General features: G+C 35.9%; 5 protein-coding genes across 5 annotated transcripts; 1 reads left to right on the forward strand and 4 right to left on the reverse strand.

The window, feature by feature from the left end:
• Positions 1 to 7,921: 7,921 nt before the first annotated feature.
• Positions 7,922 to 13,368, reverse strand: LOC121383600. The gene is made up of 3 exons (XM_041513689.1): positions 13,308 to 13,368; positions 11,696 to 12,232; positions 7,922 to 11,218 (listed from the first exon to the last, which is right to left on the reverse strand). Exons 1-3 carry the CDS (start codon positions 13,366 to 13,368, stop codon positions 8,544 to 8,546), a joined length of 3,273 nt encoding a protein of 1,090 aa, XP_041369623.1. The 3' UTR covers positions 7,922 to 8,543.
• Positions 13,369 to 16,026: 2,658 nt separating this feature from the next.
• LOC121384113 (helicase SKI2W-like) lies at positions 16,027 to 60,027 on the reverse strand. Its single transcript, XM_041514348.1, is given in 26 exon segments — positions 16,027 to 17,233; positions 19,083 to 19,223; positions 19,803 to 20,021; positions 21,526 to 21,636; positions 21,901 to 22,111; positions 22,607 to 23,013; positions 32,679 to 32,954; positions 33,980 to 34,210; positions 35,465 to 35,575; positions 36,034 to 36,246; positions 37,621 to 37,714; positions 39,160 to 39,306; positions 42,169 to 42,275; positions 45,199 to 45,283; positions 47,275 to 47,421; positions 48,113 to 48,258; positions 49,492 to 49,620; positions 50,359 to 50,418; positions 51,116 to 51,309; positions 51,560 to 51,631; positions 52,329 to 52,389; positions 52,391 to 52,444; positions 52,764 to 52,881; positions 53,321 to 53,427; positions 56,488 to 56,683; positions 59,990 to 60,027. Coding segments are annotated over 25 exon segments (3,762 nt in total). The 5' UTR covers positions 56,608 to 56,683; positions 59,990 to 60,027; the 3' UTR covers positions 16,027 to 17,032.
• Positions 60,028 to 68,401: 8,374 nt separating this feature from the next.
• LOC121383348 lies at positions 68,402 to 79,624 on the reverse strand. The gene is made up of 6 exons (XM_041513326.1): positions 79,188 to 79,624; positions 77,862 to 77,977; positions 77,110 to 77,223; positions 74,657 to 74,753; positions 74,029 to 74,096; positions 68,402 to 72,956 (listed from the first exon to the last, which is right to left on the reverse strand). Exons 1-6 carry the CDS (start codon positions 79,341 to 79,343, stop codon positions 72,875 to 72,877), a joined length of 633 nt encoding a protein of 210 aa, XP_041369260.1. The 5' UTR covers positions 79,344 to 79,624; the 3' UTR covers positions 68,402 to 72,874.
• Positions 79,625 to 81,797: 2,173 nt separating this feature from the next.
• LOC121383601 (transcriptional protein SWT1-like) lies at positions 81,798 to 106,817 on the reverse strand. Its single transcript, XM_041513691.1, has 17 exons — positions 106,755 to 106,817; positions 103,765 to 103,960; positions 100,487 to 102,299; positions 99,291 to 99,355; positions 98,614 to 98,658; positions 97,527 to 97,610; positions 95,563 to 95,644; positions 95,028 to 95,110; positions 92,866 to 92,964; positions 91,532 to 91,613; positions 90,788 to 90,876; positions 90,030 to 90,108; positions 86,784 to 86,893; positions 84,209 to 84,303; positions 82,986 to 83,048; positions 82,439 to 82,527; positions 81,798 to 81,900 (listed from the first exon to the last, which is right to left on the reverse strand). Exons 2-17 carry the CDS (start codon positions 103,945 to 103,947, stop codon positions 81,821 to 81,823), a joined length of 3,141 nt encoding a protein of 1,046 aa, XP_041369625.1. The 5' UTR covers positions 103,948 to 103,960; positions 106,755 to 106,817; the 3' UTR covers positions 81,798 to 81,820.
• A 3,927-nt stretch (positions 106,818 to 110,744) lies between these two features.
• Positions 110,745 to 113,353, forward strand: LOC121383602. Its single transcript, XM_041513692.1, has 2 exons — positions 110,745 to 112,127; positions 112,159 to 113,353. Exons 1-2 carry the CDS (start codon positions 110,772 to 110,774, stop codon positions 113,221 to 113,223), a joined length of 2,421 nt encoding a protein of 806 aa, XP_041369626.1. The 5' UTR covers positions 110,745 to 110,771; the 3' UTR covers positions 113,224 to 113,353.
• The last annotated feature ends 8,525 nt before the right edge of the window (positions 113,354 to 121,878 follow it).

Here is a 121,878-nt window from a genome sequence, read left to right on the forward strand (position 1 = left end):
GTAATATGTCTAGATATTAAAAAAACTCTTGAAAACTGCAAGAAATATTCACAATAATATCTGGAAAGATATGTTAAAAATAAGTTTTATGATGAAGAGTTCATATTGTGAATAATGATATAAAAATAAATGGAAAATAAGTATTCTATAGATTGACCTGAAGCAGGTATGAAATTTATTAATGACTTAACTTTAATACGTATACCATTTCATACTGAAATATAGCAGTAACAGTAATACTAATTGTTTAATGTATCAAGGTGCATGCATTATTAATGCAGTAATTTGGTATTTTGACAGATGTAATATTTAGTGAATAAATAATAAGTGACATTCTTCCATTTTACTATATAATTTTATAAGTCTTAAAGACTACTTTTAAGAACTTTTATAGTATTCTACTAAATTCTTCTTTTATAAAATTAAAATATACTTTAAATGCAAATAATTATTAAATTGTAAATATTTGGATATTTACTTTTTTATAATACCAAAAGCACTGAACTAAGGTCGTGGTTTCAATATAAAAACCTAAATAATATTCCTTGTATCTACCTACATAAACTTGGATATATTGATTCTCTTTTTGTTGTTTTAGCAACTTAGAATTATGATCAATTACTCATTTAATTTGGGAATATACTTTAGGCAAAACTGGATTCATATAAATATAGGTATAATTATCAATTTTAATAAAGAAAATATAATTCTTGGATTGAAAATCAGAAACAATTATTCTTACTTACCTACTTTACTTTACTAGAGTGCCTATATCCAAAAAGAGGTTCAGACACGTCCATCACACACACACAGTCTCTGGCAAGGCCAGTGGCTTGGCGTCAGACAGAAATTTAGATGGACAATTTTGACATTAGAGGCATATTGTCACATACCACTGACCTATTTAATGGTCTAACAAAGTATTACCTGAACAAAAATAATTTGATTTGTCCCTAAATTTACTTTATTCAACCATCTTCATAACCACCATACTCCATTTATTAATGACATTTCGTAAAAATAATTGAATTATGGCAATGGTCCATAATTCAAAAACTAAAATGGCCGAGAGGGATGACATGGAGTTCACTCCAACATGGTCCAGTTAAGGTGATGCGATAGTTAGATTTTGTTTCCAACAATTAATGTAATTTTTATTTATTATTAATTTTTTGAGAAATAAGGTCCTTAAATCCGTAACAATATGCCTTTAAACTAAAATGGTATGGATTTAATTTAGATGGCGTATCCTAAAAAGTGAAATAAATATAAAACCATTCTTAGTATTACAAATTTTATATAACACCTAGCTGTCCTACGGCCGAAACCGCCTACATCTAACGACCCTTAATGTCAGCCTTCACCATACACTCCACCCAACTACACACCCCACCTCTCAATATTTATTTAATTAATTTTAATAAATATTTATATAACTAAGTCACCGTTAAATTTAATGGGAAACCAAATAAAATTAAAACATATATATATATATAAATATATAATAAACACGGCCCGTGCTCCCTTAGCCAGCCAAGTAAGCGCCTTCGTGTCTGGTAAGCGCTTAACTGCAGGACCGTGTCGGCTTAATTAACATGTATACAAAACAATGGAGCTGTGATCCGTAACGTCATTCACCACACATTATTTGGTATCTCTGCAACTTTAGATGTTCACTTTGAGGTCCATTGATCGCACCGTTTTAATTGTCGGCGGGCTTGTGTTGGTCACGTGGTACAGGTGATCGGGTATAAAATATAATAAAATCTTTTGAAGGTGAAATTCTTGAGTAAAAACATGTCACCATTATAACATATATTAACACGAGCACGCTGTAACCTTTATTATGTTGCAGGGGTCCCATTGATAAAATGCAATATTTATTGATGTTAAACAATAAACTAATGATCCTATTAATGTTGTTGAATTAGATTTGAATTAACGAGAAATCTAGAGAGGGTAAATGTTATTAATTTTAACGGCATGCAACATACTATTCAATTATTTTATTTTGTAAAGTCTTTGAACCAAAGTAATAAAAACAAACCGACAATGCATCAATTTGAATACACATGCCAGTTCAGGGTGTTACGTTTGCTATAATATTGTTACTAATATAACTGAGGGTTTTCCAACTTGCAATTATGACTTGTTTGATCAATTGTGTTCCAATTACACTGGAAGTTTAAGATGAAGTCATGAATATGTACATACATATACCTATTTGGTTAGAACATATACATGATATACTTGATAGATGTATGTATGTATAAATGTATGTAAAATGGATGTTAAAGTCTTTGCTTTTGTCTTTATCCAAACTAAGGATGTCCGGCATGAAAAATTAATAAATAAAACATTTAAAAGAAAATACTTTCTCATAGCTGAAACATCCTGTATGAAAAATGATCAAATAAAACATTTAAAAGAAAATACTTTTTCGGAGCTCTAAAACCAGAAGATCCTATTGTTAAATGTTGGTTGTTTCCTGATATTCCAAATAGCTAACATGTATTTTGAAAACCATACAAAGTAATAAAATATATAAATACCTGAACTGCCAAAGATGAGGACTCCCAATAGGGTTACGGTGAGTGCCGATCTGAAACACATGGTCGACACTAGTTCTGATCATCTACCTCGGAGATGTGCTTTATATTATAACTTTCGTTATTGATTCACACCCATTTAATAATGATGACACGTTTGGTTTACAGCTATTTAAACAATATTGTATTACTTAATAAAGTAATACAAACAGAATGTAATGGACATGGACATTAATGTGCCATTAAGTATATTGACAGTAATTTACATCAAATTACCAACCACAAAGGCTAGTATGTCGCTAGTGCATTGGGATGTTTGTGTGATACTCATTCAGTACATCAATGTTCCTGGCTTAAGCCATTAACTGATTAAACTACAACCGACCAAACCATTAAGAACACATTAGTGTGTCATTCAATGACACAATACCATTTCTAACTTGGTTGCTGGTCTGAATTATTATCTTATCTAAAATACATGAAAAGAAAATTAATTAGAAAAGTCAAGGGTCGAAACTTTCTGGACCAAACTTGATTGACTCTAAGTAATGAGTAAATATTAAGGTAAACTAATTGTAAAATATTTGCCGGTACAGTGTGACGACATGTTAAAACAAATCTCCCAGCCCGTGGTGATGATGACTGGCAAAATACCGGTGAGAAAGGCAGTATTTTGATATGAAAGTAAACTAAACCCTCTAAGCGAAAGAAGTGTATGGTAATACAAATAATGTACTTCAGCAACCCATTATTATTTGTACACTATAGATTATAACAAACACTATATATATATATATATATATATATATATATATATATATATATATATATATATATATATATATTGCACTTTTGTCCTACGCTATTACTCCGAGTTTCACGCCCTTCGACGATCTTCAGATGGCTGAAACTGGTGAAAAGATTGCAGGGTTTTTATTTTTGTGTAGTGCGGTTGCGTGGTTTGGGCTTACTGGTGTGACGGCATTTTGAGATGAGCTCAGTCCCTGCAATCTTTTCACCAGTGTCAGCTATCTGAAGATCGTCGAAGGGCGTGAAACTCGGAGTAATAGCGTAGGACAAAAGTGCAATATATATATTTATTGCATGCTCTACTCTCTCTTAAAGCATTGAGCACCTTTCAAGCCTTTAATGATAACCACCAGTATATATATATATATATATATATATATATATATATATATATATATATATATTAAAAGATAGCACTTTTTTATTTTTATAATCCATAAAACGGTTTTGCCATCCAATAGCTGTTGTTTAATTAATCAATGTGCCCAGTGGTGTCGTTAAACAAAAAAAAACCCAAAACATAAAAAGGTACACACAAGAAATATATCCATCATAAAGCAATGATAAAGTAATTGAAAGTTAACAGTTACACAGCAATTACATTAATATAAAAATACACGTATATTGATAGCGAAGAGATAACATGTGTACTGTCAAAGATAGCACTAAGCATATACATATATGTTCTAGTTTGTTGAATAATTAAATGACTAATTCTGGTTTATGTACAGATGCAGATCGTGCGTGTCTGCATGTGTGTAATTACAAAAGCACACTTGTTCCATCAACTTTACGATTACAGTATAGGTATTACATTTTCTAGTTTGTTATAATTTATTCTCGTAACATTTTGATGAAAAAGCCATAGTCTAATTAGTATACTGTATATTCAAAACAGACATGAATAAAACAACATTAAAATACTGATGATACACAAACACATACACACAAACATACAGATGTACACGTACACACCATTAATCTATTTAACAAATAATTGTAAAAAATCATGAATACTCTACACCAGTGTCGTTTTATATGTTTAGAACTACTACGCTGAACCTATTTCTGATAATTATAATACTATTAGAGTTTTTCCCTCTAAATGGCTGCAATGTGTCCACGGAACAAAGGCACCAGCTCCCAGCATTATAATATCAATTGGAGAGCAAAAACAAGTGCACCTTGTTCTGTAACGAAATCACTCTACTTTATCGCAGACATTAACCGATCCCATGTCTTATCAATATCCTGTTTAATTAGCTTGTTAATTAGCTAATTACATTATTAATATATCTTTTAAATGTAGTATTCGTATTTAGTTGTTTCTTAACGAATATATGCCTATATACCTATATTTTAATCATTTCTAATACGAATATCTTACTCTGTAGTATATATTTTTTGTTCACCTCAAAATAAAGAAAATATAATGATGAAGGCTATAGACATTATTCACTTATCGCCATCATCACTGCCATCACGGGAATATTTTTTTTCAAAGATACCCTCCTCAGAGTCGTTGTTACTAACCCAGAGGCCAGATATAGGTATACCCGGCCCGTCGTGCTATTATTTGGCCATGTAAGTACTTTCGATTGGACCCTACTGATAATATAGCTTTGTATAACCATGGCATTTTTTTTTTTTTTTTTTTATCATGGCTCGGAATGTGAATCCACTAATGAATATGACTGCCAATTCATTTATCAGAAGCAAAGCGGATTTGTGGTTGAAACATTTGTGAGCCTTCACAAAAAAAACACCCCTAAATATATCTACCTTTTCTGTGCAATCTGTGAAAAAGAAAAAAAAATGCCGAATGGAAAAAAGCCGAATCACCGCATCATTTCTGGAACTTCGGTCTGACAAAAGACCGACTTTTTGTTTTTTGCCTAATAACACAAAACGACAGGATCCTTTCGGATCTAACTTGACCGAGTTGGCCGATATATTCTCAGCATTGAATGGCTGGCGATAAACTTGATTCAAGTGCTAAACGTGTAATTTATGATTTTCGATTTAATATTCGACAATCTTCGTTGTATTCCGTATGAATACATACAATAAAGTAGAAGCCTACTAATTATCAAAATTATGCCTTACCATATTTCTGCTTATTGCACACAATTCATTGACGTTACAAAACTGTATTAGCATTATGATGACGTGTTTCTGTTACGTATACAAATAACAGGGTAATAAACATCAAACTTTGCCTTTTATAGATGAACAATTACAAATTGCGTCACAGCACTTGTAAGTCTGAAAGGGAGCAACTCAACTCGCCCCAAAACCAACTCGCACCCTACCAACTCGCCCCAGTGGTGGATCAACTCGCCCCATACTTTTTAGTCAACTCATATCATTACCGTTTTATTAATTAAATATAACAATAGTTTAGCAATTATGTGCATTAAATATTGTTGAATATGCACAGCAGCCGGAGACCAAAAGCTTTGCCTGATCATTCCTTTAAAGCTCACAAACGTCTTAAAATATAAAATCCGATATTACGATCTTCCCAATATAAAACCTTTTAATAAGTGATCGTTATAGCGGAGTTTCACGTTAATATTAATAAATAAAATGACACTAAAGTTGTAGACGTCCATTTTTAATTTCGTCACAATTATTTAAAAACAGTAAAGTTTGGGGCGAGTTGTCCAAGCACTGGGGCGAATTATCAAAACACTGTGGCGAGTTGTCCAAACACCGAGAGGCGAGTTGGTAGAGCGCAAGTTGGTTTCGGGGGGGGGGGGGGGGGGGAGTTGATCAGCATTTTTTTAAAACAGACTATATGTGTAGTATATAATAATCGGTTTCAAATGGTTTGTGTGTGTTTACATTGTCATTATCATACTTTTTCACCTCTAAAAGACAATTTTGAGGTTTATTATGCCTGCTGTTTTCATCATAAAGCTAATACAGATTTCAATGGGGTTTTTTCACTGATTTTCGTAAATCGTTCGATGAAGCAGATGTGTGGTTTCATGGCTAAGTGTTGTGGTTTTCTCACTGATTTTCGTAAATCGTTCGATGATGCAGACGTGTGGTTTCATGGCTAAAGTGTTGTGTTTGTTTTCAATGTTCAGTCAGTCGTAGGTTCGAATCCCTGACCTGAACGCACACAAGGTTCAAACTGCATTGTTTTTACCTGTAGATTCATGAAAAATAGTATACACTTACAGGAATGTGACGTCACAGGTATGGATTAAGAAATTGTAGTCGTCACGGTATTCATTTAAACTGGGATATTACATAATCATTTAAATCGAAAATGGCAATGAAAATAGATAATCAAGAATAATTGTTCTGGAAGCAAGTTGCTCTGTTTGACGTTATGAGGAGTTGGGGTATGTTGTTGTTTGTTTATCAACACAAAGACCAAATAGAAAGTGTGAAATGGACAGAAATTATTTCTGTATCTTTACGTTAACCAAATACTGTTGTTTTTTGTGTTTTTCTATATTCAGACAAACAAGTTAGTAATTTAGAAAATGTGCTTAAATAAAATGAAACTCGTGACTTACAAAATAAAACCAGACACTGGATTTAATTGAGGAATCATTTATTAGTATAAGTAACAGATTTTCAATGAAATGCTGACTGTCACGTCGTTAACTGGTGCATGGGGGGGGTCCATACACGAAACTGAAATCGTCGGTAACATGTCTGAGCACAATGGGCATTGACAGTGGTACAACGTCGCATTATGCACTGAACGTGACCGATATGGTGGTGGTAGCGTCATGGTGTGGGCAGGAACTCATGACATCAGAGAAAACAACTTCGTGTTCATCATTCGTGAGAATCTGAATGCTTAGCATAACAGTCATGAATTCTTCACACCAGTTGTCATTCCGTTCATGCAGCAGCATCCAGGCGTTTTGTTTCAACATGACAATGCACACCAGCATTCAGCCAGATTAAAGGCTGGACTGGTTAAGAGGAACAACATTGAGGAACTAAACTGACTTGCAAGATCGTCTGACTTCTTCCCTATTGTGCAGGTATGGTATTTGTTGGGTTGTTGCGTGCGCGAGAATCACACGCATATTCACAACGTCCACAAGCGTACACATGCTTTAACTTGTGAAACATGCAATGCACAAGGTGCTCGGACATGTTAATGACAATTTTCAGTTTTTTGTGTATGGACCCCACCACCATTTAACGATGTGACGGTCACACATTTTTGTATTGAAAATCTGTTACTTGTAATGATACCTCCGATTTTATTTTGTAAGTCACGAGTTTTCTTTTATTTATGAATATTTACCAACTTACAAAACCTTTTCGGCTAAAGTATATTTGTTTGTTTGTTTTTGTTTCGTGTTGTTTTGTTGATTTTGTTTTCTTTTTGGTTTCCTCGTTATTTTAAGAAACTTAAAACAAATACTGTCATTTGTCATAAACTAATCATTTATCAAGTTAATAGATAATCACGAAGAGCATTTTGCCATTCGTGTCACTTTGTGAAATTCGAGAATCCTTTGTACATCCACTAGAACACTTTCAGGGAAAACAAAATGAGGAAAAACACAAACAATCGACGAACATCAATTTTATTCTATTTCGGACACATATGGAACTTTTGTTTTTCCAGCAATTAAAATATATATATTGCTGTCACAATCACAGTCGGAAACTGAATGTACAAACATTTACAAGACACAAAATACAGTCAGGATTTACAATAAAACAAATTTCAACGATCAATTGTTTGGAGAATGTTGTTCCCAATTACACCAATGACGCTATTAACAAAACCACTAAAACAACAATTATGTTTCTTTGATATAAAATATTTGATCACAGTAGTTCTAGTTACTGGCAACATGTGCAAGAAATAAAAGTTGGTGAGACATTCTTCTGATATCAGTCAATTGCCTATCAGAAAGATAACACAATGCTTTAGCAGGGTTAACAATGTTTCTGGAGAACAAATACTACTGATATGCACACGAACTGGTATATCATTTTGTCTACAGGCGCATTCATTACTAGTGTAACTGCGTGTGTCTGCTCTAAAACTAATAAAATTCAACTCGTTGAAGACAAAATTACCATTTATACAAGCATTCCACAAACAACCCTTGTGGATCTCTTGTCTCCTATATATAAATGTATAACTGTATTACTTTTATAAGTACATGTATATGTTTAGAAGGATTAACTGTCTTAATGTACAGTTGCTTGGGAATCAAATGGTACAGGTGTAGTGTGTGTCACATTGTGAAATTCTGGTTCAGGTGAACAGTATTTCTTCTTCAACAGAGCAAGCACACGGGAAGTACAAGCAAACCCCAGAAACACGAACAGCCCTTGCAGGTTGTTGGATACAATAAAAACATACCAGATAGCCTCAATGTTAGCAAAAGCAGCCACAAAACAAAAACACCAAGAAAGCCCTGTTATCATGAACAGCTTACTGTATATCCAAAAGGTTTGTCGGTCTTTTCTTGTACAAGAAATATTCTTAGATATCTTTGTGGCCTTCTGAATCCCATAAATGGTGACAAGAAAACATGCAATGTTTAAGACGAGTAAGACTGCTAATGGAACCCCAAAGACTATCAAGCTAGCAGTATTGTTCGAAATCCAACAGACGTTGCCGTTACCGTAGCCAATAGATAGACCGGAAACGTTAGCAAAGTCGACTGCGGCGGATGTTAAGACAATACAGAGTGGAATTCCCCATGCAAACAAAGCATACTTCATGTAGAGTTTTCCACCAGTAGGTAAAGACGACCCAGAAGAATTTACCCTGAATGTGATGGCCAAATTGGCACCAATGGCAGTCATCCATGCAAACGTGGAGAGCCAAGAAGCATGGGTAATTACAGCAAAAACAGTGCACAGTCTTCCTGCTGGTAGCTTGATCAGAAGCAGCAAGCACTGGGAAATTAACAGCATCATGGACAGGGACATTATCAGTTTGCCGGGTACGTTTCTCAACTCAGTGAGCAGCGAATATACGGCCAGGGTAAGCACTAAACAAACTATTGAAATTATTGCTGTTGCCATCGTTACAATTCCCTGAGTTGGGTTGAAATTAAAGAACTTAACGTTTTCAAAATAGGTATAGTCTCTGGAGAAATTTGAACAAACTAGTGCTGTATCACCCAGTAGAATGAAGTGATCACTATCCAAGATAAGTCCGCTGTCCAATATATACAGAGTGTTGTTGAGAATTTCAAATTCCGATTTATTGTAAGACACTGCACTGCAGTCAAGGGAAAGTTCACAAGTTAGAATTGAAAACACTTTCAATTCTGAATTACTAATATTAAATGCCATTTCAAATGGGACGTTATTTAGTGGGAAATATCTGTTAGATATATTGCCGTAATGTGTCCCATCCACAACAGAAAATGTAGGGTTCAGCCACTTCTTCAGAAAACCTTTTGCACATGTCAAATTCCCTTCCCCTTTATAATTTGTCATTGTAAGATAATTTAAAAACATCATATTGTATTCGTCTCTTATAAAACTAGATGAAATACTGGAGAGAAATTGTTCAATATTGGTAGACAATCTAATGGACAAAAAATCATTTTGTAATGCATTTGAAATAGTTCCAGTAACCGACGTTGATAAGCGATCAGATTTGCTATTGATACTGGCAACATTTAACTCGAAAATTCTCTTCAGAAATGTTTCGTCATCTATTACGAGATCTCTATGTTTATCAATATTTTTAATAAATAAAGCAAAATCTGACAAATAGTATCTCTCAATTATGTGTCCATACTTGAAAAATGTCCACTTTAGTAAACTATCTTTGTTACCCCAGCCGTCTGCATTCATCTCACTATAGACGAACTGCGATCCATTTGGTAGTAACTGGGTGTCCTTGTTGATAATGTGCATTCCCTGGATCAAACACGATCCATTTATGGGAATTTTGCCAATGGGACAAACGAGTCTGGTACAACTCTCCGAAAATACGTTGTATACTTCATCTACTTCACAGAGCATGGCTCGAGACTTCACCACTATTTTTCGTCCGTCTTTCGTAACGTTTAATGTAAGATCACTACTTTCAGAATCAAAGCTGAACAAAATACTCAGGCTGCCGATACCTGGTATCAAGGATTCGCCTTTTTTGCTTGTTTCGAAACATTGAACATTTTCTACCTTAGTACTACCAGAACAATGTGGGTTTTTTGATATCCGATTATACTGATTAGTAACTGGAAACTGGTAGAACAAACAAAGTGTCCTCAGTTCCCCTTCTGACTCTAAGATGGAGGTGTTTGGCAGACATGGTCGCACCATCTCAGGTTTGGAGTAAGGAGATACAGTGAGTACGCAGTTCTTCAGTAGAAATTCAACAATCTCGGAGTATGATAATTGGGGATCAGGAGTAAACTCTTCACATCTCACAGACGAAGACCATGGTTCAAGGTTGTCAGCAGACATATTGTGACACAGCGCACAATATTTATTTCTAAATGTAATATATTGAATACGCTTGTGTGAAACGGGATTGTTTTCAAGTACAGCATCCATGCATTTCCCTGTGATTGTATGGTTTTCATAACTTGGAGGACACTGTGCAATCATCCAGACACTAGTTGAGTCGCTGTAGTGTATGCAATCCTGGTACTTTCTGTATTTGAGTAAATATTGTATTGCGGTGTGATGGAGCTCATTGGGTGGCACACTGTTTAAAGCCGTGATATTGTCTAGTGCCCCGTCTTTAACGGTTTCAGTAATGGTTGAATTGAGACACTCGGAATAGTAATCAAAGCAGCAGTCACCAAATATCATACACAACAGGTCACATTGGCACTTTGTGTGTTGTGGGTCCAGATCGTTACGGCTCTTGCATTTGTCTTTGCACGAGAAATCTGTACCACACAGAGGAAGGTTTTTGTCAAAATATGTAAAATAGTTCTTCTCACATTGCATCGCACTAGTACTCTCATATGAAATATTTCCTAACAAACATTGCATGCAGTGGGGATTGCGAAACACATCAAAATTAATGAAAATTCTATAATGGTAGGCTTCACACAAATAACAAACATTTGAAACAGACGAATTAATTTCGTTGTAAAGTAAACCTAATGACGGACTTTTTGTATATTCTTCGGAACATGTCCTTGGTGCAGTAAATGGTGGCATACTTGTCATTTTACAGGTTTCATTTCTAAAAAGTTTGCTCAATTCGTTTAAATTGTTTAGAACCTCTTCATTAATAGTTGTTGGACATTTGGCTGATGATGTCCAAATGACCACATCATTGGTTTTAAGTCCATGACATTTAGCACAGTATATATTGCGAAATGTAATTGCACCAAAGTATTTATGAGAAACAGGGATACCTCCAACCATTCTGAGATTTGCATCTTTACACAAAGTGGCCAGAGATTTGAGTGAACCTTGCGGACAGCTAGATATCATCCAAAAATAGGTTGAATTGCCGTTTGATATGCATTGTTTATACTCATATAGCCGCTCTGTCAGTGCCTTCTCTTTCAGGTCACTGACGGTCTGCAGCTGTTGATGAATAAGATCGAATGTTTTCTTTTTACTAGTAATATCCGCCATGTTCCAGGAGAGACAAACAAAGTAGTAGTCATGGCAACAGTCTCCAAACACAGTGCAGTCCACGTCACAGTTACAGTCAAGCTTAAACGATCTGGTGATGGTGTGGCTCTGTCCACAATATCCGTAACAGGATCTTGTGCAACATGCTGGTGTATTGGTGGGAATGAGTCCAGTCCTGTTCAGAACACATCTAGTTTCATTTTCTCCACGGTTTTCTCTGCCGACAAGAGGGTTTTCTCCAAGATTTCCTGAGTTTTCTCCTTGATTTACGGTGCTAAAAAGAGGATTTTCACCGTTTTCTTCAGAAAAGCCTGGTAAAATAAAATGCGAACAGATGTTATACAATATAAAGAATGAGAGAGAGAGAGAGAGAGAGAGAGAGAGAGAGAGAGAGAGAGAGAGAGAGAGAGAGAGAGAGAGAGAGAGAGAGAGAGAGTGAGTTCACAGACTATTATTTTACTATTATTACTAATACAACTGGGTTTTTTTTTATCAACTTGTAATTATGACTTGTTCGACAAATTTGGGTCCATTTTTCATTGTCCATTTACATTGGAAGTTTAAGATGAATTCATAAATATGTTTATACATACTTACATATATACACCTATTTGATGAACACATATAATAATATCATTGACAGATATATAGAGGTTATTACCAGAATGTGTTTCAGTATCGTCAATATCATATATTGGGAATAAAAATTGTATTATGCAAGCATAATACAATCTTTTTATCCTAATATATGATATTGACGATACTGAAACACATTAGGGTAATAATTCTTTATCTTTATCGTATAATCTCAAACTTAATACAACGTATTTTTGTAGACTGCATATGCAACTATAATTCCAGTCAGCCATCAATCGATATTCAAAAACGCATGAATATGTGATGCGGTGTCGTTTTGAATGGGAACCACATAAAAATAAAAATAAACTAGTGCATGACGTTTCTGTTTTCAAAACGCTGGACAACTTTCAGTGTAAAGTTATTGACGTTTTTGTTTGACGACTGTTGATGCAAATATGATAAATGTATGTATCAATTTATGTAAAATGGATGTTAAAATATTTGCTTTTGTCTTTATCCAAAGTACGGATGTCCTGTATGAAAAATGATCAAATAAAACATTTAAAAGAAAATATTTTCTGAGAGTTGTTTATAGTAAAAAAACAAAAAAAACAAACAAACAAACAAATATTGTTAAATGTTGGTTATTTAGTACGTTTCCTGAAAAGAAAATAGAATTTTAAATATGAACATTTAGTTGTCTTGATACTTTTGGATAAACCTTCTTTAATTTTCAAAGAAAAATATTATTCCAAATAGCTGATATGTATTTTCAAACCTATACAAAGTAATAAAATATATAAATACCTGAACTGCCAAAGACGAGGACTCCCAATAGGGTTACGGTGAGTGCCGATCTGAAACACATGGTCGACACTAGTTCTGATCGTCAACCTCGGAGATGTGGCTTATATTGTAACTTTCGTTATTGATTCACACCCATTTAATAATGATGACACGGTTGGTTTACAGCTATTTAAACAATAGTGTATTACTAAATCAAGTAATGCAAACAGAATGTAGTGGACAAGGACATTAATGTAATGTCCCTGGCTTAAGCCATTAACGCTGATTAAATACAACCGACCAAACCATTAAGAACACATTCGTGTGCCATTCAAAGACACAATACCATTTCTAACTTAGTTGCTGGTCAGAATTATTATATTATCTAAAATACATGAAAAGAAAAGTAATTTGAAACGTCAAGGGTCGAAACTTTCCGGACCAAACTAAGTAATTGGTTTACAGCTATTTAAACAATATTGTATTACTTAATAAAGTAATACAAAGAGAATTTAATGGACACGGACATTAATGTACAGTTAAGTATATTGACAGTAATCTACATCAAATTACCAACCACAGAGACTAATATATCGCTAGTACATTGGGATGTAAGTTTGTATGATACTCATTCAGCAGCATCAGTATTTCTGGCTTAATCCATTAACACTGAGTAAACACATTAGTGTCCCATTCAATGATACAATTAATACAACTTTTAAAACTTGGTTGCTGGTCTCAATTATTATCGTATCTAAAACACATGACCGGCCTCGGTGGCGTCGTGGTTAGGCCATCGGTCTACAGGCTGGTAGGTACTGGGTTCGGATCCCAGTCGAGGCATGGGATTTTTAATCCAGATACCGACTCCAAACCCCCGAGTGAGTGCTCCGTAAGGCTCAATGGGTAGGTGTAAACCACTTGCACCGACCAGTGATCCATAACTGGTTCAACAAAGGCCATGGTTTGTGCTATCCTGCCTGTGGGAAGTGCAAATAAAAGATCCCTTGCTGCTAATCAGAAAGAGTAGCCCATGTACTGGCTAATCAGCGGGTTTCCTCTCAAAATCTGTGTGGTCCTTAACCAATGTCTGATGCCATATAACCGTAAATAAAATGTGTTGAGTGCATTGTTAAATAAAACATTTCTTTCTTTGTAAAAAACATAAAAAGAAAATTAATTTGAAAAGTCAGGAGTTGAAACTGGCAGACATTCCTGCCAGATATTCGGTCCATCAAGCTACAAAGCCCGAAGCACAATTTGACTGACTCAAACTATTGAGTTAATATAAATGTGAAATAATCGCTGGGGCAACGGGACGATAGGTTAAAAACTCTCCTAGCCTGTTGTGATGTTGACTGGCAAAAAACAGTTAGAAAGGCAGTATTTTGATATGTAAGTAAACTAAACCCTCTAAGCGAAAGAAGCGCATGGCAATACAGATAATGTACTTCAGCAACCCACTATTATTTGTACACTATAGATTATAACAAACACTAAATATAAATATATATGTGCAAAAAATAGCACTAGTTTATTTTATAATCCACCAAAAATGTAGACACAACAAATATATCCATCATAAAATAATGATAAATTAATTCAAAGTTAACAGTTACACAAAAATTACACTAATATACAAACACATGTATATCAGTAGGAAATAGATAACATTTGTACTGTCAAAGCATACAATATGTTCTAGTTTGTTGAATAATTAAATTACTAATTCTGGTTTATGTACAGATGCAGATCGTGCGTGCCTGCATGTGTGTAATTACAAAAGCACACTTGTTCCATCAACTTTACGATTTCAGGATAGGTATTACATTTTCTAGTTTGTTATAATTTATTCTCGTAACATTTTGATGAAAAATACAGTCTAATATACTAGTATTTTACTATACTGAACATGTATATCGAAAATTGACATGAATAAAACATTAAAATACTGATACATATACCCATATACACACAAACATATACCGGTGCACGTACACACAATTAATTTATTTTACCAAGTAACTGTAAAAATTCATGAATGCTATGTATATATCTAACCAAAAATCAACTAAATATTCTGTCAGGTAAACTGTTCACTGATATATATATATCTGAATTTTATTACACAAATAATTGATTTTATCCTTTCATAAAATACAACATGCCCAGTTTACAAACATAACCCACAACAACAAAAAAAAAACAATATACACAACATGGCCAAACTAAATGGTTCATATTGTATGATAAATAACACATAAAAATAAATGGACAAAAATTTAATGTGTCACATGAATATTTTATCAGATTTTACAGAATTTAATATAATTTAAAATTACAGTTCAATACACTTGTAACTGCAGTGTGTTTAACTGTTAGCACCAGTGATGCATCGGCTATGGCACCAGGCTTGAACCTGTTAGGTACTGGATATTTGAAACAAAATGGAGGGATTCAATTAAAGGGACATTCCCGAGTTTTCTGCATTGTAAGATGTTTCTGACTAATAAAATATTTCTACGATTAAAGTTAAATATTAAATATATTTTCTTCTTTAGAATATCAGTGTCTGTATATTCAATGTGTTTCTGGTCGATTTAATATTTGTAAGACGCCCAAACTGGATTTTGTCTTCAAATAATTTCGCACTTAAGAAAAAATCCTTTTTATGAAATAAAATGAAATTTAACCTAGTACAAATATTAGAACTATCAGAAACACGTTTGATATACAGCCACTAATAATTTATGCAGAAAAGTATATTTGATATGTAATTACAGTCGTCAAAAAGTCTCTGTTAGTCGATAACATCTTAAAAACTGCAGCAAACTCGGGAATGTCCCTTTAAATGTTAAAAGTTACAAGCTTTCCTCAGCATACTATAACATCATTTATATTTAATGCAAAATACATAGAAAAACATCTACAGTTTTAATAAATGTGTGTTATCACTATCAACAGTTATCATCAACATACAACTCTGTTGCCAGGTTTGTAATTACTGTTTATTACACCACGGTGGAAGAGATACCCATGTGATATTTATCCTCTCTTCACATTGTGGAATATGTCTTTTGAAAGGTCATGACCTCTGATCAGGTGATCGACTGTCACACAGTACAACTCCGCATAGATCTTCATGCAAAATGTGTGCCCATCGTTCTTTCGATTCATATTTTTATATCGAAAAAATACTTGCTGTCAATTTTTATAATTAATATTAGCAGCATAATTTAACAAAATATATATTTTTATAATTCTGTTTAGCCTTGAATATATTTATAATAGTGTTTGTGCAAACGTCATTGATAGATGTGTGGCATAGGAATGCAAAGTTTCATTGATAAATAGCTAAATGAAAGTGACCACAATATGATATCATTTTCCCCCTGGTCTTCAATCTGTGCATTTTCATGTCTTGTTTAGTCATTATATGCTATTTTTTGTTCATTGATGTATGGTGAAATAAATAAAATACTATACTCGTTCCCGAGTGAGACCATTTATATTACAACTCGTGTGTTTTTAATCAAACATCACTGGCTCTTGTTCATAATGTAGGACTGAAAACACACTCGTAATATAAACGATCTCAGACAAGAACTTGTTTAATATTCACTATGTAAGCTGCTTTCTCTACATTATCATCAGCACCGTACTCCATGTAGTATATTGTACACATATAAAACGAATGCAGTAGCCAGCATTATTTACTAGGACAGAGTCATATCACACTAGCTACTTCACTGGGTGTATAGGCTAGCTGCAAATACAATGTCTCTCTTGATCATGGTGGATGCTTCCTCCATCTTCTGGTACAACACTGGGTCTCCTATGATGCGGGCTGCATTGCGGACATCTCGTAAAGTCTCATTCAGTCGCTGGATGCAGCGCACAATGATTCCCTCCTGCACATCCGTCAAATTGGTGATCTCGGCAAAAGGCTGTAAACACAATCATGTTATTTATTTAATGGTATTATATTCAATAATGCTGACCGAGTACACCGTACTAAATTATTTAACTGTGTGAGTAAAGTAAACCAAACTATAGTCTGTCAAAAAAAATGCAGAGGCAAAAATATTTATGGAATTATCTCTTTAATACGAAGTGGCATAATTTTGTTATTTATGATCATAACACAGTAAAATTTGACATGCATATGTGACAATGTTCTTGCTATGGACTGACGGTAGTGGAGGCGTTTTTGTCACCAAACAGTGTCACATGAGGGTGCTGAAATCAGTACCTTGTGTGGCCACCAGCAGCAGCAATCACTGCACGACATCTCCTTGGCATAGACTGAATGAGTCTCTGAATCCGGGCACGTGGAATGCTAGCCCATTCTTCCTGCAGTGCATGTGACAGTTGCAGAAGCATCTGAGGCTCCGGGTCATGCTGGTGTACACATCTGTCCAGTTCGTCCCATAGATGTTCAATGGGGTTGAGATCTGGCAATCTTGCCATGGCAGCACATTAATGTTCTCATTCTGTAGGAAATCCAGTCACACGTGCCGTATGCGGCCTGGCATTGTCCTGCTGAAAGAGTTCTCTCTGTCCATTCAAAATGTGAAGCATGTGACAGCGAAGAATTTCATCCCGGTAGCGTACAGCTGTCAGGTTGCCTTGTACGAACACAAGTTCACTTCTGCCTGTGTATGAGATGGCTCCCCACATCATGACATTCACTCCACCGAATCTGTCAACTTGAGTGATGCAGTTGTTGGCAAAATGTTCATTGCGGCGTTTGTACACATGTTGTCGTCCATCATGTCTCTGTAAAAGGAAACATGACTCATCACTGAACCATACTCGCCGCAAGTTTCCCAAGTTCCACCCCTGTACATTCGTGCACCAGTGAACACGTAAATGTCGATGTTGACGTCACAGGATGGTGCCAACATACGGTCTCCTAGCCCGTAAACCAGCTTCTCAAAGTCGTTTCCGAATGGTTTGTGGAGACACCCTTCTCAAACCAGGTATGCGTCTAGCAGTGTTCGTTACTGTGGCAGTTCGGTGACGGAAGTGCAGAACCTGGATGTAGCGATCTTGTGCTGCAGTTGTTATGCGAGGTCTTCCACTTCTGGGCCAGTCTTCAGCTGACTGAAATTGCTGGTACATGCAACGTGAAATGGTGCTCTGATGGATGTTCATGTGGCGTGCGACTGCTGGCTGCGATTCACCTAACTGGAGGCGGCCTATTGCAATGTTTCGATTCGGCAGGATTAGTCTTGGCATCTTGCAATTCGTCTACGTCGAAATGGAAATGAGGCATCATTGCAAGCATTGCAGCTTTAAATACCCATCACTACCCCAATCTTTCCACGAGTTTCACGTGCATTCGCCAAAATCTGACCATTTCATGACGATTTCCTGCAATTGTCGCACAACGTGCGTTAAATTTGTTTTAGGATGCATTTGGGCATGCTGTCCCATTCCAGGAACATTAACAAACATGGTCATTCAGCAACAGTGTACAAAAAACAATATTTTGTAAAATCAAACACTTTTCTTCTTTCCCCATCACCTATGAATTTCTTTTTTGACAGAGTATATATTTAATCATATTGTTTAAAGTATATACTTACATAGAGTATTTTGATTCACAATTATTTACATGTAGTTAAGTAGTCAAAAACATTACATTTTAAGACTTCTGAATTAAAAGCAATGTCCTGAAGAATCAAAATTGTGTGTCGTTTTTCAATACATAATTCAGAATGCAATATGAGTAAATGCTTTCAGACAAAATTTGTTATATGGTTGTAATGACAAACAAATGCAGTTACTAACCATTCCTCTAGCCCACTCAAAAACAACTTCCATCAAGTTAAAGTGAAATAAGGCCTTGAAGTCTTCCACAGGCATTGACATCCCACACTCTTTCTGCAGCTTTCCTATCCTTTCAGCCACTTCAAGAATACTTTCTTTCCCCTGTAAATAAATAAATAAGTAAATAAATAAATAATAATGATAAAAAAAAAAATCAAAAAAAAAAATCAATACTACACCGGTATTTTAGCCAAATACTTATATACACAGTATCTTCATTATATATGAATGAATGAATGAATGAATGAATGAATGAATGAACAAACAAACAAAACAAAATTACTGTATTCATGCCAAAAAATTAAACAAAAAATAAATTCATTTAATATTATTTTTACCTTAAAATACATTAATACTGAATGAAACTAATTAAGTAATATATACTTAGAATTCTCTTTTCGCTAGTAAACCAAATCATCCAGAAAAGGTCATAAATGATACACATGTATAAGGTCCTCAATTTAGGCAAACTGTTTTAAAATCCACAATCTCGGTTTTCAATCATGTTTGACAGAGGCTGTACTTCCAGTGCAACAAAAATCACCAACATTTGCTTTGATTGGATCACGTCAATCGTTTACAACAGCTAAAAGGTATTCGTTTCATAAATCACTTATAACCAAAACTCATTCTTACTTGGGTAAGGGAATGCATAAGAAAGTGAAAACTAAAAATAAACACCTTTTCCAAATTATCCGCTAAATTTGGTTCCGAGCAGCGTTTTTGTTCAAACACCATGCATGATAACAAGGCAGCGATATCGGCGGGATGCAGGCCCGTTAGTACATTCTCAAACACAAGTTCAGTGATGATCAACTCATGTGTGCTGATCTCGCACGCTACTCGACCTTTCAATTGAACTGCGTTGTTCTGATCTAGATAATTCAGTTTTTTAAGGACCTGCAATGAAAAACACACATTACGATACCAGTAACGATCCACACACATGGTTATAAAACAGAAAAACGATACCAGTCCGATACCAGTCACGATCCACAGGCACATGGTTATAAAACAGAAAAACACACATTGCGATACCAGTCACGATCCACAGACACATGGTTATAAAACAGAAAAACACACATTGCGATACCAGTCACGATCCACAGACACATGGTTATAAAACAGAAAAACACACATTCCGATACCAGTCACGATCCACAGGCACATGGTTATAAAACAGAAAAACACACATTGCGATACCAGTCACGATCCACAGACACATGGTTATAAAACAGACACATTCCGATACCAGTCACGATTGGTTATAAAACAGAAAAACACACATTGCGATACCAGTCACGATCCACAGACACATGGTTATAAAACAGAAAAACACACATTGCGATACCAGTCACGATCCACAGACACATGGTTATAAAACAGAAAAACACACATTGCGATACCAGTCACGATCCACAGACACATGGTTATAAAACAGAAAAACACATTATGATACCATTATTATCAACTTTGTAACATAGCTATGCGTGTGACGTCACATGCGTGATGTCAACTTTGTGACGTAGCTATGCGTGTGACGTCACATGCGTGATGTCAACTTTGTGACGTAGCTATGCGTGCGACGTCACATGCGTGATGTCAACTTTGTGACGTAGCTATGCGTGCGACGTCACATGCGTGATGTCTAACTTTGTGACGTCACAGCGTGATGTCAATTTTGCGTGCGACGTCACATGTGTGATGTCAACTTTGTAACGTAGCTATACGTGTGATGTGACACATGGTATGTCAACTTTGTAACGTAGCTATACATGTGATGTCACATGCGGTATGTCAACTTTGTAAGGTAGCTATACGTGTGATGTCACATGTGTGATGTCAAAAGTCATAATCTGCTAGTATACATTTATGACTTTGCTTTAATCTGTCATCATAATCAACCAATAGAAACAGTGGTTGCATGATAAAAAACCCAAATCATATGAAGTTATTTAATATTAAACTAATGTAATGCCATGATGTAAATGACAGGTTGAATGCAAGAATGGTGAAAGGCAAACTGAAACCGCACCATCACACATGAACTGATCAAATCAGGGCTCGAACTTCACGATGGCACCGACGGCAATTGCAGTCGTTGAGATATAAACTGCTGTAGGTCGGGAGCATCACCGACGGCACAAAACTGCCGGCGGTAAAGCTCCTCAATGATGGCAAAATGTTTACACCTGGTGTACATTAGCTGCCAGTATATAGCATTAGTACATTTAAAATATGTCAACATTCAGTAAAATAACTTTTCAGTTTTATTTAGTTGCTGCAAAAGTCATTTAAAAAACACTCATTGCCATGGGCAGGCTTTAAATTGCCATTGGTGGGCCATTTCACCCATAGCAATTTTGTTTCTAAATGGCAGTGTTGACACACTGTTGACACAAACCTCAACCCTCTGTTCGTATTCTGGGAGCAGGACGAGGCTCTCATCGGACAGCAGATGTTGGAGATGATGATAATTAGCACGGAGCTGCATGTTTTTACGGATCTCACAAAACTGAAATTTAACACAATCAAAATCAAACCGCAATTTAACACAATCAAACTCAAACTGAAATTTAACACAATCAAAATCAAATTCAAACTGAAATTTAACACAATCAAAATCAAACTGAAAGGTAAGTAATGTGATTATTATTTTGTTCAAAAAGCCCACCAAATAACCCACTATTGACAAACAATATATAAACTTATGTAGAGGTTATATCATAAAATAATATCAAATGTTTTAGTGTACTGACAGTGAAGAATATATAATTACATGATCATCAAAGTTGGGACAGTGGATGCACTGATACTTGGAGAATACTTCCTCCATGAGTTGGAGAGCTCTGAACTGTTCGACAAGACTTATATCACGAACACGCAAATCCTTCACTGGATCAAGACCAGGTAGGCCAGATGGGTTCGCTTCTGTCAATCGCATCAATTCTTGTGTTGCTATGGAAACAGACTGACCAGGAGGGTCATCTCTAGAAGAATGTTAAAAAAATCTCATTAAATGTATTGCCAATTCCAAAATGCAGACTTAAGACAAAATGCATTGTGTTAAATAACGAGAATTTAGAAGATAAACTGTGTGACTTGCAATTGTTGGTTGAAATAGCAATGAAATAAAGAGATAGCCAGAAGGAGGGAACGTCTGGTGGTCTAACATGGTAATTGTGACACTAGAGAGTGAGAGAAGAAACCCACTGAAATAAAGAGATAGCCAGAAGGAGGGAAGGTCTGGTAGTCTAACATGGTAATTGTGACACTAGAGAGTGAGAGAAGAAACCCACTGAAATAAAGAGATAGCCAGAAGGAGGGAACGTCTGGTAGTCTAACATGGTAATTGTGACACCAGAGAGTGAGAGAAGAAACCCACTGCCACGCAGACTCCACTTACTGACTAGCATGGGAAGATGAGAACATTCGACAAACACTGATTACTAGTATATACTACCAACACTATTAACATATCTTACTTAAAACGAGCTTGTTGTCTTTTTTTGATATCATTGACAATCTTCTCTGGTTCCACTTTAATAGTCTTTGTCGTGATGACGCTGATGTCCCTAGGCATCAGGGTCAGTAACATCTGTGTGATGGGACCATCGGGCACAAACAGTTGAGTCGGCAACACTGGCTCAGGTCCTTCTGAATCAACATACTGTTTATTTATCTCCGAATCAACGCACCGTGTTTTCATCTGCACCGAATCGTTCACATTATTTTCACCTACGACCAGCACAATGAACTTCTTCTCCCCACTGGAGCCGGCGCTGGCCTGCAGGACAACCCCAAGGACGCGACGTTGGTGAGAGTCATTGATGATCACGATTCGTCCCGGAGACAGAGCCTTCATGGCAGCAGGGTGAGACAGAACCACAGTCTGAAAATTAACATTGGCTTTCGATTACTATCCAGTTACAGTTCAAGCACTTTCTATCTGGCAACATGGTCAGTGTTTAGTGAGAGACAGATGTCACTGTGGTCTCCTGAATTGTCTGCACTGAGCTATACATTCTGCAGTATGATCTACCAACATTAAATATGAGTGCAGCCTAACCACTACAGCATGAAGGCCAGTGGTGGTATATCATAACATATTATATTGTTATACGAAAGGCAAACCAAATAGTCATTGAGTTCCAGATAACCAGTTACATATTTAACAATAAATAATCAATGATCTCCATTTGAACAAAGCTAAGATTGTGCTGTATTGGCAACAGATAGGTATTTTAACATAAGAATTCTGAGGAATAAAATGTCTTGCCTACTATAAATGTTTTGATGCACTGTGATGAACATCCATAGGTGCAACTATAAACTAAGTTTGACTGGGACTTATAGTTTGTGACAAACTGAACAGTGTTGAATCATTGTGAATGTACCTGTAATGTAACACAACCTAAAGAGTAACAAACATTCTAATTTCTATCTAGTTCTTACAACTACTAAATTGTTGACTTGTTTGATCAATACATAAGCTATATGTTATTACTTATGTTCATGCTTATATGTAAGTGACGTTCAAATATACTGTGCTGGGCACATACACAAGCTATTCCAGGGTGCGCACACTAGCTATTCCAGGATACATACACCAGCTATTCCAGGGTGCATACACCAGCTATTCCAGGGTACACACACCAGCTATTTCAGGGTACAAACACCAGCTATTCCAGGGCACACACACCATCTATCCCAGGGCACACACACCAGCTATTCCAGGGTACATACACCAGCTATTCCAGGGTACACACACCATCTATCCCAGGGCACACACCCCAGCTATTCCAGGGCACATACACCAGCTATTCCAGGGCACACACACCAGCTATTCCAGGGCACACACACCATCTATCCCAGGGCACACACACCAGCTATTCCAGGGTACATACACCAGCTATTCCAGGGCACACACACCATCTATCCCAGGGCACACACCCCAGCTATTCCAGGGCACATACACCAGCTATTCCAGGGTGCACACACCAGCTATTCCAGGCTACATACACCAGCTATTCCAGAGCACACACACCAGCTATTCCAGGGTACACACACCAACTATTTCAGGGTACACACACCAGCTATTCCAGGGTACACACACCAACTATTTCAGGGTACACACACCAACTATTCCAGGGTACACACACTAACTATTCTAGGGTATATACACCAGCTATTGTAGAGTACACACACCAACTATTCCAGTGTACGTACACCAGCTATTCCAGAATACATACACCAGCTATTCCAGGGTACATACACCAGCTATTCCAGGGTACGTACACCAGCTATTCCAGAATACATACACCAGCTATCCCAGCGTATATACACCAGCTATTCCAGTGTACATACACCAGCTATTCCAGCGTACGTACACCAGCTATTCCAGGGTACATACACCAGCTATTCCAGGGTACACACATCAGCTATTCCAGGGTACACACATCAGCTATTCCAGGGTACGTACACCAGCGATTCCAGAGCACACACACCAGCTATTCCAGGGTACACACCAGCTATTCCAAGGTACACACACTAACTATTCCAGGGTATATACACGAGCTATTGTAGAGAACACACACCAGCTATTCCAGCATATGTACACCAGCTATTCCAGAATACATACACCAGCTATTCCAGCGTACATACACCAGCTATTCCAGGGTATGCACACCAGCTATTCCAGAATACATACATCAGCTATTCCAGGCTATATACACCAGCTATTCCAGAATACATACACCAGCTATTCCAGTGTATGTACACCACCTATTCCAGGGTACGTACACCAGCTATTCCAGAATACATACACCAGCTATTCCAGGGTACGTACGCCAGCTATTCCAGCATACATACACCAGCTATTCCAGTGTACGTACACCAGCTATTCCAGAATACATACACCAGCTATTCCAGGGTACATACGCCAGCTATTCCAGCATACATACACCAGCTATTCCAGTGTACGTACACCAGCTATTCCAGAATACATACACCAGCTATTCCAGGGTACGTACGCCAGCTATTCCAGCATACATACACCAGCTATCCCAGGGTACATACACCAGCTATTCCAGAATACATACACCAGCTATTCCAGCGTACATACACCAGCTATTCCAGGCTACATACACCAGCTATTCCAGAATACATACACCAGCTATTCCAGCGTACGTACACCAGCTATTCCAGTGTACGTACACCAGCTATTCCAGAATACATACACCAGCTATTCCAGGGTACGTACACCAGCTATTCCAGCATACATACACCAGCTATTCCAGGGTACGTACACCAGCTATTCCAGAATATATACACCAGCTATTCCAGCATACATACACCAGCTATTCCAGGGTGTGCACACCAGCTATTCCAGAATACATACACCAGCTATTCCAGGGTACATACACCAGCTATTCCAGAATACATACACCAGCTATTCCAGCGTACGTACACCAGCTATTCCAGTGTACGTACACCAGCTATTCCAGGGTACGTACACCAGCTATTCCAGCATACATACACCAGCTATTCCAGGGTACGTACACCAGCTATTCCAGAATATATACACCAGCTATTCCAGCATACATACACCAGCTATTCCAGGGTGTGCACACCAGCTATTCCAGAATACATACACCAGCTATTCCAGGGTACATACACCAGCTATTCCAGAATACATACACCAGCTATTCCAGAATACATACACCAGCTATTCCAGGGTACGTACACCAGCTATTCCAGCATACATACACCAGCTATTCCAGGGTACGCACACCAGCTATTCCAGAATACATACACCAGCTATTCCAGGGTACAAACACCAGCTATTCCAGCATACATACACCAGCTATTCCAGTGTACATACACCAGCTATTCCAGGCTACATACACCAGCTATTCCAGAATACATACACCAGCTATTCCAGCGTACACACACCAGCTATTCCAGGGTACGCACACCAGCTATTCCAGAATACATACACCAGCTATTCCAGGGTACGTACACCAGCTATTCCAGCATATATACACCAGCTATTCCAGTGTACGTACACCAGCTATTCCAGCATACATACACCAGCTATTCCAGGGTACACACACCAACTATTTCAGGGTACACACACCAACTATTCCAGGGTACACACACTAACTATTCCAGGGTATATACACCAGCTATTGTAGAGTACACACACCAGCTATTCCAGGGTACAAACACCAGCTATTCCAGGGCACACACACCATCTATCCCAGGGCACACACACCAGCTATTCCAGGGTACATACACCAGCTATTCCAGGGCACACACCCCAGCTATTCCAGGGCACATACACCAGCTATTCCAGGGTGCACACACCAGCTATTCCAGGCTACATACACCAGCTATTCCAGAGCAGAATCAGCTATTCCAGGGTGCACTCACCAGCTATTCCAGGGTACATACACCAGCTATTCCAGAGCACACACACCAGCTATTCCAGGGTACACACACCAACTATTCCAGGGTACACACACTAACTATTCCAGGGTATATACACCAGCTATTGTAGAGTACACACACCAACTATTCCAGTGTATGTACACCAGCTATTCCAGCGTACATACACCAGCTATTCCAGGGTACATACACCAGCTATTCCAGGGTACGTACACCAGCTATTCCAGAATACATACACCAGCTATTCCAGGGTACACACACCAGCTATTCCAGGGTACATACACCAGCTATTATAGGGTACACATATCAGCTATTCCAGGGTACACACATCAGCTATTCCAGGGTACGTACACCAGCTATTCCAGCATACATACACCAGCTATTCCAGTGTACATACACCAGCTATGCCAGTGTACATACACCAGCTATTCCAGGGTACATACACCAGCTATTCCAGCGTACACACACCAGCTATTCCAGCGTACGCACACCAGCTATTCCAGAATACATACACCAGCTATTCCAGGGTACATACACCAGCTATTCCAGCGTATATACACCAGCTATTCCAGTGTACGTACACCAGCTATTCCAGCATACATACACCAGCTATTCCAGGGTACACACACTAATTTATTCAGGGTACACACACCAACTATTCCAGGGTACACACACTAACTATTCCAGGGTATATACACCAGCTATTGTAGAGTACACACACCAGCTATTCCAGCATATGTACACCAGCTATTCCAGAATACATACACCAGCTATTCCAGCGTACATACACCAGCTATTCCAGGGTATGCACACCAGCTATTCCAGAATACATACATCAGCTATTCCAGGCTATATACACCAGCTATTCCAGAATACATACACCAGCTATTCCAGTGTATGTACACCACCTATTCCAGGGTACGTACACCAGCTATTCCAGAATACATACACCAGCTATTCCAGGGTACGTACGCCAGCTATTCCAGGATACATACACCAGCTATTCCAGGGTACGTACACCAGCTATTCCAGAATACATACACCAGCTATTCCAGGGTACGTACGCCAGCTATTCCAGCATACATACACCAGCTATTCCAGTGTACGTACACCAGCTATTCCAGAATACATACACCATCTATTCCAGGGTACATACGCCAGCTATTCCAGCATACATACACCAGCTATTCCAGTGTACGTACACCAGCTATTCCAGAATACATACACCAGCTATTCCAGGGTACGTACACCAGCTATTCCAGCATACATACACCAGCTATTCCAGGGTACGTACACCAGCTATTCCAGAATATATACACCAGCTATTCCAGCATACATACACCAGCTATTCCAGGGTGTGCACACCAGCTATTCCAGAATACATACACCAGCTATTCCAGGGTACATACACCAGCTATTCCAGAATACATACACCAGCTATTCCAGCGTACATACACCAGCTATTCCAGGCTACATATACCAGCTATTCCAGAATACATACACCAGCTATTCCAGCGTACGTACACCAGCTATTCCAGTGTACGTACACCAGCTATTCCAGGGTACGTACACCAGCTATTCCAGCATACATACACCAGCTATTCCAGGGTACGTACACCAGCTATTCCAGAATACATACACCAGCTATTCCAGCATACATACACCAGCTATTCCAGGGTGTGCACACCAGCTATTCCAGAATACATACACCAGCTATTCCAGGGTACATACACCAGCTATTCCAGAATACATACACCAGCTATTCCAGAATACATACACCAGCTATTCTAGGGTACGTACACCAGCTATTCCAGCATACATACACCAGCTATTCCAGGGTACGCACACCAGCTATTCCAGAATACATACACCAGCTATTCCAGGGTACAAACACCAGCTATTCCAGCATACATACACCAGCTATTCCAGTGTACATACACCAGCTATGCCAGTGTACATACACCATCTATTCCAGAATACAAACACCAGCTATTCCAGCGTACACACACCAGCTATTCCAGGGTACGCACACCAGCTATTCCAGAATACATACACCAGCTATTCCAGGGTACGTACACCAGCTATTCCAGCATATATACACCAGCTATTCCAGTGTACGTACACCAGCTATTCCAGCATACATACACCAGCTATTCCAGGGTACACACACCAACTATTTCAGGGTACACACACCAACTATTCCAGGGTACACACACTAACTATTCCAGGGTATATACACCAGCTATTGTAGAGTACACACACCAGCTATTCCAGGGTACAAACACCAGCTATTCCAGGGCACACACACCATCTATCCCAGGGCACACACACCAGCTATTCCAGGGTACATACACCAGCTATTCCAGGGCACACACCCCAGCTATTCCAGGGCACATACACCAGCTATTCCAGGGTGCACACACCAGCTATTCCAGGCTACATAAACCAGCTATTCCAGAGCAGAATCAGCTATTCCAGGGTGCACTCACCAGCTATTCCAGGGTACATACACCAGCTATTCCAGAGCACACACACCAGCTATTCCAGGGTACACACACCAACTATTTCAGGGTACACACACCAACTATTCCAGGGTACACACACTAACTATTCCAGGGTATATACACCAGCTATTGTAGAGTACACACACCAACTATTCCAGTGTATGTACACCAGCTATTCCAGCGTACATACACCAGCTATTCCAGGGTACATACACCAGCTATTCCAGGGTACGTACACCAGCTATTCCAGAATACATACACCAGCTATTCCAGGGTACACACACCAGCTATTCCAGGGTACATACACCAGCTATTCCAGGGTACACATATCAGCTATTCCAGGGTACACACATCAGCTATTCCAGGGTACGTACACCAGCTATTCCAGCATACATACACCAGCTATTCCAGTGTACATACACCAGCTATGCCAGTGTACATACACCAGCTATTCCAGCATACATACACCAGCTATTCCAGGGTACACACACTAATTTATTCAGGGTACACACACCAACTATTCCAGGGTACACACACTAACTATTCCAGGGTATATACACCAGCTATTCCAGGGTACATACACCAGCTATTCCAGGGTACATACACCAGTTATTCCAGGGTACGTACACCAGCTATTCGAGAATACATACACCAGCTATCCCAGCGTACATACACCAGCTATTCCAGTGTACATACACCAGCTATTCCAGTGTACGTACACCAGCTATTCCAGCGTACATAAACCAGCTATTCCAGGTACATACACCAGCTATTCCAGGGTACATACACCAGCTATTCCAGGGTACACACATCAGCTATTCCAGGGTACGTAAACCAGCTATTCCAGAGCACACACACCAGCTATTCCAGGGTACACACAACTATTCCAAGGTACACACACCAACTATTCCAGGATACACAAACCAGCTATTCCAGGGTACACACACTAACTATTCCAGGGTATATACACCAGCTATTGTAGAGTACACACACCAGCTATTCCAGCATACGTACACCAGCTATTCCAGAATACATACACCAGCTATTCCAGGGTACATACACCAGCTATTCCAGAATACATACACCAGCTATTCCAGCGTACATACACCAGCTATTCCAGGGTGTGCACACCAGCTATTCCAGAATACATACACCAGCTATTCCAGAATACATACACCAGTTATTCCAGGGTACGTACACCAGCTATTCCAGGGTACATACACCAACCATTCCAGAATACATACACCAGCTATTCCATGGTACGTACACCAGCTATTCCAACGTACATACACCAGCTATTCCAGGGTACATACACCAGCTATTCCAGCATACATACGTCAGCTATTCCAGTGTACATACACCAGCTATTCCAGGGTACACACACTAACTATTCCAGGGTATATACACCAGCTATTGTAGAGTACACACAGCAGCTATTCCAGCATATGTACACCAGCTATTCCAGAATACATACACCAGCTATTCCAGGGTACATACACCAGCTATTCCAGAATACATACACCAGCTATTCCAGCGTACATACACCAGCTATTCCAGGGTACGTACACCAGCTATTCCAGAATACATACACCAGCTATTCCAGGGTACGTACACCAGCTATTCCAGTATACATACACCAGCTATTCCAGGGTACGTACACCAACTATTCCAGAATACATACACCAGCTATTCCAGCGTACATACACCAGCTATTCCAGGGTGTGCACACCAGCTATTCCAGAATACATACACCAGCTATTCCAGTGTACATACACCAGCTATGCCAGTGTACAAACACCAGCTATTCCAGCGTACCCACACCAGATATTCCAGGGTACACACCAGCTATTCCAGGGTACGTACACCAGCTATTCCAGTGTATATACACCAGCTATTCCAGTGTGCGTACACCAGCTATTCCAGCATACATACACCAGCTATTCCAGGGTACACACATCAGCAATTCCAGGGTACGTACACCAGCTATTTCAGAGCACACACACCAGCTATTCCAGGGTACACACAACTATTCCGTGGTACACACACCAACTATTCCAGGGTACATACACCAGCTATTCCAGGGTACACACACTAACTATTCCATGGTATATACACCAGCTATTGTAGAGTACACACACCAGCTATTCCAGCATACGTACACCAGCTATTCCTGAATACATACACCAGCTATTCCAGAATACATACACCAGCTATTCCAGAATACATACACCAGCTATTCCAGCGTACATACACCAGCTATTCCAGGGTGTGCACACCAGCTATTCCAGAATACATACACCAGCTATTCCAGGCTACATACACCAGCTATTCCAGAATACATACACCAGCTATTCCAGCGTACGTACACCAGCTATTCCAGGGTACGTACACCAGCTATTCCAGAATACATACACCATCTATTCCAGGGTACACACGCCAGCTATTCCAGCATACATACACCAGCTATTCCAGGGTACGTACACCAGCTGTTCCAGAATACATACACCAGCTATTCCAGCATACATACACCAGCTATTCCAGCGTACACACACCAGCTATTCCAGGGTACGCACACCAGCTATTCCAGAATACATACACCAGCTATTCCAGGGTACGTACACCAGCTATTCCAGCGTATATACACCAGCTATTCCAGTGTACTTACACCAGCTATTCCAGTGTACGTACACCAGCTATTCCAGAATACATACACCAGCTATTCCAGGGTACGTACACCAGCTATTCCAGCGTATATACACCAGCTATTCCAGTGTACTTACACCAGCTATTTCAGTGTACGTACACCAGCTATTCCAGCATACGTACACCAGCTATTCCAGGGTACACACACCAGCTATTCCAGGGTACACACACCAGCTATTCCAGCGTACGTATACCAGCTATTCCAGCATACGTACATGCATTATACATATTAAATAAAGTAGTTCAAACATTCCTGTAAGTGTTAAATGATTTCCACTAATCAAACTTATTTAATTTCATCAGTCTAAGGTCGACGACAGTCACTCTTTGCACCCTTGTTTTGGCTTCATACACAATTAATATAAAATATTTGACTGTAATTTCATTTGAAATCCATATTTCGTAAAAGGTACAACTTTTTAATCACAAGATTTTCTTCAAACAAAAATATTTCAAAAGCAATTTTTCCTTGGCATTTTTCCAGCGTTCTTGAAACGGAAATGCCATGTACCCAGTTTGGTTATTGTGGGGAGACTGACATCATTCCAGTTCAAAATTAGCTATATTATTACAATGCTTCGCCACATTAAAATAAAAACTGGTCTACTAATCTTGCTGTTTACAGGTAGGTATGTCTTTATTTTTCATAAGTCCGGACAAAATATTAAGTTGAAGTTTTAAAAGATGAAAGAAATAAAAAGTACAATGTACCTTTTGTCAAAAATATCATGTAAAAAAATTACCGTTGGATATGTTATATTTATTGTGTAAGAAGCCAAAATAATGATGTGAAAGGTGACTGTCATCGACCGTAGGTGTGCAGGTATGTATTAGTAAGTTAAAGTTGAAAAGAAATTGAACCATCTGTATTAACATGGTGTAAGTGAGTAAAACAACGCACCTGTAGGTGTTGTTTGAGTTCATGGTACTCCTTACACGAGTCGTAGTAGTTGTGCAGGTCGACGGAGCACATGTAGCACTCTATGTCTCGCAGCTCGCTCACCTCCTTGGTGATTTGTGTGAGCGCGTCCCGGTGTTTCTGGACGTCTTTCTGCGTGTGGAACTCGGAGAAACTCCTCTTCATCATGTCCTGCACTCGCAGTTGCTCCACTCGCAGCAGATTGAGGATCATCGTGTACGTCAGTCGGAACTGCGACTCCAGCTTCGTGGGTTTACCCTCAAATTACAAACATTCACCAAGTCAAATACTGCTGGTGCTGTTTTCTACACAACAATATGGCTTTTAGAAATGGCATAACAAGGCTCGACCTTAGTGGCAGTCCGGAGTGTTTTGGCTACCATATTTTAAAAAACAAATTGGGGATGGAGGGGGCAGGGGGCACATACAGTTACTATGTAATTAAGAAGATGTTTAAACACATAAAACAACATGTTTTAATAAAAATAAATGTTTCTGCTTTTTTCTCTCTTTTAACAACAAAAAAATGTATTATTTTAAAATTATGGGAATACCAATTTTTACTGAGAGCTACCAGATTTCATAACCTGGTAGCCCGGCGGGCTACCACTGAAAAATGTTACAGTCAACTCTTTTACTACTAAATTAATTTTCATTCTGACCTTGCGTTAATTTTCGAATGCCTTTTGTTGTAAGTAATGACTTCACTAAATACTGAGGGAAACTGAGAGTTTCCTTTGTTCAGTATTATATAACGTGACCTCTAATCTTATAGGCATCCACCCCATAAAGTACTGTGTTAAACAGAAAAGCTGCCCACAGTGGCTTGTAGCAGTGAGTGTCATCGTCCATCTGGACACTGGAATGGAGGAAGCCTGATGAATTCATCTAGGCTAATCTTCGATTTGTCACATATCAGACAAATTCTCAACCACCGAGTTACCCACCCCATGAAATGCTATCAAGTCATCAATTCAACACTTAACTCTTGTTAGTAAGTCACAAATGATTTAATACAAGTTCTATATATCTAGATGGACAGTATGTGTGATATGATGGTATTTACTAATGATAAATAATATTAAATCTATCTAATCACACAATGGAAAATATCCCTTTTACACTTCTGCAAAGTACTTGCATAAAACAACTTAGCTTGTCATGTTATCTTTTAACCATTTAACAATTAATTTTGATAAAGCCAGTGTGATAACTTTGATTTATCGTCTAACTTACCCCTGATATCCATGTCATAAACCCATGTGATAATTCAGTGTATTTACCAGCATCATTTTGTGCAAGTTTGACATCTCAGGCACGTCCCCCTTACAGAGAATGATGACCGTGCCAGTTGTGTCGAGGCCACGACGCCCCGCCCGCCCGGCCATCTGGATGTACTCGCCCGGCAGGAGGTCCCGGAAGTTGGTGCCATCATGCTTACGGATGGAATCAAACACGACGGTCCTCGCCGGCATGTTCACACCCATTGCAAATGTTTCAGTGGCAAAGAGAACCTGAAATGTTAAGATAGCATTAATGAACTGTATTCTTGAAATCTATTATGTTAAGTTGCATTACTGAACTGTATTCTTGAAATCTGAAATATTAAGATAGCATTACTGGACTGTATTCTTGAAATGTATAATATTAAGATAGCATTACTGAACTGTATTCTTGAAATCTTAAATGTTAAGATAGCATTACTGAACTGTATTCTTGAAATCTGAAATATTAAGATAGTATTACTGAACTGTATTCTTGAAATCTGAAATGTTAAAATAGTATTACTGAACTGTATTAGTGAAATCTGAAATGTTAAGATTACTGAACAGTAGCCTTGAAATCTGAAATGTTAAGATAGTATTACTGAACTGTATTATTGAAATCTGAAATGTAAGATTACTGAACTGTATTCTTGAAATTTGAAAAATGTTAAGATAGTATTAAGTAACTGTATTCTTGAAATCTATAATGTTAAGATAATATTACTGAACTGTATTCTTGAAATCTAAAATGTTAAGATCGTATTACTGAACTGTATTCTTGAAATTTGAAAAATGTTAAGATCGTATTACTGAACTGTATTCTTGAAATCAAGTGAAGCAATGTGCATAACAATTATGATTGCACTGTTCAAAATAGTTTATAACAATGAATTTAATATTGTAATATTTAGATGTCAGGAACTGACATACCATATAAACTTTTCAGTTTAAATGGTACCAATACCCATAATAAAGAACATGTCTATAAACTGAATTTTGATCTCAAACTTGCATAAGATCTTGTGAAATGGATTCAGAATATAACCTACATGTACCTATAAGAATATCGACAAGACACTCATTCACATTAAGACCGAATCATCACAAGGCAAGTGCAGAATAACTGCCAGAAAGACATCCATTAATATCAACTAGATATGAATTAATCTGAGATGTGTGTACGATTACTGACTTTGTAATCAGCATGTTTGTGTGAATCTACCTTGACATGCAGTCAGTTTGGGATCGATCCCCATTGGTGGGCTCTTTGGACTATTTCTTATTCCACCCAGTGCACCATGACTGGTATATCAAAGGCCGTGGTATCTGCTATCCTGTCTGTGGGATGGTGCATATAAAAGATCCCTTGCTACTAATGGAACAAATATAGCGGGTTTCCTCTCTAAGACTATAGGCCAAAATTAACAAATGTTTGACATCCAATAGCCGATGATTAATAAATCAATGTTTTCTAGTGGTGTCATTAAACAAAACAAACTCTACCTTGACAAGTCCTCTCTGAAACATCATCTCGACCACCTCTTTGAGAATGGGCAGGATCCCGCTGTGGTGAACACCCAAACCACGCTTCAAGTGATCTTCCATTTGCACAATCTACAAATAGTCAGTACCAGATACACTAGCAGAAATTAGTTCAAGCACCAGTAACATCCAACAGCAAGCCTATTTCAGATCAGCATATAAATCAGAAACACACAACTATCTTAGTCCACACATCACTCGACATTCTAAAATAATTCACACTGTTATAGACAAGCAAAAATATTTATACAGTTATAACAAATACATAAATGTACTAAAGATCACTAAAATATTCAAGACACTCTTTTTTACTAAATAAAAATTTGAAACTACTTTATTACTGCTGTTTTATAAATGGAACACTCAATTAATTTTAATTTTAATATTAACACTGAATTTTGATGAGTATTTCAAACTCCCCATCTATATCTTTCATCTCGCGATATTCAGAAATAATGTGTTCACCAATTGCAACAAGAGCAATACATTTTAAATTGTGTTCACCAACAAGAGCAATACATTTTAAATACCTGTGGAAGATGCTTGTCATTGCCACGAAGTCTGTGGATGCATTTGTGAAAAAATATATGGACTTCGCTTTTCTCACTGGCTGTTAGGAGATCAACACTAAGTAAATTTGCTGCGTTTTCCTCTATTTTCTTCTTGGAAAACGTGAACGCTACAACTGGAAGCTTATCTTTCTTCTTGAGCATGTCAATCAAGGAAAGCCACACATTTTTATCCTGGTAGAAAAATATACTTTTATGAAGTAAGTTACAATTTACTCATAATGAGAGTAAAAATAATATTTTGAAATGGTAATGTTTTAAAATCAATATCTATTAATGTAGTTAAAAGTTTTTTCAGGCGACAAAATTTTAAAATCTTAGGTTCAGTTATGTACATTACATTTGTGTAACTACGGTAACCCATACTAACACATGAAGTTTTGTACTATCATTCTGTTGGTATTCCAAATTCCGTGAACTTCAAACTTCCCCCTCTACCCTGGACTCGATTCTCAGGTATAACCAGATGTTGGGCCCAGGGTAGACGTACCTGAACCTTCGCTGGATATAGGTACATAAATAAAGAGTTTATACACACATATCATTCTTTACTACAATGATATTCAAGATGTATTTTAAACAAAATGATTTTACCATGAGTTTGTAACTTCTAATTTTTTAATATAATGGTTTACCATGTAACCCATTGGCAGCTCGTTTCAATTTAAAATATTTTTTATATTTTCTCAGGGAGAAATATTATACATTGTACCATATTAATGAACAGTCACTATTACAAACCAATAACCCAATCTGTACTAAATATAATCTCATCAGAAAGACAGAATGATATCACATGGTTTCATTGTAAAATCTGTCATAAACTGTTTGAAAATGATCTGTGGATGTGAATAAAATACAAAATTATAGTGACACTCAAAATAGTACATGCAGTAATTTACATTGTTTCTATATACATGTACATGTATGGATATTGAAAACAAAAGGTTTTAAAAGAAGTAAATAACTGAGATAAGAAATACAATAACAAACTTGGTATCATTAATGAAATAAAAAAAAATTCTCACTCAGAACAAAGATTATATAATTACTCATAACTTGTTTATTATCCAATATCCAGATATTATTCAACACAAAGATTGTGAGCATATAATTATACTCAATATATCATTACAACCATAGGGATTTGATGCTTCACAAACAAATGCATGTTTAAACAGGGACTTTAGTTCACACCAACATTCTCAAGTCATACTGCTGAAGAGCATATCAGGACTTCATATTTTAAGGGCAATACTCTTTCTATTTTGTGCTTATTGATCATCAATCTCCATCAAACAGTGTGTTTGGTACACATTAATTACTACATGATAATGGGTAAAAGAAACCTTTCTGTGAATTATTTTGCCAGTGATAAACAAACCAATCAGTCGTCATTATTAAAGTTAGTTCACGAATAAGAAAACCATATATAAATGAAATCCATTAACCCTTGTTAACACTTTCAACCGAACAACTCAACATAATGGATAGTATTGTGAAATTTTTTTAGAGTTAAGGAGTTAAATCTATCCTTTGATGTTATACCTGAGCTGGGTTCCCTCCCCTGGTTCCTTTTGGGCCATAACTTTGATCCCGTTTGCTAGATCTTTCCTTTTTAGCATCCAAAGCCTTTTTGTACCTGAATGAAAAATAATCCAGTTAGCAAATGTTTGATAATGTTTAGGAAGAGGTATTTTTTAAGAGTTAATATGATATGCACACATTAGGAATGTTAGTGAATTTAAATGTAAAAAACTCAGTACATATCAGATTTTGAAACTCATCAGAACAGTATGGTGCCCAAAAAACTACATATCTGGGACACTAAATTTTTATTTATAAAGGATACTTTAATTATTAACATGTTGTAGATCAAACACTTATGATATGTGATAACCACAGAATGCACATAGGCTAATAAAATTATTTTAACTTAGTCTCATTACCTAAATCAAGTAAGTAAAGTTTTTTTTTTTAACACCACCACTAGAGAACAATGATTTATTAATCATCGGCTATTGGCGTCAAACATTTGGTAATTTTAACATAGTCTTAGAGAGGAAACCCGCTACTCTTTCCCATTAGTAGCAATGGATCTTTTATATGTACCATCCCACAGACAGGATAGCATATACCATGGTCTTTGATATATCCACTGTTGTGCACTGGCTAGAACCAAATGGGGCCCACCAACGGGGATCGATCCCAAACCGACCACACATAAAGTGAGTGATTTACCACTTGGCTATGTCCTTCGCTAATCAAAGTAAAGTTTGTTTTATTTAACGCCGCCGCTAGAGCACATTGATTTTTTTATCTTATCATCGGCTATTGGACGTCAAACATATGGTCATTCTGACACTGTTTTTAGAGGAAACCCGCTGTCGCCACATAGGCTACTCTTTTTACGACAGGCAGCAAGGGATCTTTTATTTGCGCTTCCCACAGGCAGGATAGCACAAACCATGGCCTTTGTTGAACCAGTTATGGATCACTGGTCGGTGCAAGTGGTTTACACCTACCCATTGAGCCTTGCGGAGCACTCACTCAGGGTTTGGAGTCGGTATCTCGATTAAAAATCCCATGCCTCGACTGGGATCCGAACCCAGTACCTACCAGCCTGTAGACCGATGGCCTGCCACGACGCCACCGAGGCCGGTTACCTTCGCTAATCAAGTAAGTTTGTTGGTTCTGTTTCACGTCACCACTAGATCACACTTATTTATTAATTATCGGCTATTGGATGTCCAGCGTTTGGTAATTCTGACATACAGTCTTAGAGAGGAAACCCACTATTATTTCTCCATTAGTAGCAAGGGATCTGTTATGTCTCACAGACAGGATAGCACCTACTACGGCCTTTGATATACCAGTCGTAGTGCACTGGCTAGAACGAGAAATCGCCTAATATGCCCAATGACGGGGATCGATCCTAAACCAAACGTGCATCAAGTGAGTGCTTTATCACAAAGCTACATCCTGCCCAAATCAAGTAAGAGTGAAGAATGAAAAGCTGTGAAAAGTGAACATCTTGAAAAGATAACATTTTAGAAGATGATGATCATCCATCGAGATCTGACTGACCCGTTTGTAATAAAGTTTCCCTTTGAATCGACGATGACGAACATCTCACTGTTGGTCTTCATGCTGTTGCCCGTGTACAAGTGGTGCTCGAGAGGCACGGGGCGCTTCGAAGTGCTCACCACAAAGATCTTCTTCCGCTTCGTGCGTCTGAGAAAACAACACAAAAAACAAAGAAATGTTTTATTTAACGACACACTCAATACATTTTATTTACGGTTATACTGCATCAGACATATGGTTAAGGACCACACAGATACTATGAGAGGAAACCCGCTGTCGCCACTTCATGGACTACTCTTTCCGATTAGTAGCAATGGATATTTAATATGAATCATCCCACAGACAGAGTAGTACATACCATGGCCTTTCATATACCAGTCGTGGTGCACTGGCTGGAATGAGAAATACAACAACACCAATATCTCTACTGTATATGCATACCGAAAAGGATGTTGTTCTTTTCTCTCCAGTAGACCAACTCTGCTATCATATTACACAACAATAACTAAATTGGCATCTGTTATAATTACTGTAACAACACATTAAACACTGTTTACTTACATCACTGAAGAAGCTATAAGCAATAATTACTTGCAAGATTTTTGCATTTAACACTGGGACAATAAGTCATAGTGTGTGTATGAGTGTGTGTGCACACCTGATTACTTATATTTTTCAAATCAACTGATATAATTAAGATATTCATTTAAAAAGAAAAGTGATAATAATATTTTTAAAATGGCCATCAGAAGAAGCTATTATAATTACATATATAGAGGATAATAAATGAGTTACCAGTTATTATTAAACTGATAATAACTGGTACCGAGTTTGTTATTCTATTTATTACCTCAGCTATTTTTTCTCTAAAAACATTTATTTTTGACGCACATGCACGAAGGCCAACCTATATAGAAATGACGTAAACCACTTTACGCACTGTTCTGAGAATTGCTATAGCTTTGTAATTTAATCATGTTCATAGATAATTTTCAAAACCAAAAGTTATTTTTATTCTCCTAAAAATAAATATACTGAATTGTATTAAAATGACATTTTGTTATAAATTTAACACCCAAAACAGACAGCTGTAAACGCAAACACTTCAAACTACATGATGTCATTTTGTGTCTTTGCCAAATCGTGATGACATCATATTTAGTACCGACAAGGTCATTGGTTTGTAAGCGTCAAATCGTCCAATAGTATATTTCTCACTTACAAAATATGGAAAATATTTTCCCTGTTATGAGTGACCAGTGGGGTAATAAAAATACATACTTCATGGGTCCAACTTCTGAACAGCTAATACAAACTATCTACATGTATATGTCACCCCACCCAATCTGCAAACTCCATGGTGATACTGTACTCACCCTACCACCCAACCTGCAAACAGCATAGTGATACTGTACTTACCCCACCTAACCTGCAAACTACATGGTGATACTGTACTTACCCCACCCAACCTGCAAACTCCATGGTGATACTGTACTTACCCCACCCAATCTGATAACTACATGGTGATACTGTACTCACCCCACCCAACCTGCAAACAGCATGGTGATACTGTACTTACCCCACCCAACCTGCAAACTCCATGGTGATACTGTACTCACCCCACCCAATCTGCAAACTCCATGGTGATACTGTACTTACCCCACCCAACCTGCAAACTCCATGGTGATACTGTACTCACCCTACCACCCAACCTGCAAACTCCATGGTGATACTGTACTCACCCCACCCAATCTGCAAACTCCATGGTGATACTGTACTTACCCCACCCAACCTGCAAACTCCATGGTGATACTGTACTCACCCTACCACCCAACCTGCAAACTCCATGGTGATACTGTACTCACCCCACCCAACCTGCAAACTCCATGGTGATACTGTACTTACCCCACCCAATCTGCAAACTCCATGGTGATACTGTACTTACCCCACCCAACCTGCAAACTCCATGGTGATACTGTACTTACCCCACCCAATCTGCAAACAGCATAGTGATACTGTACTTACCCCACCCAACCTGCAAACTCCATGGTGATACTGTACTTACCCCACCCAATCTGCAAACTCCATGGTGATACTGTACTCACCCTACCACCCAACCTGCAAACAGCATAGTGATACTGTACATACCCCACCTAACCTGCAAACTACATGGTGACACTGTACTTACTCCACCCAATCTGCAAACTCCATGGTGATACTGTACTTACCCCACCCAATCTGCAAACTCCATAGTGATACTGTACGCACCCTACCACCCAACCTGCAAACAGCATAGTGATACTGTACTTACCCCACCTAACCTGCAAACTCAATGGTGATACTGTACTTACCCCACCCAATCTGCAAACAGCATAGTGATACTGTACTTACCCCACCTAACCTGCAAACTCCATGGTGATACTGTACTTACCCCACCCAACCTGCAAACTCCATGGTGATACTGTATTCACCCCACCCAACCTGTAAACTCCATGGTGATACTGTATTCACCCCACCACCCAACCTGCAAACTCCATGGTGATACTGTACTCACCCCACCACCCAACCTGCAAACTCCATGGTGATACTGTACTCACCCCACCACCCAACCTGCAAACTCCATGGTGATACTGTACTCACCCCTCCCAACCTGCAAACTCCATGGTGATACTGTATTCACCCCACCCAACCTGCAAACTCCATGGTGATACTGTACTCACCCCACCACCCAACCTGCAAACTCCATGGTGATACTGTACTTACCCCTCCCAACCTGCAAACTCCATGGTGATACTGTACTCACCCCACCCAATCTGCAAACTCCATGGTGATACTGTACTCACCCCACCACCCAACCTGCAAACTCCATGGTGATACTGTACTTACCCCTCCCAACCTGCAAACTCCATGGTGATACTGTACTCACCCCACCACCCAACCTGCAAACTCCATGGTGATACTGTACTTACCCCTCCCAACCTGCAAACTCCATGGTGATACTGTACTTACCCCACCCAACCTGCAAACTCCATGGTGTTAGGTACTGTTGCACTGAGCAATATTATATTCACATGCTGGGGAAGCATTATCAAAACCTCCTCCCACACCACTCCTCTCTGAAACAAAATATCAAAATACAACCATCAAAATACAAATGGGTGAATAATAATTCATCAACTAATTTTGTTTTCGGGATTGAATTTTTTTGGAAGAATATGTCTTACTGTGTAATTGTAAAAGTACAGCAATGGTATATTTCTTTTGATATGGTGAAAGTTTGTACAGAATTCATTTTGATATGATAGTAGTAATTAATTCAAACAAGAAAATAACCTAAACAAAAAGAGCATTTCTTGTTTGTTATGAGGTATAGCCAACCACTGACATAAATAAATGTTGTTTTACATAAAGAAAGATCAGCAGTACAATTAGAGGTATGTTTAAATGTGTAGAGAAAACAAAATCAAGTTTTTAATATTATTTGTTATCTAATTAATACAATTCTAATATTCTAAGCCATTTGTTTAAAGAGACATTCCTGAGTTTGCTGTATTGTAAGATGTTTCCGACTAATAAAATAGTTCTACAATTAAACTTACATATTAAATATATTTTCTTGTTTAGAATATCAGTGTCTGTATATTCAATGTGTTTCTGGTCGTCTTAATATTTATAAGAAGCCCAAACTGGACTTTGTCTTCAAATAATTTTGTACGTATGAAAAAATTATATTTTAGGAAATAAAATGATATTTAACCTAGTACAAATATTAGAACGATCAGAAGCACGTTTAATATACAGCCACTAATATTTTATGCAGAAAAATATAGTTGATATGTAATTACAATCGCTAAAAAGTCTCTGTTAGTCGATAACACCTTAAACATTGCAGCAAACTCAGGAATGTCCCTTTAATACAATCCTAATATTTATCAATTATTGACCGTCATTTCAAGCAATATCATGTTTTATAGACCGAAGAAATTGATGTTGGCCTCGGTCAATATCAATTTTTTCGGTCCATTGGCCTCGGTCAATATCAATTTTTTCGGTCCATAAAACATGATATTGCCCGAAATGTGGTCAATAATTCTTTTATTACATAATGTCATTCATAAGACTCATACATTCCTACTTTGTTTATCAGAATCGAAATACGCAAAAGCTAATCATTTCCCACAATGGTTACAACTGATGGGATTTAGTGACGTCACGTAATCCTATGATGTTGTATGACACGCAGAGGAATGCGGAAATAAAACAGTTGAAACATTACCAAGACAAAAATCAAATTCGAGACATTATAACCAACAAAAGCGTCAAAATCATATTAATAGTAAAATAAAATACAAAATGTGATAAATCTGAACATACATTTATACTGAACAGTTACCGATTACCTGCAAATGCATTTTTCTTATTTGTCAAAAAAAATCCTGAGAGTGCCGATTCCATCTGCATTTGGATATATCTTGTATGTTTCTAAATCTGCAGGATATTCCATACACAATTTGACGATTACTGACCTTGCTTTTTTCGTATTTGCAAAATTAAACTCAGTAAGACTAAAGATGTTAACTTTTTGTTGAAACCGGCCTCGGTGGTGTCGTGGTTAGGCCATTGGTCTACAGGCTGGTAGGTACTGGGTTCAGATCCCAATCGAGGCATGGGATTTTTAATCCAGATACCGACTCCAAACCCTGAGTGAGTGCTCCGCAAGGCTCAATGGGTACGTAGGTGTAAACCACTTGCACCGACCAGTGATCCATAAATGGTTCAACAAAGGCCATGGTTTGTGCTATCCTGCCTGTGGGAAGCGCAAATAAAAGATTCCTTGCTGTTAATCGGAAAGAGTAGCCCATGTAGTGGCAACAGCGGGTTTCCTCTCAAAATCTGTGTGGTCCTTAACCATATGTCTGACACCATATAACCGTAAATAAACTATGTTGAGTGCATCGTTAAATAAAATTTCTTTCTTTTTGTTGAAGGATAGCAAAGTGTTTTGTCACAAGTCTGTGCTTGTTTACATTAGACTTAGCAGTTGACATTGCATTACGTTACCTACTCATTAATATAGAATTTTGTCTCATCTTTATTTTCATTGGTCAGGGCAATATCACTTTTGATGGACCGGTGGGACCGTCTCAGGGCAATATCACTATTTACGGACCATCATGTGACTGGTTTTTGACCAATAAGAATAGATATATTTTCATTATGTAATAATCTCCTCTATCTAATAAATACAATTCTAATATTCTTATCTATCTGATTGTACAATTCTAATATTCTTATCTATCTGATTAATACAACTGCAATATTCTAAGCCATGTGATTAATACAATTCTAATCTAATTGATACAATTCTAATATCCCATCTATCTGATTAATATAATTCTACTATTCCCATCTATCTGATTAATACAATTCTAATATTCCCATCTATCTGATTATACAATTCTAATATTCCCATCTATCTGATTATACAACTCTAATATTCCCATCTATCTGATTATACAATTCTAATGTTCCCATCCATCTGATTATACAATTCTAATATTCCCATCTATCTGATTATACAATTCTAATATTCCCATCTATCTGATTATGTAATTCCAATATTCCCATCTATCTGATTATGTAATTCCAATATTCCCATCTATCTGATTATCCAATTCTAATATTCTCATCTATCTGATTATACAATTCTAATATTCCCATCCATCTGATTATACAATTCTAATATTCCCATCTATCTGATTATACAATTCTAATATTCCCATCTATCTGATTATGTAATTCCAATATTCCCATCTATCTGATTATGTAATTCCAATATTCCCATCTATCTGATTATCCAATTCTAATATTCTCATCTATCTGATTATACAATTCCAATATTCCCATCCATCTGATTATACAATTCCAATATTCCCATCTATCTGATTATACAATTCCAATATTCCCATCTATCTGATTATACAATTCCAATATTCCCATCTATCTGATTATGTAATTCCAATATTCTCAGACATTTACCTCGGAATCGTTTATGTAGTGAACTTCATCAAAAATCACCCATTCCAAATCTCTTATCACGTCTGATCCATTGTACAACATCGACCTGCAACAACACAAGAAATGTCACTTTAAAAATAAAAAGACCCATATAAAGCAGTCAGTATCATGTATCAAGAAAAGACAGAACTATTCTGCACGTCTTATCAGTTAAAAAACCCCACAAATTGTTATTGACATCTGGCACCAACTATAAGTAATTATCGTATCTCTAGAGATGTTATCAACAATTTGGTAATACCAGAGACACACCACCTTCCAGATGACCTCATGTGACATCGCGTCAGCTAGAGAAGAATATATGGTTGATTCACAATGGTCACACACCACATATTTTCCAGCCCACAGTATTCTTAGATTATGATCAGTCAATGACATGACTATCACAAATGGCCGTTGATTCTGTTACCATGTTAACAGGATAATTCATGCCCTCGTGTCACCTGTGTTGCCACCAACATCCAGCTCAACAAAAAACCATCATGTTATCCTGGCAAACTACCTGGCCAACTTAATCTTGATATTGAATAAAGTTCCTATCAAACTTTCTACAAATGTATTAATGAGGTGCCATTGCAAAAACATGTCCAGGTATTTCTCAGTAAATTCAGTAGCTATTTTATATAATTAGACCACATTAAATTAAACAAGAATTCTGCAGAATTAAATGTGTCGCCTACCATAAACATTGTTGGTGCACTGTGATGAACTGTAGTCCATAGATGCAACTACAAACCAAGTTTCACTGACCTAGGACTTGTTGTTTGTGAGAACCTGATCTAAACGTCAAACTTTAATGTTAAACTTTAATGCAAAAGTTGCCGCCACCATCGTTAGAAAAGTAATACCTATATCTCTCGCTTTCTTACTTTGTAAAGACGACCAAAAAATGGCTGTTACAAAGCTGAGTTTTCAACTGACTGGGCCTGGCAAAGTAAAATCAAGATGACTGGTTTATTTGTTTTGTTTAACGACACCACTAGAGCACACCGATTATTAATCATCAGCTATTGGATGTCAAATATTTGATAATTTTGACGTATTGTTTTAAAGAGGAAACACGCTACATTTTTGTATGAGTAGCAAGGGATCTTTTATATGCACCATCCCACAGACAGGATAGCACATACCACAGCCTTTGATAAACCAGTCACGGTGCACTGGATGGAACGAGAAATAGCCCAATGGGCCCATGGACAGGGTTCAATTAAGAATTGACCGCAATTATTTTTTGGTTCATGCAAGTATGAACCGAAAAAACAATGTGCACACTGTATGACTCCGCGTAGGTCATACAAAAGTGTGCACATCGTTTTTTCTGTTCATACTTGCATGCACCAAAATATAATTGCGGTCAAATCTTATAATTAAATTTATATGCATACTTTAACAATACATAATTGAATCTATTTTTTTTTAGCTTTAAATACGCCTGTAGTATTGTTTGTGTAAACTCATTGATACTTATGTTGCAAAAGAATGCAAACATTCATTCACTATTATTTGAATCAGGTGATTTTTTGTAAATGACATAATTTGGTAAATGACGTAATTTTGATAAGCAACGTCATTTCATCTAGCTGCTGTGCATTTTTACGGATCATTTCGTTATATTTTTTTTCTTGTTTAATCAATGCGTATAGATTTACATGTCTACTCTGCTATAGCATTTTCCATCAATTTATCGTATACATTTTTAAACATTATTATTGATTTTGTAGCTTTCATGTGTATTTTCTTCAAAATATCTAAATATTGTTGCCTGAATAATCCAGCTTGTTGCACAAAAGTAGTGCGAGTCAGTGGGGGGTAGTAGGCATGGCTTCAATTTTTTCAGTTCATCGAGATATGAACGAAAAAAAGTAAGCACCTCTGGACCAATCAGATTGCCGTAAAGTAAAGACAGAGAAAATTTAATTATTCCTAGACCAACTGCGCATCAGGTTTGTCTTATAATAGTTTTTCACAATCTTTTGAGATTAACATGGATGATCTTTTAATTAAAGTATGATAAACACTAATTAATAATAGATGTACCTTAAAATCTCTGTGGTCATGATAAGGCAGGCAGCTGTCTGGTTTAACTGAACATCACCAGTAACCAATCCAACATCGCCAAACGTCTGCTTAAAGTCTCGGAATTTCTGATTGGACAATGCCTTGATGGGAGATGTATAAATTGTTCTGCAAAAGCAAATAAATGTGAACTTCAACATTTAATGGATATCACATTTAAATCATTATTATACAAACTCACAAATCCCCTCTTCCACCAGTGGCAGGATGTTGCTCACAGGTAAAGTATTCTCCTCGGGTGTGACGGGTCATAGGATCGATTGCCCTCAAAGGACGTGTCTTGTATTTTCATCCTAACTAGTACTCCATGATTTTTCCATCAAACACAATAGTGTGTACTGACTATGAGACATATAATAGTAGGCCTACATATAAAAGAAAACTTTCTGCAGCAGAAGGTTCTCTCCCAAACAACAATGAACGAATGTTTAAGTATACTCCAGCATGAAAAATATATGTAATTATGAAATAATGAAATATTCACATCACTATGAAAACATAAACGGTGAAACATTATAAAGAGCCATGTACAAGTGTTGGGATAGCCATATGCTAGATACCCATAGCTCTGACTTGAATGTGTTGTGGTGACATTAAACAAATATTCCTCTCTCCTGACACCCACCCAACCTTTCTCAGCCCGAACATATGATCTGATGAAGAACTGCTTAATCAGTACACGCTTCATGCCTACACACTCTCAGTGGAACGTTATTTCATTTTAATAAAATTAATGAAGATGGATACTACTAGTATTACATTACATCTTAACAAATTTAGTTGTGTACAAAGCACTGACCGTGTCATATGCTTTAGAGACAAAGCAATAGCATACTCTGCTACCACTGTTTTACCGGCCGACGTGTGGGCAGACACAAACACACTCTCATGCGATTCCAGATGAAGTATCGCTTGTTTCTGGAAGATATCCAACTCAAACGGCCACTGAAAAACATTAACACCACCAAGATAGCTTTAACAAGCAATAAAACTAATAAATTTATAATTCTAGAAATAAACATTCTACTTTAAAAAAGTTAACTGTATAAATATAAAGTGTCAATGCAAAGGTGAATGCAGTAAAATCTACAAATAAGAATATTAATATCAAACGTCAATCAACAATATTCAAAGGGATTTTGCTCTTACACAATAATGCATTAGGAATACACCACTGATGTCTAATTTTTCAAGAGCTGCTTCTAGACTTAATATCCACCTATATAATTAAACAAACAGTTATTCAATTACTAAAGAATGTGGAGTACTCATCTGAGATGTAGATCATTTTGTTGTGTTAATTTTCTCTTTATTTTATTAATATTAAATTTATATTGAATGACACAATAAAGTTTATAAAATTGGAATAATGTCTAAGGAACATCTTGTGCAGTATCATGTGGAGATTCACAATGTATTTTCCTGTATGTCTCACCTTGTAGGCCATGTGTGGTATTCTCCTGTATGTCTCACCTTGTAGGCCATGTGTGGTATCCTCCTGTATGTCTCACCTTGTAAGCCATGAGTGGTATTCTCCTGTATGTCTCACCTTGTAGGCCATGTGTGGTATTCTCCTGTATGTCTCACCTTGTAGGCCATGTGTGGTATTCTCCTGTATGTCTCACCTTGTAGGCCATGTGTGGTATTCTCCTGTATGTCTCACCTTGTAGGCCATGTGTGGTATTCTCCTGTATGTCTCACCTTGTAGGTCACCTTGTAGGCCATGTGTGTATTCTCCTGTATTCTCCTGTATGTCTCACCTTGTAGGCCATGTTTGGTATTCTCCTGTATGTCTCACCTTGTAGGCCATGTGTGGTATTCTCCTGTATGCCTCACCTTGTAGGCCATGTTTGGTATTTTCCTGTATGCCTCACCTTGTAGGCCATGTGTGGTATTCTCCTGTATGCCTCACCGTGTAGGCCATGTGTGGTATTCTCCTGTATGTCTCACCTTGTAGGCCATGTGTGGTATTCTCCTGTATATCTCACCTTGTAGGCCATGTGTGGTATTCTCCTGTATGTCTCACCATGTAGGCCATGTGTGGTATTCTCCTGTATATCTCACCTTGTAGGCCATGTGTGGTATTCTCTTGTGTGTCTCACCGTGTAGGCCATGTGTGGTATTCTCCTGTATATCTCACCTTGTAGGCCATGTGTGGTAATCTGCTGTATGTCTCACCTTGTAGGCCATGTGTGGTATTCTCTTGTAGAAATCATCAACAGGCTCGTTGACATCAACCTTCACCGCCCACTCCTCCGCTTCACACTTTCCTCGTAACGCAGTCTTCTCAACAGGTTTCTCATTTGTCTACAGAAAACAATTTTATTTTTTCTAATTCAACAAAAAAAAGAAGTTTTCTTACTAATGAAGTCAAAGTATTTATTATACTATTATGTGAAATGACTGGAGAGGTTAGCATTCAATGCACAGGTAAAACAGTTTGAAACCAGGAACTGTGAAGCAAGAAATAAAATTAAGTAATGAAACAAATTCTTAAAAACTGAAACAACCCTTTTACCTACATATGACATAAGAATTATAAAATGTACCTTTCAACCTGCACATGAACTTTTTATCATGTGGCTTTGTGTGACACCAATCTCCATATGGGTGCTGTTTAACATTAGTCCATTCCAAATGAACAGGCCAATGTTAATTTGAAACTTAAAATTAATGGAAATTACCGAAAGAAAAAGGAAAGAGTTTTAATTACATTATAATTATGTTTATATAGTGTCAGACATTGGTTGAGAACCACAGAGATAATTAGAGAGGAAACCTGCTGCCACAACTACATGACTATGCTTTTTCTATTAAGTAACATCTTTTATATGCACCATCTCACAGACAGGATAGTACATACCATAGCCTTAGTTATACCAGTTATGGAGAACTGGCTGGAATGAGAAATAACCCAATGAGTCCATCAATGGGGATCGATCCTAGACTGACCGACTACAAGCAAACTCTCTACCATTGGGCTATCTCCCATCCCATGAAAATGCCTGAGACATGCAGGTGTGACAGCACACGAGGCATACTAACCAGGACAAGATTGTCTAGTCCTTCTAGCTCATTTATTTGGCTTTCTTCAACTCTCTCTTTCTGCAAAGAAAAAAGCAAGCACATTTTAATGAAATAAAAAAAAATTCACACAAGTGAATAAATGATTGTTGTTGTTTGTTTTATTTTTATTTGATCTTACATTCACATAGTTATTAAATACATATGATCTGGTTGTAATTGCAACATATATGTAAAATAAATTATACATACACAAATATCATAGGATACACTTATGCCTGTAATGCCTGACCAATATTTTCCCATCTTTTTCTTATTCTGGAAGTATTTGCTGAAGGGCATAAATATAATGAATACAGTTCTGTGTGTTTATACGACTTAACATGTTTTGTTCTGCTGTATTGTATCAAAGCACTGACATGTTGATTTTAGTGTGGTGTGGTTAGACAACATTCTTGATGTTCAGAACTATGGTCCTGTACCAAAGGTACACAAATATAGAGACTGAAAGATACCATTTATCTTTCGAGTTGTTTCAAAACATATCTAACAAGTTGAAAGATAAATGGTATCTAATGGACACAATACAGTATTTTATTTCTTACTCATCCTCAAAAACCAGATTAAAAACAAATTTGTTGTTTGTGCAACTAAAACTTATTTACAGCATTTGCTGTTAACTTACACCTCACCAAGCAATCAATTTCAGGTTAACTTATTTCACGGAGCATTCAGTGAGATATTTTCCATTTGTGTACTCCAGTGTAATCTTTCTTACATTTTCTGTTACTTCTTCATCTTCAATATCACTGGCAGGAAAGTCAATGTCATCGGTGTCAGCCATTATGTCCTGGAGGTTGATCACTGTGGTGGTTGTCTCGGCAACATAATCTGGTTTATCTACCTCAGACCCAGACATCTTCTTCTTAAATGTCATTCCAGATGCTAACCCAGGAGCAACTGTTTGAAGATCTGAACAGAGAGTATTAATAGAGATCATATGTCTTGGTCCCAATGATTGTTGTTTTTTTTGTATTTTAAAAAACATCACTAATCTAGTAAAAATGACACTTTGTGATGAAAGGATCCATGATGTTGAAAGAACAGCTCTGAAGTATAAAACACATTAATTAATACGTCTTTGTGCAATCTTCATTTGTTGTAGAACATTGATAATAGTAGAATATTCAGAGGTGTGCTAATACAATAAATAGGAACTCACTATTCTCTAGGTCGAATTCGATTAATCCACTGCCATCTTGATCCAACTTCATTTCTGGTTCATCAAGTCCACCTCAAAGAAATTAGTGAACATCAGTGGATTAGTGCAATAAACTAAGCCAATGGAAAAATTATAATCCACTAATTTAAACCATCGGTAGACAAGATGATTTTCTGTTTCAGATTTTTGGCAAATTCTATTCTCCCTTTTGGCAAATTCTGGGTTTTTTTACCATTTTTCTAAAGTTTCCAATTAATGTCAAGCAATAATTTTAGTTCTTGCTACAAATAATGTGAAATTCTCCTATATAAATTAGCAGATGCACACAAAATGTGACAAAAATTAATTATTTTACATTGTTAGATGAATGCTTATCACGATTCAGTTATGTTTAATACAAGGTCCATGATACAATACATCAATTTATGGCAGCTGTAATGTGCTACATCATATACCTAAAACAATATTAAAGTCACTGGCCTTAATAACCAAGGTACGTACATTTTCGTTTTTACATGAAATTAATATTGAGCTACTGCCAACACGAGGATGACCAGAAACCATCGAAACTATTTAGCAATCATCAGATTAGCTCTAACTTGTAACAGAGGCTAGACGTTAGTGATATCAAATTTAGTGGTAAACAGGTGTAATTGCCGAGTCAGGATCAATAAGTATGGGGATATCGCTACCCATGTATTTGTATTGTATCACGACTTACCTGTGTGTCTACACCCCAAGAGTTAATACTGTAGTTCTTGACACTCACCTGGCCAGAATGGGTAACTGCCTGCATTACCCCAAACACTTTGTGAGACTGGCCCAGGACTGACGCTTCAGTGATAGTGAATTTTTCTCTGATTGGCCTTCATCTGTAACATATTCCTGCAACAAGCAACACAACATATCTATACAGTCTGTCGATGAAAAGGGCCGTGTTCATTTATTCATGGGGGTGGTTGTGTGACCAGCAGGCAGCAGACCCAGTAGGTATAGTTTCCAAGTTAACAAACTAAATAAAAAGGTCGACATCATGACTATTGTATTCAGAAGGCAACACTTACATGCTGTCACAGGCAATACAGAGAAAAGCACCTTTAGCATATCAGGTTCCAGATGAATGTATATAATAGATTTGCATGATAGTGGTGATTTGTCAAAAGGTTTAGAACATGCAATACATTTTGAACAAAATACTGAGTACCTCTTTGTACCCTAACAGTTTTCCTGTGGTGGCATTCCTCTCCACTTCTATAGTCGTCTGAACTGGACATGTATCTAAAGACAGTATGCGATCTGGGCACATCTTGCGGGGCCAAAACCTAGTAATAATAAATAATAGTATTTGTTTACATCAACTCACTCAGGTGCCAGGGTTTAAACTGTCACTCATCAAATTACCAAATGCAAATTAGAGTTGAATTTAGCAATTTATTACATGATTAATTTGTAAAAAAAAGCTAATATCACAATAACATGCAGTTTATGGATCTAGCACTGGTTCCACTGGCTCACTACATGTTAAAACACAACTGATATGTGAACATATCTTTAAAATATCAAAACATTAAAAAATATGAAAAGTAATCACAGAGCAAAACATTTTTCACTAAAACTGAAAATTTAAACACACTGTTTCACACTTTATAAAAAAATGTTGACTGAAAAAACACAAAAATCAGTCATGCTGCTTAGTAACAGAGAAAAGCTAATGACAGCCTATGCAAGTCTGCAGACAAGTGATAAGAAAACACAAACTACCTTTGTGCATTTTTAAAGTTATGCACAGGCAACTCTTCAAGGCATGTAAGAAAGGTTTCCAGCTCATCTCCGATACTTGGCAGAACAGGTGGCAAACCACAAGGAAGCTGTAAACAAAATGTAACAAAATGTGGTGACAAGTTTAATAAGTACATACAAAATGACCACCATGTGGTACTGAAAGACTTGATATACATGTAGCTTGTCTAAATGTACTCACAAAACAATATTTGACTTGTTAACCTTTTCTATGTTGAGTACTAACACAGCAACATATTAATTACCATCCTGAGTTGACAACAAATGTCAAATCAATCCAATTAAAACACTGGATGTCCTGATGAAAGAATTCGAGAAGGGTGGAATACATACCTGAACGTAAAGTTAAGAACAGGCAGAATATATAATTAGAAGCATTCTTAAAAGTATTGGGGCTGGACATAGCCTATAGTGGTAAAGTGCTTGCCTGATGCACGGTCGGTCTAGGATTGATTCCCGTCGGTGGGCCCATTGGGCTATTTCTCATCCCAGCCAGTGCACCACAACTGGTATATCAAAGGTCATGGTATGTGCTATCCTGTCTGTGGGATGATGCATATAAAAGATCCCTTGCTACTAATGGAAAAATGTACTGGGTTTCCTCTCTAAGACTATATGTCACTCAAAATTACCAAATGTTGACATCCAGTAGCCGATGATTAATAAATCATGTTTTCTATTGGTGTCATGAAACAAAACAAACATCTTCTTCTTCTACTTAAAATATTGCAGTCTAAACCAAAAGAAGAGCTATAACTGTCAAAAATGGGTAAATTGCCATAGAAGTCAAACATGATCTGTGACATAACGTGATAAAGCTCAATATATTGAGGCATTGCAGAAAACAATATCTGAAAAACAAATTGTTTTTAATCACCTAAATTCAAGGGCCATAACTCTGTCAAAAGTGGGTAAATCACCATGACAATCAAACTAGAAATGCTATACACAATCAGGGGACAATATTTCGAAATCTGAGGTAACCGGAAGTCGGTTCACGTGGTTTTTACCTAGGTAACCAACTGTTCGGTTACGTGAATTATATTTGCGTAACCCGTGGGTTACCCGATTGGTTACCTCAAAATTACGTTGAAATTATATTTAAATACATAGTTTTTAGCTCAAACAAATACGAAAGAAAACATTTTACCAAAACAATATGTCTTTAATGCTTGCTAAAGTTAACAATATTATAAAAGAACTGAATATCAGCCCCAGTATTGAAACAAAATACAGGGGCGTAACCAGACCTTTTTTTTTAGCATTACGCACGCCAAAGGCGTGCCCGAGCCAGGGGATTCGGGAGACCTCCCCCTGTGAAAATTTTGAAACTCAGAACGGCTGTAGATGCATTCTGAGCCTTTTTGGAGGCATTTTTTTTCTATCTTTTTTGAAGGCATTTTTTTTTCTATCTTTTTTCGAGTCAATTTTAAGAGGATATTTTATAGAACAATTACATACAGCCTTGACCTATTCCCGGATTATGTTTTTGCATTACGCACATGCGTACTGTCCGTAATGGGCGCTACATTTTGAAATAGATACATAATCATTTGAAGGGATTCCTTTTTTCGTTTTGCGTTGTTTACGCTACTTTCACTTTATCGATGGTACTTCTATACTACAGTGACATTACAAATGCTTGTTTTTTAAAGCTCATTATGCGACGTTAGTATTTTTCAATTTTTGTGACACTTTTGGATTCCTGTTTTTGTTAAAACTGTTTTCAACATATGCAAAATTATTGCCAATCCAATATTATGTCTACATATATTCCTTTAGCGATAAAATAGCAGCAGATAATTAAGCCGTCCCAAGCAGTCCGGGCACATTTCTTTAAAACTTTTTTAAAAGTTTAGATTGGTCGCAAGTTACAACTGTTGCAATATAATGTTGTTTACTGGTTTGCTGCGCATCAAGTATTTAAAAATCAGTCTAAAACATTTGTCAGAATACTAGGAGTATGTCTGCGTGAATATACTTCCTGTAATCGTGAAGTTTGCAAGTTTTAATTTCTGAACGTTTACATGAATGAATGAATGAATGTTTAACGACACCCCAGCACGAAAAATACATTGGCTATTGGGTGTCAAACTATGGTAATGCAAACAAATAAGGTGATGATCAACATCAATATAAAAATTCAAGATTAAATAAAAAACAGTGTAAAGAACTGTGCAAAAATACAAATATCAGATAGATACTGACCTTTACTCAAAATTTCAATTTGTGCTGTATTGGCCATTCTTAAAGAGAATATTACACCCCTGCACCACGGCGAGGTTACAGCATGCGCAGGGGTGAACGTTTACAGGTCATGACGTAACCAATTTGCGGTTCGCATAAATTTAATTTTACGTAACCGACACCAGAACAGAACGGCGGTTCGCGTGAAATATTGTGCCAAATATCTTGGGGCATTGTGAAAAAAAGTCTGGAAAATTATATGTGGGACAGACGGACAGATAGACCAGACAGAGACGAAACCTATATAATAGTCCCTTCTGCATGGACAGTAGGGGACTAATAACTGTATGAAAATAACAACATAATCACATTTATTATAATACATTCATAAAAGTTCACAAAAAGTAAAATAAACAAGCATTATGAGAGTACTGCTAAAGCAATACATATCCTCTACTGAACTCAAATGTTTTTTGTATCTTCTAAGTTCAAGGGTCATAAATCCATCAAAAATAGGTAAATTTCCATGAAAGTAAAACTTGATCTGTAACAGTAAATTTGTAAACACATAATTTCAGGTCAATATCTCAAGGCCTTCTGAAAACAATTCTGGAAAACAAATTTTCACTTCACCTAACTTCAAGCCATAACTCCATCAAAAATGTGTGAATCGTCATGAAAGTCACACTTGATCTGTAACAGTACATGATAAAGCTATAAACAAAACTGCAGGTCAATATCTCAAGGTTTTAAAAAAAAAAAAAATCCACAAAGCTATATGTGGGACAGACGGACGGACAGACAGACAGACAGACAGACAGAAGGATGGAGATGAAACCTCTAGTCCCCTCCAGTTGGATCAGTAGGGGACTAATTACTGTCCGGTAATAAAACAAATTAGAACAATTATAGATAATGCTAAGTATAGTATAAAATCTCACGGTCTTTAAAGGTAAATGATGTGACTGGATATTCTGAACTGGAACAACTTCCACTCCACCATGGCAGCCAGTTTCTAGCAGGTCAAAATTCAAGTCAAGATGTTCAGAATCCATTTTCATTCAGAAGTAATCATCTCAGGAAAATATTCCAGCATCCAGCATAATATATATAATCGACATCCCAAACTGCGTTCACCTAATGACAAAAACACAAATTTGATATTTACGGAAATACTATTCTACATTTTTTAGCTACAATATGTGAAATACAATAGATTGCAATCAGTTAACGTGAAAAATCAACAATGTGGACGTAAAATAAATCCATTCTAATAAACAAAAGTGAAGCACCCTCCAGTAAACAGGAAAGAGTGCAACGTTTCTAACTTTGTTCAGGTGCATGCGTTTGCAAAAAGTATCGTACTGCGCATATGCGGTTCGTCATTTTCCATTTTTAAGGCCACTACATGAAAAAATATAGATTTCTTAACTATGCACAGTTGACGAACACTTTAAAAAAAAATTTAAAGGAAAAATTCAGTTTGTCAAGCGTTCTTGTCTAGTCTGCGTTTTACCAACATCTATCGATATAACACATGATGTCAACACAGATCTATAGGCATTAGGCTCTACGTTCATACCAGTGAATAGTTTGTAAAATATTTTTTTTTTAATGAATTGATTCTTAATTAACACAATTTATACACACAAAATTATTTACAATTATTATGAATGGATTATGAATATTATTCAATTATCGAAGTGTTCTCTCTGGGTGAAAATTAAAGGAGGGCGGCTGGTCGGCACCACACCCTTCAAAAAACCCACACCAATAAAAGAAAAGGAAAAAAAATAAAAAAGGGAGGGGGGGGGGATGGGGGAAGAGTAGTTTGGTTATCATATTGTTGTGTGTTGGTAGACTTTGAGAAAAGACATACTCCTTACTTTGCCTACAAAAAAGTGCAAAGGGGTTTATAAAAATAACTCGTCTTTTTATTGATCCGAAGATGATATCGGTCTGACATTCACGGGCAGTTCCGGTTTTGCTGGACCGATCAAAGTTTTAATATTATTTTTTTTAATAAAGATTTCAAGATATACAAAAAACAATAAAGATGTTTGTAAAGTGATCTGCTAATGTCAGATACATTTTTGTTATTTCCATCTTCCTCGAATGAATCGATCGCTGTGATAAAATATTATTGCTAGCTGATAAAAAGTAGTTTCGTTTTTGTAAAGGTGGTGTATTATTGTATATATTATTTGGCACTCAAGATAAATGATTTTAATGATAAACACTACCACTTCCGTTGTTTTTATAAGCGTTCATATCCCCTCAAAATTAAAAGTTTACAATATTTTATAAAGAACCGCTGAATAAACTGAATAACAGAAAGTAAAAATCATCAGTTTCAACCAATTATATCTGCAACTGAGGACAAAATATCAAACGATAGTTAGTGGAAACAAAAGACAGAATGACCGTTCTGATCACGTGACAAATTTGGCGCCAAATAAGGTGGGTTTTTTCAATCGGAGATTGCCGAATCAGGTATGGGACAAAATAGAGGCTGTTAAAAATACTGTTAAATTACATTACGGTAACTGTCGTAAATGTTTCGTCAATTGCTTTTTTGTACACAACGCGGCTTGTTTCCTTTGATGTTCAGTGTACAGACTGATCGTTGTTTTTCGTGTGGAAAAAAGTGCATTTGGAAATAGCGGAGATAGGTGCTGGAAAATAAAGAGGGGCGCTCAAAAATAAAGGAGGGCGGGGAACGTGAAAGGAGGGCGGCAAAATGGAATAGCGGGGCGGGGTGCCCCGCTTAAATGGAGCAGAGAGAACACTGACTGTCAATAAATACAGTAGAGGCACAAAAATGTTGCATACCTTTTGCAGATCGAATACAATAATTGAAAACAAATTAAAAACAACAGAAGCTTAAATATTGTAAAAAATTAAATGATTTGGCCTTGTTGATCTGGTACGTGTAATTTCATGTGACACACACCAAATGTTAATTAATCTTCCTCCATTTTAAGTCAATTTGTACAAGTCATGTGGACCCGATATCCATCATATCAACAATTTTAAGGAATAAACAAAAACGACTTCGTAAAATTAATGGTTTTAGGGGTTTGTAAAGTTTTGTATTTAGATACTTACCATCGACGTCCCAAACTGCGTTCACCTTACAACAAAAACACGAATACGATATTTACGGAAATATTAGTCTACATTCTTTAGCAACAATACATGAAACAAAATAGACTGCAATCAATTAACGTAAAAACCAAAAATGTGGATGTAAAACAAATTAATTCTACTAAATAAAAGTGAAACACCCTCCGGTAACCAGGAAAGAGTGCAACGTTTCTAACTGCGTTCAGGAGCATGCGTTTGCCAAACAGTATCGTACCGCGCATATGCGATTCGTCATTTTCCATTTTTAAGGACACTATATGAAAAAATATATATTTCTTAACTATGCACAGTTGACACTTGTTTAATATTTTTTTTAAAGGAAAAATTCTATTTGTCAAGCCTTCTGGTCTGATCCGCGTTTTAGCAACACCAAACGCTAACACTTGATGTCAATAGTGATACCTTCATACCACTGAATAGTTTGTAAAATATACATTTTTAATGAATTGATTCTTAATTAATACAATTTATGCACTCAAAATTATTTACAATTGTTATGAATGGATTATGAATACTATTCACTACAGTAGAGGCACAAAAATGTAGCATACCTTTTGCAGATCGAATATAATAATTGAAAACAAATTCTAACACCAGGGGGCTTAAAAATCATACAAATTAAATGATTTGGCTTTGTTGATCTGGCACATGTGGGTCATGTCACACGCACCGAATGTTAATTTATCTTCCTCCATTTTAAGTCAATTTCTACGATTCATGTGGACCCGATATCGGTAATTTTAAGGAATAAACAAAAACGACTTGGTAAAATTAATGGTTTTGGGGGTTTGTAAAGTTTTGTATTTAGATACTTACTTGTTTGAACTTTATTGCTAATAAAAAGGTTCTAGAACTGTGAAGAAAAACCTCACAAATGAATGACAAGCAGACAACAACAAATCGGATGTTAATTGCGCGAACAGTGCACGAGAAAACAAAGTGAACGGAGTTGGAAGCATAATGCAGTTAGGGACGTTGACGATACTTGTCTGTACTTTACTCTTAATGAAAATGTTCTAGGAAAACTTCACAAATTTACGACAAGCAGACAACAAATCGGATGTTGATTGCCCGAACCGTGCACGAGAAAACAAACTGAACGGAGTTGAAAGCATAACGCAGAACTTTAGGGAAGTTGACGATAGCTACCGGTAATTTTTTTTTTTTTTTTTTAATTCGAGCTATAATGACTCGTATTGATCTAGTGTCAGGAAAGTGACATATAAACGTAGATCATGTGTTGAGGATCATTGGGGAATAAGGAAGACATGTCATTACTATTTTTGTTTTTACAACCTGCAACAGTCATGATACGTGGGCGCATCCATTCTTCTTATTCTGTTTCGTACTCTTGCCTTTACAACGGCGCATCCTCCTTGGTGAATACATTTCGTGAATAAAATTTTAATACGATGACGAATCGGAAAATAAAGCAGTCTAGTCCAGTATTGACAAGTTATTAAAACATGTCAACTTGGGAGGAAGAGTAAATATATATCGATAAATGCGGTGTGTGCTCGTGTATCCATGTATCGGGAGGGGTGCTACCACACTTTGTATTGGTATACTGCTTGGGTGGGTGAACTCGTATGGAAAACTTACTCGTATAGGGGAAAATGCAGTGAAGTCGTATGGAAATCCACAAGTGAACTCGTATGGAAGACAAACTCGTATGTGGGAAAATGCAGTGAACAAACTGATATATCCATAACTGTATAGCAACTTGTTTGTAGTTTTTATGCAGAGTTCGACAAATCCGCTAGCCCAACGTCCATGGCATTGGTTAATGGTTTTTAAGTTCGGGCTGGTGAGAAATGCAAAACATGCATGCATTGTTTACGGTTTCTGTTGCAGGAAATAAGTCTAATGACATGCGTGTTTTAATTATAGGTGACTGCCTTTGACGCACAAACTGCGGTTGACACGCCAATAGTTGACTGATGGGGACATAAATAAGAAACATGTATACAAAACAAGTGTCAAAATACACATTTAAGAGAAATATCAAAGTTAGTATATCTGCATATCCATACATCCCCATACGAGTTCACCGTTATTTTTTCCATACGAGTTCGTTTTCCATACGAGTTTTCCGTTCATACGAGTTAGTTTCCATATGAGTTCACCGCATCCCCGTATACATTGCTTATGTACAAACAGCATCTCACAGCTAGTGGTTATGATTTTCTCACAGATAATGTAACAAACACCATCTGACAGTGGTTACCAGTTTCTCACAGATAATGTAACAAACACCATCTGACAGTGGGTACAAGTTTCTCACAGATAATGTTACAAACACCATCTGACAATTAGTGGTTACGAGTTTCTCACAGATAATGTAACAATGTCAAAATTTCCTTCTTCCTGCCTGGTCAGTCCCTATTCTTGTTAGAGATGTGATTAAGCCAGTAACATCATCACGGCTCATGGGAAGGGGGGGGGGGGGGGGTAATTATAGAGATGCAGAGATGACTTTTCATAACCAAATTACTACATGTTCCTAGGATTTGATTATTCAGGATTCCGAGACAAATATCTCATCACTAATGAACAACATAACTTTAACACTGATCACTGACTACACGCAATAGCAAATATATAAATGAAAATGAATAAACAACCACAATACTTTTGTAAAACAAAACTTTATTTATAAAAAAAATATAACAATACAGTTCTAGTATCAAAGATGATTAGAAAAAGAAACAAAAATCCACTTAACCTGTGAATGTCTATTGATGTTCAGTTAATAATTCATACCGCCACATACACAATTAAAAAACCTCAATTTCACATGTCAGACTGACATCTAGCACTGAAATGAGTGTGTGTGTTCGTTCGTGTTTGTGAGTGCGCGCAAGTGCGTACATTTATGTGGTGCATGTATGTCCAATGGTAACAGGCAGAGAGGGTAAGGATAATTAATATACTGTGTCTGTAATTCTGTTATGTCATGCAAGCATATGAACATGAGAATGTGTAATACGAAATATATAGTTGTTAAAAAAATACCCAGTGTAATAGAAAATGTAACAATTTACAATAATTTTCTTTTTACAAAATAATTTCGTTTTTTACTCTTAATATCACATTTTCACTCATAACACTTTTTTATGAGTAGCTTGTCAAACTGCATATATCAATAGTAATATCAACCCAACAGTTGTGAAGCATCAAAGGTAAAGAAAAATCACATGTACTTCAGCAGGGTGACTGAGGGGGCAGGTTACCTACCACACTCTCCATCTCTGGCTAGTGTGAATAACTGAAGAATATCAAAGGAAAAGAAAAAAGATATATATATATATATATATAACCTGTATTAATAGTGGCAATACATCTTAATTAATGTCTTAATGTATCATCTCTATGTTACCTCATAGAAAAACCTTGTGAATAATAAGTCAGTATTATTAAAGTCAGTATTACTTTAAAAAACATGAAATAGAAATGAAACCTTTAACAACACAACTGTTTAAGCCCATTGCGTGATAAGACAAGTATATGAACTATATATTACAGTTGTAACCCAAAATATATTTATTATATTTATATAGGTACCAGCTTTATGGAACAGTTTTACTAATTAATGATATCATTTCACCTTTAAAAAAAAACAGCACAGCAAATAAAAAGAAAATAGAATCCTCTTTGTATTTTGCCACTGGCCTCGATGGTGTCATAGTTAAGCCATCAGACATAAAACTAGTAGGTACAGGGTTTGCAGCCCGGTACCGGCTCCCACCCAGAGCGAGTTTTAACAACTCAGTGGGTAGGTGTAAGGCCACTACACCCTCTTCTCTTTCACTAAACACTAACAACTAACCCACTGTCCTGGACATACAGCCCAGACAGCCGAGGTGTGTGCCCAGAACAGCGTGTTTGAGTCTTAATTGGATATAAGCATAGAAATAAGTTAAAATGAAATGTATTTTGCCACATTTTCAATAAGCAACATTACTGCATGTTTTATATCAAATTACTACCAACTTCTCTGATGTAACTAGCAAAGGCATTTCATGTCATAAAAATGATGGCAATGAAAGATACTTTTAACCAAAAAAAGTGTTTCCTAGGCTACTACTCTAAAAATAGAGTTCATCACAATAAACAAATTCTTCACCTCATTGTTTCATCTTATTTTCAGTGTTTTAGCATTATATTTGTTGTATATTTATCAAGTTGAAAGTACTTCCATGCAGGGGTGGGCGTCTAAACTGATGAGAAAAGTTAGAAAAACTAAAATTTTCTTTATATGTTAAGACACTGTTCATGACAACCAGGAAGGAGTGTGGGACGTAAAACACACAATCCATATTTACCATCATTCTGAATATTGGTAATTCTGTATTAGGACCACCCCACTATTAGAACCAATTTTAAGGATGGTTGCAACAGCTTAGTTTCACTGTAGTTGAAAAAAGAGGCTAGATGTGCTATTACAATTAATTTAAAATCCTATATAAATCAGAAATGACCAAAACACATTTTTTCACAATTAATCAGCTACTGGAAGCAAATGGCTACACATTCATTGAGAGCTGTTTTCAAAGCAAATACAAAGTGTGGGTAATTACTACACATGAAATGGAAACCAGTTTGAATACTGCCAGTACCAGTTTGTAGCCAATACTCCAGCATTCTCTTTCTCTGCAGTTTCCTCAGATTGTAAGATGTCCCATCTGACTGGCCAAAATCATTACTCACCAATAGTAAACATGGTTATAAAAGCAACATTTGTCACCATGTTAAGTGAGTAAACCAACACAATACAATGTGAGGAAAATGTACCAACTCAATGGTTATCATGTTCATAACACAAACTCCTTCTGATATAATATCATAAACATTTTCATTTAACATTAACAAAATCACAGACCATTAAACAAAAGCATGAACTAAAAGATCTGTAGTATGTTTCAGATACACTGAAAACACAGAGTTAAACAATAACATTATTAGTAGTATAAACGGTCAATGGTAGTTAAAACTTAAAAGATCAACTTGAAGAAAACTTTAATCAGTTTCTCTTTTCATGAATACATTGATTATAGTTGTCTTCATTTACCTTAAGTGCAGAATTCCAAAACATAGCATCATCACCAAGTGTGACACCATAAAAGCTGTGGATGTGTTAGCAAGTGTGTAAACAGGTCTGTTTTCAACCCCGGTTCAGCCATCAGTTCCCAATCTGAGCATTTCACATTTGTAATCCATAACTTCTCAACCTAAAGTTCGAATCACATTAACAACTACGATAAATTGTTCTCCTACCTTTAAATGAAGTTTAATTACCTTTAAATTCCCCCTACATTTTGTCCAGACAGAAAGCATGTAAAAACCACTGCAGTGACACAGATGTCACATACTAGATTGTAACCATGTCACCTATATTGACTTCGCTGAAATCTCCTAGGACAAAAAGCATATACCATTTTGCTTTTTTTATGGAATACTTTCCAAGAGGGGTGGAAGGATGATGTAATCTTACAATGTATTGACATATGTTATGATAAAGGCAATCATCATGACGTTATATTAATTATGTCACATACTTCAGAGGCTTCCACTCCTCTTGAAGAGTATTCCATAAAAAATCAAATTGGCAGATGGCAAAAATTACATGCTTTTTGTCCTAGAAGATTTCTGTGAAGTCGATATAGGTGACATGGTTACATTTTAGTGCGTGAAATCTATGACTATGTAATGGGGTTTTTCACGATTTCTGTCTGTTCAAAATGTGGGAGAAATCTAAAGGCAATTAAAGGTAGGAGAGTAATTTATCATAGTTGTTAACAATGTAATTTGGATTTTAAGTAAACTGACCATCTGTTGGGAAGTTTCAATGGAAATGCCTTCTCTCCTTTGATTAAAAATTTGAGGGTCCTTCAATAGAAATGATAATATTGCCGACTGCTGCTGAAAGCTGCAAAATGCCAAACCATGGTTTCTGGATCGCAAGGTCTTCTAAACCTAGAACAAGTAGCTATATGCTGTTGTAGCTTCATGCAAGGTCGTTATTTCCATGACATTCCTTAGAAACTACTATCATGGCATTCATGCATGTCCATCAGCCAAAGATGGCTAGATAAGGAACCTCATACACATGGTGGTACGACCATGATCCTCCAAACTAAACTGAAAAAGACCTGACCACAGAAGTAGTTTTTTGGTGCAATCCTTCATCACTAAAGTAGACCCCAATGAAATGACCACTACCATAACAAGGGTCAAATTTTGATTTTGATTTTTTTTTTTGGGGGGGGGGGGGGGGGGGGGGGGAGAGAGGACACAGCAAGTGTTGCCTTCAGTTTAATAACAAAAATTAGGGCACCAACACAAGTTGGAGGGGCACCAAAGCAATTTTTTCCTTCAAAAGATGGGCACGAAGGCATCTTACTTTATATAATGTTTTTTTTAGACAAAAATTATTTTACTCTAATGCCTTGATGTAATTTGTTGGATTCGGATGTCTTTAATCATGTTTCCAGTGGTCACACTGGACATAATTTTGTTTTAGATAACTTTCAGATTTGTATAATATACACCTGCGCAAAAGTTAAGCACCACCCACATCAATAGTAAATAAAAATATACTGACATGACCAGGCTGCCATATGCCTTTTGTTTATGCTAACCGGTTGTATTACAAGTGTGAAAAGCACGTGCATACCAGCATACATGTCAGGTGAAATCCGTGCCATGCACAAACAGACGCAGGGAGTGACATGCTACGGAAATGCAGTTTGAGGCTTATACCATAACATAACAATTTAGGCGATTTGAACGGTTCTCTTTGTTTGTAAACACTATGGCAAGACGAAGGTTGGCTGCTGCCACAAAATGGCAGATTAATTATTGGTATGCATAACACGGGTATGTCATGCAGAGAGACTGGCAGACAAATGAACATTAACCACAATTGTCATCAGTCGTTTGATTAAAAAATACACTCAAACTCATGATGTTAAAGATACGGCAAGATCTGGACGACCGAGGAAGACTGATGCACATGAAGACCGAGTCGTAGTACGACTTGCAAGATGATCCCCATTGACCAACAGCAGAGTGCTACGAAGTCAATGGAGAACACAACAGAGTGTCCACGTCCACTGTGAGGAGGAGGTTGAATGCTGCTGGGTTGAGAGCTCGGAGACCAGTCAGACATCCTCTACTCACTCTGAGGTGGTACGCCGCAAGAGCCCACTGGAATCTAAGGACCTGGAGAAGAGTACATTGGTCAGATGAAAGTCGGTTCCTGCTCCACACAACGGACGGTCGAACTCGAGTATGGGGATCCAGAGGCACGGCCTACAACCAGCGGAACATTCTGGAAGAGGTTCCCTTTGGTGGAGGTTCAGTTATGGTCTGGGGGTGCATCTCCTTTGACTGTAAATTGGATATGGTGACTGTAGCCGGAACACTCAATGGGCAGATATACCAGGATACCATCTTGGACAGAGTTGTCGTTCCTCATTTTGACAACCATGCACTTGCAAGCCGCCCTGTCTTTATGGATGACAATGCCCGACCTCATCGTTCCAGAGCAGTACTCGACTATCTGCAGCGGAATGCAATTGAAACTCTACCGTGGCCTGCAAGGAGCCCTGACCTGAACCCGATAGAGCACATATGGGATGTTTTGGGGCACATGCTGAGACAAAGGGATCCTCCTTTGCAGAATTTAATGGAACTGACTCGGGCATTTCACGAGGAATGGCAGAGAATACTGCTTTTGAGGATTCGTCGATTCGTGTCCAGCATGAGAAGGCGTGTCCAGTCCGTCATCCAGGCACAGGGTGGATATACCCGATACTAACCAGTGACAGACTGAAAACCGTGTTGAGATGTTGGTTGACATTTACAGATGACTTTTGTGACCATCAGGTCATTTGTATCAGCTGTGGATCAATAGTTTTAAGCTGTATGGCAAATGCTCATTTTCATGTTACTTGTTCTAGGGTTAATACAATTATTACGTATCTCCATGGCATAATCATTAGTGTTGCTTTTTTTCCAATATTATTTATTGCAAAAAAGATATTCATTTTTAAAATGTTAAATAGTATTGGTATTTTCGTAATACGAGATGGCGTGAACATGTCTGTGAAAAAATTGGGTGGTGCTTAACTTTTGCACAGGTGTATATTTGTTTGAAAATTACTGAAAAGCAGCCAATCACTTTTTAGTAGTTTGATACTAAATGTTGTCATTTTGTATAAAATTTATCAACTGGCTAAAATGGCCAGGGTGATCCCCAGTAATAATAATTTTACTATGCCCAAGATAAATACTAGATGATGGCAAACCACTGTATTTTGTTTTGCCATTGATAACATTCGATTTTTGAGGCACACTGCCAAGAAAGAAGGTCAACCACAGCGTTTGCCTTCATTGTCATGGTATAATTTGAACACTGCCATCAGAAGAGTTGCAGACATTTATTGAAACTTAAATGCAGAAGCCAAACATTCCACACACCTAGAGTTGATGGTGCACTGGTCGACACAAGCAGCGTCGCGAGGGATCTAGCTTTGGGGACATAAAATGACATCACACTTCAGCAGGATACATACATTTTTCAAATAGTAACATGGAAAACACTTTTTAATTCTGCATACGGGAACAAATGATGTGAAGGCAATCCATGGCTTCCCAACAAAACATTAACAACTGGGCATCATGTTTGTATTTAAAAAATATATAATGGAGGCCCCAACATAATCTGACTAGATGTATAACTTCATAAAACACTTGAAAATAATAGCATAAATAAATTTAAAAAGGCAAGTGAAACCAAGGAAAGGATACACAAAATTCACTAAGGAATAGAGCCCATTCATGAACTTAGGAATGAGGTCTTTAAAAAAACCAAAAAAAACAGGAGCAAACTAAATTGTTAAGAAAAAAACCCAGAATGCAGTGGTCAGATGACCGGAAACCTGTACCCTTGTCATAAGGCAAAAAAAAGTTCGCCTCTGGTCCAACCAAAGTTCCAGAATTGATGCAGTGATTTCAGCTTTTTGTTTCTAAAATTGTTTTAGTTTTTTTAAAGGATGGATTGCATAGAAAAGGTAGGTATATTTGATACCAAAATAAGGGGCATATTTACACTGAAATCAGAATGCACGTCCTAGTTCATACGTGATGGCATTTTGGCTCTAAATGTGGTTTTACATCACAAACCTGGAAAAAATCGACGTCATACCCAGGGAAATTAAAAAAAAGAAGAAAAAAGTTGACATGTGAGGGTCAAAATCGACAATGACCAGAGACCAGAAATTTATTTTGTTTGGCCTAATGGAAGATGATTGCCATTTTAGTGACTGGGAGGAAATACACTCAGGTGGGGTCATGTTAATGTATGATTAACTCAAATAATTTCTCATTTTGTTATACATTTAAAAAAAAAAAAGAGAGAAAAATCAAAGACCAATATGCATTTCAAAAATAGTATAACAAAATGTCACCATATAGGAATGCATAGAAACATAAAGCAATAACCACAATATTTAACAAACAAATAATTCTGGGCCCCGTTTTACAAAGCGAGCTTAGGGCTAAGACGGCCTTAAATGCATAGCTACCGTATGCATGTAAGATGATCTTAGTGCAAAGATAGCTTCGTAAAACAGGCCCTGGTATTTTATAAAATAATGTACACTATCTTCATTACAAAACATAATATTGAATAGCAAAACTATCTTGGATACAAAACATTTTACTAATGTATTACAAATACTGGAACATTATTCCAGTAGAAAGTATGTCACAACTGTCAATGGTTTGGCACTATTTGATGAACAAACATTTATTCATGATTCCCCCTCCTTCCAATCCCACAACAGACATAATTCTACAGGGTCTAGTGTCGGTCTCCAATCTCACAACAGACATAATTCTACAGGTCTAGTGTCGGTCTCCAATCTCACAACAGACATAATTCTACAGGTCTAGTGTCGGTCTCCAATCTCACAACAGACACGATTCTACAGGTCTAGTGTCGGTCTCCAATCTCACAACAGACACGATTCTACAGGTCTAGTGTCGGTCTCCAATCTCACAACAGACACGATTCTACAGGTCTAGTGTCGGTCTCCAATCTCACAACAGACACGATTCTACAGGTCTAGTGTCGGTCTCCAATCTCACAACAGACACGATTCTACAGGTCTAGTGTCGGTCTCCAATCCCACAACAGACACGATTCTACAGGTCTAGTGTCGGTCTCCAATCTCACAACAGACACAATTCTACAGGTCTAGTGTCGGTCTCCAATCTCACAACAGACATAATTCTACAGGTCTAGTGTCGGTCTCCAATCTCACAACAGACACGATTCTACAGGTCTAGTGTCGGTCTCCAATCTCACAACAGACACGATTCTACAGGTCTAGTGTCGGTCTCCAGTCTCACAACAGACACGATTCTACAGGTCTAGTGTCGGTCTCCAGTCTCACAACAGACACGATTCTACAGGTCTAGTGTCGGTCTCCAGTCTCACAACAGACACGATTCTACAGGTCTAGTGTCGGTCTCCAATCTCACAACAGACACGATTCTACAGGTCTAGTGTCGGTCTCCAATCTCACAACAGACACGATTCTACAGGTCTAGTGTCGGTCTCCAATCTCACAACAGACACGATTCTACAGGTCTAGTGTCGGTCTCCAATCTCACAACAGACACGATTCTACAGGTCTAGTGTCGGTCTCCAATCTCACAACAGACACGATTCTACAGGTCTAGTGTCGGTCTCCAATCCCACAACAGACACAATTCTACAGGTCTAGTGTCGGTCTCCAATCCCACAACAGACACAATTCTACAGGTCTAGTGTCGGTCTCCAATCCCACAACAGACACGATTCTACAGGTCTAGTGTCGGTCTCCAATCCCACAACAGACACGATTCTACAGGTCTAGTGTCGGTCTCCAATCTCACAACAGACACGATTCTACAGGTCTAGTGTCGGTCTCCAATCTCACAACAGACATAATTCTACAGGTCTAGTGTCGGTCTCCAATCTCACAACAGACATAATTCTACAGATCTAGTGTCGGTCTCCAATCTCACAACAGACATGATTCTACAGGTCTAGTGTCGGTCTCCAATCTCACAACAGACATGATTCTACAGGTCTAGTGTCGGTCTCCAATCTCACAACAGACATAATTCTACAGGTCTAGTGTCGGTCTCCAATCCCACAACAGACATAATTCTACAGGTCTAGTGTCGGTCTCCAATCTCACAACAGACACAATTCTACAGGTCTAGTGTCGGTCTCCAATCTCACAACAGACACAATTCTACAGGTCTAGTGTCGGTCTCCAATCTCACAACAGACATGATTCTACAGGTCTAGTGTCTAATCTGCTATTATTTCAAGCACAAAGGCAAGTAGATAATAATGTATAGAAAATATTGACAAATTCTGTCACTGATGATACAATGTATGTCTACTAAAACAACCATCATCTGTTATTTGTATTTAATATATATGAGTACCAGTAATAAAAATATTATATTACACTAGAATTTAACTGGACTTTTTGACAATATGGCAAATTCTGTACTGGACACGAAGGCCATAGCCTCTCATTTAGAAAGTAATTTCACCACAATGTAAACTTGTACTAACATTTTACAATTCAATATTGTAAACAAACATAATATATATGTACATGTACATATACATATACACACACAGTGAAACCCCACCTAACAACCACCCCAGTATTAAGACCTCATTTTTAAAGACCGGAATATTTCCATATCATTTTATAGGTAAAACTACCCCGGTATTAAGACCACCCCGCTGTTGATGATTACGACCAATAAAGTCAGTCCCAATGGTCGTTTCGTCAAAGCGACCATATTATTATGATAGCAAAATTTCTGCATTTTTAGTTTACACAAGTGTTAAAAAGTCACGCATCTAATGATTTCTTTGTTTTTGCTGATTGTTAACAAATGACACTGACAGGTAGTACAGTCAAAGAGTAATCATTTTAGTTTAATCTGTTGATTGTAAAAAGGATACCCCTACTTTTAGTTTCCGGAAAACATTATCACCTAGTTAATATTAATGAGCGATGTAATGCGCTGATTGGTTGTTTTCATACTACAGACAGTCAAGTGACCAACAAGCCTGCACACATTCGGATTACAGTAATATGCTAATTAATACATTTATAAAGAAACACACTGACTAAACAAATTATGTAACTTATTAAGCAGAGCATCACTGCAATTGCTTTTAATGCCCAGCCCAGAAAGTTGATTACTCTGAAATTGTGTCGACAAATGTGTATTGTCATTTAGTTGAATATACACATTCAGTCATCCTAACGAGACAGGGCGAATCAAATTTTTAATTGGAATATCACTCCATCAAGGTGACCGACTAACCCAATAGGTAACAAAACAAGTGTTATTTAGAGAGGCGACATTGACAAAGTGAGTTTGTGTATTTTGAGCGAGTTGTGTCAAAGTGCTGAAAACAAAACATGAATATTGTAGTCATACTATCACTATTTCGATATATTTTTATACGCAACATTGCTATTAGAAATGTCAAATTGACACATTTTCACATAATTCGACTAATATTCAGTATTTATAAATTCATATTGACATTAGTTCTTAATTCTATTTTAGTGCTCACTGTAAATAAATTATATTTGCAATCTATTTCTTATGTTATAATTGTATATAATTTGGAATCCAACTTAAAAAGATAGTAACCCACTAATAAGACCACCCCGCTAATAAGACCATATTTATTAAGTCCCATGGGTGGTCTTAATAGCGGGGTTTCACTGTATATACATTTTTTGTTCTTCAAATAAAGCAACAAAATTACAAAACCAACAGTACATTAACAACTTAGACGAGTCCCTTTTGTGTTATATGTCAAGGCACTGAGGTTTATTTAGTTGATTGAATGAACTGTAATGTAGTAACAACATATTTTACACAAAATGTAGTGTTCTGATAACAATATAAAGTCTTAATATGTATTTCAAGCAAGCTAAAAAGTTAATATCACCCGTTTTATTGAAAGGAAGGAATGCTGAACACAACTTCAGCACATTGTTTAATTAGCAACCATTAGGTATCAAAAATATGCCACAGTGGTTGACCATGCAAGGGATAATTACATTCTCAAACAACACAGCAAGTACCAGTCTTTGTAAACAAAAATTGTCAAGCACCAGACCAAGAGCAACAAATTATCACTAAGTAGGTGTCTAACATCCGGTTCATAAACTGATCTCAATCTTACATCAGCTTCATATACTGATCTCAATCTGTCACATGCTTCATAAAATCTGATCACAATCTGATGTCAATTTAGTATCCGATTCACACAATCTGATATCTGCTTCAGACAATATGATGTCAATCTGTTATCTGTTTCACATAATCTGATGTCAATCTGGTATCAGCTTCTCACAATCTGATGTCAATCTGGTATCAGCTTCTCACAATCTGATGTCAATCTGGTATCAGCTTCTCACAATCTGGTATCTGCTTCACATAATCTGATATCAATCTGGTATCTGCATCACACAATTTGATGTCAATCTGGTATCAGCTTCTCACAATCTGATGTCAATCTGGTATCTGCTTCACATAATCTGATATCAATCTGGTATCTGCATCACACAATTTGATGTCAATCTGGTATCAGCTTCTCACAATCTGATGTCAATCTGGTATCTGCTTCACATAATCTGATATCAATCTGGTATCTGCATCACACAATTTGATGTCAATCTGGTATCAGCTTCTCACAATCTGATGTCAATCTGCTATCTGCTTCAGACAATCTAATGTCAATCTGGTATCAGCTTCACACAATTTGATGTCAATCTGGCATCTGTTTCACACAATCTGATGCCAATCTGGTATCTGCTTCACACAATCTGATGTCAATCTGGTATCAGCTTCACACAATCTGACGTCAATCTGGTATCAGCTTCACACAATCTGATGTCAATCTGGTATCTGCTTCACACAATCTGATGTCAATCTGGTATCAGCTTCACACAATCTGATGTCAATCTGGTATCTGCTTCACACAATCTGATGTCAATCTGGTATCTGCTTCACACAATCTGATGTTAATCTGGCATGTTTCACACATTGATCTCTGCTTGTTACACCCTAAACTCAGTCTGGCATCCGCTTCACACACTCATAGAGAGCCTGGATCATTACGTCAAGTTGGCTAAGTCCTGCCTGTAGCGTAGGTCTGAAATTAAAACAATTACATCACAATAATATCAGTTCAAAACACCCACAGCAAGACAAAAAAACACCAAGCCACCTAGACTTTCATTGAGTTATAAATATTAGCAATTTATGTAAGTAAAGAAAACCAGTTATCAGCATAACAAAATATTTATTTAGAACCCAACCTGGATCTGATCTGTGTTTAAAACAGAAACTAGTAATTAGTATTATTATGTTTTAAGAAAATATATGGCAACAGCTCCTCCAAGTAATTTCAAACATGGAGTCTCATACCATGTTCACACTAGCTTTTTTAGCCCGGACTAATTTGGTTCAGACAGGCAACAGGCTAAATTTGGCCAAATAGTGATGGTGCATTCACACAAATTTTTGCCATAGACTCTAGAGTATTAAAATGCATGCCAAACATATGCTAGCAAACAAAATGTGTGACCGCTAGAAGCCACTGATGACCTATAAACTAGGTTATGGTGAATATCGATACAATGAAACAACCTGTGTAGTGTATGGAAGCAGGGCCTTCTTATAGGTATTTGAGGCCCCCCCAGGCAAAGCCTTAATTTTGATTTTTCAAAAATTGAATTTCAGGGGGGCCTAAAATCATGGGGCAACTGCCCAATGAGCCCATGCGATAAAACGACACTGCATGGAAGGATGCTTCGATTTGAAATGTAAAGAATTTTTATCAAATTTATGCTCCTTTGGTGGTTGAATTATCATCTGCGTGAAACTCATAGGAGTACAAGTTCTTCTGACCAGTTGACTTTCAAAAAAACATATGACCGGGCGTAGAACTGAGAAGTGTTCACACTGTAACATTTTTCCCAAGCCTGGATTGATGTTTTGGGTCACACCTGACTGGCCTGGGCTAAACTGGCCCGTGCCAAATTAAACCAGAAAAATTGTCAATGTGAACACTTGATCCAAGCCAAATTTGGCGACGGCTAAAAATGCTTGTGCTTTGTTCTCTTTCTCTGGAACTGGATGAAAATAACATGGGGTTTAGTAGGTAAATTTATATTAACATCACTCAGTTTTGAACAAATTAAAAATTATTTAGTATATACTACCTCTTATCCAGTGTTCCAAAAAACACCAACAGATCATCTGTCATGACAGCAGTGCTATGCGTAGAATCCTGAAATAGCACACAAAACACATTAATTCTTTAACTACATACACACAAGTAATGACAGTACAGTATTTGTGATCAAGATATTTTATTTACATTTGAACAGTTGTATCTTGTTAAATGTTTTGAATGGAAAAATAATTTGCGAGTCATTTTAAACCTAAACCTAAACCTAATTGTTTCTGTTTTAACATGCAGTATCAAACCTTTTTTCTTTCTTTTTTAATAATTTAACTTATTCATTTAGCTGTCTAAGCAAAGTGAGTTCATTGAACATTTGGGGGTGTTGACCAATACAGACTAGTCGATATGTGATTATAAATAAAAATTTAGCCAACGTAACATGTTATGTGATGAGATGGATAAAAGCAAAAAAAAGTTATTCGATTGGCTCTCATTTCACATAAGCCAAGAGAATTTTAAATTGTCCTGCTTGGAAAGCTGCAAGGCTACAGTGAATCAAAAACATGAATCCTAGTTTTAAATAATATATATTTGCACTAAAAGTACTTGTTTAATAATTGCTACACTAAGCAGATGAGTATAACTGTACAATAGAGACAAACCATGTTGAGAGTGGTGAAGAACAGTCTGAGATGATTGCACAAGTCATCAAACTCAGCTCTTCTGTTGCGGATGTCAAGAGGTGGAAATGAAAGACACCTAATGGAACAAAATATGAATATTGTCTATGATCTGCTAACAAATGATACTTATCAAACAGTTGTGTGATAAATATTATCAGTATGCTATATGAAATAATGAACACTGCAGTGTGATTAAAGGTGATCATTGCACCATTAACAAGCATTCTGATACTACATGTGTATTACAAGACTAGTGCAATACGTATCTCCTACTGAACCCAACAAATTCTCATGGGGATGTAATGTATGAATATAACATTTTTGTAGAGGGTAATAGTGTAATATTTACTATAACTGTCAAAAAGACTCAAACCCCACAAAAGTCACACCACATGATAAAGGCATATTAAAAAGGTCTGGAAAACCATGGATGATTGTAATATGTCCTAAGTTCAATGGCCATAACTGTTAAAATGTCAGCTCTGTTTCTTAACCTTCCAGATACTGCACCCGACGTCACGCAAGTCAACATACTGTACACTGTATACACATGTATATTATATAGTGCATTCCCCAATTCATATTCCACACCATTTTAAAAATGGCACTCACCAGAAATAATAATAGAACAAGAAATAGATTAATTGAGAGTATGGCAGGTTTAATTTTTGTTTTTTAATTGAAAATACATGGGGATTTTGATTTCGGCAAGTATTTTCGCTTGACAACAATGATTGTGACAGTTAATTTGAAAATGAATATGATCCTGCTACCAACAACAAAATTCACGAAACATTGGGAAATGAATAGTAGTTTGTTTCCCCCAAAAAATGTAGTCAGGAAAACATAGTGATTGGGAACAATGTCCATAAATACGAGACAGCTAATCACAATTGCACATAAGAAAGTGTGACTTTATCAATTTTCGAATATTTTAAAAACAAATTAACTGATCTAAAATATCATAAAAATTAGAACCCCCCCCCCCCCCCCCCCCCATGAAAATAGTACTTACATTACTGTAAGTTTAAACACTTAACCCTGTATATAACAGCCTTCCTGGCAGGACATTTCTGTACATAATAATATACTAATTAACGTCTGATACAATTGTGTTGCAAGGACCACAACACAAGATATGGAAACACTAAGTACCAACCCACATGAATTTCAATAAGACTTAATTTCTTTTAGTGATCGATAATAGCAATATATATATATATATATATATATATATATGCATGCACATTTGATTTGAATCATATGTGTACTTTACACATTGGAACCCTAATGAGCTCAGTTTTAACCTTTTGACCACTGGATTCGTTTGTGACAAAAATTGTCAAAGGGTACAAGTTCATGACGTTTACTCTGGTATTTTTACTTAAACAAATTAAATGAATACATTTCTTGGGGTTTTTGATAATATTTCCATTTTAGAGCAGGTATTATTGTTTAAAATTAAGCAAAAAATCAATAAAGTCCCACTTAATTATGTGCATTTGTGTCCAGATGTCAACGGTTTATGGCCATTATTCCCAATCACTGTTTTGCTGACTATAATTGTTTTGGGAACAAACTCATATTCATAAGTTTGCCAGGCACGGAGGAAGAAGACATTGGGGTGGCGTGGGGACTGACCGAGATGGGAGATCAAAATTTTTGAAAACTAGATGTCATGAAATGCGATTTCCTGCATTCTATAAGTAAAGTTCATCTCTGCCTTAAGATTTAACAGCAATAATATTTTTGATTGCAGATTCTTTTTTCATACCCCAATGAACATAAAAGAACAGACAATCCTTATAATTAAAACATACTTACAAATTTGAAACATATTTACAAATAATAACATTAAAAGTTCATATTTGATTTTGATTTTTGGTACTTATACAATAACACTCAATAAGACAAAGTACTGTGATGTCATCAGATATGTCATTCCTTTACAACATTATTTTTACATTCATCGAGAAATGAACAAACTCGCATTGCTACGGCTGGACCAGTGGAATGATGTTAAATTGTAATGAATGTAACAAACATTTAATGATATCCCAATACTTCATGGCATCTGATTTGGGTAAATATATTAAATTATTAATTAATTTTAGCTGTTACAATCAGCTATCAATTCCTTAATTTGACATGTGAAAATACTGACAGACAACCACATTTCCAACTCAAAATTCCCAGATATTCTTTAAAGAAAAACAGAAGTCTCTATCAAGGTTATTTGTGGTAGTTCTATTATTATTTCAGACTAGTGTTATGTGAAAAACAGCAGGAAATCTAAATGAGTGAATACACTGTGTCAACTTGTTTGACATCAGGCAATATGTCGCCTCAAGCCTGCAGTATCATCAGGTCAAAATGAAAAGTGTATGTATCTCAGTATAGCTGAACACACTACAAACGATAAGGCAACTCACAGGTGGTACTTGTGGCGTAGGTCTGTCACTAATGGTACTAGTTTCTCCAGGACCATTTCTGAGTTCCTCGTAATCTCAGAGGTAGGCTCCTTGATGGCACTTTGTATTGCAGTACTATAATGAACACAACAGATACATACAGTCAACAAGAGTAAAGACAATACACTAAAATTAAAATGATAATTTAAAATATCAAATATTGTGTTCTTGTCTCATCCGATTAGTCATACATGTCAGTTAGTTTTAAAGTTGATATTAATGTTTGTTACTAATCAAATCTCGATATAAAACAAGCATGTTATAATGATTTACTTTTTGTATAATTATATAGCACTATATTTTTCTACAGTAAAGGTTAACTTTGTAACAAGAATTCAGGCATATATGCAGGCAGTTATGCAAGGGGGTGTCTAGACTGCTACGCAAAGTTTCTACAGTGGAGGTCAGGACATGCTCCCCTGGAAAATATATTTTTAAAAAAGAAAATTTGCTTTGAGAAAGGTTGGTTGTTAACTTGTGACCCACAACCCCCACCCCTCACCACCATCAAACATGTACCTGGAATTCAATGGAATCATGTGACTCTCCTATCATAAACTAATTAGATGACCGTTGCATCCATAGGTGCTCATCACAACATGTTTAAAATATATATATATATTTCGAAAACTTTAAATTAAAATAACTAAAGATTTTTTAGTTAATACATTTCAATTATTTTTAACAACTACTACTAAAAATTGAATACACACCACCAATGGTCTATTGTTTCCCATACGGTCTGGAATATATTCTGAACATTAATCAAAGCCTCTGCTATCGAGTCGTGACACTTCTTTGGTGGCTCAGGCACTTGCTGACTGGAAAACTGCACAAGACAAAACACTCTTAATAAAACCATCAACCACATTCAACTCTACATACAGTTTGGCATTAGTGTGGTTTGTTACTACTGAAAGGGGCTGTACTAACTTGACATTACAATGGTCAAAATTATTCATTAAGGTGGGCAGGAGCACTCACCTGAGGATCGAACCACTTCAATAGACCCATTCTTTGATTGACTTTTATCCTGTTCCAACAACTTTCCCATGACTAGCATTATCAAAGGTATGTGCTGTCCTGTCTTTTGAAAAGTACATATAAAAGATCCCTTGCTGCTTATGGAAAAATGTAGTGGGTTACAATATGTCAGAATTATCAAATATTTGACATCCAATCGCCAATGATTAATAAACCAATGAGCTCTAGTGGCGTTGTATAAATGTTTGTTTTGAAGTGGTCAAAATAAATTGCTTGTAAACAAAATGATTTTACTTCTTAGCAATGCTCTTTTTATAAATTGATAAATCTTTAGAGGATGACTGATAAGTTAAGCTTTTGATGTCAGTCATCATGTACATATTTTCCATCCACAGGACAAAGAAATGGTTGCCAGTTATGACATGTACATTTTTCTGTTTCCTTCATTGTATATTCAGAATTCTTATGCAAACCACTGCTTATGTGACAGAACATAACAATTTCAATGTTTTCATAATAATTATGCAAAGATGAATAGATAAATATTTAGTCATTTATTATAAATAAATGTAAAAATAGTGAAATATGATACATACAACTAAAATATTGACCCTTTAACCAATTAATTGTTGAAAATGCTAAAACCTGTTTTTCAAACACTTCTCAAAGATCTCCTGTTTTGTTTTTAATAATCTGATTCTAAAATTAGACAATTCTATAAGAAATAAATATTCTCTACACACATACCAGTAAAACCTTTAACAAACAAAATATCCCTGATGGACTAGTTACACACTTTTAAACATTATCAACATTTTATTTCTGAGATAAACAACAGGGGCCCTATTTTCGAAGCCATCTTAGCGCTACGAAATCGTAAAACCGTCGTAGGTTGTGATGTCACTACAGCGCACGCCATAGTGACGTCATAGCTTATGATGATTTCACGATTTCGTAGGCTAAGATAGCTTCGAAAATATGGGCCCTGGAATGTAACTGAACTGAGCTAAGTTCGAGAGTGATATCTGAAATACATGTGCGAGTTAAGACAGTACCTTTGGCGGTGTTGACACTGTCGGCAGGACAACCTGCTGTTTCTTTGGCACTGGGCGGGGATTCAGCTGAATGGCTGGAACTCTTCCGGTATTCTCACCATCTTTCACCATGACCTGCGTCTTAGCTACACATGTTTTGGGAATGACAGCCCTCATTGGTGTATGAGGTATATAAGTGTTTTCACCAATAGGTTTCCTTGTAGCAAAATCTTTTACACCCAGCTTCTTCAGATTGCATTTTGGCTAATTCAGCAACAGTGTTACATTGCTCCCTATTTTTGTTATCACAATAAGAAATTGGCACTATTTCATTTGCTTGTTCCAATGTTTTATGGGCAACCCGAACACTGTCAGTATTATGTAATTGAGACATATTCTGTATTCCATGACATCGGCATATTAACCTCTCAATCTGTTCTATTGAACGTGGAACAATACCGTTATATCTGAAAGAGGAAAATACTAGAAATAATCCATGATGTACAAATGATATATTCACATCACTTTTATTATAAACTTATGAAAATACTGAATCAATAAATACATTCCTAATTCATAAATGTTAATTTGGATGTTTTATACTAGACAAACTACAAACACATAGTTATTCCCACAGAGAATGCCCTTTTTCATATTATGGAATTTACTACATACTATTTATTTCTGATTTCTAAATTACCCACAAAATTTGTATTGTTTTGTTATTTCCAAAACACTTTGACTTTTCATCTTACATACATCAAACCAAACTGAAATTATTAACAAATAGGGTTTTTTGTAGAAGCAACCTAACTATCTATAGATAGTAGCCATATGAATCAATCTCTAGAAAGTTTTGTTTAACAACACCATCAGAGCAAATTGATTAATTAATAATTGGCTATTGGATGTCAAATATTTGGTAATTGTGACTCATAGTCATCAAAGAAAAAATGCTACATTTTTCCATTGGTAGCAAGGGATAATTTATTTGCACTTTTGCACAGACAGAAAAGTGCATACCAAAGTCTTTGACCAGTTGTGGTGCACTGGTTGGAACGAAAAAAACCCCAATCAGTTGAATGGATCTACCGAGGTGGTTCGATTCTAAAATGCAAGAACTTCAGGCTAGCACTCAACCGAAAGAATCATAAATAAAAACAAGGAATCGGAAACACTGCCAAGCCCCTAAAAATATGTGAATTTCATGAAAATCAGATAAGAAATGCAGTCAGTAAAGCAGTGATGTATTTCTATCTTTAGTAAATGATCTTGTTCTTTGACAAAGAGAGGCATGATATCATGATCTTTTTCCTTTATATGAAGTTTCATGAAAATCAGATTTAAAAAAAATGAAGTACTTACAGGGATGTGAGAGGGGCTGGAACAAAAAAGCTTACTGTGGCCAGGGTCCAAGGGCTGCTCAAGGGCCCCTGAAGAAAAATTGTTTGCAACCCCTAGAACTGCCAAAAATTGCATTCAATGCTAACAAATCTAAACTGGTTATAACTTATAATATCAGGCACACATCAAAAACTTGAAACCGTGAAAACATGCAAATGAACCTTGTGTGCTTAACAGTACTAAACATCATGTTCTGGGTGGGTTTTTTAGACGAAATGGAAAAGCACATTTATGCGTGTCTGCGTAGCTCTCACATCTCTGTACTTAAGAGTGGTGATGCTGCGAATCACCTACATATGTATGTACTTTTGTTTTTCTAGACAAGTCACTACATCTCCTCAACAATTCGTCGTGACGGGATAATAAACGTGACATGAAACTGCACCTTTTATTTTACAAAATAAAATATTTTCCATCTCAGTTTACCAACATGGCCAACATTTTTGGTGTTCTCGGTGTTATTAAAAGGAGTTTGGAATATATTGGAATATATGTCACAAAACAGAAAAATGATAGCTTGATTGCAAATTATTTCAGCCGTGAAACTGTACATATTAAGATGCAAAACAGTTTAAAATTGTCTGTTTTAAGATAAATGCACGGTAGTGTATCAATCAAAGAGAATTATAATTATTTAGTGGCCGAGTTTGTTCTTCCATCAGGGCTTCTAGAATATGATAGCCCGATGCCCGTGGCGAGTGTTTTTCATGGTGAGGTTAGTAAACCGTTTATTCCATCATGCCCAACAGCAAGTATTTTTTTTAAAATATATGTGTTTACCTTTTAAAAAATCGGAGAGCACTTGGCATTTGACAGTATAAAATAATGTCTTTATTAGGAAACAAGTTTTTTTTAAGTTAGAATAGTTATTGGTATTTGCAATTGTAAATAAAACATATTACAAACAATGTTATTATTAATAGTGCTTTGGACATATTTAGTGTGTGTGTTTGTTTTATTCACTTTCTAGTGTTTTTGGTACAAATGTATGGTATATACAGAAGGAGGGCTAGTAGAATTTCTAACCACGGCAAGTGGATTTTGGAAAACCCTAATCTCATGGCTAGTAAGATTTAAAAACCATTCTAGAAGCCCTGTCCATTCCACTACTAAAACCAAATAACCACAAGTAAAATAACATACAGAACCATCTTTTAAAACCAGTTTCAGAGTTTATCACACCATTATAGCAAAATACGAAAATTGTCACAAATATCACGTATATTTGAAATCTTTAAAGACAAAACAATTTACTCTGATTTCTTTTTAAATTCACTGAGGAGGACCAGGGCTTCTCGCAGCAATTCACTAAGGCCTTCCATTTGCAAACCTGAAATGCAATAAAAGTATTCAGCATGAACAGTTCCTCTTGTTACTCAGTAACATGACCACAACAAACCAACAATTCAAATTATTACTTCTATATAAATATTTGTCTAACTCCATAAATACTAAACAGCCAACAGAACAGTAACATATTGGTTGAAAATAATCACAGGACAACTCGGAAGAACAGATGTAACAATGAGAAAGGCTAGGGGTGAAATGGTTAACAATGGCATAACTACTTTTATTAGACAGATGTTACATATCATAAAAGTACAGCTGTATGATTAAACTACACTACAGCGATATATAGAGATTTATTTTTCATTGGCAAAGAAACTTATGATTATTTTGCTTGATTACCAGATAGAGCACAAATTAAAGCAGAATGAACCAAAGGCAGATTGACCCTTTATTTATTTACTGATTGTGTTATTACAAATTGTGTTGTTACAGATCGAAGATGCTGGAACATTTCTGTTTGTTTACTTGAAAACTCATCTTTTAATGTATTTCAATCATAAACCACGTCATTATTATACCTTCTGTAGGAGAGAGCTTGGTCACCATTTCAGCTACAGAATTCAACAATCTTCTGTTGAACACTAAACCAAAAACTGCTATCCAATGCCTGTTAAAAACAATTAGTGTTATATATTTAAGTACATGTTGTAACTTTATAATTTCTTTACCTAAAATGTTCTACTTAGCTTGGTTTATAATATTTAACTTTAGCCATTATCAGTGTCCATTCATGTGTTCCTATATAACCAGACTGGTCCAAGCTATGTAACTCAGCTTAAACTTCAATGAGGATATAGGAAAGCATACTTGTCATCAAATATTAACTACATACAATATAAATGCTTTTAACATATCCATTTACTTACTAGGCAGTGAGATAGTGATACATTTCAGTATTTATAATAAAACCATCAGGTTAAATTTTTTTATCTTCTAACTGTATCATATTTTAATATTGGTTGCTGCGTAACAAAGGTCTAGTAATGAAAGGACATAACGAGATAACCAACAGAGTATTTTAGTCGTTCCATATAGGATACTGGAAAACTGCAGACATGAACTTACTTCTGAAAGCACATCATCACATCATAGGCAGACCATGGTGGTTTCTTATACACAATCTGAAGCCTAAATCAGAACGATAACAACATGAATAATGTGCAATATATGAATCATAATACAGCTAAACCACAGGATACTATTTTGAATTATTGTCATCTTTCAATCACTCAAATAGTACAAAATACAATCCAATGACCATGGCATCCACCAGTAACTTCAGCACTAGTAGAGTAGACAAAAAAAGAAGTTTGCTTTGTTTAACGACACCACTAGAGCACATTGATTAATTAATCATCGGCTATTGGATGTCAAACATTTGATAATTCCAACACAGTCATCAGAGGAAACCCGTTACATTTTTCCATTAGCAGCAAGGGATTTTAATATGCACTTTCTCACAGACAAAAACACATATCACAGCCTTTGACCAGTTGTGATGCACTGGTTGGAATGAGAAAAAACACAATCTGTTGTAGAGGAGAAAAATGTTTTATTTAACGACGCACTCAACACATTTTATTTACGGTTATATGGCATCAGACATATGGTTAAGGACCACACAAATATTGAGAGAAAACCCACTGTTGTCACTGCATGGGCTACTCTTTTCGATTAGCAGCAAGGGATCTTTTATATGCACCATACCACAGACAGGGTAGTACATACAACAGCCTTTGATATACCAGTTGTGGTGCACTGGCTGGAACGAGAAATAGCCCAATGGGCTCACCAACGGGGATCGATCCCACACCGACCGCGCATCGAGCGGGCGCTGTACCACTGGGCTACGTCCCTGTTGTAGAGGCGACAATGCCTTACTTTTAATTACCACATTTGTAAGGTGAAATTTCTAACTTACAGAAAACATCCAGATTTTCCGAGATATAGAAAAAGGCATTTTGATCTTAAGACCAGATATAATTCAGAAACCTTTAAAATTTATTTTAGTCTAACACACTGCTTTGCAATGTAAATTACATGTAAATTAAATATGTTAAATGTAGTTCTTCATCTATGATTTATTAACAGGCTAAATGTTCACATTTTGTTGCTCATTTTAATGTTTTTCACAGTCACTCAGTTCAGGCAGTTTTATACAACTAACATTCTCAGGTGCATTTTGGTACATTTTAAATCAGCTTTTAAGGGGATGGGGGCATGGCTTCACCATTTCTCTTCCCCTCACCACTAGAGGCCAGAATTACAAGGTATCAATAAACACAAACCACATGTTTCCAAACGCCTCCTCCATCTCAGTCTGGAGCACAGTGCCAAATCCATCTCTGATGACAACCTTGGCTGAACACAAGACGTCATCTACCTGTTGAGAAATGCAGCAGATTACTTATTGGTGGTGGTGTCATAACATTCACTCATTTCTTCATTCATTATAACATGACTAGACTAGACTAGATTACCTGTAGTGAGTACAGGTGATATGTCACAATACATTGGTGGCACTAAAGTCTGCACACCTAAGCATCTGTGTTATATTTCAAAGACAAAATGTATATTTTAAAATATTTGTTTTACCACAATACAATGGAACAATAAACGTGCTACTACTGAAAGTAAAAATTAAATTATTTTTTTACAAACTCAAGTAATGAGTGATTTTTATTGGCTCCCCCTTATATTTAATGGCCTGCATTACAAACTGTAAGTCTAGGTAGCAACCATTAAAACAACCACTTCTGTTGCTACTGTTCACAGAAACAACAAACAGGTAATGGATCAGACTTTTCTTAAGTTCTAGACAATGAACATTTTCTATTATAGTTTGTTTCAGGTTAATTTTGATTGTGCAAATAACAAATATAAATGGTGTTCCATGCTCCTTAGTTTGGATAACATAAAATGACAATATAAAAAAGCCAATGCCAACATTTATTATCATTAATCAACAAAAGTTGTCTGTTATTAACTGTATAGATGAGCACAAATAATATTTTCAGTAACCATATAGCTGGGATGGGAATTGGTGAACTGTAAAAAAGAGGAAATCTAGAGGGGTCCTGGAACTTCTTGAAATCCTAGGTTAAAATCTGTGCCATCTGACACACTTTGGAGGAAAGGACGATTAAAATGCGAGGAAATGCAATGTTTCATGAGAGGAAAGAAAGAAAGAAATGTTTTATTTAATGACACACTCAACACATTTTATTTACAGTTATATGACGTCAAACATGAGAGAGGAAATCAGCTGTCGCCATCCCACAGACAGGGTAGTACATACCACGGCCTTTGATATACCAGTCGTGGTGACTGGCTAGAACGAGAAATAGCCCAATGGGCCTACCGATGGGGATCGATCCCATACCGACCGCACAGCGAGTGAGTGCTGTACCACTGGGCTACGTCCCGCCCCTTCATGAGAGTAAAACAGCTGATCTAAGGAGAATTCCCACCCCTGATATAGGAGAATGATAATTATGAAATAGACTATAGTTGAAAATAGGCCATACAGTCAGCTTTATATTTTGGGCAGCCATATTAGTTGTGTTGTCACTCGGAGGGAAATTTAAAGTATGCTTGGATGTTTATGTTAACAGATAAAATAAAACAGTTATTTCGTTTACGGATTCATAAATTACAATAAGGTATGTATGGCAACTTTTATGTAAACTTGTGTAGTTGAAATACAAAATAAACAGGCATCGAAATAAGCATTGTGTCTGGTAACCCATTTACAGGTTACCACAAAAAATAGCCTGGTAACCTATAGGTTACCACAACTATATGATAGTTAGAATTGAATTCCTGTTAACATGGACTGATATTGTATCGATGCTCGTGAACATCGGTACGAAAAATGAAATCCGGAAGTAAATACATCTAGTGGACGCTGCTGAAATGCAGAATGACTATAATTGCTTGCAATTGCACAAGTGCGCATGAACATCGATGCAATTCCTTTCCAGAAAAAATGAAATGTGGAAGTCCGGAATGCATTGCCTGGTTTACGTTCGGAATCGAAACTACCATTACGTTGAAACTTTTTGTCAAGAACAAAACACCATTCTCGACATTTCTTTCATGTGGTAACCTCCCGGTAACCTGAACAACCGTTCTCGACTTATTTCGATGCCTGGATAAATATGTTGACAGGTGATAAAAAAAAGGGTGCTTTTTGTGCATTGATTCAGTTTTATTCATTTCAATTGTTATGTATCAGTTTTATACATATATTCACAATCAAGATGTGCTGTTTTGACAATTGTTTAATTAATTAAATTAATGTTATTTGTTTGTTTGTTTACAAACATAACACCAACATTTGTTTCAAGATGTAATGTAACATAATTAAAATGTGCAGACTTGTATGCTGTGACATGTGACATGGGTGTATTATTTAAATTAATTTCAGTTCTTGTGAACCACATACAAATGAAAAGACCAATCACAATTGTATTATTTTCAGTTACAATCTGCTAATCATTAATAAAAATCTCATCTTCATTTACTACCCAAACATTTACACTGAGAAGCATTTTAAAGGAGATATATATTCATGGGAGATCACAGAGAAGGAACTGGAGTTCACGTTAAGTTTGCAAATGTATTACCAACTTTGCTTAAATACGACCCTCAAACAGGAATCAATGTTTTAAACTTTTTGTGCAGCCCATTTTGTTCAGATTATGTTACACAAACACACACACACACACACACAGAGACAGACACACGTACACACACACAGACACACACACCTTGTCTGCTTTTATCCCCCATATTTTAATAAGACTTTTTACATTAATAACTGAAACAAATTCCATTTGTAAAAATAACTATAAGTCTTACAATTTCCATCTGTGAGTGAGCAGATGGGACAGCTGAAGGTGACGAGATGTTTTGTGAGATGGGAGAGAGGTCATCATCACATATTCTACTTGGTGATGCTGCAAAACATCCTGCAAGGCAAAACAGAAACAAACTATTACCGTATTTGACTAAAAATAAGCCCACGCCTGTGAATAAGCCCACTCCCATTTCTGGAAATCTAAAGAATTAGGCCCATATCCTTGAATAAGCCCATACCCAAATATGTAGTATGTTTGCTATCAAGATTCACTGAAAGTTCAAAAGATTGTTGGGTGGCAAACTGCTCCCAAAATAACAAGTATATAAATGATTCAAAACAATGTTGTAGTTTGTGTTGTTTTTATTTTTATAGCTTAATAAATACAATTATATTACCAATAAAGTGTATAATTTTAGTACCCATTGTACCCCCACCCAACTCTGCCACAAACACACCACAATAAACAATTTCACTGTCGGCTACTGTACTTTGATCAACAAAGCGACCATTTCCTAAAACCTAAAGCATGGTCTGTTTCACTTGTGTCATACATGCTGTCTTTGATAAAAGCCCACCTTCCTGGCCTACAGTAAAAATAGCTACAACAAAAGCCTTTCTGATTGGTTGATTCATAGTACTACTTGTGACATCTCATAAACTGACTGCTGTGAGGTGTTGGAAAGGGTGTAAACACTGCTATTGATTGACAGCCAACTCTTGTAACGTCTCATAAACTGACTGTTGTGAGGTGTTGGAGAGGGCATGGACACTGCTATTGATTGACAGCCAACTCTTGTAACGTCTCATAAACTGACTGTTGTCAGGTGTTGGAGAGGGCATGGACACTGCTACTGATTGACAGCCAACTCTTGTGAAGTCTCATAAACTGACTGTTGTCAGGTGTTGAAGAGGGCATGAATACTGCTAATGATTGATAGCCAACTTTTGATTAGTTGAATGGTGTGTTAAGCATATTAATTAATTGACTTGTGTTGTTTATGTTGTTAATTCTCAACTGAGACACACTGACTTATTAATGAACAAAATAAAATAAATAAAGAGTTTAACACAAGTGATGCAGCCACATCTGTGCTTTTATATATCATTAGGTTTATTTAGTACTAATCACACATCAAACGAAATGAGAGAAAATATTTCTCATCAAACAAAGGGAATAGAAAAGGTGAGTAATATTGATAACCAAACCCGCTTGGGGTAATTACTCAGAAATACTATATAGTGGGTCTTAAAAATTACAGTTTCTATTTTTATCAATATACACTGAACATGCCTTTCGTATTCAAACGGTATACTGTTAAAGATAAGTTAGGTGTTGCTGGATGTTGAAAGAGAATATGGCATTTTAAGAAAACAGGTTCGACTGTGGGACAAAGATTACGAGAAATTGCTGATGTTTTCGAAAGGCAAAGATACCGAAACGAAAAAATATTGGTAGTGGAGTGGAAGCAAAGAGCACAGAAATGGACCAAGCTGTCTTCGAATGGTTCAAGGATGAGCGGGCAGAAGGTAGATGCATGTCCAACTACTTTAGGCCTGAGAAGTTGCCATTCAGCTTAGAGTAAAAAAAAATTCCAGGCATAAAACAGGTGGCTACGTAGGTGGAAGCAGAGATATTCTGTGGGAATCAGACAGGGGACAAAAAACGCACAGAAAATCCTGAGTGATAATAAGGAGAATATTTCAGATTTTCATTCAGCAATACACGCTTTAAGACAGAAATGGGACTACACAAATTACAACATGGCAAATATGGACCAAACAATGGTTAGATTTGACACTCACAAATGAGATGAAAGGAGCAAAGACTACAAATCTGTCACACTGAAAAGGTATACAGTAGTTTTGACGGCAAGTGCTAACAGAAAGCTTTGATCATCTTCAAAGAGAAAAATTGTGTTATCGGCCCACAAGTGCTACCCATGTTGAAAGTGCCAGACAATGTACTGATTACTGTTACAGAGAATGGCTGGATGACAACAGTGAAAGTACACCATTTCATCCGACATGTCTGGGGACCAAACAACAACGACACTTGACGCGTGCCAGTCATCAGCAGATCGTTTTGACGAGTATGAGACCGACATAGTTACAGTTCAGGAAGTATGCATTTTTTTTTTTTCATTTGCTATTCATACAAATTAAAATGAAACAAAAATTATTTTGTTTCATTATTTTAAAATTTTATTTATAGTATTAATTTATATATTCTGTTTTTAATTTAGTGGGAAACTGGCCGATGTTTGTTGCAGGTTTTTTATTTATTCTTGGCTGTTTTTATCTAGTCATCTATTATTTAGTATATTATGGAATTTAATCCAATTAACCAGTAATTATTATTATTATTTTTTTTTTTCAGTGATGGGGATGGTCAGTCTCATTATGTTGATGATGCATTAATTGCGTGACACAGTAAACAGATGGTTTACAGTATTCAATATTTATTTTTCAGGCTGCACGGGACTTGTCCAGCCAATGGATACTTACGTGAACAAGGTGTTTAAAGAGAGAATAAAACAACAATGGTGCAAGTGGTTCAAGTCAGCAAAGTGGAACTGCAGAGGAAAGTATGTGCAACCGACAAGACAGAACATTAGAGTCTCGGTAAGTGTCGCATGGGAAGCTGTTGAGGAGGGAACCATACGGAGGGCTTTTAAGTCCTGTGGGATTTCGCTACCACTGGATGGAAGCAGAAACTATCTGCCAAGTTCTCGCTTGGTCGACGATGTTGGACTGGAAATCGAGGCAATGCCACCACATGAAGAGATCGAATCTGGAGTTCATTTCGACAATGAGGATGACGATACTGAGGACATCGAGTTTGTTGGGTGGAACCAGGATGAACTTGACATGTGATTATGTACTTTCACTTTGTGTACTGTATTTTGTGCTGGATTATGTGAGTGTTCATACAACGTTTTAAAATAAATTAAAAAACAATATTCTTTGGATGTTGAAATGAAATTTATTTCCGCTTTTGTTTTCTTTATTGATAATTTTTAGGTTCTTTTACTCATCAGTGAACTTTGGAATTTTTAAAAACAAAACTGGCCCCATGTCTGGAAAAAAGCCCATCCCCAACAAAGCTACAAATGAGTTGTCTTGGCCCCCTGGGCTTATTCCTGGTCAAATACAGTAATCACATTCTAATATGAAGTATATACTAACTTAAAGAAATCGTTCATAGTTATTTAAATCCACTGGTTGAAACACACTGAAAATGTTACCTGGACTTTTAACAGCCAATGATGTAAGTCCACTTTTGTGACAGTTGTTCAGAAGATTTGATAGGCCTTTCAACAGAGTCTAAAAAGAAACATATTTATAACAAATGTAATCAAGTTTTAAAAATCCAAAACACTGAATTAATATATTTATATATATATCTCAGTTATATTTTCTATTGGTACTTTATGTTAAAGTACTTTACTAATTATTTTAGTTTTGAAATTATCTACAAGTAAGGAATTGTTTTCATATACTGTGGATATGTTAAACTGCCATTGAAAAAAAAGCCCACGTTCATTTTGCAATAATGTTCAATATGATACCACGCATTTTTAAGCACATTGATTAATTAATTAATGTAAGCTGTCTAGGATGTTGGTAATGACTGGGATATTTTGACACTGATTTGGGTATATATAATATTGCTTCAGTACTGCACAGTAATACCTGATGATGGTAATTATTCATGTTTTCTTGGTACAATACAATTTTGTCAGATTTACTGCTTTTAATGGTTTAGAAAAACAATAATGATTTTTAATTAGGCGTCTTTACCTTTCAAGAATGGGCAAGATACAAAAAATACTAAATTAATACTTAATGCTTCCACTGAAAACAAAAGCTAATAACATGTCATTTCCTGGTGCTAATTATTAACATATATTAGAGAAAAACACTCAATAAGTAAATGAGAATTACGACTCCAGAAGACAAACTTTACATGTTTGGCAAATATGAATATGGCAACGACAAATACCTCTCTTCCAAAGACGTCAATGCCATTCACAATAGCCTTATTGCACAGGTTTTTATCTCCAGACAGCAGTACCACACATGAATGAGGATCTAAAATTGACAAAATATTTCACCATTAGCAGGAATCAGTGGGTTATTTGCTTCATCGACTTGCAGTGGTTTTTATAAGACAAAATCATACTATACCATGGAATGTTACTAAGACACTTTCAACTGGTAATGTATACTTGCTATCCTCTATTTAATAAACTAAATGTACAACATAATTATCAAAAGCAATAAAATAAAATAAAAATTTAAAAATTACTGCACTGTTTACTTCATACAGCTAGTTTGACCAAATTAAGATATTTATCCTGACTTACTGTGGCAAAAAGAGAAGATAATTTAATGATACGAATCTGCTGATAAACATTTAATTTCCAAACTTTTTCAAAACTTTCTGATGTGTTGAGTACCATATTTACCAATATCGTTAAATAATGTTCAAAAATGCAAGTAAAACTGAAAGCCACACAACCAAAGTTATTTATTGCTAGAATTTATGGGAGAATGGAACTCTTTATTATTATTAAATACAAACAATAATTATCTGTAATTAAGTCTGTGTCTTAGTTTTAACCGCGACTTATTTAAAGGTGCGGTTTATGTACGGATGTAATTGAGAACTTTGCCTAAAAACAAGTGGTGTGGTTTATACACCAGGGCGCGTAATAGGCCGGAAAATACAGTATTAATAACTCACTGTCCTTCATGCACTGATGAACTGCTTGCAGAACACGGTCATCATTACATTCAATCCGTAAACTCTCAAGAGTTTCACTTGCCTGAAATAGTAATAAACTATACTTTCAAAACCCAAATTTTACTCCTTGTTCATTACATATCATGTACAGAAATGTTACTCTCATTTAATTTCTTTAATATCTCTATAGCCAAGCAAAATTAACATTAATTTTGCACTTCAAGCTACTGAATCAAATCTTTAATCTAAATGTTTCATTAACTGTATATAATTACCAACTTTCCACTGTAATACGGTTTACTCCATTCTGACTGGATGACATCACAGAAAAACTTAAATGTTATCCTCCGATGAACCTCAGAAAATGACATCTTTACGTCAAATGGGATGTTATTATGTAAACAGGTCATGGAAAGGACGCTAGAAACTGATTTATTATGTGGGTTTTTTATCTAAATATGGTGTGTTGCTTGTAATTATATAAAAATGGCTTGACATTATTGCAAATTTATTGATGTGTATAAAATCACCTAGAGAAGCAAAACGATTTTATACTAAAAATCTCAGAAAATGACGTCATTACGTCAAATGGGATGTCATTACCATAAAACAGGTCCTGGAAAGAATGGTAGAAACATGTGTATTTGTAAGTAAATAAATTGTGTTGTTTGTAATTATAAGAATTGTTTATCATTTTGTTGTGAATTTATTGATGTTTAACAGTCACAAATTTTGTATAAAAATGAAACACTATGCTACACCATTCTATATAATTTGTGGCAGTTTTCATTGATAACTTCACAAAACATTACAAATAACTGTCATATAACATATTTTACTCATCTAAGATACCTCTCGTCACAGTCCTATTTTTCCATACATTCTGCGTTTTACTGACTGATACCATTTCATGAAGACAAATAGTTTTAAAATATGAGATATCGTGTTGTCTTATTCTCATATATAATAAAATCAGGAATACTTTAATCAAAACAGTAGTGGAAGAGCTTTTAATTTAACAAGATGCCATAGTTTCACAATTCAACTACAACTGGACAGTTGAGAAAAAACCTTTCCAATTTGCTTAAAATTACAATCTAGCACACTTGTTAATTAATTTCCAAAAAGCAGGGTTAACGCAAACTTTTTGGTCAGAATTACCTCAATATCTAATAAAACAAATTGTAAGTTTGGATAAACTACTTTGTTGAAAGACAACCTGTAGATTACGTATCAAATGTAAATAAAACAATTTACAGTACTTTACAGTCAGACTTTATGCTCCACATGAAAGCCAGTAATATAAATGGTTTCATCCTAGGTAACTGTATTACCTTTTTTGAGCTTTGTCCCTGAACTCGAGGATGTCTGGACTGGAAACAAGCAAACAAATAGGACACTGCCAATTGAGCCTTCCGCTGTCCACGCAGAGACTGCAAGAAGGAATGTATGCTTAATGATGCCTAAACATATCCTTTTCCACATCTTAAACAACAAACACCCACAGATAAATTCACTTTAGAATTTAATAAAACCTCACTACCATTCCTGGAAGTACATCACGGTTATATCTGCCAATTTCATCTTTGAGACAGACCTGTACTGTAAAGAAACAACTTCTCACAGATATTTACCTCCAGCCAGTTGCCACTCCAAACATATATTTCATGCAATACCATACAGTGAAGCTCTTCATGTCGCCGGTAAAATTGTAAAACCAGCAATAACGTCCACAAATGGAGAAAATCCCCTAATTACGTAGAGAAAATTCTGTGGTTGAGACAGAGACTCTGTTTTCACTAAAAACATTCTAAATTACAAACAAGTTAATACATGGCTATTTCAACATTTGAATTAGATTTAGCGAAGAAACCTGCTACTACCACAAAGGCTACTCCTACCAAACAGATATATGTATGTTTCCACAGACATAACATATAGCCTTGACCTTTGTCAGATGAGGGGATGTTTGGATGTTTAGCATATCTTAAGCTGAAACATGTATGACCATTTGGTGTCCAACATGGGTATTTTGACATCTGGTCCAGGGAGAAAAACAGGAATTCCACTTCTGCCAAATAAGCTACTTCTACTGATCAAGCAGCAAGGGATATATGCATTTCCCCAGAGAGGACAGTACATACCATGGCCTTTGATGTACCAGTCATGGAGCACTGGTTGATGGGAAAAATAAAACAGTTGAGTATACTGTCACGTAGCTAAATCCATTCTACACTGAAACTGGTTGGGATGGGTATAGAGGTCTCTATAGGTTCACACAGTGGGAATGATCCCACTGCACATCAGCTGAGTACACTGTCACTTAGCTAAATCCATTCCTGTGAGAAACTAGAAATACATACAGAAATTTAAAGATTAGTGCAAAAACAGTTACTGTACTTAGTCTAATGTATTGCAAACTGATTAGTTATTTAGTTAACCCAATTTTTAATGTTTCATTTTGTGTGAATAATATATTACCGTATATCGCTGTGTATTAGCCGACTCCATGCATTAGCCGACCCCCTAGTTTCACCCTCCAAATCGGCTTTAAAATTATAGACCTTGTATATAAGCCGACCCCCCTATATAAAACTAACCAAGTCAGATGTCTGTGTGGTCTACAAAATGACAAAGTACATCTGCTTTCAAACGTCATTTGTCACAGCAAACTTATCCGGAAGCAGTAGCCGATTTCTGTTTATAGAAACGGTGTCCGGTTAATTTATTTCTCGTAAAATATAAGTACCAAGATAGCGAAATATACCTAAACATTCTTGATTGCAGCCACACGTTAAAAACACAGTGACTGTTTGCATTGTTGATTGTTAATCGGTCTTTTCATTACTACATGTAGTCGGCTATACCCTACCATACCCAACCACCCGTGTCGATTAATCCCAAGCCGACAAACAAAACAAATGAAGCTGGAACAATTAACGTGTTCGGTTTAGTAAGCAGTTTTGTAATGACACGTGACCTGCGAAGTTTTCCGAAATTGTTTTGATCGGTCACCATTTATTGTTTTTAAACAGATAAATATGACTAAATAACTTTTAAACACCAACATTTATTAAAGATGAACATATATATACAATTTTAATATCTTTTATTTGTAATAGCTTGTGTTAAAATGCAATATTGAACCTTTATGAAAGCGGAAATGCAGAGCACAATAATGACAATAGATCGAGTCAAGCCGTGACGTCACTATTCTAACTTTACATTTCCAATAAAATGTTGACTCCTTAGATAAGCCGACCCCAGCCTTTGACTTGATAAATTTTGTATCAAAAAGTCGGCTAATACACAGCGATATACGGTACTAGTATTTTCTCTTTTATAATTACTAGCACATATCTTTTAAAAGGAAAATACAAAATACATTCTCAGACAGAATAGTGCTTTTTAAAATTCACTATTTCTTTAGAATAATAATTATGTTATGTTATGCAGGCAATAGTAGGCTAATGTATTTCACTACACTATTATTTACCATATACTGTGGTTTAGCATCTTTGAGACAATCCAACTCTTGCATAACAACCCACGGAATAAGAAGATATGGCAGACCAAAACCTACAACAAACAAAACAGCTATATATTTCTTTATAAATATATTCCTCTCATTACAGCTTTATCTTTCAAGACTGTCTAAATTAAACACAAGGACTCTTTTTCCCTTTATTACTATTCAAAAGCATTTAAATATTTTAGCTGCCCAACACTGCATACCACTGGCCCAACATACATGTATGAGAATATATACTACTCAAGATAGGTATTGTTTTCACTAGTCAGAAAAAGGCATCTGATACTGAACCAGGACATATTCTAAAATGCTTCCTATATGTCTTAAAAAAGTAATACCCAATTTTAGCTTTTCAGTGATTAGTTAAAAATATAATTATAATGTACCGAAAACTACAGATATTTCAACATTTATAGTATGTCATAAAAGAAATAAAATTTTATAGTATATTTTTTAGAAAGCTTAAGAAGTGAGTTGGAATTATTTAAAGTGTACAAACCTTTAAGTTTTGTATCCCGAAGTTCTGTAACAAACTTCAGATCATGTATGAGAATATTTGTGTCTATCACAATATAGAGAGTCTGTAAAAAAAATCATTATTATACATCAATGAAACATTTTCATCCCAAAATTCAATTTATATACATATCTCACTTAACAGGCATTGAAATGAACATGGACAGCGACAACCAGGACCTAGTTTCATTGACCCAGGACTTACAATTTTGTGAATAATGGAGCTAAGATAAGGTTCAGTATACCTTCACATTCTTCAAATGATCAACATTCTAAAAACACAAAAATTGTCATAAAAGATCTAGTTATGTCCAAAGGATATTAAATAACAGTGAGAGCTCTACACTCCAAACTGATCACGAAATACCACAGCCACTGATTACAAACAGACAGACATACTTGTATGTAATATGGATGAAGTTTATGATAATAAATGATAGTAATTTATAACACACAAATTAGTTAAAACTATTGATATGTTTGTATTTTGAATTAGTTTACATGAGGTTACACTATGGTGATGCAAGACCAATTTTAAGCCAATTAATGTAATAAAAAGAGGGCATTTATTTTTTAACAAATCTGCACAAACACTAGAAAAACCAGTTGACTATAGTCCATCCCACAGCAAACGCCTTTTTTCATACTATGGAATTTACTACAAGTTATTTATTTCTGAGCCAATAGATTTGTAAATTGCACACAAAAACAGTTTTTTTTTACTTCAAAAACACCTTTTTTCTTCTTACATCAGACCAAACTGAAATTATTTACAAAAACAAAACATTTTTACAGAATGATGGGACAGACTATAGAAAAGAAAGAAATGTTTTATTTAACAACGCACTCAACACATTATTTTACGGTGGGACGGACTATAGATGCAGAATGATATGAAATCTTATTTTATCTGAGTAAAAACTGAGAATTCATCAACTAATTAACCACCTTGTCAACAAGTTTGGATGACTGAATGATGGGACGGACAATAGATGCAGAATGATATGAAATCTTATTTTATCTGAGTAAAAACTGAGAATTCATCAACTAATTAACCACCTTGTCAACAAGTTTGGATGACTGAATGATGGGACGGACAATAGATGCAGAATGATATGAAATCTTATTTTATCTGAGTAAAAACTGAGAATTCATCAACTAATTAACCACCTTGTCAACAAGTTTGGATGACTGAATGATGGGACGGACAATAGATGCAGAATGATATGAAATCTTATTTTATCTGAGTAAAAACTGAGAATTCATCAACTAATTAACCACCTTGTCAACAAGTTTGGATGACTGAATGGTGGGACGGACAATAGATGCAGAATGATATGAAATCTTATTTTATCTGAGTAAAAACTGAGAATTCATCAACTAATTAACCACCTTGTCAACAAGTTTGGATGACTGAATGATGGGACGGACAATAGATGCAGAATGATATGAAATCTTATTTTATCTGAGTAAAAACTGAGAATTCATCAACTAATTAACCACCTTGTCAACAAGTTTGGATGACTGAATGATGGGACGGACAATAGATGCAGAATGATATGAAATCTTATTTTATCTGAGTAAAAACTGAGAATTCATCAACTAATTAACCACCTTGTCAACAAGTTTGGATGACTGAATGATGGGACGGACAATAGATGCAGAATGATATGAAATCTTATTTTATCTGAGTAAAAACTGAGAATTCATCAACTAATTAACCACCTTGTCAACAAGTTTGGATGACTGAATGATGGGACGGACAATAGATGCAGAATGATATGAAATCTTATTTTATCTGAGTAAAAACTGAGAATTCATCAACTAATTAACCACCTTGTCAACAAGTTTGGATGACTGAATGATGGGACGGACAATAGATGCAGAATGATATGAAATCTTATTTTATCTGAGTAAAAACTGAGAATTCATCAACTAATTAACCACCTTGTCAACAAGTTTGGATGACTTGGATTCTTCCTTGACCTCTGCAGAGTTACTCGACACTGTCTGGGTTAGTTCACCCACTGCCTACAAATACAGCATGATATGTATACATCACGTAATTCAATGCAGAAAATAGTCACATCAAACTGATTAAATTACTTCTCATGCTGTCTATATAGCAATGTACACTGACTATATTATTAGAGATTTTATTATTATGACCTAAAGTCCTAGTTATTTAATTTAAGTTTGTTAAAGCCTTTGTTAAAGTTGTCGACCCTAGTCAAACCGTAAAAATGGACACCAAGTTTGGTTAATCTACAAACACAGTGAAACGAGAGTTTGTGATGTTGAAATGGGGAAATACCCTTAAAATCGACTAGAACTCGACACCATAACTGTTACTTTTCAGACGCATGTGCGTTCTTAAAAATATGAAAAATGCATTTGGTGATATTATAAACACCAGGATGACCAGAAACACTCCAGATTTATGGAAATGTATAATCTATACTAAAATCTAAATAATTTATGATTTTAGTTACAAAACGGCTCTAACAGTGAAAAATATGTCTCAGTGTTTAAAAACTAGGGTCTGTCACTTTAACTATTAAACTGCATATTAAATACATCTTGTTTACAAAATCAGTGTTTGTATAGTCATGCATTTCTGACCATTTTACTTTTTTTTGTAACTCAAATTCCCAATATACATTTTTTCCATATATGTACAAAATTATTGTATGATAAATAGGGCGATCAACCGGCGGAACATAAGTATATGAGATGTGAAATCTTTTTAAAATGAACACATAAACTACCAGAGTATAAAAAGTAAAAACATTTTCATATATGGCTTCAGTTTACTTGATTGTCAGGAACATTTTCATTGGTTGGTTGTTGACAAATACTGTATGTAATACAGACTTCAGGTTGAAATGAGAGGTAAAGATATTTAATTCCACAAATGTAGAATATAATAAAAATTAATTGTTTAAAAAACTAATTATAGTGAATTTGAAAAACATTCCAGATATTTGGCATGACAACAAACTCAGGACAGTTCATTAATGTGTAAAGTACAAACCTCATTCTGATGAAATTTTAACTCTTGTCTGAATTCTCGAAGCTTCTGAAAAAAAGAGAAGAAAAAATGCCATGTTAACATACCAGTTATGTACATGTAAAATGTCATTTGTAGCTAATAACTAATGATAATCACTTTGAAAATCTACTGACAAATGCAATGGTTAACATTTTACCACTGTACATAAGGAACAAGTATATGAAATATTGTTCTGAATGCATTATTAATGCACATCTATTGCTAATAACAAACAAAAACAACAAACATTTAAGATTACCAACATATCCTAGCATAATTACACGCCCATTTGGTACCTAATAGTACAAATATAATAATTATATTCTTTCAAATAATATTATTATATTCCTTTACTGGCATAATAGCTTTAAATAATAGGTACATCAATATATAACCTTGTAGTTACAGAAAAATAATTGTAATAATTAAAAGTTTTGAATAGCAGTCCATGTAAAAGTTACAGCCCTCGAAATTCATGACAGCATTCAGCTGTCCCGCCACTAAAAGCTGTTGCAAAATTGATCTGCAACAGCATTTTTATCATTATCGGGTATTTACTGTGTTATTATCTGCACTAAGTACCATCACAAGACAATCTGAATTTCAAGGGCTGAAGTTATAATAATTTATCACAGAAACAAAATAACCTAAAATCTTACATCAACAATCATTTGGGGGTCTTCCTCATCCACTTCCATGTCACAGACATCATCCCTCAAGTCTTCTGAAATAATTAGTCAACACTCATATACACTCACATCAAAGTTATGATAATAACCCGAGAGCTTGTCCAGCTGTAAGACTCGGCATTCTCTCATCCTTAGGTATATCCCATGAAAGAAAGCTATGAAAGAAATGTCTATCTTACACGAGCTTGCACTTAACATGACGTCGTTGTTAATATATGACATCATATTAATGTGAGATGGTGATTTGAGGTCATTAGACAACAATTTTAGATTGATATTTTGTTATTAAAACCTTCATTATAAAAGCTATGTTGTTAATTTGCGGTGTTAAATTTGATTTAATACATGAAACAAACACAGCAAATTCGATAGTGTAGCTCAAATAAAAAATAAACAAATTTCAGCCATTTTTGTCTGTTCATGTAAAATATAATAGTTTATTTTCCGAATGAATGAGACACACAAAAAAATCCATATGTGGCAATGTGGGATAAAAAAAGTACACGCTCAGTGGTGAACATTTCAACCTTAGAACTTAGAAACTTGGCAAGACCCGTCCCAGATTGAAATTTCCACCACCTCGGGTGTACTTTTTCCATCCCACATGACACATATGATGGAGTGTTGTATTCTACTTCCATTAGAAATGTTTATCAAAATACATGTAAAGTGGTAATAGTAAGTTATTGTAACATAAGTATATGTTCAAATTTGTCAGAAATGTGCACCTCCGAAAAACCCCTCCCCCACAATATAAAATCCTGGCTCTGCCAATGACCAGCTTAGTATGAATAAAATGATGTTAAAATTTCTGTAGTTTCAAATTATTTATAATCAGGGTATGAATTTGTTAACTGGATAAAATGTTAATACTATTACTGTGAATATATATGCTTTATACTAGTATAAATACAAATTTAAAAAGTTACATGTACACATAACCAGCCTTTTGACCGCTCATTGGTGGGTTTGTTTGCAACAAGTTTAACTACTTCATCTATATTTTCACTTTTTCATCAGTTTTGTGATGGATGGGAGCCATCACAAGGTCAGCTAACACACAGCAATATATGGCTACATGTATTCTGAAGCCAGATTAAACATGTATGCAAATGACGGTAGTTAATCTAATTTTAAATGTATGCATACATTTAAAGGAATCTTACCATTTACACATAAAGATGCATCTACCATGGGTGAACAACTATGACCAGTCAAATATTCCCTGTCATTCACAAAGAAGGGAGATACAGTGCAACTGGGAACCACAATCCTTCGATCAGCCTCTTCCGTTTCAAAAGTCGTACTGCAAGAAGCAGCAGTCCTACTGGTGTCAGGGTTCACTCGTGCACTACTGACATCAACCCATGACTGTACAGCTGCCTGTATTTCAGATCTGTTGAAATGATCACTGGAGGTACATTCCTGTGTCACTGGTTTTACAGAAATTACCTTTTTAATAGTACCCATGTCAGCAATGACATTCCGAATATCAGATACTGCATTATTTCTTTTGGTAACCTTTGTAACTTTCCCATGAATTGCTCTTTGCAACAATGTTTTACCAGAATTGTTTTTGTTCAGAACTACCAACTGATGTGGATCGAGCAACTTGTTCTTTCTACTTTCTTGCTTGTCACTGTTCCTATCTACAGGCACTGGCTGCCATTTGTCCACCTCACTAGTTTTCAGTGATGCTGATACAGACGATTTGGGTTTCTTAACTGCGTCAGTTTTATGACTAGCTGACTGAGATACTTTTTCTCTGGATTCACAAACTGACTGAACTACTGTGGTGGTCAATTTGCTATTTTTAAAACTTTTGGATTCCAGATCCTCAGAAAACTCTGAACTCTTACGTTTTTGGGTCCATGGCTTTCTGCCATCTGGATGTGATAAATCCAGCAGTTTACAAGATTCAGTGTTACTGTTAGGTTTGTCTTGCTTCATTTCCTGCCTCTGATCTCTACTTGCCAATTTATGTCTCAAATCTGTAGGATCCGCCGCCACCTTTTCAACCTTTTTAGAATTAATGATTTGTCTTCTTTTTGTACTTTTTAATTTCTTTGGTGAATTACAACCAAATGTTGTAGGAAGGTCATCATGAGCACAAAAATCTTCATAAGAGATTGGTTGTTTCGATTTAGAAGACAAAGATTTGGACTTTAAAGAAACATCTAAGGGAAGTGTTTTTTCTTTAGCCTCTTGCATATGTGATCCCCGAGATTTGACATAAAGTGATCCCTGAGATTTGACAGAAATGGTTTTTGACAACTTTTCCTTTACATTACGTGAGGACCAAGAACTGTTTCTTTTACTTACGGCATCAGACTTTGTAAAATTTGACGACTTGACATGAAATGGTACAAAGACTGTAGAAGAAAGATTGGACTGGACGACAACCGAATGCTGAACATCACTTGATGTGGAGGTTTTAACATCTAATGATTCCCTTTTAGAATTGTTTTTATTTTTATCTGGATTACTCTGCTTTACAGTCTTATTAGAGTCATTATATTTTTTATCAGTTGGTTGTTGTCGTAGATTTGATAAAAGATTTGAAACACTGTAGACCTGCTCATAATTCAGTGCTCGTTTTGGCATATTTTCTTCCCTCCGTTCGTCCTTGTCAAACTTTGCTAATGCTTCAGCACTCGGTGAAGAAATGTTAGGTTTGTCACGAGAAACGCTTCCAGTTGTGGTGGAATGTGAAAAATGAGGCATGAGACCCTTCCTCAGATCTACATCCTGGGCAGAATAATGAGCACCGTGGTCATCAGCAGGAGCCTGTGATCTCATGTTCTCGTAGATGTTTTTCTGGAATGCACTAAACACTGGATCAGACACACGGTAGTCCACATCACTGCCTCCTCCACCACTAAACGGTGAACCATCATTTTCAGATTCATAACATGGTGAAAAGCAGGGATCCCAGCTATCACCAGTGCATCGAGTTGCATGCTGCTTATCTTGGAGAGTCTGTAAACAAACAACGCAGACATACATTTGAAAACTTATTTCATATTTTGCTAAAAGAATAAAGCTAATTTTAATACTAAAAATCAATTTGATCCAGTTACCTGTAATCATTATTTTAGTAGTAGTAAAGAAAAAAGCATGTTGGATAGTGCTGATATGTTTAACAGGAAGATTTTTGTTATTTGTGATTCTCAAGTTTTTTACAATTCAATGAGGTAATTCAATTATCTTGGGAGTACTTTGTACATTAAGAAACTTAGATATGATAACGTAGCGCTGAGTATACCACCATAGCGCATATTTTACTGTACGGAATGTCTTGAATATACTATTCCCTTGTAATTTCCTGTGCATGATCTACACATGGCAGCAAATTAAATATTGCGGTAAACTGTCAGTTATTATGGTGATCACAATGAATATTTTCCATAGAATTTGTTAACATTATCAAATACAGCATTTTCAAGGTTTTATATTTTCAAGGCTGCCCGCTTACAATTGAAGCCCATGAAAATAAAAATCCACAAATATTTCTGGTTATACTGTATTTATAAGTAGAATGAGTTAAATATATTGTTGTAAGCACATTGTAGTAAGCAACATGTATTGGTCACTGTTCGACGACCAATACATGTATATTTTAAAGTGGGGAAGTACCATCCTGTCTGTCATTAATGTATGCACATAAATAAAATTTGCTTTGTTTAATGACACCACTAGAGCACATTGATTAATTAATCATCAGTTAGTGAATGTCAAACATTTGTTAATTATGACTCGTAGTAATCAGAGGAAACCTGCTACATTTTTCCTAATGTAGCAAGGGATCTTTTATATATGCACATTCCCACAGACAGGAAACCACATACTACGACTTTTGTCCAGTTGTGGTGCACTGGTTGGAACGGACCCCCCCCCCCCCCCCCCAGCTAAATGGATCCACCAAGGTGGTTCGATCCTGTGATGTAAGCACATCAAGTGAGCACTCAACCTACAACTAACTTCTGCCCTGTTTGCATATAAAACATCCCTTGCCCATATTAATACTTACCAAATAAGGTTTGACCAGATCAGACACCTCTCACGTTACTACTTAACAAATAAGGTTTAACAAGCTTTGACACCTCCCACATTGAAACTAACCAAATAAGGTTTGACAAGATCAGGAACCTCCCACATTCACACTAACCAAATAAGGTTTGACCAGCTCAGGCACCTCCCGCCTTGACACTAATCATATAAGGTTTAACAAACTCAGGCACATCTCACGTTAATACTTACTAAATAAGGTTTAACAAACTCGGGCACCTCCCACATTGACACTAACCAAATAATGTTTGACCAGATCAGGAACCTCCCACATTACTACTAACCAAATAAGATTTGACCACCTCAGGCACATCCCATGTTAATACTAACCAAATACGGTTTGACCACCTCAGGCACCTCCCACAATGACACTAACCAAATAAGGCTTGACGAGTTCAGGCACCTCCCACGTTGACACCCCTGTGTTTGTGTTGAAGTAGTAGATGCGGTCCGGGAAGGAGGAGGACTGTTTGACAATCCAACCAAACGGCAAAGTGAGTTTCTTTATTGCACTGGCCGAGGTTCTCAGTGGAGGCTTGGTGTTTGCGGGATGGGACATCACTATTTCACAACTGCTAACAAAGAAACAACATATGTGCATTATGTTTATAATGTACATAAATTAGCAAATTAGATCATCAGAAATTATTAAAATTATCAAGTTATAACACACCTAATTAATTCAGAAAAATATTAATTAATAAATAGATAAAAATTTAATGTCATGTAATAAAATAATAACAGAAATGTTTTAATTTACAAACATTATGAAATGACATAATGCACATACCAGTAAGCTACAGACATAATTTTATAATCAATAACCTTTTCACATACAATGTGAAGAACACCCATAGAAACAACTATAATACAAGTTTCATTTATCTATGAGTTATAGTTTGTGAAAAATGGAACAACATGCAAAATTTTAATTAAACTAAATGCAAAGATATTCTAATAAAAAATGTTTAATTATTATCACATGAACAGTGATGAACATCCATAGGTGCAACATTAAAGCAAGTTTCAGCTCACTGTGATGAACATCCATAGGTGCAACATTAAAGCAAGTTTCAGCTCACTGTGATGAACATCCATAGGTGCAACATTAAAGCAAGTTTCATTGCACAGTGATGAACATCCATAGGTGCAACATTAAACCAAGTTTCATTGACCTAGGACTTACAGTTTGTGAGAAGCTGATGTAAACACGAAACTTAGTAACGCAAAATTTGACGCCGGCCGATGCCGTAAAATTAAAATCTATATCTAGCCTTTTTTACTTTTCAAAGGCGATAAAAAATATTACTTCATACGGGCAGGTGACATCGATGCTCTGTACATGTATTTATAATATATATATATCATGTGTGCACATAACTGAACCTGCAGACTTTATCATCAGTTGTCCATTTTAGTTGGTCGTGTTGAGTGCAGCAGTATGTACATTTGAAGACATCTTTTACATGTGGAATGTGCATAAAAATTAGGGATAGATTAAATGCATGTTGTAGTCTAATGAACATTGACATTTTTCAGCTACTCCCGTAAACCGGGCTTTGTTTTTCAAGAGTGACACGTGTTACCTAGTCACCAAAACTCTTACGCAATGAATCTGCGAAGCAGACGAGACTTTGACAATGACACCTGTGTAAAGCTGTTGTTTATTTAGGTTTGTTTAATATTACACACCATTTATAATGTGCAGTGCAAAATGGCATTTGTGTATATATTTCCCCATGTATAAAAATATTTTGAATGTCTACTTGTCTTTTCCTTATTTGTACATTTTGTTTTTGGGAAGTTTTTTGTTAATTCAACAAAAGTATTTTGATGTCAGGGTTCAATCGTATGCAAATTCCTTTAAAAACAAGTCAAATGTAAATAGACCGGTTTAACTTTATGGTTTTTCACGATACAAGTTATTTATTTCTATGCAAATTGATTTGTAAATTGCAATTTTTTTTTTTTTATATTTCCAAAACACTTTTACTGTTCTTACGCCAAACCAAACTGAAATTATTTACAAACGTTTATATATATATATATATATATATATAGTCAACGTCCCTAATTGTGTTATGCTTCCAACTCTGTTCACTTTGTTTTCTTGTGGACGGTTCACGTATTTAACATCCGATTTGTTGTCGTCTGCTTGTCGTTCATTTGTGAGGTTTTTCTTCAGTTCTAGAACATTATCATTAACAATAAAGTTCAAACAAGTAAGTATCTAAATACAAAACTTTACAAACCCCTAAAACCATCAATTTTACCAAGTTGTTTTTGTTTACTCCATAAAATTACCGATATCGGGTCCACATGACTCGTAGAAATAACATTCGGTGCGTGTTATATGACCTCACATGTGTAAGATCAACAAGGCCAAAGCATTTAATTTTTATGACTTTTAACACCTCTGTTGTTAGAATTTGTTTTCAATTATTATATTCGATCTGCAAAAGGTGTGCTACAGTTTTGTGCCTCTACTGTAAATAGTATTCATAATCCATTGATAACATTGTAAATAATTTTAGTGTATAAAGTATGTTAATTAAGAATCAATTTATAAATAAAATTATATTTTACAAACTATATTCACTGGTATGAACGTTATGCCTATCAGTATTGACAAGTGTTAGCGATGGCTGTTGGTAAAACGCAGACCAGACCAGAAAGCTTGACAAATTGAATTTTTCCTTTTAAAAAATATCAAACAAAGTGTTCGTCAACTGTGCATAGTTAAGAAACTTTTCTCTTTTTTTCATGTAGTGGCCTTAAAAATTAAAAATGATGAACCGTACATGTGCGGTACGATACCTTTTGCAAACGCATGCGCCTGAATGCAGTTAGAAACGTCACACTCTTTCTTATTTAGGCCTACCGGAGGGTCTTTCACTTTTATTTACTTGAATGGATTTGTTTTACATCCACATTGTTGATTTTTTACGTTAATTGATTGCAATCTATTTTGGTTTAAACAATATTTATTTACAAATCAAATTTGGGATTGGCCAACAGGCAAGTCCCTATATTACGGCAATCTATTTTGTTTTACTTATCGTAGCTGAAAAATGTGGAATGGTATTTCCGTAAATATTCGTATTCGTATTTTTGTCGTTAGGTGAACGCAGTTTGGGGCGTCGATGGTATAGAATGATAGGACAGACTATAGAGCGCTGCTTAATTGTTGAACGGTCCCGTACTGACAGAAAACGATGCAATGCCAATGGAATTAGTTTTTTTTTTATGTAGGCCTAAACCAAAACCAAGCTACCAGCATTGCCGCAATTTTAGGGCGTAAAGTACAACAGAAATACTAAATTACAGAAAACGCATGCAATAGCTGAGTAAGTTAATGACACTAACTAGTTTTTGGATACCGATACAACATAATGCTCAGGCCAACAGCCACCAAGAATATTTGAGTCACTTTTGCCAAACAATCGGTGTAGCAATTTTCTATTGGTTTGGTCTCGCGGATAACTGACAGCCAATCAAAACAATAATAATAATAATATTATAAAATCAGTTTATTAATAAATTTACCAGTAAACATTCAATATAGTCTTGATTACTATCAAAATTAGCCCGAGTAGTCTGACTGTAGAGGCCTGGACGGATATTTGGACAGATATTCAGCCCTTACAATCAGAGCACACTCCGATGTCAGAGTTAGGTCAGGTCAGGTCATTTTATTAGACTGATAGACGGGGCATGCGTGTTAAGTATGATAGTTGGCCGTGTCGAAGTATTGTACTATAGTAGTAATAATGCATTATACTGTTAGATACCGCTAACTATATGGTCACCATTAAGAATGACAATTGTGTATGTCGTAGGCGCATATCGTAGTGTCGGATGGGTTTCTAGAAGTATTGTACTATAGAAATAACGCAAAAGACATCATTTGCCAAATTCCCACATTTATTACATTAAATACATACGCACATATGTACGCAAAACACCCAACAGAACACATATACATAAATAGTTATAATAAAGAAATAAAACACCAATCACCAAAAGAACATAGAACATAAAACGAAACTAATTTATGTTGTAACCTCGCTTGGTATGAGACGGCCCCTGTGACTTTGTGTAAGGCGGAATCACCGAGTGGGCAATCACGTGACCTACTTCGCGATATAGGTCAGCTGTCGGATTTCTTTCTGTAGTGTGTGTATTAGTGATTAATAAGTGGATTTTTTTAAATCAAGTAACTCGAAATTGATCGATGTAAAGGTATTTGAAGTCAAACATTGGATTGTTGTGGTATTAGAGCGGGAATCTTTGACTACCGTTTGGTGGACAGCGATTGAAAGAAAATTACATAGCTTGGTCTCTGACTGTAAGGGCTGAATAGCTGTCCAAATATTTTGAACGAGTTTCTTAAAACATTTAAGTACGAGTTGTGTCCGATCATAACCAAACTTTTAAAGATTATTTTAGATTCTGGAGTTTATCTCTCTATATGGAAACATGCTGTTATAAGACCTATATTCAAAAAAGGAAACCCAACGGATAAAAATAACTACAGGGGAATTTCTCTTCTTAGTAATCTAACAAAATTGTTCACATCGGTACACAACCAACGACTTTTAATGTGGAGCATAGACAACAACATAGTAACAGACGCACAATTCGGATTCAAACCTGGCTATGGCACAAGAGATGCGATTTTCGTACTTCATGGCCTTGTAACAAAATTTCTTTCTAACAAAAATCGATTGTATTGCTGCTTTATAGATTAGGCCTATGCCAAAGCTTTTGATAATACAGACAGAGTTAAATTATGGAGAAAGGTAATTAAAGCCGGTGTCACAGGAAAAGTTTTGACTGCAATACAATGTCTATATACTGATTTCAAGGCCCACATGAAAGGCTCATCTAGTGCAACAGAAAGTTTTGACGTTTCCAGAGGTCTTTTTCAGGGGGGAGGGCCTTTCGCCCCTCCTATTTTCTATGTATGTTAATGACCTTGAATCTCATTTCATTAATGATGACTGAATAATAAATCAATCGATTTAGAACTATTAAATTTGTGTTTGATAATGTATGCGGACGATACAGTGATATTTTCCGAAACAGTTGAGGGTTTACAGCATATGCTAGACACTTTAGCAATATATTGTTTGGACTGGAAGTTACAAGTAAATGTGAGCAAAACTAAAATAGTAATTTTTCGAAATGGAGGCAAAACAAAAGCGACGGAACAGTGGTTTTACAAAGGAGCACTAATTGATATAGTGGATGATTTTAACTATCTAGGTGTAACTTTTCGATACAATAGTAAATTTCATATTACACAAAAGACAGTTGCAATTCAAGCACAAAATGCAGTCTTTGGTCTTAAAAGATCAGTATCAAACCTTTATCTGAACAAGGAAACTGAGTTGTCAGTATTCGATACATATATTCAACCTATTTTAAACTACGGATGTGAAACGTGGGGATTTCATAAAGGACATGACATCGAAAAAGTACATATGAAATTTTGTAAAGTACTACTAGGAGTTCACAAAAAGGCAATGAATTTCTGTGTTTACAATGAGTTAGGTCGAATGCCATTACAATATAAAAAGTATATGATCATTCTAAAATATTGGCTAACGCTACTGAAAAGTGATAATTGTTTATTATCGAATGTTTACAAATACTTGTATAATACATGTGAAACTTGTACTAACTGGGCTACTAATGTTAAAAAGCTTCTTGATTCTCTTGGGTTGTCGTATATATGGTATCAACAATATGTTGATGAATTATATTTTTTACATATGATAAACATGAGATTGCAAGATCTTTTTCGTCAAGACATGTTATATTTTTTTGAAGGTTCTTCTAGATGCTTTATTTATAAGCACTTGACAGATAACTTTTGTTTACAGTTTTATTTAACAAAAAATATAGCACCACATTTACTAAGAATGATATGTAAGTTTAGAATTTCTGCTCATTCATTAAATGTTGAATCTGGCCGTTATTCCAATATTCCACGATGTATTAGAATCTGTGTCTGTTGTAACACATTAGACGAAGAGGACGAATTTCATTTTATTCTTATTTGCAGTTTATACTTAGAGTTAAGACGCAAATTTATTAACCCTATTATTGGAAACATCCTCTGTTTTTAAGCACCACTAACTGTCCAAAATTTACTAAGAATGATTGTGTATTGCCACCAGTTTAGAATTTAAACTGCAATCATACAATCATTAAATGTCCGTCTAGTCTACAGTAGTCGGGACCGTCTAGTGAGTCTAGGGTGCTTTGAAATATGGTGCTATCGGATTGTACTTGTGGTACTGCCGGTATAACTAAAACGAATACCACACAAACGAAAACAAAATTCTTCTTTTCTAGATCTATATCATAATGATTCCACATATTCGACTTTTGTTTTCCCTTCATGACTTATAGCCCAGTGACGCAACCGGCTGCAAGCATAAGGCCCGTGTCCGAGTGCTCGAGTACTGTTGCGTGAATTTTACAATTTGTATTTTTGTTAATGTTAAACCGTCTGGCTGGATTTTGCTCATGATATTTTGTAGTATTGTGCATGGACTTTTTGGGACTTTGCTATAGCGGAACAGGCGGCCGGTGTGAATCAGTTTCTGAACCACCATACAGCAAAAAAATAACCCAACAACAACAAAATATGTGACGGAAATGTTCTCAATATGGGAGTGAAATTAAATGTGTTTATAATATATATCCTCAATGGTATGTTGTTGGTACCAAAAAGAACACGTTTAATTGGCAATCTTTATTTTATGTTTGGACAGGTGACATCTGTGTAATGAGACCCGTCTATCGATAACGTCATAAACTACTGGTAGCACTAAACCAAATAATCTCCGGCTGGGTCAAAGTTGGACGTGCATCGTAGTTTCGTCTGGGCTAAAATGTATGCAGTTTTATTTCATCTAGTATTACTGTGTCAAGTAGCCATGTGCCTGGAACATGTATAGGGCACCTGTAAAAAAAAAAAATACTCACATTTTGTGCGAAACTAGGGGTGTTGTAGAAACATCTGGTTATACCGAAAATGAGCCATGAAAGGTACCATTTTCTGCAGTTAATACTTTGATAGGGGTTGTAGTACATTGTACTGATATTTATAGGTCATAGTTTGGCTGATATATTGCATATAGTGTTTTTTTTAAACACAAACGTTAACATGATCGCCTATGGGATTTTATTTGGCATAGTCCAACCTACGTTGGGCGACAATCGGGAAAAACCCGTTCTTCTTTGATTCGATAATTTCTCCAGGTGGCGCTCGAGATTGATCCGTCTATTTTTAGTATCATGGTATTTTAGTTCCTGAAAGCAAGACATTTGTTTTAAAACTTTTTTGTAAGTGATTTGTGTTTATTTGCCATGATAATATATCTAAAATATGACAAACATGTTGAGTTTGTGGAAGACATTTCACTTAAAGATGGGTTTATTCCAGTCATTGGTGATTCATTGCCCATTTTACCTGGGTCAAGCGAGCCGCTCCAACTTGACCCGTCGCTGTGGTACAAAACCCTAGTCGTGAACGCAGTGTATATCGACTGCGATGACAGGGAAGTAAGATGGACACGGTCTGTTGATAGCGACAGCACACACACACAATATTCATATGCAGAGGGATTCTTTCCGAAACATGCACAACAATTGCATGACATTAATGTGTACGAGTTTGACCCCACAAAGGACGAATTCCTTGACAGGGCCAATGACGTTATGGAACATTATATTGCTCAAACAATAACAAAAGAGCACTTTAAAATTGATGTAATTCGTCTTTTGCACTGTTACATTTTGCCTTTGCTTCAGTTTGATCAAATGGATGGCCCTGCCATAGAAAATGTGTTATCCTATGTTGAAACTAGACACGAAAAAATGGAACTAACACTTCTGAAAAAAACTGAGGAATTGCAACGAACAGAAAATGTACTGCAAAAACAGAGAGAGAGAATATTGTTAAATGAACAGTTTGACAGTGATAAATATGTATGGTCATGTAACCGAGTCTTTTTGACTGTGTACTTGAGCCACATAGAAAAAGATATTAATAATGTCAATTTAGAGCTTGATCAACTTTCAGAACATATTACTAACTTGAAAAAGTCTGCTAAAGAAAATGCCAGCCAGACTTGTGAGGAAGATCTGGTCCAGCATCGTGAAACTAGAGATAAAGTTTTGGATTGGTTAGTAAAATTACAAATTGTCAGGGAAACAATTAAAAATGTTATTTATCGACCAGTCAAAACAAAGAAAAATAAATACAGAAAGATCAAAATTAAGGAAAATGTCATACATAACATTTATCAGGAACTTGATAATCGAATAAGACAACAGAAGGATGATATTCAGAGTCTGATAATGAAGAAGGTGAGGTTGTCTTCAGTCCGAGAAGCTGTGTATGGAATTCTATGTGCACTCAGGAGAAACAAGGGGGCCACAAGTCCAATTGAAACAGCGGATGGTAGTGAGTACTCTCTGGATATTATTGGTCTCCAGTCCAAGCCTGCTGACTGGGATACCCTGGAGGAAAAGGTCAGTCGTCAGCTGGAAGATTTAACCTCTGATGTTCATGCTGAACATTCTCTTGGCTGTCAGAGAATTTGTGATCTGGTTCAAGCCTGCTTTACTGAAACCACTATGTTTGGATTGCAAACAGCTGATGGTGATTGGGAATTGGTGACTACAGCACCAGGGTGTGTTTGCAGTGAATTCACTGTTTCATTTAACACAAACATGTGAAAGTGACATACAGACAAGCAGGCCTTCTCTACAACAATGCACTGGACTTGATAACCTTTCAGCAATTAATGTGAATTTAGCTTTAGTAAACATTAAAGAAAGCTTCAAAACTCACATGGACAAGGTGTCTGATATGCTGATGAAATCTATACCACACTGCACTCATCATCAACACAAAATCTGGATGTTATATGAAAACATTTTCTCTCCAGAGTGTTTGCCAAAATTGTTAACTCTTTATAAACTCTCTGTCCAGTCCACCTGTCAGACAGTATACAAAATGGTCAGTGCATTGTCTGTTAGAGACATTATGAATGATGATCAAAGATTTTTAAAACTGTTGCGTATACCTGTACATGGAGAAACACGTAGTACAGCTAGTCATGAAAACCTACCTCCGGCAGATCCACCAGGGCCTTGTGAAGCTGATAGCAGACCTGTCAGTAATGTGTCGTTAGTCAGCTTTGAGATTAAAAAATGTACACTGGAAGAGTTATATTCCATGGCAGACAAAGACTGTAGTGTTCTGGACAGACGGTTTGCTGTTGAGTCGGAAGACAAGGTCGATGTGGTGGACGATGTAGTTGTGTCTCCTTCCAGCTCCAGCACAAACTTGACCTCGTCCAGTGAGGAAACTGATGCTGAAGACGAACTGACAGATACCTGTAATTTGGAGGATATGTCTCTTGCAGAGGTGGATTACAAGACCAAGCTGTCAGACATGTTTGCTTCAACAAAGAACTTGCTTCACACATTCCTCAAAGCAAAGACAGTCATGGACAAGTTTCGGATGCTGACTCGAGTGTATAGAGATGTTGGTCAAATTATCTCAACATTGATGGGAGACAAAGGGATGGTGTGCTGTGATGAAATGTTGTCCATGATGATTGTCCTCCTGTGGTGTTTGGATATGGATACCTTCCTCGATGTATACACAAACATCAAGCTGCTTATAGACCTAATGCCAGACTTCCTTAATGGTCATGTCCATGACTGTTCACTGACAAATTTTTCAGCTGCTTACCAAATGCTGTTTGACACAGAATGTTTGCATAGAAAAACAGTTTGTAGGCAATGACTTGTTGAGTTCACTTGGAATACTAGTCTATAGTCCATCCCATCCGTCCTACAAAAATGGTTGTTTTAAAAAAAAAAAATTCAGTTGGTTTGACGTAAGAAGAAAAGTAAAAGTGTTTTGAAAATAATAAAAATTTGCTATTTTTGTGTGCAATTTAGAAAACAATGTGCTCAGAAATAAATAACTGTAGTCCGTCCCATCATTCTATAAACTGTTTTTTGTAAATAATTTCAATTTGGTTTGACATAAGAAGAAAATAAAAATTGTGCTTTGGAAATAAAAAAAAACCAAGCTATTTTTGTGTGCAATTTACAAATCAATTGGCTTAAAAATAAATAACTTTTAGTAAATTCCATAGTGTGAAAAAAAAGCATTCCTGTTGGGGCGGACTGATACTTCTTTAGTATTGGACTAATTCTGGAACATGAAAGAGGCTACTGTTTTGGAGAGAATAATTGATAAATTTCCATTGTTCCTTCAGGATTTTATGACCTATATGTTAGAGATGCACATAAATTCTCAATTTCAGGTGTAATTGGGAATTTTCAGTGCCACTTTCTTGAAATATGTTTGTAAAATTTGTCTGTTCTGATAAATTAATTTAATAATGGTGCATATTCATTAAATTCAGTGTCCTCAAAACATTCCACTTATGATTAAATTGTGATAATTTTCCCAATTCCATTGACATACATGTAACAAAAATCCTGGAGAAATCCCTGATATATGTTGCAATGTATGATCCCGAGCAGTGGGGGTTATTTCTTGTTCCAGCCAATGGTATAATAATTAAAGACCCCAGTATGTACTATTTCTTGCTTCTAATTGAAAAGAGTAACCCATGTTGCGGCAGCAGCAGGTTTCCTGTCTCATTATCTGTGTTGTCCTCCTGCAACCATAATATGTTCAACACCATATAACTGAATTAAAATGTGTTAATTAAGTGTGTTGTAAAATAAAACATTCCTTTCTTGTTAAAGGGATGCTTGGGCAAGGCTTTTGGCCATCAAGTATTCAGTGGTTTGCATGATAAAATATATCATTTCCTAACAAGGGGTGCATGCAGTGTCATCAACTGTTATATACTAGTATATGAATTCCCATAGCTAATAACATTATGTTTAGAATTTTGCGAGTGAAAAACGGCTTACTTAGATCAACTTTTGATGGGCTAGGCAAGTCGTGTTTTTTGTCTTGGTTTTATGTTCATTGAACATGGTAAAATAAAACTTGTTATGAAAACCCCAAACACCATGCCTGTTTGTTGAGTCAAACAATATACTTTTTATGTCAGACTTACATTTTTTGAAAACCCAGGCATGTAAAAAATCACTTTTCTGTTTTCTGATTGTCCTATAATCATGAGTTAGTTTACTTGTTAATAACTTTTTAGCAGTAACGTTTAGTCCATTCAGTCATTGTTGAAATAACATAATCCAGAGTATTTTAATTTATTAAAAGTATGTAAGAAAGTTCATTTTGATTTTAATTTATCATAAAAATGCAAGGATGTTGTTTTTATCATTTACTGGTCTTAGCCATGAGCAAAATCAAGACGAGCTAAAGATCACTCTTCTGAAATGATTCTTGCTGAGTAATCACATGGAGTTTCGACTAAAATCTATTAGAAACATTTTATGTCAATGTGATCAGTTTGTCACTCTCCTAAAACTTACTAGGCAAGTGTGGAGAGGACCAGGAGTGATCATTTGCCTTTTCTGGCAAAGACAGATTGGATTCAGTAAATCATTAGAATGGCAAAGTTAAAAACAGAAAGCTAGAAACTAAGAAAACCCAGAAGTGTGGTCAGTGTTCAGAGTACATATGTAGGATCGAGGCCCAGTATGTTACACTCTTCAGATTAAAGTCAGGGGTGTGCTTACTTGAGGCTGGGAGTTATATTATGCAATTTATAACTTAATGTGTTACTGTCGATGTATTAATATTATAATTTACAGACCTGTATATGATTATATATAATTCCAATCTGCAAATACTCTTTTTTGTTATGAATGCTTGGATTGGTCTTATTGATATCACGTGACCTAAAAAAATTAACATTCATGACTACATTAGCCCCAACTAGCTGTGCACTACTTTTGGCAATGATTACAGAAAACAAAATAAATCATTTCAGCTGTTTTCTTTATTTCAAATTAATAAAATGACTGTATATGTACAGGTAATCATGTTATGATTATATTTATTTATAGTTATCAGATTAGGTTCTTGCACACTGTCCTGGGCACACAGTTCAGCTATCTAGTCATGGTGGGACCATGGGTTAGGGGTTATCTTTTTGTCATTAGCAAGAGAGTCTGCTCATGATTTTATGAACTGACAATGTAAATATTTGTTATAATTATGTACATTGTTATAGATTATCTGCTGTACATTGTATATTATAGGTTGTATTTTCTTAAACACAGAAATGTACATGTTGTATTTTGTGTCTTGTATCAACTAAAATATTGTAAATATTTTTTTTTTATTACATCGTTAGATTATTTGGGATATTTTATAAATAATATTTTTTTGTGGTTATATTTAATGTTTTCTATAAAGATTTTTTTGAACTTCCTACCTTGAAATAAAATTTCAACCTTCACTTCACAAACTTAATTGTTAATGTTGCATTATTAAATGTTATTTATTGTTAAACAATTTTTGTTATTAATGTATGAAAGAATGTGAGAATTCCCTCATTCAGCTGCTGAAAAGCTGAATTCCTAATTATAGAATGTGAATTTCTCTTATTCTGTGTATTAATTTCCTCAAGAAAGAGTTCATTTGTTATTTCATAGTATTTTATATTGATGAAATAATTATACACTTGCCATTGAGTTACAAAAATTGAACATGATAATTTTACACACTTGTGTGTATGAATGATTTCAGGCTAGCACATTATACACCATTCATACAATGTTCTGTGGTTCATACTTCCATGAACGTCATGAACGGCAATAATTATCATGTTCAATTTATAAATGAACTGACTGTAAATATTTTTCTTAAATATATAATTATAATGTACATTGTTATACATGTAGATCATAGGTATCTGTTTTATATGATCTTGTATTTTTATATATATATATATATATTTTTTTTTATTTATTGGGGTGTGTGTCTGGGTTTCCTAACAAACAAATGTATATTTAAATGTTTAATGGCGTTGGGGTCAATGGAATAAGTACATACAATGTATTTACCTGTATAACACATCATTTGAGATTTGTGATATTACGTGACAATCTCAAGCGTACTTGTACATGTATGTGTTATCCATTAAAACACATCTGATTGGCCACTCCGCCTGCATGCATGATGTCCTCGAGCCAAAGCTATACCATTCAATAAAAGAAATCATAACCAAAATTAATTGCTGCTGAATATACAAGCTAACTTCAAACTGATTGACTTGTGATGCTTGCTTCAAGTTGAAGTGTAATCAATAAATTTTAGATACAAATGTAGTTAGAAAAGATGTTTAAATTATGTTTAAACCTGGTTTTGGAGGATATGTAAGAAATTTAGAATACTACACCTGTGTCATTTTGATATCATTTATCTTATATCTTGTTTTAAAAAATGTATCCAACTTGCTTTTGCTTGTTGGATGCAATTTGAAATGGTTCACTGTAAGATAAATGGTATATGATGGCCTATCATGTGTTCTGTTTAAAAATTGTACATGAATTACAGCTTTTAAAGCTTTGGTTTTAAAAAAATTATGTACAAGTTTGAAAAATGTCATACATTTTTATTTTAAGGCTTTTTTTATTTAAAGGGGCAGAATTGTTATCATGTCACTTCATAATACTTTGTTACGGTGTTCTTATTTTTATAAAGATTTAACTGAGTATAAATGTGTGCACGTACATGTACATATTATGTACAGATGTATTTTTTTGGTGGTTTCCCTAGCTTGTTTTAGCATAGTGCAGCACCATGCATGCCTCAATAGTCTAGTGCCATCTTGCCTTAATCAGCGCCATTTTGCCCTGACATTAAACAAGCCTTTTTCAATAATTAATTCTAAAATTGCCTTTATATAATTATAAAACACTCAGAAAATGTATTATTTATTAATAATAATTATGTGTACATAAAAAAATTATGTTATTACAGGTAGGCCTATAATCAGGATAGGCACTTGTTTTCCATATTAGTTAAAGCAGAAGGATTATTTGATATACTATAAATTACCATGTAATCAAATTCAATGTATGATTTTCAGCTCTTTTTTTTATTTTCACTATATAATAGAAAACTATTTCTGTGATACACTGTGCATACATATATCATGTGATTTCTACATTGTATGGTGGTGTTTGCATGCAGTAATTTAATCATGATCATTGTTCTACATGTAAATAGATTTAAACTTAGTATGTTATTTAATTACGAATATGAAATGAAATGTTTCATACACTGTATACGAACCCATAGAAATAATACCTGGAGTGAGGGGGCACAATATCTAGTGGAGGGGGCACATTCTCAGAGGGGGGTCGCAAGCCACATTTTAATCTTTATTTATATAGAGTAGGACAAAAAAGCTACATTTTCATCCTGGAGTGGGGGCACAAACACACAGGCCCAATATATGTACAGGTAATCATGTTATGATTATATTTATTTATAGTTATTAGATTAGGTTCTTGCACACTGTCCTGGGCACACAGCTCAGCTATTTAGTCATGGTGGGACCATGGGTTAGGGGTTATCTTTTTGTCATTAGCAAGAGAGTCTGCTCATGATTTTATGAACTGACAATGTAAATATTTGTTATAATTATGTACATTGTTATAGATTATCTGCTGTACATTGTATATTATAGGTTGTATTTTCTTAAACACAGAAATGTACATGTTGTATTTTGTTTCTTGTATCAACTAAAATATTGTAAATGTATTTTTTTTATTACATCGTTAGATTATTTGGGATATTTTATAAATAATATTTTTTGGTGGTTAAATTTATAGTTTTCTATAAAGATTTTTTTTGAACTTCCTACCTTGAAATAAAATTTCAACCTTCACTTTTATCAATTCAGTGCTTCCATAAATTGAAAATATTTAATATTTTTTATTCTAGACTTGTAAATAAGTGTTTTGTTTTATTTGTTCAAAGATTAAATTTAATATATTTGAATTTGATTTTTGTTGTTATTTTTGTTATTACCGATACATTACACAATGTATTTCAAATATTGCAAGCACGTTCTACCATTTAATTATGATACTAGAATACATTTCCTTACATATACACAGGCATGTACTCCTATATGATACTAGAATACATTTCCTTACATATACACAGGCATGTACTCCTATATGATACTAGAATACATTTCCTTACATATACACAGGCATGTACTCCTATATGATACTAGAATACATTTCCTTACATATACACAGGCATGTACTCCTATATGTAATTCTTCCCTGCAGACGGGGGCGGGATGTAGCCTAGTGGTAAAGTGCTCGCTCGATGCGCAGTCGGTCTGGGATCAATCCCCGTCAGTGGGCCCATTGGGCTATTTCTCGTTTCAGCCGGTGCACCACAACTGGTATATCAAAGGCTGTGGTATGTACTACCCTGTCTGTGGGATGATGCATATAAAAGATACCTTGCTGCTAATCGAAAAGAGTAGCCCATGAAGTGGCGACAGTGGGTTTCCTCTCTCAATATCTGTGTGGTCCATAACCATATGTCTAATGCCATATAACCGTAAATAAAATGTGTTGAGTGCGTCGTTAAATAAAACATTTCCTTCATTCCCTGCAGACTCAAAATTATGAGGGTTTTCTGTCACGTGAAATATTTATCTATACAATTACAAGTACAGTGAAACCTGGACAAACTGGAATCCTGTCAATTACTGGCCAAGTTTCATAGTTCCAAATTTTTGAAACTCTAAACATAACCTTTTAAAGAGTGGATCCTGTCTAAATAGGATAAATCTTAGGTCCCCAGCATGATCTTCCGTATATCTTCGCCTATAAGTCGAATAAAAAAATTAATTTTCAGGGCTTGAAATTAGGGACTCGACTTATAGCCGAGGTCGACTTACAGGCAAAGATATACGGTAGTTTAGACTGGTTTTACTGTACAATGTAAATTATATGCAAGTCTGCTTTAACAATGGGGCACCTGACGAGACTACACATTTCAATATTTTAAAATAATGTCATTCCATCTGAATTAATGTGATATATCATTCTGGGTAGGGTGGGTAGAATGCATTTTAAACACTTTTATTGAACTTTCTGGAGAACATTGGTGCACATACACCAAGTTTAATTCCCAAGAGACTTCAGTTTTGCCAAAAACTTAAAAACTCTTTGATAAACCCCACTGGCTATTTTTGCCTGTGCACAGTAAGTTGGCTGCGAGTTGAAAACATTTCTTGAGAACAGGTCGCACATATGGAAGTGGGAAGAGTTTGTCTGATGCATCTTCCATCAATGTGAATTGCACATATTTGACGGCATACATAATGCCGGAATTCATTATTTGAAGAAAAGTGTAAATATACAGAACTTTTGTTTTTCCATGTTGTTTATTGCATCAGTTTATAGTGCACAGGGATATTATACTAAGAGACTGTGTGGCAATCGTGGTATAAATCTTGTGCACTACATGTATAAACAAGTGCAATAAAGAATAGGGGGGAGGGGGGGGGGTAACTGGTATGTATAATTCTGTATTTATTACAAACCAACTTTTTATATTATGATTAACAATAATTATGAATTAAATAACATAACTTACTTTGAAAAATTATTTGAATTTTGTGGAATTGACACACATAATTAATATCGTAACTCAGACCTGCATTAGCAACAGCAAATAACCCCAATGTTTGCAACATATTTATTGTCATTGGTTCTGGATGTCGTCATTAGGTTAATGTGAAGTGCATAAAGTCAAAAGCCAGTCTAGCAAAAATTATTCAGTCTGTCTGAATGCAGCCCTGTTGTCAGTTGTGAAGGAAAGGAAAGGAAAATGTTTAATGACACTAAACTAAAACCATCTAATGTCCAACATAGTGTTGAGCGATAAAGAAACCCACTGCCACCACATGGGCCACTCCTAAAGATAAAGCAGCAAGGGATCCTTTATCTGTACTTTCACATAGACAGGGCAGTACATATCATGACCTTTGACTTCATATTAAAGGATATCCTTGACTGGGCCATATCTTCCTTGACAAATTTATATAACACATTTAATAATTTGTGTGCTTCGATCTCCATCAAATTCCTGACCAGCTTATCATGAACTCTTGTTTACATAATTATATAATATTTATTTTTAATTTAAGACTTACCTACCGTACATGTATATTTAACACCCAATAGCTGATATGTATTTTGGTGCTGAGTTTTAAGTGTACATTCATTCATTCGTGTATATGTCAATGGGTACTGGTTTAGACAGGGTTGGGGACTCGGTTTAATAGGTGGTGATTGATCCTGCAACACATTACACATCAGGCGAGTGTTCTACCAAGTACATGCCATCTCTAAATTTTAGAGTACTGTTTTCTAAATTCAAAATATGTTCCACTAATGTATTTTTGTGTCTTATTTTTCTCGAGCAGAAAATGGCACTACATGTAATTTATCAAACAGCAGTTACAAATACATGTATTGAAATTAGAATTTAAGTTGTTGAACATTTATGTTTTAGTATTGGTACATATCTCATCTGAAAATTAATGCCCTGTTGTATGGTTGCTGAATGCCAACACCCTTTAGCCATATGTTGGTCACTTTTGTTGATACTGGAAACCTTTTTTTTAATTAACTGATTCACAAACTGTGGAATCTACCTGCAAATAGAGGACTTTTACACTGATCATAAATCACACAAACGAAATTGACTTTTTATTCAACAGGTCTACATTTGTTTGTACAAATGGGTGTGTTTTAATCGGGCATTAAAACAAAAAAACAGTGCCACCCCAAACCTGTGGGAGTGTTTACGTTATTGAGGCACTTGCTGAATACTGTATCACTGTTTGGCTGGGTGTGTGGCATTATGGACGGGCTATGTTTTGCACTTAAGTGAAATATGCACAAACTAGGGTCTGAATAAATGACTTTAAAAAGGCCATGAGAATAAGCTAGCTATGTAAAGTAACTGAAATTGTACAAGATGTCAGATTGACAAGAAATTTAGTTTTTGAATGAAATTTACAGCTTCTGTGTAATTCTTTGTCAAATTTGGTGGTACTTGCTGGGTTTTTGCTTTATTTGTCAAATTCATTTGAAGAATGATGTTTTTCCCCCTATTTATAACTATTTGCATTATTTGTCAGTTTGATTTTACAGCATCCAAAAAGGTAAGTCAGTGATTTGTTATTAAATATGAAGTGCATATATTTTAATTACTTCTATGTGTACTTGTATTTTAATTCTAAACATAGTCAGTTAAAGTTATTTAATTAATATATGTATCTTTGTACATGGTCATCTAAATATACATGTATTCTACTTAATATGAAAACAGTATGGTTATATATTCATTATTGTATACATGTATGCTAAATATATAAATGTATATATTATGGTTAATTAGAGGTATGTTTACTAACTTCTGACAGATAAAAAATTACTTAAATGTAAGCTTATATATAGT

This window comes from Gigantopelta aegis, chromosome 10 (assembly GCF_016097555.1).
Source record: "Gigantopelta aegis isolate Gae_Host chromosome 10, Gae_host_genome, whole genome shotgun sequence".
Classification (NCBI taxonomy): Eukaryota; Metazoa; Mollusca; class Gastropoda; order Neomphalida; family Peltospiridae; genus Gigantopelta; species Gigantopelta aegis.

Excerpts from the sequence above, each read along its gene's own strand:
- LOC121383602 (XM_041513692.1), top strand. The coding sequence starts at position 110,772 with ATGATAATATATCTAAAATATGACAAACATGTTGAGTTTGTGGAAGAC. Across the intron at positions 112,128-112,158 it reads GCAGTGAATTCACTGTTTCA|ACAAGCAGGCCTTCTCTACA; the intron begins TTTAACACAAAC and ends AGTGACATACAG.
- LOC121383601 (XM_041513691.1), bottom strand. The coding sequence starts at position 103,947 with ATGTCCCATCCCGCAAACACCAAGCCTCCACTGAGAACCTCGGCCAGT. Across the intron at positions 95,111-95,562 it reads TCGGGATACAAAACTTAAAG|GTTTTGGTCTGCCATATCTT; the intron begins GTTTGTACACTT and ends TGTTTGTTGTAG. Across the intron at positions 91,614-92,865 it reads AGGGACAAAGCTCAAAAAAG|GCAAGTGAAACTCTTGAGAG; the intron begins GTAATACAGTTA and ends TTACTATTTCAG.
- LOC121383348 (XM_041513326.1), bottom strand. The coding sequence starts at position 79,343 with ATGAGGGCTGTCATTCCCAAAACATGTGTAGCTAAGACGCAGGTCATG. Across the intron at positions 77,224-77,861 it reads GAAACAATAGACCATTGGTG|TACTGCAATACAAAGTGCCA; the intron begins GTGTGTATTCAA and ends TGTTCATTATAG. Across the intron at positions 74,097-74,656 it reads TCTTCACCACTCTCAACATG|GATTCTACGCATAGCACTGC; the intron begins GTTTGTCTCTAT and ends GTGCTATTTCAG.
- LOC121383600 (XM_041513689.1), bottom strand. The coding sequence starts at position 13,368 with ATGTGTTTCAGATCGGCACTCACCGTAACCCTATTGGGAGTCCTCGTC. Across the intron at positions 12,233-13,307 it reads CCTCGTCTTTGGCAGTTCAG|GCTTTTCTGAAGAAAACGGT; the intron begins GTATTTATATAT and ends TTATTTTACCAG. Across the intron at positions 11,219-11,695 it reads AAATCTCAGAATGGTTGGAG|ATTTCTCGTGCAAAGACAAA; the intron begins GTATCCCTGTTT and ends TGTGTGGTACAG.